Raw genomic sequence first — 144179 nt, forward strand, 5'->3', positions numbered from 1 at the left:
AATTTAAAAATATTTACTTAACACTGAACATCTTTAACATTCTAGTAGACGGTATAGCCTACCAACAAAGCACAGTTTAACTTCAAATTAATAAGTTAGTACAATAATATTATTTGCCATTTTTAAGACCCCCTTCTTCAATCAGGCATGTGTTTTTACTGTACAAATTAATGCAGCTTTGCTGAACAAAGAAGAATGTTATAATAAATGTATTAATAGAGCTGTTGTATTGATTGTTATCATTATTTTTGTCTTACTTTTTTTGGCGGAAACACTCAAGAAGATCTCAGTACTACTTTTTACTGACAGCAGCAGATTTATGAATTATTCGCATTAGGCTTTTTAAGTGCAGATTATCCTCGCTTTGGACTTTAAACCCTAGCTAACAAACTCGTGCAGAGCTGTCAGAATACATACAATCTGTGCGTGTATTACAGAAAATTGTTATTTTTCTCAACAAAGAAGCAGGCCTTAGTGTGCTTTGATAGGTGCGAGGGTTGGCAGCGGGGTTGGGGCAGTGGATGGGGTAGCAGGTGGCCTTGGCACACGGACAGGGGCTGGAGCTCTGTAGAAAAGGGTATTCAGCAGCTCATAGAAGGGGTCGGGTTTTGGAGAATGCTGACACAGATTTGAGTAAAAGAGACATAAAGTCACATACAGTCATACAAGCAGCTAAAACATTATCTTGAATTTTACATTACATTTTGGACTAACCTCACACTCCGAAATGGATAATGAGTGAGCCACACTCTGTTGAACTTCAGCCTAATAAAAAAAATAATAATAATCATTGTTATCATTCTAACAGTATTTATATGCAACTATAACTGTGTAAAAAAAAAAAATTAAAAAGATTTAGCTTTTGAAACCTACCTGGAAAGCCAGACCGAGAAGACATGCAAATAAGATAATTGTCTTCATGTTTCTGTCAAAGACTCTCCAATGATCCTCCAAAGCAGCAGAAAAAATACTCTTAGGAAGAATATTTATTGCTCTGATGCCTAGAAATATAATAATAATTTAAACAGCTTGAAAATGTAAAAATATAAATAGATATCACACCCCTCTGTTATGTTGATGCCTAATTTGTTGTCTGCTGTTGCTAAATTCACTAGGTGGGCTTAAGGCAACAAATTAGTACAATCCCTCCTATACATGACACTCCTCTGTGGCTTTTCTTTAGTCTGTCTGACTAATATTGCAATAGAGAAAGAATTAGAAGAAAGTCTATATACTTACGTCTCTTTGAAGAAAGAACTTTGTAATGTTATGAAATGCTTGTACGGGCTACGACATACCGTTATATTTTGACCACCTTAAGTGACTTCAGCTTCTCTAAAAATTGATTAGTCCATGTTCAAAACAAATGATCCACAGCAACAGTGACAATTGCTTAACACCTACCATTTATAAAGAGAGAAGCACGACCAATGTGACACAGCTGGAAACAGGGACAAACTCTGAGAGGGCAAAGTCTTTGATTTTGGGGAAACACTCAGTTATAATTTAACTTGAACTAAAGGTTGACTTGTATTTATTTATTATTCTTTAAAAGCAATGTTGTTTCTAGTGGCATTATTATGTGTTGTGGTGGCGGCTCAAGTGAGTAGTAAAATTCTGACAGATATATCAGTATATCAGTGTATATTGGTGGAGTTTTACAGTGTTTTGCATCTTTTTTATATTAGCCCAATGACAGAGACCACTGGAATCAAGTCCCAGTGAATGGAGACAAATATTTCTCAGGTTCAGATGAAGGAGTAAAAGTACCTCCAATCAGACCCAGATGGGAGCAGAATTCTGGACGTCCAGTTTTTGTAAGTCATTCAACTTTATGCATAACTCTAAAATTATTGAAGGTAGTTTTACTTCAAAATGTCAACTGACACTCACTACAGCCAGATCTAGTGGGCCCATATCCAGATGGACCTGAGCAACACGCACAAGATCCTAAGGGCTCTCCATTTGGACAAGATCCAGCATTCCCTGGAGGAGACAGGGTGAGCAACATTTTCATTAGTTTTTATGATGTTTGCAATCATTATGCAGTACAATAAACATTAGTTTTATCTTCTGCTGTTCACAGAGGAGCGAACAAGGGCATAGATGGGGAGGAGCCGGAAAACCACAGAGGATCGGCAGAGCTGGTAAACCATCTTACAAAGTAAGTTAGACATGAAAACAATGTGCCATTGCCCTCATCCTGGGACAAATATAATAACACTACCAGTCAAGATTTTTTATGTTTTTAAGTGTCTTGTGCTCACCAAGCCTGCATTTATTTGACCCAAAGTACAGCAATGAAATAAAATAACTGTCTTCTATATTAATATATTTTAAAATGTAATTTATTCCTGTGATTTCAAAGCTGAATTTTTAGCATCATTACTCCGCTCGCATGATCTTTCGGAAATCATTGTAATATTCTGATTTGCTCCTCAAAAAACATTTATTTCTATTATTATGTTGAAATCAGCTGGGTGCATTTTTTCAGGTTTCTTTGATGAATAGAAAGTTAAGCAGAACAGCATTTGTCTGAAATAGAAATCGTTTGTAATATTAGAAATGCCTTTATCATCACTTTTGATCAATTTAAAGCATCCTTACTAAATAAAATTATTAATCTCAATCATTTAATTGATAATAATAATAAATGTTTCTTGAACAGCAAATCAGCATATTAGAATGATTTCTGAAGGATCATGTGACACTGAAGGAGTAATAATGCTGAAAATGTAGATTTGATCAAAGGAATAAATTACATTTCAACATATTTAAATAGAAAGCAGTTATTTTAAATAGAAAAATATTTCACAAAATTACTGATTTTGCAGTATTTTGGATCAAATAAATGCAGGCTTGGTGAGCAGAAGGGACTTTTGAGTGGTAGTGTACTTATTATTATTAATGTGGAAAAACAGAATATTTTCTGAAATATGAAAATGAATTATTAATGTTGGTAAATCGCTTCAGCTGGATAGGATGCCGACACACCAAACCCAAGCTCCAATAGGTAGAGAGAATCAAATGAATCCAGTCTTTGGAAAACCTCTGAGTCCCAACATGATTGTAAGCTCATACTGCTTATATTAATATGCACTTCTCATGATTTCATTCATAGTATAAACTGTGTTTTAAGTTCAGTTGTTATAGGTTGTGTAAAGATTTATGAGTTTACTTTGATTCATGTTCTAGGACAACAGGCAGTTCATACCAATCTTCAAGGTAAGATGTTCAAGATTCAGCAGAAATCATTAGATGCTATAAACTGAAAGTCTCTAATGTGTGATTAATATTTTTATTCACTTGGATCAACATACTGTAGGCAGACAATGTCACTCTGCAGGTGAGAGAAGTGTTGTTTTGCACCCAGAAATATGTGACCCTGGACCACAAAACCAGTCTTAAGTCGCTGGGGTATATTTGTAGCAATAGCCAAAAATACATTGCATGGGTAAAAATTTTTGATTTTTCTTTTATGCCAAAAATCATTAAGAAATTAAGTAAAGTTCATGTTCCATGAAGATTTTTTGTAAAATTCATACTGTAAACATATCAAAATGTAATTTTTGATTTGTAATATGCATTGTTAAGAACCTAATTTGGACAACTTTAAAGGTGATTTTCTCAGTCTTTTTGATTTTTTTTGCATCCTCAGATTTCTGATTTCAAATAGATGTATCTCAGCCAAATATTGTCCTATCCTAACAAACCATACATCAATAGAAAGCTTATTTATTGAGCTTACATATGATGTATAAATCTCAGTTTTGTCAAATTTAACCTTATGACTGGTTTTGTGGTCCAGGGTCACATATATCAATATAATATAATATAATATAATATAATATAATATAATATAATATAATATAATATAATATAATATAATATAATATAATATAATAATATAATATAATATAATATAATATAATATAATATAATATAATATAATATAATATAATATATATAAAAAATATGTTCTTTCTTTAACAGAATATTAGTGCTTTCCATCTAAAGGAGGTAATGCCACTAAATTGGTGAAATTTACATTAATCAAGCCACCATACTGTATTTCAAGATACGAAAATACAATAAAATAGAAGACAAAATCTGAATTATTTTTTGCTTTTGTTTCCAGGGAGAGAATGTGTTCCTCTTACCCGAAGTAAGTGAATGAAACTGTCAAGTAAAGATAGTACTTTGCTATTAGTTTTACATTTGCAATATTTACAAAAAACATTGCATACTTTAATTTTAAGTATTGACCAGATAATGAAATGGACAATGTACTTTCTTTCCATCCAGGGTAAAGGGCAGATGCAGCCACCGAAAAAGGTAATAACGTCTTAGATCTTATTTTAATAAATCAATCTTATAGATATAATGTTTAGTGTTGAAAAATGTTAAACTTTTGTAACTTAATTACAGGGTGGAGTGAATAGACCTCAGGAAATGGGGGTAAGGTTGTTGTTTAATATTGTAAAACAAGTTCCATATAATTTCACTGTTGTGTAATTAATTTATTTGTTATCACTTTTAGCATGGTCTGGGTTTCTCCACCTATGGCCCCCAGGTAACAGGCACTAAGATGAACATATAAAAAAAGATAACATGAAAAAATAACATCAACAGTACTTTTAAATTCATGTTAATCAAATCTGTAAATATGCTTTCTATATCTAACAGCCTTATGTGAAGCTCATCTACAACCCAACTGCAACGGTAAGTCTTATCACCTTCATCTGTACTTTATGAATAACCTTGCATATCACTAAATATTGTCTGTTGTATATCTGCTCCCCACAGCAAAAAATCTCATTTGAATATGGCATTACACAACTTGTAAGTAATCTGGAACATGTCTAATATCACATCAGTTACATTATACAGTAGTCAACATTTGAAGTACATCAAAACCTTTCATCAAAGTTGTCCTAAAACCAAAACAATACCCTTTCCGACAACTTTTTTGATCCATTTCACATGTGGACAAGTTCTCTTTTTTGTTTCAATGTATTTTTTCCTGATCTTTTAAATGTCCTGGTTGTCTTTGCAGCTCCCTGCATTCATGAAGGTCAGTATTTTGGTCCTTGAGTTAAGAGTAACTGCTGAAATATTGAAATATTGAAATATTTGAGTATACATTTTAGATTCTCTTAGTATATTCATTTACTCAACATTGCTTTTGACTCGGATTCTCTAGGCGGAGTCTGAAAGTGATCGTGGGACAAACTAGGAAAGAACCTTGAACAATAATCACACTGGTAAAGCAGATTGCTGTACCTACAATAAAAAAAAAATCTGGCTTTGATTTTGGCTTCATAACCTCTTTTTCTTTTTCCACAGGTGAACATCCAGCTATTATATAATTCAGCAATAATAATTAAATGTATAATATAGATTTTGCTTATTAATGAAGATTTATGGTTGTTCACTCTTAGTTTGCTGAATTTTGTTCTTTAATCATTACTGTTGAGAATCTGTTCAATAAAATATTTCAGCATCAACATTGTTGACTTTGATCATTTTGTCATTGAAGTGTGGTGATGTATTAGTTAAGTTTCAGTAAGAGTACAAAAACATATTTTCAACATGAAGAAAATCACTTTAGACAAAATGAATAGAGCATTTATTTATTTATTTGGTAACATATGTATATCCAAATTGAACCAAAATCTCTCCTGTGATGGGTCTCCATAGTGGCATATCTGGAAAACAAACAACAAATGCACATTCTGATCAATTCATTGGTATGATATCCTATTATAAAATACAATTTAGAAAATGTTTAATACCTTTTTAATAATGAAATCTTCAGAGCCTATGGCTCAAACAATGGGAACCCAGGATGCCCCTGTCAGAGACAGGATTGGTTAATAAACTGTCTACAGATTCTACAGTAAATAGTCAGCCTAGCCATGTTTGTCATGTTTTGTTATTAACAACATGTTAACAAAAGAGAACTTCTGAAAACACCTCTCCAGTTCCAGGTCCGGGCCGATCACCACGGTAATCAGGAGCAGACGTTACCTTACCCCTGTTCTGAAAAATGTGAAAAAAATTGTCTAAGAAAACACAAGACTACATCAGAGCACAATGCAATTCATTTAATCGAATGTAACAATTTAATATTAAACATGTATTAACTATTCATTAAAATAATTATGTATTCAATATTTCAAATATATTACAGATTTTTTAGATGTTTCGAACAAAAATGCAAGTTCATTGTTTCCTTCATTGAGGTAATACGCTTTTATTAACCATTTATCTTTGTAAAAATCACATTATTGTCTAATTACTTAATTAAAAGCAGAAGAAAATGTGAGAAAAAGGCTTTACAATACCTGGATTGGTTGTACTGGTTGCATTGGTTGCATTGGTTGTACTGGTTGCATTGGTTGCATTGGTTGCACTGGCTGCATTGGTTGCATGTTATCCTGACCTTGAACACTTGGGCCAGTGTTCTGGTTGGGTGTCAGCCTTACAGGAGTGTTCCTCAGAGGATATAGATTGGTCAGGAAGAATGGAAAGCCCTAAAAACAAAATACAACTTTTTTTACTCTCCAGAAAAATCTGTGAGAATAATTCAACAAAAAATAAATCAATAAATCCATGAGTGCATGATGTTTCCTTTGAAGTCTGTCTGTACCGGGGGAAAGTTCTGTGCTGGTAAGCCGTTGTTGGGCAGGATGCCAGGAATAGGCTGCTCCTGCTGCAACGGAGGAAACTGTGCTGGGTTCAGCGGGTTTATCTGAGGAGGCAGGAAGGGTCCCTGCATCGCAGGGTTAAAGTTCAGCACCTGTGGCGGCTGCTGCTGGATAAGGAAGGGAGGGAAAAATGGATTTCCCTAAGGAGAAAGAAAGCAGATATGCACAATAGCTCATTAGATACCGGCAGAACACCATATTAGGATAACAGTTCATTTCTTGTTTCAGGGTAAATGTTCAAGCTATCATCATATTCATTTTTTAAGTAACTGGAATCAGAAATACCTGTGCTGGACCCAAACCCATACCAGCCAGAGTGAGTCCGTTGAAACGCAAAACCTACAAAGAAGGAAAAAGAGACAGTTGTGAGCATCTGTAAAAAAAATAAAATAAAATAAAATAAAAAACAACAACAACAACAACAATGCACACTAAAGTTTGGGATCAGTTTTTTATTATATGTATTTATCTACCTTATTGTACGTTTTATGGGTCTGGCTTTCGGTCTCATCCAGGTCCAGCTATTTTTAGCTGTACAAAACAGCTCGTTTTGCTGCTTGATATTGCAAATATGTGTGTGTTACCATATAATTTTATGTATTATCTTAATATCTTAAACTCTTGCATATATATATACATATAAATATATAATATATATATATATATATATATATATATAATATATCATTTAATTTTTTTTTTTTTTTTTTAAGGGGAGACACTGCAGGCAAAAACACTGTTTTTTCATGCACTTGTCAAGTTTGAGATTTTGGACATCTTTCATAAAGTGTTTTTTCAGACTATTGGAAAGAAAACACCCAAAAGACACTGCTGTTAAGTGTTTCTTTTTATAGTATTTTATCTATTTGTGCCAATAGTTTTCTTAAGATGAGTTTTTTCCCCTACAATCTCCTCTCAGTAGCACTTACACACAACAAACTTTACATTTATATTCCAGTCTATATCCTAAAAGTTTTTACAGAGGGATTTTTTCATATATAATTTGCTTGATTATATACATTTTATTTCACCCCCCAAATTAAAAATACATTGTTTTCTGTTTGTTTTCTGTATTTTCTGAACTATGGAGAGACATAATTTGATTCCCAAAATGCCCTCTGTGAAAACATTTGACTCTAATATGTCAAAAAAATTAAATAAGAATTCTGAAACTGACTTCATCCAGTGTTTAGATTTTTGAACTGGAAATGTATGCAAATTAGTGCATATTTCATTAAATAATGAATAATTTGCATAACATTTTAGAAAACTTGTATTACAAAAAAAATGTTGGCAATTATCAATGTAATCAATCAACTGGGCAAGTAAGGCGATAATTATTAGTTATTTTTTTTACCTTATTCACCTGCAGTGTCTCGCCTTAAGTAAAGGTATTGGTAAATACGCAAACGACTTGTATTTTAAATAAATGCTGTTCTTGTAAACTTTCTGAAATATTAAAATAGCATTATTAATAATTATTTGTATTATTACTGTGTTATTACTGTGTATTATTTACTTATTTATTTTTACTATGTTTTTTTATCAAATAAATGTCTTGGTGAGCAAAAGAATCTTTTTTTTTTTTTTGAACAATTTATTTATTAAGATTTCGTACAACACTTCAAGGTCAATGCAATCAATTGAGCAAAAGAATCTTTTAAAAAATCTTACTGAACCTAAACTTTTAAATGATAGCATTTAATATATATTTCATTTGTAATTCATGTCAAAATGCATAGGAAACATACCTCATTACTGTTACTTGCAATTATTCCAATCTGTGGCTGGTAGATCTGAGAAACACAAACAGTTTTGTTACTATACATTCAAACTGAAAACATTAATTTATTAGAGGACACTTACAGGAACACAAGTGCAAATGCTGAGAAGACCAGCCATGGAAAAGATGGCCTGAAACTTCATCTTGGTAATCTGTGGATAAAAAAAAAAAATCAATAAGAATGAACATAAACTAACTTAAAAAACACATAAGACAAAGTTCTTAGAAATAAAATATTCATATATATTTTTAAAAGACTCCTTACTGGTACTGTCTATACAGTATGTACTACAAATAATCAATAAATGCTCAATATAAGCAGAATATTAGAGAAAATTAAAGTACACTCAAGGCAGAGCAGAAGTGCAAACTATTAGTGTCTTTTCTCCTTTGCTTTTAAACTGGTGCTTGCCCTCTTTTAATATCAGGTTGCTGTGGTTGTGACACATATATGGTGTGTCATGTGTCTCAATTTGTTCATACCGTGTCATATATAGACGTATCATTATGGTCAAATAAGCTGCTAATTGCTTTCAGCAATTTATTGTCTGGATTTGATTATGCACATTATGTGTGTTTTGATCAAATAAGAATTATCATTATTATTAACTCATTAAAAACATTTAATGCTTAACATATAGAACAGATGCACCAGTGCTTTAGATCAGAACTGAGCTTCCTCACAGACTAACACACAGGTTGAATGAACAGCTGTTTGCTCTGTGAGGTAAGGAGACAAATTATTGTCTGGCTGAGAATGAATAAACAAGATTGGATCATTCTCCTCAAAACAATAATTATGGAAATTAGTGTGGTCATCTCCACTTAGTAATTACACGATTTAGGGGCTGAGTATTCCAGACAGAAGAACCAGACTGAAATAGCTTGTGTTTCCTCAGCTGTATAGTGACCTTTCTCGTTTCTAAAAAAGTCCAGTAGGTGGCATTATAAATCAATCAGAAAAAAATCTCACTATTTAATGCCTGTTTTGGAGTATACTTTATTATTTAGAAATAGCCTGTGTATGTTTGGGTTTAATAAATACTAATATATAAAAATAATAAAATAATAATAAAAAAATAAATAGGCAAAGGCAAAGTCTTTAATATAATCCACACAGGTAAATCCATAGAGAGGGTAGTAAACACACCTATGTATTGACGAGATCGGACAATCAAACACAAAACTGAACCAACTAATTAAGGGATGCTAATGATACAAGGACAGGTGTGGATGATTAACTAATAACCACACATGTGGAGGACAGGAACAGGAAGGACCAAATATGGGCACATGAGGGAAAAACCAACATAAACAGTCCAAAGGTGTGTGACAGTCGTTGATTTTTAATGTTTTTTAAATAATTCATCAAGGCTGGATTTACTTGCTTAAAATACAGAAAAAACGTAATATTGTGAAATATTATTAGAGTTTAAAATAATGGTTTTCTATTTTAATATATTTTCAGTATCACATGATCCTTCAGAAATCATTCTAATGCTGTAATGCTGAAATCATTCTATCATACTGATTTATTACTTTTATTATCAATGTTGGAAATCTGTGATTTTTTTTTCAGGATTCTTGTATGAATAAAAAGTCTAAAAGAACAGCATTTATTCAAAATAGAAATCTTTTCTAACAATAGTCTTTGCTAGCACTTTTTATTAATTTAACACATTCGTGATTAATAAAAGTATTGATTTATTTTTAAAAAATAGAAAGAATAACAACTTACTGACCATAAACTTTTAAATGGTAGTGTATAATGTTACACAAGCATTCTATTTTAAATAAATGCTGTTGTTTTTAACTTTTTAGCTATTAAAAATGCTGAAAAAAAGTATTACAGGTTTCAACAAAATATTAAGCAGCACTGTTTTCAACACTGATAATAAATCAGCATATTAGAATGATTTCTGAAGGATCGTGTGACACTGAAGACTGAAGTAATGATGTTGAAAATTCAGATTTGCATCACAGGAATAAATTGAGCATCTTATTATTGTCTGTGTCTGTGTAACTTTTGATGATTTGTGACTTTTTCTGTCCTGATGCCATTTTGTGGTAGGCTAGTCTTTTCTGTAACAACCAAAGTTTCAACATGCCTTTAGTGTGAATCATAATAATTGTTATGGATTTCTTTAAGTAGAAGTCCATGTGAACCAGCAGCCACGTCAGAAATTAGCATTGTCAGAAACTGACGACAAATTAGGTACAGGGAATACAAAAACTATGGATTAAATAAGTATTTTTAAAAGGATGATGAGGATGATCATCTTAATTGTAATATTGCTAATATTAATTGTAAGATTATATTGTTACATTTCATAAAATTCTTAAGTAATTACAAAGCGGAAATGCCATTTCCTTATTTTCTTTCTTTCTTTTTCTTTTTCTTTTTCTTTCTAAAAATGTTTCACACTGTTGCCAGTAGATGGCAATATAACACAATACTTAACTTTCAAAAAGTGTGAGGTAGGGCTCGCTGCAGCCTGCGGTGGACATCCAACCCCGCCCACATCCAAGTGTGACGCCAGACGCCGCGCCCATGTTCAAACACGTCACACATCCAACATATTAAATAGTATTAACACATATTAAAATAGTGATAATATGATTAGCAATGTTCACATTTGTGGACATATCTTTAGAGAATTAGATGAAAATGAAAATATGCTAAGTGTTACTTTTACAATAACAAAACTTACTTGTCCGTCTAAATCTGATCTTGTCTAAGCTATGTCAAAATCGATTATAATAAACGTGAATTTATGTCATTACACAAACAAATAGGGTAGGGTTTAAATGTTTTATTACCAATTACCATTTTCCTAACTTTAATCAACCAAAGCAAGCGTTTTACCGGCTGTTCGAATGTAATTAGTTCCATATGAAAGGTGACCTAGGTTTAATTTGTATTATACATCCCCGATACAACATACTTCCGCCATTCTTGCACATGCGTACAACATCGGGATTCTTTTTTTTTTTTTTTAAGAATAATTGGACATTACAAAAATATTGAAATAGAAATCCAGATACACAAAATACAAGCCTAATCTGTTTACAGTAATACAATATGTAATATGTAATAAGATAAAATTAAAATAATAATAATAATAAAATAAAAAATAAACTAATACCATGGAGAGAAAAAAATAAATAAATAAACGTATAAATAAAAAGTAAATAAATAAACAAAAATTAAATTAAAACCTAGAAACAACTAAACAATAGTTCAAATTTTCTTCCTTTTCCCTTACATATACAAAAATTATATTGTGGAAGCATAACCAGAAAAAAAGTTCTCCGTGAAATGTAACAACAAATGTATTCATTTGTTTTAAAGACTTTTCAAAACTTCTATTTCTGATAAAAATAAATTACATTTTGGTATGCATTTAGCAAATTTCTGTTTATGAATATAATATTTGCCTTGCAAAATGTAAAAGTTAACAACATACTCAATCATTTTACTTTTATGAGAATAAGTACAGATAACATCTTTTAAAGAAAGCATATAATTAACATTTCTTTGCAGAAATAGAAAGGTGCTAACATCAGACCAAAAACTAAGAGACAATTCACAATGATAAAACAAATGACACAAGTCTTCCTCATGTGTGTTACAAAACTGCAGGTATTATCAATGTCCATGAATTTAGAAAGAGCTACTTTACATGGATAAATTTCGTGAAGTATTTTGAAATGCACCGCTTTAAGGCTACCGATGGGGAGGGGAGTCACACGGTGACGCATTGATGTGGGCGTGGTGTCTGACGTCACACATGGATGTGGGCGGGGTTGGATGTCCACCGCAGGCTGCAGCGAGCCCTACTTGGAAAGTGTGGCCAGTGAAAATAGAAGATAAAAATACTCACAGTTGCAACAAACTAGTGACTTTTATTCGGTATTCAATATAAACGTGTGTTACAAATGTTGACAATTTTTCAGTATAAAGCAAAGCATTAGGCATTTTACTTAAGTACATTCTACTCATCAGAAATGATTCTGTAACATTTTAAACAAAAAATGACATTTATTGCAGAGAAGAGAAGATCTCTTGAAAGTATCTGTAAAAAGAAAAAGCTCAGTCAGAAAGAGTATTAGTTGTACATTAAAAACAATGTGCAACTCTCAACACATGTATAAAACACACCTAAGCTATTTATGCTTCACTCAGATTTACCCAACAGGATTTCCAGACACAGCAGGGTTGATCTGAGCTGGCATCTGTAGTATGCAGATGATAAATTATATTACAGTGCAGGGTACCTCTCATTAGATTTCAGAAGAATACAAAATTATTTTTTCTACAAACCTGGGTGATTGTGAGAGGTGGTCTTGTAGTGGTCCTTCTGAGGAAGGAGCGCTGAGAAGAATGATTTACCACAGTTAGAAACGTGAATGGTGGAAATTCTGCCTTTTAAAATATTGAATAAACTATGGTTTTGCCTACAATTGCGTCATGAAACTTACTTTAAATCTAGTCAGTGAGCCTGGTGCTACAGCTTGATTATTTCCAGCAGGGCCTTGTCCAGCCTGAAAGCATTAAAAATGAATTTTATGAACATATTTATAGTTCATATATATAATTTATAGCATTCGAATAATACTAGCAACTAGAAAAGTTGTTTTGTACCGCAACTTGCTGCTGAGGAGGGATCATGGCTGGTTGATTCTGAGGCCCACCAATGTAATATGGCAAAGCCTGTTGATCAAAACAGTCCAAAACAACCCAAAATGACATTCATTTATACAGAAATGATTGCATATTGTTACACAAACATTGTGAATGAAAATTAACAAATACCCCATTAGGCAAAGTGAAAGGGTAAGCCAACTGAGGTCCGATGTTGGGGGGGCCGTAAGGAACTGGGGCCACAGGTGGCTGCTGAAGCACATATGGAGGAAAAGCAGCTGCAGGGAGAATCTGTGTGGGACATTATCTTTCAGTGGGATATACAAAGTGCTTAAAGGAATAGTTCACCAAAAAATGAAAATTTGCTGACAATGTATTCACCCTCAGGCCATCCAAGATGTACTGTAGATGAATTTGTCACTTCATCTGAACAGATTTGGATAAATTTAGCAATACCTGACTTGCTCACCAACGGATCCTCTGCAGTGAATGGGTGCCGTCAAAATGAGAGTTCAAACTGCTGATAAAAACATCACAATATCCACAAGTAATCAACTCCTGTCTATGTCTTGTGCAGTGAAAAGTGAAAAGACTCTCATTCTGACGGCACCCATTCACTGCAGGGGATCTATTGGAGAGCAAGTGATGAAATGTTACATTTCTCCAAATCAGGTCAGATGACGAAACAAACTCTTTCGCATCTTGGATCGTCTGAGTAAATTTTCAGCAAATTTTAATTGATGGCTGAAATGTTCTTTTAATTGGTCAATCTTCAGTTCCTACCATAACAGCAGGACCACCAGAAAGCACAGGTGGGTTCGGACCACCCACCAGCAGAGGGTTAACTCCATTTACACCAGTAACCAGACCACCATTCAATCCGTTGATTAGACGCAGCTTCTAAAAATAAGAGCAGCTTGAAGTGCCAGTGTTAACAAAAGTAACTCAGAAAATGTTGATGATATGAGTGATCTTACCTTAGCTGAGGTGATCTAAAAGAGAAGGAAGTATCAAAGTGATCAAAGAAGCATTTATAAATGAACTGATAAATCAAGTAAGTAGAAATCAATGTACTTACATCAGCAATTATGGTCAGAACCATAAAGGTTATAACAAAGTTCTTCATCTTGCAATCTGAAAGATAGCATATTTCAAATTGCATAAACCAAGGTATTCTATAATAAGATTTATTCTCTTCTGTCTCAGTAGCAAAAATGTTTCTGGCACCCACCTGATTCTCTCTCCAGTGGTTTGCTCTGCAATGCACAGTACAGTATAGATCTCTGAAGCTTTTTATTGAGCTGAATGATCTTGTTCAGCCAATTGGAGTTCAACACTAATCCAGCTGTGTTTATCAGCAGGGTATTAGGAAGCATTAGTTACGTTAGGGTTTTGTTATGCAGATATTTTCAAGTTTACCACAAAGACGTCTTTTGGCAGAATTTGTGGTCATTTGAGTTTTTAAGTTCTCAGAGTGACTAAACATACATAGATGTACACAAATCATAAGTCACATGACATCATGTTTCCTGCAGCCTGCACAGACACATAAACAGAGATGTGGTCTCAGCTGTAGTTTTGCTCATGACCTCTATGAAAACATGGTGTGCATTATAATCTCCTGTTCTGAATTTCTTAGGTCTTAGATCATTTGCATGGTCATGTGTCAACAAATAGCCCTATAGGCCATGATGCCACAAAAGCAGTCAAAACTGAAAAACTGTAATGTGGCCTTGATTGTGATGTCTGGAATTTCTACTTAAAGGGGTCATCGGATGCAAAACTTACTTTTACATGTTGTTTGAACATAAATGTGTGTTGGCAGTGTGTGTACACAACCACCCTTTTAATGATAAAAATCCACCCAGTGGTATTTTTTAATCTTTATAAATATACAATTTTCCAAATCAAGTCATTCTCATGAATGAATGAATCTTTGCAAATCGTCTTTTCTAATAATGTGCTAGTTAGCAAGTTTCATGGCTAAATGCAGCTAAAGTTTACAGTCTGCTCATCATCAGATTTAAAGAGCAATGCAACAAATTAGCTCACTTTGAAAAGGGCTGATTTTGACAAGGTAAAAAAGGTGTTGTAACCAAAGTATGTTATAGACTTTTCATTGAGATCCTGAAGAATCATATTAATTGGCATCTGATGAGTTGAAAAGACATCTATATATTTGACATTTGTGTGTCACACAAATGACACACGGTTTAAGAACAAAATCTATTCTGTATAATCAATGCTGTAAATCCATGTTAATGTCTGATTTTATTACTTAAGAATCTAAAATAGTTCAGATTTACATAAATTTTTGGTCATGACTGAATTTTACTGGGTTTCACAGACTTTTGGTAACTTTACTATCATTTTAAAATGTGGGAAACAGTAGTAACAATACAATAAATAAAATGAGTATGTAAGTCTTAACTTTAAACTTCATGGTGAACCATTTATGTACATGTGTGGAATTAGAACAGATCATAACCACACAATGTCTGATTTTGTCATATTTCTTTAAAAAAACATATAGCAATATACCACACATTCATATATTATGGCTTTTGATCACAAAAGTTTATAAAATACACAAACATTCAAAGATACATTGTCAAACATTTTATTAAACTACAACAAAATTTATAAAGGTAAAGCTTATGAACAATATAAAAAAGTGCAAAATATCAGTGCATCAAGAGGAAGTGCAAAGACTAGGCTTCTCAGGTCTTAGATGACATTTCAAAGCATACTTCCAGAAGATGAAAAGGTATATTAAAAAGTGCAATGCATCAAAGCGTAGCAAGAGAAAGTGCAGAGTAATGCTTAATAAGAAGCATCACACTAAAAGAGGTGGGCTTCCAGCATAAACACATCACAATTCTGTCAGGACCATTTTGTCAAAGATGACTATCAATTAGCATACAATTTGGATTTGGCAGTGTGGTTCTGTTTTGGCCAAACACTCCCTGCCCATCCATGCAGCCTAGAACAGCAATAACCCCCCAAAACAAGTAGCAAGATCAAAAAAGTTCAACAAAGTTGTCCTCATACAAGAATTGTTTTGGTTTTAGGACAACTTTGATGAAAGGTTCGGTGTCGGTGGCTAACTGGAATCTACTGTAAAAAGCTGTTTGTTTGGTATTAAACTATATGTTTATAGTGATCCTACAGGTACACCAAGTAACCTTCCCCATTTAAAAAAAAGAAAAAAAAAAAAAAAAAAAACGTTTTACACAAAAAATGCATAGTACAAAAATGTGTTTGAAACATCAGAGCGAATCAGTCATATCAGTAGCCTGAAATGAAACTCCAGTTCTATCAGTGACCCAGAAAAACAACTTGTTGCTGAAGTGTTGTTTCACTACGTTTTCACTAAATTAAGGTGCAGTCACATTTACCGTTGCTCTGTGAAGATTTTTGTCCACGCCAATTCCGCTCACGTGAATTCATGACAGCAACCAAGAGAAACGGTTGGTTTCAGCTTGACTTCTGGGTGAGCTGTACTCCATACATCGCTACACCTTTGACAGCGGAAAATGTTGCCTGATTTTCGCCTGCAAGACTGCAGGCATAGGTCTTCCTGAGGTAAAAATTCCTTTCTCTTTGAGTTTTGCATATTGTTCTTTGGCACAGTTGTGCAGTTATTTAAAGAACAACTAATAAATATAATGCCATCACATAGCATATAATACAGCAGAAAGAGAACACCTGAGCTGTTTTTCAGTTCTCTTAAAGCATTCCTATATTACTTCTATATACTTCTCAGTGTTGTCTTGTTTCTCAATGGTCCTCTCAGTCTCAGGCATGGTCTCCTCTACAGGTGTGCGTGGACGAATGTCAGGCTCTGGGTTGGTTTCTTGTTGCGACAATCCAATGCACGCAGGCTCTCTCGATGGTTCTGGATTTATATCAACAGCAGCCTGCATCGTATTATAACTGATGCGATATTGCAGTGGTTGTGTCTGTCTATGATATTGCCAGCAAAGGAACAGGCAAATGAGAATGAAACCAACTGGCACGGACATAGCTATGTAGTGATGTCTCTGGGTCACACCTGTGGACGACAGAAAATAACTTTAATTCTGAATGCAAGTGAAAGCCAATTATCACAAAAAAAGGTAAACAACAAAAATGAAACTCGTTTGATTTAGAACTTACCCTCCACCGTGACGGTGTTGACACCAATGACTTCACCCATCTTGTCTCTGACAGTAAATGTGCCTGTATCAGAGAGTGTTAAATCACGCAGCACGAGGAAGCCATTTATGACAGATACTCTGTGATTGTAGTCAGATGAACATGTGTTGCTTCCTGACACACTGCAAACCAGGGTTTCCGCTGCATCATGGCCATTGAAAGTTACCTTCACACTGTCAGAGCCGAACAGGTCCAGGGTCAGATTTTCACCAAACTTTTTTTCAAAGACCTTTTGATAAGCTGAAGAAAGAATTGCACATTTTAGTTAAACATTTGCCTTTTTTTCACAGGACAAAAAAGTAACTGTAAAAAATGTAATATTCAACAACCTGTAACATTGAGAGTGACAGAGGCAGGATAACCATGCATATCTTCAGCTCTGTGATAGCACCGATACAATCCCTTATCTGATGGGGTGACCCCGAGGATGTTAAGGGAAAGATCTCCATCTTTATAATGAGGTAGTGAAAGCGATGCCCTGCCTGTAAAACCTGAGCCATATGTTGTAACTCCTTTTTGAACTTGTATCACCATTTTGTCATCTTTTTTCCACAGGATGTCCACATTGTCATCAGCAATCTGTTTCTCTGTGCGTGCATAGCAATGTAGTGTGATGTTGCTTCTGACTGGGGTGCTCACAGTAGTGGGTACTAAACAACGACAAAACACAAAACAAAGCATTAGATCACATTTAACATTTGGAAGCTTCACAGTAGGGTGATAAACATTACCATTCAAATAATTGTATGTCACTGTCATCATGAGTACATCATTAATCCATTTTCCAAACCTTGTTATTGGCTTATCATGAATCACTATGGTTCATGATTATATTCATGATTTATATTCTGACTATTTTAGACTGGTTCTGGTAGGAACCACTGCAGAGTAGCCCAGTACCTGCGTGACTCATCATAGACATGAAAAGAGAGCAGCAGCCCTGGCTAAATGGCTTTAAATAAAAAATAAAAGAACTTACCAAGTGCTTCCAAGTGGAATCTACAGACACGCTCTGAATCACACGCGACTGTGTACCAGCCTTGATCATTGTACAGAACAGGATACAAGTCTAGAGACAGGGCTCCAGGTTTGGGGCTCACTCTGTTCTTAAAGTTTTCTTTTTTGGTGCAAGTCTCTTTGACACATTCTAAAACTTCCAGTTTTTCATTGTCAGTGTCGAATGTCCATAAGAGGTTTCCATTACATGTCTTATTACAAGTGAAATTCGCAGTATCCCCAATATTCACAGCAATAGGGGTCAAAATTTCACCTAGACAGGGTCCTAGCAGGAAAAAGAGAATAAAAAAGTAAATTTAGAAGAACATATTTGATTGTAACATACATGAACATAACAGTATGATCTAACAGAAATGAAATACTCTGATTTAGATCCTTGCTAAAAATGACCCCGTTCAAAAGTTTACATACACTTGATTCTTAATACTGTGTTGTTACCTGCATGATCCACAGCTGTTTTTTTTTGTTTTGTTTTTTTTGTTTTTTGTTTAGTGATAGTTGTTCATGAGTCACTTGTTTGTCCCGAACAGGTAAACTGCCCGCTGTTCTTCAGATAATTCTGTTTCAGCATTTTTATGTATTTGAACCCTTTCCAACAATAGCTGTGTTTCCATCCACCTATTTTTATGCGCATTTTGGAATATCGCATGAAAAATATCTGAATAGAAACGGCAAAATGCGCATAAATTCTGAAAATGCGCATAAAAAACTTATGCGCACAACTGAGTAGGATAAACTTTTTATCCGATAAGGAAAAATGCGCATAAAATATGATGGAAACACTTTTACCGAATAAATTCCTCCATGCGTATTAAAAACATCATGTGACTGCACGATGGAACGGGGTAACTCGACTAACCAGCCGACCCATCTTGTTGCACAGCATCAGAAATGTTGTATTGGTCATTCTGAAATGTTTCCTTCACCAGTTTTGTCACTTGACAACCACATTTAGATTTTTTTTATAGTAATAAAAATCATTTAATTCAGTTAGAAAACAAACCGTGCAATTAAAAACTGAACGCAGCTGCTCAATAGTCGCATCACAGATCTGCGGCAGGAGTCCGATTTAATTCATCACACGAGGAGTGTGAGCCGAGTGTGGTAAGAAAGACAAGACCTTGGCGAAAGATTTTTGAAACAAAATATAAAACCGCCTGTTTTAAAATATTTTGGATTTTAAAAAGGCCTGTTGACTGCTGCCTTTTATCTGAAAGGTGATTTTGGAAGCTCATTGGAAGAACATTCGATTCTTATTCATTCCACCGTGTTTGCTGATTTTCAGTAGGCCTGTTTTTTTTTTTTATAATTACACTTTCTGTAAGTTACTTAACAGTTATTTTATTTTTGTTAATAAATTAATAATTCTGTTTAATATAGACTAAGTGAGTTTGTCGTACTCTTTTGTTGTCGTCCATTCAATCATTTGACGCCGAATTGCAGCTAATTTGAAAGTAAAAGTAAAATGCTCATGCACGGGCATTTACAAGCTATTTTAAAAACGAAGAAAAGCGTGGGAACGTGGGAAAACTTTAACGAACTACCCCCCTCGGTGATACTGGTATTGCCTGTGTTGCCGCGTCAATTAACCGGTGGGATAATTTCCTTACCGTCACATCCCTACTACAATCCCTTCCATTAATTATATTTATATGAAAATTATTATTTTCGGTGACTTATCCTAGTTTTCTTAGTGATATTTAGAGGAAGTTTGTCAGCAAGTGACGATTTTGTTCTCTTTGTCTTGTTGGATGGAAACGCTGCTTTATGCGCAAATGTTTTATGCGATGTTCCAGTTTTGCGCACAAGTTAAATTCGCATTTTTGGATGGAAACATAGCTAATGACTGTATGATTTGAGATCCATCTTTTCACACTGAGGACAACTGAGGGACTCTTACAACTAATACAGAAGGTTCAAATGCTCACACATGCACCAGAAGGAAAACATGGCATTAAGAGCCAGGGATGTAACCTTTTGAACAAAGTAAAATGTGTACATTCTTCTTATTTTACCTAAGAATCTTTTTTTTTTTTTTTTTTAGTATTGCCCAATTTACCCTGATCTTCGAATTCAAAAAGTTTACACCCCTGGCTCTTAATGCATTGTGTTTCCTTCTGGAGCATCAGGTAGCAAATAGCTACATGAGTCCTTCAGTTGTCCTCAATGTGAAAAGAAGGATCTCAAAATCATACAGTCATTGTTGGAAAGAGTTCAATTACACAAAAATGCTAAAAAAAAAAAAAAAAAAAAAAAAAAAAAAAAAAAAAAAAAAGCAAAATTTGTGGGACCTGAAGGATTTTTCTGAAGAACAGCGGGCAGTTTAACTGTTCTGGACAAACAAGAGACTCATGAACAACTATCACTAAACAAAAAATAAACACAGCTGTGGATTATTCAGGTAACAACACAGTATTAAGAATCAAGTTTATGTAAACTTTTGAACTGTCTTTTTTTTTTTAATTACATGCATTTTGTATGATCCCTCCAATTGTTTTTTTTAATAATTAATATTTTAATATTAAATAATTAATATTTTGCAGATTCTGCAAGGTCGGTGTATGTAAACTTAACTTTTTTGACAACAACAACAAACAAAATTAAAGCTGCAAGCAGCGATGAACGGGCCCTCGCACACGGGCTCACCGCCGACTGGTGGCTTTAGGAACACAGCAAACGGTGGGCAGTATGCTTTTAATACAGTAAATGTAGGAAAAATAGATCAAAGTCACTTAAATATGCCAAACTTTCTGCTGCCAGCTGGTGGCGCTATGCCTATAACTGATTATTGGCATGTAGATGTGTTCATGCCAGCACTTTCATCAAACATATTAAGTTTGGTGCAGATTGACCTTGGTATGTGTGAGTTAGTGCAAGATATGATATATCCTGCTGCCAATAGGTGGCACTATAATAATATCTTTATATTGGCCTTTAGATGTCTTCAGGCCAGGACTCTTACCAAACATGTGAAGTTTGAGGCAGATCGGACATTTTATGGCTGAGTTATAACAACTTTTATGTCCATGGCGAAACATCAAACTTTGTCAGGCCGCCACGGACACGCCCTTTAACGAAAACTCAAGATCTTCACAATTTAACATCTCTAAGGCCTCGAGATCAGACTGACCAAATATAATGTTGATATCATTAAATCTCTAGGAGGAGTTTGGTACAAGTCATTTCCTGTTGCCAACAGGTGGCGCTGTGATTATAATAGAATATAGGCCTTCAGATTGGTTCAGGCCAGGACTCTTATCGAACATGTGAAGCTTGAGGCAAATCGGACATTTTATGGCTGAGTTATAACAAGATTTATATCCATGGCGAGACCACGAAATTTGCCAGGCCGCCACGGACACGCCCTTCAACGAAAACTCAAGATCTTCGCAATTTAACATCGCTAAAGCCTTTTTATTAGACTGACCGATTTTGGTGTTGATCTGATTAAATCTCCAGGAGGAATTTGTTGCAGAGTACAGCATGACACTTCCTGGTGCCTGCAGGTGGCGCTATGAGTAAAACTGAATATGGGCTTGTAAATGTCTTCAGGTCAGGAGTGTTATCACACATGTGAAGTTTGGGGCAGATCGGGCATTTTATGCCTGAGTTATAGCAGCTTCCTTTTTCATTGCGAAACATCGAAATTTGCGAGGCCGCCACGGACACGCCCTCTGATGAAAACTCTAGATCTTCGCAATTTAACGTCACAAAGGGCTTTAGAATAGACTCACCAAATTTGGTGTTGATCCGAATAAATCTCTAGGAGGAGTTCGTTCAAGTATGACGCCTGAAAATGGCAAAAATGACACAAATTTTGCTAAGAAAATTAATAATAACCGACTTCCTGTTGGGTTTCGGATTTTGTCCCAGGAGGCTTTTTTGTAGGTATTGGTGAGTTACATGTGTGTACCGATTTGCGTGCATGTACGTGAATCACAGCTGAATGCGCACACCGCGGAACGTGTAAAGGTGGCGCTATTGAGCCATTTTGCCACACCCACTTCTGCAACCCATATCAGATGTCCATTTTCGCCAGGTTTGATGTGTGTGCAAAGTTTCATGAGTTTTCGGGTATGTTTAGGCCCTCAAAAATGCGATTCATTCCGGAGAAGAAGAATAATAATAATTAAAGCTGCAAGCAGCGATGAACGGGCCCTCGCACACGGGCTCACCGCCGACCGGTGGCTTTAGGAACACAGCAAACGGTGGGCAGTATGCTTTTAATACAGTAAATGTAGGAAAAATAGATCAAAGTCACTTAAATGTGCCAAACTTCCTGCTGCCAGCTGGTGGCGCTATGCCTATAACTGATTATTGGCATGTAGATGTGTTCAGGCCAGCACTTTGATCAAACATATGAAGTTTGGTGCAGATTGACCTTGGTATGTGTGAGTTAGTGCAAGATATGATATATCCTGCTGCCAATAGGTGGCGCTATAATAATATCTGTATATTGGCCTTTAGATGTCTTCAGGCCAGGACTTTTACCAAACATGTGAAGTTTGAGGCAGATCGGACATTTTATGGCTGAGTTATAACAACTTTTATGTCCATGGCGAAACATCAAACTTTGTCAGGCCGCCATGGACACGCCCTTTAACGAAAACTCAAGATCTTCACAATTTAACATCTCTAAGGCCTCGAGATCAGACTGACCAAATATAATGTTGATATCATTAAATCTCTAGGAGGAGTTTGGTACAAGTCATTTCCTATTGCCAACAGGTGGCGCTGTGATTATAATAGAATATAGGCCTTCAGATTGGTTCAGGCCAGGACTCTTATCGAACATGTGAAGTTTGAGGCAAATCGGACATTTTATGGCTGAGTTATAACAAGTTTTATATCCATGGCGAGACCACGAAATTTGCCAGGTCGCCACGGACACACCCTTCAACGAAAACTCAAGATCTTCGCTATTTAACATCATTAAGGCCTTTATATTAGACTGACCGATTTTGGTGTTGATCTGATTAAATCTTTTGGAGGAGTTTGTTGCAGAGTACAGCATGACACTTCCTGGTGCCAGCAGGTGGCGCTATGAGTAAAACAGAATATGGACATGTAGATGTCATCAGGTCAGGAGTGTTATCACACATGTGAAGTTTGGGGCAGATCGGGCATTTTATGCCTGAGTTATAGCAACTTCCTTTTTCATGGCGAAGCATCGAAATTTGCCAGGCCGCCACGGACACGCCCTCCGATGAAAACTCTAGATCTTCGCAATTTAACGTCACAAAGGGCTTTAGATTAGACTCACCAAATTTGCCGTTGATCCGAATAAATCTCTAGGAGGAGTTCGTTCAAGTACGAGGCCTGAAAATGGCAAAAATGACACAAATTTTGCTGAGAAAATTAAAAATAACCGACTTCCTGTTGGGTGTCAAATTTTGCTCCAAGAGGCTTTTTTGTAGGTATTGGTGTGTTACATCTGTGTACCTATTTTCGTGCATGTACGTGAATCACAGTTGAATGCGCACACCGCGGAACGTGTAAAGGTGGCGCTGTCGAGCCGTTTTGCCACACCCACTTCTGCAACCCATATCAGACGTAAATTTTCGCCAGGTCTGATGTGTGTGCGAAGTTTCATGAGTTTTCGGGTATGTCTAAGCCCTCAAAAATACGATTCATTTTGGAGAAGAATAATAATAATAATAATAATTAAAGCTGCGAGCAGCGATGAACGGGCCCTCGCACCTGGGCTCACCGCCGACCGGTGGCTTCAGGAAATCAGCAAACGGTGGGCAGTATGCTTTTAAAACAGTAAATATAGAAAAAATATGTCATAAGTCATTTAAATGTGCCAAACTTGCCGCTGCCAGCTGGTGGCGCTATGCCTATAACTGATTATTGGCATGTAGATGTGTTCAGGCCAGCACTATTATCAAACATATGAAGTTTGGTGCAGATTGACCTTGGTATGTTTGAGTTAGTGAAAGATATGATATATCCTGCTGCCAACAAGTGGCGCTATGATAATATCTGAATATTGGCCTTTAGGTGTCTTCAGGCCAGGACTCTTACCAAACCTGTGAATTTTGTGGCAGATCAGACATTTTATGGCTAAGTTATAACAACTCAATGAAAACTCAAGATCCTCACAATTTAACATCTCTAAGGCCTCAAGATCAGACTGACCAAATATAATGTTGATTTAATTAAATGCAATCAATGCAAGGACTTCAGATAATGCCAACTGTGAACCAATATGCAAAATTTTCCCAATACTCTGATGATGATGATAAGAACATGATTCATGATGATAACAAAATGTTATTATTGCTTGCTTTACGTCCACCACTTCTGCTTAAATGTCATCGTTACCTATCTGTACAAGTTTTGTGTGGATATTGCTTTGCTGGTGACTCCTCCTGTTACAAGACATCACTCTTAAGCGCTACATAACTAAGAATCAATAAGGAAGACGGTGCCCAGTTGGCACATGCATTCACAGTAACCCTCTGCTAGTTTAGTTTTTAAGTTTACAGAATTGAAAGCGTTAGACTTTAAAATCAACACACAGACACATACACACAAAATATAAAATGTTGCCATCCAGTTTCATTTGTTAAATTTAACTATATTAGTTAACATGACCAATAAATAAATAGCATTTATTAATGTTAATTAATATTAAGCTAAAAGAAGTATTCATATAAAGTTTATGTACTGTGTATTAACATGAACATGAACACAGTTCATGTGGGTGTACAGCAATACACAATAAAGTGCTCTATAAATGCTTCATTCTTTCAAAATATCTGTAAAAATCAAGTTGAGTATTTTAACGGGGTGATACATATATATATATATATATATATATATATATAACTGATCTTAAAATTATGGTTTTCAGATGTTTTGAAGAGATAACAGTAACGTTTGATTTGTTGTCAAAGTTTGTCTTAATTTTTTATTATTATTATTTTATATTCAATAAATAACACTATGTAAATATTGTCTATCAATGAAGATAAATTGATCATGCTAAAAAGTTGTATTTTTTTAAATCTTTTGCTATGTGACTGAATAGGACAAGTTCATGGTACAGTTAAGTAAAAAATAAATAAAAAACAACAACTGCAAAATACGAACAATGAAAGACTTAGTGACCCTTTATATTTTCTCAAAATATCAGACTCTCAAAGATCAGACATATTTATGTAATTATAATACATATGTGCATTTTTTGTTCAAAGATGGTCTGTAGAATGGCTCTCTACTCTGTCACCCTCTCTGCCTCTCACCCCTCCCCCCTGCAATAATGAGCTTCTCTGTGCCTGACTGAACGCACACACATACTGTAGAGACATTCACCAGAGTGACAGCAGGTTTCTGAGTTATTTTTTTAATTTTCTTTAATTCATTGAAGCTTGTATAAAATTAATATTTCCAGCACTTGCTCAGAATGATTAGATCTCTGTGTGAAAAAAGTTTTAAAGAGTTTGGATGCTGCACTTTAAAGATATAAAAAATTAGGGTTATGTTTTTTACTACATCTTTAAAAAATCACCACGTCAACACCGTTCAAGATATCCAAAATCCGCTCGCAATTTAACATCTTCAGAATCTTCTCTTCATGTTAAAAAAGTTTGGTGTGAACAGCTGGTTGTTCTTAGGAGTAGTGTGAATTTGTTTACAGCCTGATTTTTCAAAAAATCCACCTTCAAATCAAAATAGCCGGCTTTCTGTTGGTCTTAGCTAATGAGTTTGATTTAGAAAGTTGTCCAGATTGATGAGAGCAATATAAGTACAGAGTTTGGTGACTGTAGGAAAAACTAACCCCCCAACTTTTGTCAAAAGATGGCGCTATAGAGTGCCTGCTCCACGCCCATTTATGACCTTTTGCCAGTGTCTAACTATAATTAATATTGATGTGTGTGTTGAGTTTCATGAAATTCTAAGCATGTTATCTGCCTCGAAAAGACAGGAATGTAATTTTAAAGTTTGACACGTTGCCATGGCAACAGCATTTGATTTATCATCGACCCCTTTACATATTCTTTATCGGCCGTGTTTTGACATGATTTTGATGAAGTTTAAAGAAAATCGAGTAAAATTAAGAGGCTGATTTCAAAGCATTTTGAAAATGACACGTTTCCTGCTGCCAGTTGGTGGCGCTATAACTTTGACTCATAATAGTCACATTTATGGAATCGGCATCATACAAGGAACAAACTGGTGAAGTTCCATCAGAATCAGGCAATGTGTGCAACAGTTATTAGACACTTCCTGTTTCTCATTTCTCGCCATAACTTTGTCGCCTTGCCACGGCCAAACCGTTCGAGATATCAAAAATCTCCTCGCAATTTAGCGTCCCCAATGTCTTGAGATCATGCTGACCGAGTTTGGTGACAATCCCATGGAATTCCTGGGAGGAGTACGTTAAATTCCAGAGCATGCGCTTTTTAAACAGCCCTAAATATCTCACTTCCTGTTGCGTGGAGCCCATGACATAGAGTACAAAAGTTGTTCAGCTCGATGAGTTCTATATGTGTACCGAGTTTCATATCAATACGCGCAAGTATGTGTTCGCAGTACATCAAGTTTTCAAACTGTGTTCCAGGGGGCGCTGTAGAGGCCCTGAACCACGCCCGGGTCCCAGCCTCTGTGGCGTCCGGACGACGGCAGATTCCGACGTGTGTGCAAATTTTCAAGAGTTTTTGAGTATGTTAAGGCCCCCAAAAGTGCCCCAACGGTTGAAAAAAAATAAAAATAAAAAAAAAAAAAAAAAAACAAATAAGAATCCTTAGAAGAACAATAGGGCCTTCGCCCTTTTGGGCTCGGGCCCTAATAATAATAAACGAAGCAGATCCAATAGGGTCCTCACACCATCGGTGCTCGGGCCCTAAAAATCTACATTACCAATGGTAAGGAGGAGGTAAAGGAAGTTCTTCAATGGGTGAAATTGCTGCATAGTTGTCCGGTGGCCTCTGGAACTGGAGGACTTAATAATAAGAGCAAATGAAATGTAGACAAAAGAGTGTAATGTCTTGTAATATCAATACTATTTTGTCTCTTCCATGCTTCCAATATTTTTCTGATGTTTTTAGGAGTACAGCATTCAGGAAGATTAATTTAATAATTAGTAATGTATTGTTATAAATATTAACTCATTAATAAATTATTAATATCCTTGCAAATGTATTTGCACAATAATTGTGCACACTATTATCATCATCATTATTATAAGTAAAAGTAAAATCAGAGTGGTTGTAAAATTACATTTATCACTGTAAGATTTAACTCTGACTTTGCTTTTATTATATTGAAAACTTTAAAACTGCATACAGTTTCTGTGATGGCTGTGATAAAGTTGTTTAAAAGTGAGTCAACTAGTGGAACTTAGAAAAAAAAAACAAAGCATGAGAAGAACGTCTTTGCACCCTAAGGCAATAAATGGACGACCATGTGTATGGAAAAAAATCCCTACACTATCTTTGAGTGAGCTGTTATCAATATAAGATACTGATGATCTGAAAAACGGAGACAGAAAGATAAATATACTACGCCACTTTAAATCTCACCATTTTCACGTTCGTGAACAACAACAGATGTGAGAAGATATGGCGGCGAAAGTACAGTTACAGCTTCAGCTTATGCTCGGCTGAGTAAAAAGGCCTACATTTTACATAAAAACACACTCCCTGACTAGAAATATTAGCCTTTACTCACCTGTCCCGTAATTATCCTCCGTTGAACTTTAGGAATCCCCCAATCAAAAATCTCGCTATTCTTCAGAGTTCTTTTGACACAACGTTTGAACACACGTTAGACGAGTCAAAAAAGCATGCGAAACGATTTAACACCTCTGAACTTTAACAGTTCATTCATAATGAACTAAAGTGGAATAAAGTCGATGATAGAAGAAATGATGAAAACACGGAAGAAGGCTGCCTGACAAGTTTGCGGTTGACAACTGAACACTATCGTCACAAAAATACAAAATCCTTAATGTCACGATTAACATTTACTAAAGTCTAAGGTGGGATTTCATTTGTGTCGAGACAACAAACTAAAAAAGTTGGCAATGAAAAATATCCACTAACCCAAAACTACTCCAGTTGAGCTCTGACTGCAGTCAGTGAGCCCCGTTCACGTTTGTTTCAACGCATGCGCACGAGGTTTCGAATATGCATGTGGGCATGCGCACATAGGTATAGGTGTTTAGATTTATCCTTTATGACTCTGACAGAGTTAAATATGTATTTTCTTCTTATATCCATCATGTTTAATTTCTCCGATTAGACGTAATGCCATTCCATTTTGTTTATGTAGATGTCATATATAATTCTAATAGTCCTATAGCTAACATAAACGTTTTAAATAATTAAAAAAAATTAAAAAAAAAAATATTTAAATATTTAAACTTACGAATTCACCAATTAACGCCTTATCAAGTCTAAAACTATATCTACTCCACCAGAAAGTCCGTACACTATCAATAAAAACAAAAAACAAAATTGTAAATATAATCTGACACTGTGCCAGATTTATTGGGTTTTTTTTGTTTGTTTGTTTGTTTGTTTGATTGATTGTTTATAAGTAAATAACACAGGACTAGGCCTACAGAGAGGAAAAACATAGAACAATTAGAAAGTTTTTTTATTAAGGACAAACTAACTTGTAAATAGCAAAGTAGATTTTTATTTCTAAAACGAATCAATACAAAGAAAACATACATAAACATTTAATCATTTAACAATTAAAATGCTAAACTTACTTAAATAAAAGTACATATTTAATATACCCTATATTTCTCAAGTATAAACAAATTCTCTTATCCAAAGAAAGGCTAAAAACAGTCTGTTATAAATCTGAAGTTTCAAGGGTATTATATAGGCCTATGTATGAAATACTTATATGGTGTATCCTCTCTTATTCTTCCCTGAGGGTGGTGTTGTTTTTTGTCCTGGTCTTCATATGCACCACTAAAACAGATACTAGCATTCCCAGTAGGCCAAAACACAGTACTGCTACGAAAACTTGGTAATGAAGAGAAAGACCATTGATACCTGTTTTTTAGGAAAGAGTATTTTTGATTTTGATTTGATCATATTAAAAACATATTTCATATACATAAAATATGTCTATTGTGTTTTTTCTAGTGTTATAGCATTTTTCACTCTTACCTTGTACTTGATCAATGGGCTTGGTTTTACTTTGCTGATTTGCTGAAAGGGCTAGAAAAAAGATATGCAGAACCGTTACACTTCTAATAATAATGCTCCTATAAAAACCTTTTTCAGGATACTGTATTTTAAAGATAATTTTGTCATCTAAATATAAATTGAATTCAAAGATAATTTTGTAATCAAATCTAAATAAGCTTGAGTTTATGTCTCAGTTGTTTTACAAAATAAGAAATTTGCGGGAAATAAAAGCTGTTAAAAGTGAGAGGCTGTTTCTTTTAAAGGGGTCATCAGATGCCCATTTTCCACAAGTTCATATGATTCTTTAGGGTCTTAATAAAAAGTCTCGAATATACTTTGGTTAAAAATTCTCAATAGTAATGTAAGAAACCACCCTTTTTACCTTGTCAAAATCATCTCTGCAAAATATCAGCTTATTTTATCGTGTGGGCCCTGTAAATGCAAATGAGGGATGCATATGTAGATCGGGATCAGCGCTTTCCTTTTAAAAATGAAATTAACGTTGTCGTCTGCCTCTTAAGTGGCTCAGATGTCAGGAGTAAATGACGACTGCTATGTTCATTATTACATCCAACAACAGAACACCTCAATCGCTAAATTAGAGTCTTCCTTTGCACCTGAGTCACACAATGGCAATTGTATTCGGACTGTTTCAGCTCGGTGAGGTAAGGTAAGGTCTAAGGTAAGGCGCTCATGTCAATCAACTGTGTTTCATCCCACCGACAAGAAGCTGAGAATGACCTGATTTTAAAAAGGGGTTATTGCTTTTAAAGATTAAAACAATACTATTTTTATCATTGTAGGGTGGTTTTGTACAGAAACTGCCAACACAAATTAATGTTCAAACAACACGAAAAGTTAGTTTTGCATCCGATGACCCCTTTAATTACGTGTTTGTTTTTTCTGGGTTTATTTCTTGAGAAATAAAATACTCACACTTACTGTATAGTTGCACTCCTTTGTCAAAATCCAAGCGTTTTTGATATAACGTTGCACAATAGTATGTGGCAAGATCGCTGGTGGAGACGTGGAGAATTCTCAGTCCAGGCGTCTGCTTCTCCATAAAACCCTCAAAATGAGTTTCATTAGAATTCCAGACAACAGACAGTTCTCCAGTATGTTTCAGACTTGTGACCATCAGAGCCATCGGCCGCCCCTCACTCATCTTCAGCCAGTGGGTATCAGTGTAGAAAGACACATTGCACGTCAGTGCCACCGCCTCTCCAAGTTTAACTTCTTTCAACTCCACTGCTTCCAAATGCTTCTGAGGCCAAATGGAGAGAACTGACAGAAAACAAGCAATGCAATTTTATCGGGTTTGTTACTTATTAGCTACGTGAGGCCTTTTAATGTTTCATTAAATATAGATTAGAAATGATTGCAGTTGTTTAGAATTCCACAAAAAAAAAAAAAATTTTTGTAAAAGAGATATATTGAAGTAATTCTCTGGTTCCATGATTAAGACGAGACTCTACAGGTGAATAGGATTTAAAAAAAATTAACTAATAGTTATCACCTTAATTACCCAGTTGATTTATTACTTTGATAATTGTAAATATTTTTTGTATTACAAGTTTTCTCAAATGTTAGGTTAAAATATGCAAATGAGGCATTATTTAATGAAATATGCACTAATTTGCATATAGTTCTAGTACAAAAATCTAAACACTGGACGAAGTCTTTTTTTTTATTCTTGTTGAATTTTTTTGACATATTAGAGTCAAAAGTTTTTACAGAGGGAATTTTGGGTCTCTCATTTCGTCATGACATAATTCAGAAAAAACTTATAACAGATTAGAAACACTATGTTTTTTGTGCCATTTCTTTAAGGAATAAAATGTTGCATAAAACTAAGCAAATTATATATGAACAAATCCCTCTGTAAAAACTTTCAGAATATAGACAAGAATAAAAATGCAAAGTTTGTTGTGTATAAGTGTTACTGAAGTGGAGATTTATGGCTCAGTGTAGAAGAAAAAACTCATTTTGAGAAAACGGCCTTTAAAAATATTAATTGTAATTGAAATCTATTGACACAAATAGATGAAGTGCTATAAAAGAAACACTTTGCAGAAACACTTTTTTCCACTAGTCTAAAAAACCCACAATTTCAAACTTGATAGGTGCATGAAAAAACAGTCTCCCCTTAATACAATTAAAATTGCTTTACCTGTTAAAGCGATCAAGCATGATAACACCATTGTGGATGTGTAGTCATAGTCCAGTGTTTGCTTGATTTCTGAAGAACCGTCTGATTTCCAGTCAAAGGAAGTAAAACCACGCTTTCTACTCACTCCCAGTTTGCGTGGGTTTTTAAAGTTTCCATCAGTGCTGTTATTGGTTACCTATGAAATACAGTTAAAGTAATTCCCCACTAAAACATGCTCAGCCAATAAAGGCTATTTAGGAATGAAAAAATGAAGAAATGAGATGAAGAAATGAGAAATGAAGATTTTTGTAAAGCAGAAAGCAGTTGTACCTATTTTGTCAATGTTAGATTCTCATCTGCGATTCAGGTGAAACGATACTGCTCTTTGTTTTCCTTCTCCATATCAAAAGGTTCACTGCTGACTTCTGTACTGGGATCAGATTTTTTGGTCACTGAAGGTGACAAATCAGATACCAAAGTCTGTTCTGAGATCAGAGTCATGACAATACTTGTTTTGCAGCAGGAAGTTGTTTGGCCAAAGGAAGTAGGTTACTCATACACACATATAAGAGCTTAAAAGGTGTGAAGGCCACAAACTACACGCATCTTTGTTTTGAAAATTGGTTTAGCGCCTTGAAAAAGACTTTTGGACAACACTAGAAAAATTTTAAATAATAGCAAATAACATTTCCCCTTTACATTGGTCAAAGTAAGAGTTGAAAACTGTCTTTTGACATTTTATGGCAACTTACATTCCTCATGTAAAAAGTTATTTTCAGGAAAACAAAAGAAAGATATAGAAAATGGCATGACAACCTATTTGTAAAGTGTGGTTGTGGTTATGGTGGTCATGAATGCTGTTGAAGTTTCATTAGCTTCTAAACAGTTTGAGGTTTTGATACATTTAACAGTTTAAACAAACATGAAGATGGGTAGCAATCATACAAAATCACACACATTGTTTTTGCAGTGATGCCATATAAGAACCATTTTGGTTCCCCAAAGAACCTTTCAGTAATCAGTTTCTAAAAGAGCCATTTTGAAGAACACTAATAATCTAAAGAACCTTTTTTGACTGTGAAGAACATGTTCAGTGGCAGCTGGTGGAAAATTTTCTAGGTGGGACGCCACATCCAACAATTTTAGCATACGACCCTCTATGTTTTATCCCAGTATAACAAAATATAAACAAAAGTATTAAGACTTGAAGCATTTATAATAAAGAATTGTTTAAGGATGATTCTTACAAAACTTTTTAAAGAAAAATTAAAACATCTTGTTTTTAATTTTAATATTTGTAAAAATAATTCACAATTGATGTATACATTGCAACAGCAAAAACAGTGCGAAAAAAATAAGACAATTTTTTTATTGAATAATATCAATTTACAAACTCAAATGGGGAACACACTTTCCCATAAATACATTTCCAATCATACATAAATATCCATGTATATATAAAAAATCTACACAATAAACAACAAACAAACAAAACACTTCAGAAGGCATTTTTCTCAGTTTCAGTGTTGGTGTAGTTACAGCACTTAGCCTTTGTAGGGCAGTATATCAGTAAAAAGCTTTTTTTGTTTGTTTCATCTGACCATAGAACCCAGTCTTATTTGCAGACTTATTTTCACAGCCTTCTTTGATCATATTTACCAAGGGTATGAAAAAATTTAAGCACAACTGTACGCACCACTACTCAGAATTATTAAACAGAGCAAAGCACAAATTAAAAAAAAATAAAAACATTCTGAAATTGACGTGATGTGGTGATCTGAAGGCAGCTCAACATGCCCAGTAAACATGCTCATATGTATATAAACAACACTGACCAATGCAAACTCCTAAAAAACACACTTCTATAGCAAGTGTCCATTATAGGGATGCACGAAAATGAAAATTCTTGGCTGAAGCTGAACAAAATTGCACACTGGGCCAAACACACTGGGCCAAAACAACAATTTAAAAATATTTAACACTGAACATTTTTAACATTCTAACAGACATTATAGCCTACCAACAAAGTACAATTTAACTAAAGATTAATAAATTAGTAAAATGATATGAAGACGCCCTTCTTGAATCATGCATGTGTTTTTAATGTACAAATAAATGCAGCCTTGCTGAGCAAAAAGAGAATGTTATAATAAATATTAATAGAGCTGTTGTAATGATTGTTATTATTTTGTGTTACTTTTTTATTTTATTTTACAGAACAAAGTAAAATAAAGTAAAAAGTAAAATTACAATACTAACATTTATGAATGTTGACCTTTATTTAAGCAGAAACCCGCAAGAAGACCTCAGTACTACTTTTTGCTGACAGCAGCAGATTTATGAATTATTCTCATCCCACACATTTCCCTCACGCTTTGGACTTTGAAACCTGGCTAACAAGCTTGTGCAGTGTATTAAACAATTTGTGTGTGTATTAGACAACATAACGTTCTGTAGTTTATTTACTAATGGTTTAAGGCCATTTTGCGATTCAGTCATCATACAGTAACCAGCAACAACCACCCCTTTCTCTTCTCATGGAAGACATGTGATGTGACACTACACAGTCTCGTGTTGTCGGTGCTTGTAATGATTTTTGCGTCTTTCTCGGACAGTTTTACATGCTTCCACACTGCCGACATGTTTGCTGCATTAGTGCACGCGCCTCTATTTGATCACGTCACATCATTGTTTGGTACAATTTATTTGGCCTTTTTGCTTATTTGGCTGAACACCGAAAGAGCTTTTTTTGCTGTTTTTGGCCGAATAAGTTCAGTTGCCGAACATTCAGTGCATCCCTAGTCCATTATAAAATCTCCACTTTTTTATACTTCTGTTCCAATTATTCTGCTTATTGTCTGTTTTTGAAGTAATGAAACTCACAGCTTCATTGTTTATAGAGAGAGACACACAGCTGCAGGTAATTCACACATGGTCCTGGAGGGCCGGTGTCCTACAGAGTTTAGCTCCAACCCTAATCAAACACACCTGAACCAGCTAATCAAGGTCTTAATATGTATACTTGAAACTTCCAGGCAGGTGTGTTGAGGCAAGTTGGAGCTAAACTCTGCAGGACACCGGCCCTCCAGGACCGAGTTTGGTGATCCCTGCTATAGAGTCTGGGAGCATGATGTCAGCAACACAATGCATGTTGGAAATTTAGGTAACGGAGCTGCGGTAAGCACTGTGTTGGATTGTGATCGTGAAGTTATAGTCTACACTGTAAAAAGTTTTCACCAGTTTCAACTTTTTTTTTTTACTTTTTCAAGTTTAGTAGCTGCCTTAAGTTTTTAAGTTAAATCAGCTTAAAACTACAAGTTATTTTAACTTATTACAATAAAAATGAGTTGATATAACTTGTAAGTTTAAATGACTTAAGTTGATTTAACTGAAAATCTTAAGGCAGCTGCTAAACTTAAGTTTTTAAGTTGAAACTGGTGAAAACTTTTTACAGTGTACTTTATTCTGCAAAAATAATTATTTTTGGTGAACAATTGTTGTGTTGTTAATTGCCACAATCGCACTCACGACCGGCATTTACGCCGACTGTCAAATGTTCGATATTTCAGCTTTCCAGCTTGGACAAATCACCTCGGATCCCAAGTGTCCGAGTTAACAAAACGGCGCCGCATGGCGTGGGTAGAAGCAGTTAGACAAAAACACTACTTGACTAATATGTGCCCCAGCGTTGTTATGAAACCATAAAGTAAGAAATTAATGCTGTCAAATCAGTTGCTCTCAAGGAATGTCATCCGACATAAACTTTTCTGTGTAAATATGTTCATGTATTATGTGTATTTATATATATATATATATATATATATATTTCAGATTTTATGTGTAACAATATGTTGTGTATATAAATTGTCTCTCGTAGTGTAGAATGGCAGCAGGCGTTTATCTGCCGCTCCAGCAATGAATGCAACACAATATGGATTTACGCTGATTGTTCCAGCAATATCAGCCACAACCATATCACCCTGCAGCCCAAAACTAGTCGCCCAGTGAAGCGAAGCAGGGTTGAGTCTGGTGGAAGTATGGGAAGTACCGCAGTGGCAATAAGTAATTAGATGCGCTTCATACTCATTAACATGAAGAACCTGAATGTTGAACTCTTGGATAACCATGAAAGTCCGTGAAGAATAAGGTGGTTCCGAAGTTTTTAAGTCTGAAGCCTCTTCATCGTGTGTCTCATTTATAAACTTTGCGTATGCACAAAATAGCATATAAATATGTGCAAGGAATTTTCCAAGCACACATCCGGATTTATAAAAAATAAACTTACTGTACAGATATTCTAGACCATGCGTACAAACTCTTTTAAAGTGACGAAAGTAATTAAGTAAATGATTTTAAACTCTGTATTCATTTCAATATGCATTTACATTAAATATTTTACTCTCATTAATGAAGTTAAGCACTGAAATTACAAAGAAGTCATTACGCAGAAGTTAAACAAAAAATGTATGATGTGCTCGATCACTTTTTCTGTGGCATGCTATGTTTTTTTTTTATTTGAAGGATGCAACAACAAAACTATAAGATTTACACATTTCCTTTTTAAATACTTTCAGTAATGCGCTGAGTCAGACAAATTTGCACTGCAATAAATATAGGCCTATTTGTTTCCACTAAAACTAGATGTTCACCTAATGTTCACCTTTTCAACATAACTGCATAAATCTAATTTGATGTGAATTGTTTAAAACAATCAAAATACTAATTGGCCACTGTAAAAGAATGAGATCAAGTGTATTCCAAAATATATCGGAGGACTATTTTAAACCGTTTTGTTTTTATGGATATTCTCATAGATTTATTATAAACATAACAAGGATTTTTAGCAATAAAAAATCATTTGTATGGCACAAATGAAATGATATCTACATTTCCTTACTGTCTTTTTGCACCTTTGATGGTGTTAAACACTGGTGTCACGTGGATGGGAATATACATGGAAATGATATGCAGATGAGGTTATGCATAGTACAACTAGGTGTTGTAAGCTCCATATATGGTGATTTAGGGGAGGAGACAGGGTGGAGATGCACGTACGCCCTGACCGGGATTTGTAAAGGGATTTTTGCACAGGTTCTGGAGTGAAATCTAGCTTTTGTTCGTAAGTACACTTTTAGGATGAAATCTACGTTGAGTTTTATAAATAAGACCCAAAACTGTCACCATTCCTTTGGCTTAAATTTAAGAAGTCTTAAAGTTTACTTGTGACTTTTGAGGTGCGGCAGCTTTTTCTGTCTGATTTGTGACCCTGGACAACAAAGCCAGTCTTAAGTCGCTGGGGTATTTTTGTAGCAATAGCCAAAAATACATTGCATGGGTCAAATTTTTTTAATTTTTCTTTTATGCCAAAAATCATTAAGAAATTAAGTAAAGATCATGTTCCATGAAGATTTTTTGTAAAATTCCTACTGTAAACATATCAAAATGTAATTTTTGATTTGTAATATGCATTGTTAAGAACCTAATTTGGACAACTTTAAAGGTGATTTTCTCAGTCTTTTAGATTTTTTTGCATCCTCAGATTTCTGATTTCAAATAGATGTATCTCAGGCAAATATTGTCCTATCCTAATAAACCATACATCAATAAAAAGCTTATTTATTGAGCTTTCATATGATGTATAAATCTCAGTTTTGTCAAATTTAACCTTATGACTGGTTTTGTGGTCCAGGGTCACATTTCGGTCCCAATGAGCAGACCAATGCAAATGAGAAGGAAACCACCCATTGGTAACAGAATAATGTAATGCATTCTCTGACCCTCACACGTCTCCAGACCTGTAGAAGACACAGAAAGAAATACAGATCAACCATTGAGCTTGCCAATCAATTTTGTAATGCACGTTCTAGTGTACAGTATGTAAAACGTACACAAACATACTCTTCACAGCAATGTTATAAATGGCGATCACTTCATCCATCTTGTCTTTCACTGTAAATATTCCGGTGTCAGATGCGGTTAATTTCTGCAGCTTAAAGGAGGAACCCACGACAGACACTCTGTGAGAGTAGTCAGAACTACATGTAGCGATGCTTCTCTCTACACTGCAGAGCAGGATCTCTGTTGTATTAGCACTGGTGAAACTTATTGACACAGGGTCTGAGACGAACAGATCCAGGGTAAGAAAATCACCAGCCGTTTTTTCTTGAAAGCTCTGATGAGCTGAGGATAAACAATGGAAATGTTTGAGTTTTTACCTTTTGTGAAAGCAAGAAAAACTGTAAACATTGTTAATGCTGTAAAATGCAAATAAACATGTACATACCTTCAATGTTAAGAATAACAGCTCCTGGTTGTCCAATTTCCTCTTCTGTGCTGTGATAACACTGGTACAATCCTTTGTCTACTGTGGTGGCTCTGTGTATTGAAAAGGAAAGATTCCCATCCCTATAACTGCTTACTGAAACAGAGGCCCTCTTTGCATAACCTGAGCCATAGTTTGTAATTCCATTCTGAACTTGCACAGCTATTTGGTCGCCCTTTTTCCATAGTATGTTCACAGCATCGTCGGCAACCTCTTTGTCAGTGTGTGCATAGCAAGGTAGTGTGATGTCCTGCCCAATCGGCACATTCACTGTTACAGGGACTAAAGAGTGAAAAGCAAAAGACAAATAATTATATCCCAATTAACCATGACTAGCACCTCATAACAATAAAGCTGTTAAATGGTAAAATAGATGACTATTCATTAAACCAAGCATTAAATGCCTTGTATTCTTGAAATAATGAAATAAGAACTTACACAGAACTTCTAAATAGGAATTGCAGAGAACTGTTGAACCGCAACTGGCCTCATACCATCCCTTGTCGTTGTACAAAGCGGGATTTAAGGTAAGAGACAGGTCTCCATTCTTGGTCTTTTCAGGGGAAAGGCTCACTCTGTTCTTAAAGCTACCTCCTTCGGTACAATTTTCTTTATCACATTTCAAAACCTCCAGCTTCTTCCTACCACTATTAAATATCCAAGTTAAAGGTCCAGTGCATGTGTTTTGACAAGGGAGAATGGCACGCTGTCCCAGAATCACTGCCACAGGATGACTAGTTGACACCGTCAATATAATGGATGGCAAATTCGACATAACCATTAGCATCAAAATAGTTTTATACTCCATTGCGCAGATGGTCCAGTCGATGCTGTGCTCGGCTTAATGGCCTCCAAACCTAAATTAAAGTCTTAATAAAAATAGAAAACAAGTTCTTATGTTAAATGCACTTTAATATAACCTAAATGTAGGCATATAAGTATAGGGCACAAGAGGCTAAAGTCACATAAAGACACATAGATAGCACAAAAACTCACCACAGGACATTTGGCTAGTCTTTTGCGAAATCAGCAGCAACAAGATTGATTCTACACTAGGTTAATGTAATATTTAATTTTGTAATGTATGATTTATGTAGCAAATGAGCAAATAGTTAAAAATAACAAACATATTATGACAAGTGTCTCAGTAATTTTTTAGTTTTGTTAAAAGTAATTAAATCAGTTTTGCAATTAGTAAGAAATGTGTAAAAGTAGAGTATTTGTGGTAAAATAGCACAATAAATGTGCAATTAATAAATCAATAAAGCAGAGGTCAAATGCTGTGTAGCCACCTGACTAGTGATTGGTCTTTGTGTAAATGTCCACAAAACTAGAAGACTTTCAGAATATATTTAAGTGGTAGACTATTTTAGAAAGAAAAATGTAAAAGATGAAAAAAGAATCAAGGAGAATCAACATATTATGGATTTATTATTAATGTGTGAATAATATATAATAAATGTAATCAATAAAAAGTAACTTTAGTCTTTATGAGTACTTTAAAATTTAATTTTTTACAACTCATTTTTATAAGCTTTTTTTTTTAAATAAAAGAGATACATACAGTGGTGTGAAAAAGTGTTGGCCCCCTTCCTGATTTTTTATTTTTTTGCATGTTTGTCACACTTTAATGTTTCAGATCAAACTAATTTAAATACTAATCAAAGATAACACAAGTAAACACAGAAAAATGTGACAAGACTCATGTAAACAGGACAGGAATTTTTATATTTAAAAAAGAGCACTGCTGTAAAATAAATTATTTACCGCATCTAGGTATGAGAAAACACCTATTAATACAAGTAGCTTCTGGAATTAGATTTCCATAAAGGTTACATCTGTCTAAATCGTCATTACGATGTCAGGTGCGTTCAAGTCACTTTGGTCGGAACAAGATGGGGATTTACCTTTTCTACAAAAAACTACTATTTTTAACAATATGACGAATAAAGAATATACATCATAGTGTATTTGCTTTTTTCTGTTTCTATTAAATTTATAAAGGTGATGTAAACTGATTCATTATATATTCTATGGTAATTATACAATATAATATTTTGTATATGTAACGTATAGTTTTATTGTACATTAAAAAAAAATAATTTTAACAAATTTACCGTCAATACAGACACATCCAGGGTAGAGTGGCCAATAGTATGTCCCTGCACAACCGGAGAGGCTGCAGTTTCAGGTTTTTTTTTGTAACAGCACCGCCAACCAAATTGGATCACCAAAGATGGACTACAACCAGAGTGAGTAACGATTTTCAATTAAGTTTTATTTTATAACGTTAAAATGATGCAAAGCTTACGTAGCCAAGAATTGCTATGAAATAATTCCCACAAATTAAGATTTGTTTGCTAGTTTTATTGATTTTTACAATGTTCTTCATTTCACAGATGGAGTAGAGTTCATCTGTGGCATTCTTTTCATAGAGGCATGTAAGTGTTCCTGGTATGTGTTCCTACTCCTGCACTTACAAAATCTACTGTATAAACTGCATGCTGGTGGTACTTGTGCATGGACCCATGTATATTGGCTTGCTGTTCAGTAGTGGTATATTAGTATGCTTAAATAAACCATTTTTTTTCATAGGCCATCATATATGCCCTGGCTGTCGTACGGAATTTGTCCTGGCAGGAGGCTGAGCAGGACTTGCTTTCTTATCCGGATTATCATTACAGGTTAGAGTTGTATATGAATTATTTATGCACAATGCCCAGTGCACCCTTTTGTTACTGATATTCCTACAGTGGAAGATTTTAATAGAAGGACCGATGGTAGCACCTGCTATAAATCCTGTATTTATAATACATTAGGGCATTATAAATAATTATAAGAACAGTTTTAAAGGTGCCATAGAATGCATTGATACAATATTTTAAATTGTTCAATGTTCTCTGATATCCACATAGAAGGTTTATGGCTTAGGTAAGGGCAAAAATTCACCAGAAACAGTTTTACAAGTCCAATTACAACCCTCGGATTTTCCCCCTAGAATGAAATGGTCTGTTATTGCCTTATTTGGAAGGTTCATGAATAATAATGATGAGCTCTGGTCTTATTGGCTGTTTTACAGAACGGCTGATTTAGCTCTTACACACAGCTGTATGGAAACACATAAGCAAAATATATTTTTAATTACGGTGCTCGAGCCGCTATTTATATGCAAGACAATTTTTTACTTTCACTTTTGAGATTTGCCTCGCACATGCTCTGTGTAACCTTATACTACAGCGGCAGTACTTAGCACATTTGACAAGTTTAGATGCTGTCAGAAGTGATCAGGATCTGCAAATCATTCGCCATCGTCCGCACAGTCATCTCTCGTTACTCTGTTTATGCGGTAAGTGAAATCTTATGTACTGCAATGCAACAGGCTATCGCTAGCAAGAAGCTAACTGTGTCCCGCTCGCCTTATTACATTAGAACGCCTTTCTTTGTTTTCCGTACCTTTCTGAGTACAGACACCAAACCATCCCTGCACTTAACATCTCCTGCACAACCTGCACATAACCTTTATTTCCGTGATCTGCCATTTTTGCTATTGTCCATGCTTTTTTTTTTCCACAATAGCCTAGCTGCAGAAGTTCTGATGATTGGGCGATGCAAATGTTGGGGGCGTAACTATTAACAATCCTGAGACTATAACATCATAGTCAGTGTTATGTTGAAATTGGCCTATTTTTCAGTGGTCTTTTGCAAACACTAGATTTATATAAGAAGGAGGAAACGATGGTGTTTAAGTCCCATGGTATGTCATGTCCATGTCCAGAACTGTTATTATTCAACTATGCCAAGGTAAATACAGTTTTCCATTCTATGGCATCTTTAATATATTATAATACTTATTTGTGGTTAAGGGTATCATGATTTATTACACACAATGAACACGTTGCATCCACTTAAATTCAATGGATTATATTTCTCATATAATGTATTGTAGGTCTCATATCTTGCCAGTGTTAAATTTCTGATCGGCACAGTAACATAATACATCTTATTAGTGTTTTTACTGTAAAATAACATACAAAGTCTTCATGAAAACATTCCAAAAGGCTTTATAATGTGGTCTTATTACTAATAAGTGGTCTTTGTCTGATTTAAGTGAAGTAACGTCACTGTACTTAACGCAGACAAAGACCACTTATAAATAATAATAATAATACTATAAATAATAATAATATTTTTCCTCAAACAGCCATAAAATCTGATCTTAAACTAGCTCACAGCATAATTAACATTAACTTCACAGGAAACACTCCTAAACACTCACAAGATTTAGCAACATACTGTTCAGATCTTAAATAAACAATGTCAAGATATGAGATAATCATTATAAATTCAGTGGATTTATTATGGTATTTATTGTGTTACACATAATCATACTCATAAAAGTATAATCACTAATGTGTAAGTATTATAATTGTTGTTATGATTATTTATGAGATGATAAAACACATTATAAGGTTTTTTATAATGCTTTAAGCATTAATTATAATTCCTTAAGAATACCCTTATAATGTATTATAAGTACAGGCTTAAAGTGCCCCTATTATGCCATTTTAAAGGTAGTTAATATTGTTGTAATAGTCTCTTAAAACAGGTTTACATGTATGCAAGTTAAAAAAACACTTTAGTTTTCTCCAAAATTAGATTTATTTTTACCCTGTTTCTAAATGATTCGTAAACGACTCGTTTGAAGCAGTTAGAAGAATCAGTCTCTCTAAACCCCTCCTTTCAGTGAGCCCTCACCGCTGTGATTGGTCAGATGGTGCAGTCCTTCTGGATTGGTCTACCGCTTCAGCGCAAAACGAAACGCCCATTGGCATAACTGAACGACAGCTGCAGAGACCTGTTAATGCATAGAAAAGATAGCCTCGATTTTACCCTATCAATTCGAGCCGGAGTCTGACGATGAAACTGTTGAAGTGTCACATCGACAAGAAACTGTTTTGCAAGCACGACCGGAGCAGGACGTTTCTCAGTGGGTGTCATATGTTACAATTTGCTTTTGTAAGCGAACCGGACACATCTCTACGTTGTGAACTTCAACACTGTACAATCCATAACACTGCGTTAAGCCATCGTTTATCATTATCATTACTTAAACTAATAAGACAGACAGACAGTCAAGCTGCATCAATCACAAGACTTTTTAGACTACATTGCACTCACAGCTGAACAACAGAACTACAGAAACGCAAGTTAGCCGGTTACCAAGACATGTGCGGGGTTGTTACACACCATAACATACACAAAGACGTATTTTGAACGATCGCTAGAAAATACAATTATTAATCATACTTACAGGTAGAAGTTCAGAGGAGCAAGCCGGTCCAAATAAACTGGGCACTGATCCATTTTTTAAAACCAAGCGTTTGGTGAATCTCGCGTTGTAACGTTACTCCCCAAGATTGGAAAAGCAGTCATCAGTAAAATGACGCGAACACAACACAAGATTGGCATTGGACTGCTGAGGTGTTGAAAAAATTAATGTTAACCACTCATTCTTGGTAGTTTCATCTTTCGGAAGGGCATATAAAACAAATTCACTCTCACAGGCTGTCACAGCGCAGGGCGTCTTCTTGACATGATATAATCCACTTGAAAATGGTAGGCCTACTGTTTGTGGGCGGGCAAGTTGTTCGCGAAATTGAATGTGGGCGGACATTACGCAAATGTGTAGCTCGTGACGTGTGGCCGTTACAGAAAAAAGATTCGAATTGCTGACGACTCGTTTAGGCGAATGTGAGCCGACTCTTTTTTTTGTTAGACAAAAACTTTATTTATAGTGCACTGTCGGCGTCACAACTTTGCAGATAGTTTATGTTCACATACAGCTACATGACACACTACATGAAATATCATATTTGAAAAGGCATAATAGGGGCACTTTAATAGAAAGTGTTACCAGATTGACAAACAATTGAGGAAGAATGGAGAACAATCAGTTTGTGGGTATTGCTCTTATATTACTTAAATTTGGAGTTTAGAGTTAGATGTCAGTAATATGATTATTCTGGTTCTCTCTCCCTCTCTTCACAACCCCAACAATGCATAAGTGTTAAATCAGAAATGTATATTATATAAATATACATTCTTTAATCATTCTTGAGTCTTGTGTCTTCCTCTCTACCGACTTTTAAATATCTGGCTGTAATTTAATGGCTGCAACTGCTGATTTCATTTAATTCCATCTTTATTTATACCTGATAATGAGCTACTTAAACTTAAAGGGGTTCATTAATATACAGTATATTTCAAGAAACTAAAACTAAGATACCACACTTTTTCCGTTGTTTAAATATTGAAATACATTTTTCCTTTGTATTTTCAGTGTAAATTAATGTAAAATTGTGACTCAAAAGCAGGTATTACACACTTTGTAATATGTAACATGTATATCTCATTTTAAATGTAAAATCACAATGGAAATAAATAATGTTCCTGAGATTCAATATCTTTAAAAAAGTGGACAAACAATACAACAAACAAAACCACCAGGGACCCAGAAATGCAGTCCTGAAACTGCAGCCTCCACTATATCATCTAATCAGTAGGTGGCACTGTCATAAAAAACTAGGGTCCTAAAAATGTGGTCTTGAAACTGCAGCCTCTCCAGTTGTGAAAACGTCTACGATAACTTTTCTGAACACATTTAACTTTTTTTTTTTTTTTCACAGAAAAAAAATGTACACAGTCCTTAAGGGGGGCGTTTTCTCCCACTCTACCCTATAGAGAGACAGAGGCCACGGCCTAAATGAGTTGTTCTGTGTTTTTAGCTTGTTTACTGTACACCTTGACACATAGCTATGGCAAGCCATTTTAACCTAAAATATACAAAGCGTTACTCGTCGTAATTACATTTTTACAAGTAACAATTCCAATTAGAGAGCTCTACAAATTAATGATTACTAGTAAAAATTCAATTACAGAGCTCTACAATTCAATTTTTACTAGTAAAAAAAACACATTAAAGATGTTTAATTGCAGAGCTCTCTAATTCAGTTCTTACTTGTGACAACTGAATTAGAGAGCTCTCTAAATGAAATTATTACTAGTAAAAACTGAATTAGAGAGCACACTAATTGGAAGTATTACTAGTAAAAATTGATTTAGTGAGCTCTCTAATTGTAATTGTTACTAGTAAAAATTCTGTTGTAGAGCTCTGCAATAAAAAATGAATGGAAGTCAATGGAGACATATGACTAGTAAAAATGAATTTGTAGAGCTCTCTAATTGGAATTGTTACTAGTAAGAATTGAATTAGAGCTCTCTAATTGTAACTGTAACTAGTAAAAACCGATTTAAAGAGCTCTCTGATTGGCATTGTTACTAGTAGGAATTGAATTATAGAGCCCTCTAATTGAATTGTTACTTGTCAAAATGCATTTACGACGAGTAACGCTTGGTATATTTTAGGCTAAAACGGCTTGCCATAATAATGACGTGTAACATAGGCGGACATTATTAGGCTCCATTATTGCTGAATGTCTAAAATATATAAATAAGGAAAAGCCTAAAACAGGCCCGATTATATTTATTTTATAATTTTATTTTAGTATTAAAATTATAATGTTATAGAATATACTATAAAATTATAATTATAATTACAAATTATACTGCCATAGAGTATATTAAAACTAATTATTGTAGCTGCTTATATTATCAGATTTTTATGTTTCTCTGCTCTAAATATCTTTAAATTTTGAGGATTTGCTGCAACGCAATTTTGTCCGATATGCGAATTATTTATTAGCCTATTAGTATTTTAATCCATATTGCAAATGCTTTAAAAACACCTTTAAAAATTACTTTATTGCATTCCAAATGCTTTTAAAGAACTTTTCAATATACATGTTATCTTATAACTTTTATCTTAAATGTAAACCATGAATTTGTTGTATTCCCTGTGTAATGAATCTCTTACTTACATTGTAGGTACGTCTTGTTGTTTATGATGAGAAAAATCAAGAGTTGCCCGCACTCAACAAAACTAGCAAGACTCATTTGAACGCTTCTGATTAGACATTGCATTCCTAAATTCAACAGAATCGTGTGTGATTGGTTATAATACGCAACACTGTAAAAACGCCTAAAAAAGAATTACAGTGCAGATGAGCAGATCTTAATGTAATGCCGCAATTGGCACTTTCTATTCATTTTCATTTTATTAGCAACAGACGTAATATATTGACATTTTTTGTGCAGGGGAATATGTCCAATTTATTGGCATTTTTTGCCCCAGGTCCCCGTGGCCAGGGTAACGCCTGTTTCACACATACTCCGTCTGCAGTGCATGGGTGCGTATTTTTTTCCGCACCCATGTTACGGATCAGAGCGTTCACACTGCACGCGGTTGCTGTCTGTCAGTGTGTTCCAGATGCGGTGCGTTTGCAGCAGTGCAGCGATCGTTTCGGCACAGAGTCTATTTTTGCTGTGCTGCATTGCGTTGCATGCGCTGAATTAAAGTGACAGCGCATTGTTCGCTGTAAAAATGAACATGGATTGACACGGAAATGTACCATAAATGCATATAATTGCAGTCTACTGTGTTTCACAGTCAACACGTGGCTTTTTGGCTAGGTTTAGAATAATGCAGTTTTAAATAAACAAGGCAACATAATAGATGCACTTGTCCAGGTAGAAAAGTTCTTTAAAATATGTTTTTTAATAAAGATTTAATGCGAAAGAAAGGCACAGAGAGCCGACTGTTTCTGTCTGTGGTAAGTTTTAATTTAAAATATTTGATGGCCCAATTTCTATATGAAAAGGAAGCTATAGCCTACCTATTCTGTGTTTAAATGTGTTACAACTTGCTTGAGCAACTTAATACACAAATCTAGAAGTCAAGTGCATTAAATAATAGCCTACGTCGTTTATAATACGTTGAGTTTAAACGTGAATATGTCTAGTGTTATTGTATTAGTGTACTGTGATAAAAGAGTATCCCAATGCTGAAAAAGCACGTTTGGATTTGAAATTAAAATAACGGATATTAATGGTGTGTTTGTGGTAAACACCCGCGGATCAGGAACGGACTGCAAGCGCGTCCTGTGTGAAAGCAAAACGAGTCCGTGCTGCCTCTGCACAGCATAGGCAACGCACACGGACTGCACACACACTGCATACGGAGTATGTGTAAAACAGGTGTAAAAGGCTGTCTTGCCCACACACGCTCCGCCTATGCGAGTAACGTTTAGTATATTATAGGCTAAAACGGCTTGCCATAAGAAGCAGCTTCCGGCATACCAAGACAATGGCGAGCCGAACACGTTTTCTTACTGACAAGCCCCTAACTCGGAAACTTCCTGCTCAAAGAAAATTTAGAGTTTCCCACTCGTAATAACGACTTTGTGGTGGCGTTCGTGTGCGGTTAACTCGTAAATACGATCTGTCCGACATGACTTGAACGCAAAATTATATTATTAAGTTCATATAACGGTAGCTGCTTGCTAACGAGCTGCTTACAAACAATAACAACGAGACACTCAACTTACTTAGTTATATTTGTAAGTTACGTCTGGGACGTGAAGTTAGTGTCAAGTTCACATGATATATTTTAAAGTTTAAAAGTCCAGCTCAATTCACTAGCCGAATGCTCAGGTTCTGCACACAGGCTACATCAGCTACCTTACATGAAACCGCATGTAGGATAAGTTAAAATGTGTTAATAATAGCTCCTTTACTTACCAGTTAATTGCTCGACAGGATCTGTAAGTTGCTCCAATTCCAAAATTTAATTTGAGTGCTTATCTAGGCTGATCAATTTGCTTTTTGTTTTATTTACTGTTTATTTATTTATTCGTTTATTGGCGGTTGACCACTTATTACCGCCACCAACTGGACTGGGGCGTGAAGCAGCGACGGGGAACAAGCCTTCCTTCCAATCCTGTTATTTTGAGATAATATGGTATTTCTCTCTGCACTCTTGACTGTTCTGAACCACAAATTTGGTTATATTTAGATCTTCAATTTCTTAATCAACTCATCTCTTTCTTTGGTATATATTGTACAATGTAGAAGTACATGCTCAATAGTCTCCGCTTCACTACATGATATAGTACACAATCCAGTTTGATGTTTCCCTATTATAAACAATGAGTGATTTAAACCAGAACGTCCTATTCGCAGTCGTGTTATAATAATATCTTCTCTCCTATTGTTCAGGAAACTTGGTTTTTTAATGTTGTATAGGGGCCTGCCCTATATTTCCCTGTCCCACAGTAATTTTCGGCCTTTGTTGGGAGTGTCACTTCATATGAATTTTACAGTTTCATTTGAGCATCATATCACAGGCTACTGTATGCATAAACCTCACGGAAACTTGTCAAAATAAAAGTAACAAAACTATATTTGTCTTGTATTACTTTTTGTACAGTATAATGTAGGTGTTTATATATGTGACCCTGGACCACAAAACCAGTCTTAAGTAGCACAGGTATATTATATATATATTATATATATATATATATATATATATATATATGTATATATATATATATATATATATAATATATATATATATATGTGTGTGTGTGTGTGTGTGTGTGTGTGTGTGTGTGTGTGTGTGTGTGTACAGGTCAAAAGATGATTTTTTTTCTTTTAAACCAAAAATCATTAGGATAATAATTCAATATCACATTCAATGGAGATATTTTGTACATTTCCTACGTTTTTTATTTATTTATTTCATACATAATTTTTTATTAGTAATATGCATTGCTAAGAACTTCATTTGGACACATTTAAAGGCTATTTTTCAGTATTTTGAATTCTTTGCACCAAAGAAATATTTGCATTTCAGCCAAATATTGTCCTATCCTAACAAATATACATCAGTGAAAAAAGCTTATTTATTCAACTTGTATGATGATGTATAAGTCTCAATTTAAAAAAAAAATACCTTATGACAGATTTTGTGGTCCAGGGTCACATATTTCTATTTTTGGCAAATTTAAATAAAACAATTAAATTATAAAATAATAAATATTTCAACAAGATTTAACTGCTTAATTATAGAAAAAAAAATACAAACATTATTATTAAAACTTTAACTGAATATTAATTTTTCTTCCATGCATTAATTTGAACAGTAAATTGTTTGCCAGAAAATAAAAGGGTTTAATTTTCATTTGATTAAAAATAAATGTTTAATGCCATCATTGGATCAGAAAAAAAAAAAATAAAAAAAAGATTGTAGGGCCCTATTGTTCCAAATTTTGAAATAGAGAATTTTGGACTGAAATAAAGTTTTTCATTATTACACAGAAAGTATGCTAAAGTACCGAAAAAAAATTACCATTGCCTGCTGGCAACCCCCACACTCCCAAAGCTGTAAACCTAGGGGAAACACTGCAAACTCCATCTCTGCATGTTGTTGTGAGTTTGAGTTTATAATAATGTTAATCTGGAAAACCAATGTGTGCTATTTCATCAGATTTGTAAGATAAATCATTTATAAACTTATGCTAACACAGGAGAATACATCAGTATCTTTCTTATTATGCTATCTGTTCATCACGATTTCAAAATAAGTTTAACATTTCTGTCATAATGAAATGGCCAAATATTAAGGATCAAGTGGACATTTGAATTAAATGTTTGTTGTCAATTTTAAACAAGGAATAAAAAAGTTTGACGCGAGAAACAATAGTCATGCCGTTGGCGCCCTCTGCAGGCATTTGTTATAATACATAATGCATAATGTACATTAGCTCTACTGTCATGTTTTTGTTTTGTTTTTCTCAATAAAACCATATGACAACTTGTTTTCATCCTTTTTTTTTTTTTTTTACCTTCTAGTTACTTGTCTAGAAGTTACTGTCTACTCAACCTACTCAGCTGCCGGTAGGCTGAACAGTGCTCTTTGACACAATAATTTACACCATTTAGGGATAAGATCTCAAAGCAACTTTTATTCATAACATGTAAAAACACTGAGTTAGCCATTTAAATGTTTATACTCCTACTTTTCATTATTTTTTACATTTTTTGTCCTGGTCTTCATATGCGCCACAGATACAGCAAGCAACATTCCCAAGAGGCCAAAACTCAGCACTGCTGCAAAAACTTGGTAATGTAGAGTCGGCCCATCAAAACATGCAGACAATCCTAGTTTTTAGTAAATAAAGTGAAGATGAATAAACAAGCGGTTAACCCCAGGATTAAGAAGGGCATTTTGCATTAAAGGGGTCATCGGATGCAAAACTCACTTTTACATGTTGTTTGAACATTAATGTGTATTAGTACATAATGCAGTTTATGTACACAACCACCCTACAATTATAAAAATCCATGCAGTGTTATTTTCTTAATCTTTAAAAGGAATATCCCCTTTTTAAAATCAGGTTTAACGTTTAACAGATTAATGTTACTTTCCTTGTTGAAAGGAAAGCGCTGAGCCTGATCTACATATGCGTCTATGTTCGTGCAAATCATTAGTGATGCAGCTTTACCCACAGCAGAAGTGAATATAAGGGTTTTTTATGCATCTTTGCAAATGGCCTTTCTGAAAAATGTGCTAGTTAACAAGTTTCGCAGCTAAATGCGGCTAAAGTAAACATTACAGCTCATCATCCCATGGCAGAGAGGGGCGGGGCGAGCAGAGCTCATTAGCATTTAAAGGACCATGCAACAGAATAGCTCACTCTAAAAAGGGCTGATTTTGACAAGGTAAAAAGAGTGTTTTGTACACTACCATTGAAAAATTTCAACCAAAGTATGTTATAGACTTCTCATTAAGACCGTAAAAAACCATGTCAACTTGTGGAAAATGGGCATCCGATTACCCCTTTAATACAAAGAACATGACTATGCAAGTACATTTAGACTACAAAATTAGGTTTAACAAACACTTACAAACATTGATTTTACTCTTACCATATGCATGATGAAAAGGTTTTTATTTACCTTCTTGGTTGGCTAAAAAAAAAAACACAAACAGAAATGTAAAGTTATCACACTGATAATAATATTTAACCCTATTTATTAATAATAACAAATGTTGACACTTACTGTATAGTTGCACTCCTTTGTCAAAATCCAAGCGTTTATGATATAACGTTGCACAATAGTATGTGGCGAGATCCCTGGTGGAGACATGGAGAATTCTCAGTCCAGTTGTCTGCTTCTCCATAAAACCCTCAAAACGAGTTTCATTTGAATTAAAGACAACAGACAGTTCTCCAGTATGTTTCAGACTCGTGACCATCAGAACCATCAGCCGCCCCTCACTCATCTTCAGCCAGTGGATGTCACTGTATAAAGACATGTTGCACATCAGTGCCACCGCCTCTCCAAGTTTAACTTCTTTCAACTCTACTGCTTCCAAATGCTTCATAGGCCAAAGGAGGACAACTGACAGACAGAAAAAAAAGACAATTTCAACAATACTTACAAAATAAATGGTCAATTCCCAGTTCAGTAGAAACCTGCTAAAACAATTAAAGTATGCATTCCTGTCCCTGGTATGGAAGGAATTAAAGATTTCAAGACTCAAAATTCATCATCTGCAATTATTTTTATAATTTTTATAATTTAGAATCTGCAATTGATATATAACACAATAACAGAATATAATAGTTGGATTTATAAAAATGACCATGCCAAAAGCTTACATACGCTTTGTTCTTAATTCTGTGTTGTTACTTGAATGATCTACAGCAGTAATTTTTTAAGTGCTAGTTGTTCATGAGTCCCTTGTTTGTCCTGAACAGGTAAACTGCCCACTGTTCTTTAGAAAAAATCTTTCAGGTCCCACAAATGCTTTGGTTTTTCAGCATTTTTTTGTGTATTTGAACCCTTTCCAACAATAATTGTAAGATTTTTGACACTAATGCTTCAGAAGGAAACCTGATCATCATTGAATCCGTCCTCTGCACTTCAATTACCATCTGGTTCAGCTCAGCTACCAATTCTGATCTCAGAAGACTACGTCGGATAGTCCGGACTGCTGAGCGAATCATTGGTACAACCCTCCCTACCCTTCAAGATCTCTTCTTATCCAGAGTACGAAAAAGGGCTGCCAAAATTACTCTGGACCCCTCACATCCAGCACACTCACTTTTTGAACTGTTACCATCCGGTCGGCGCTACAGAGCACTGAGCACTAGAACGACCAGACACCGAAACAGTTTCTTTCCTCAGGCAATCCATCTCATGAACACTTGATCGTGGAACATACAACACTATACATTCTTTATTCATTTTTCCGTTATTTATTTAAAGCACATACTTACTTCCATCCAAATGTCTTTGCTATTTTTTGCACATTGTCTGTCTTGTATACTTCTATATTGTTCTTTTTATAATATGTATCGTCTTGTCACTGTCATTCTGTAGCACTGTGGAGCTCTGTCACAAAAACAAATTCCTAGTATGTGCAAACATACCTGGCAATAAAGCTCATTCTGATTCTGATTCTGATTCTGATGCATTAAGAGTGAAAACTTTTGAATTTGAAGATTAAGGTTAATTTAATTTAGTTTGTTTTCTGGGAAATGTACATATCTTCTGTAGCTTCTGAAGGGCTGTAGTAAATGATCTTCGTCTGAATCTTCATTCTGTTCAAAAGTTAGGGTACACCCCTGGCTCTTAATGCATAGTTTTTCCTTCTGGAGCATCAGTGAGAGTTTGAACCTTCTGTAATAATTGCATAAAAGTCCCTCAGTTGTCCTCAGTGTGAAAAGATGCATCACAAAAATCATACAGTCATTGTAGGAAAGGGTTCAAATACACAAAAATGCTGAAAAGCCAAAGAATTTGTGGCACCTGAAGGATTTTTTTCTGAAGAACAGCAGGCAGTTTAACTGTTCAGGACAAACATGGGACTCATGAACAACTATCGCTACACAAAAAACAGCTGTGAATCATTCAGGAAACAACACAATATTAAGAATCAGGTGTATGTAAACTTTTGAACGGGTCATTTTTATGAATTCAGCTATTATTTTCTCTTATGGACTGTATGTAAACATCTTTTGTGTGAAATTTCCTATTTAGGTCAGTACTAAATATAAAGAACATGCATTTTGTACGATCCCTTTTATTTTGGTAAAAAATTAACATTTAGCAGATTCTGTAAGGTGTATGTAAACGTATGACCTTAACTGTATACGATATACAACTAGTGCCATAATAACACTATTTATAGACTTTTTAAGACAAGATTTCACATTTAGATCTTACCTGTTAGAGCAGTGAAGAATACTCTCATTGTGGATGTTTAAGTTTAGTCCAATATCTGCTTTAATTCCTTCCTGTATGAAACTTTGTTACATTTACATCTATAACACTTTGGAATGGAAAGTAACAAATGGATTTTTTTCTGAAATGTTTAGGGCATCAGATCACTCTTTTAACATTCAGTTGAACTATTACATACCTTTCAGATGAAATTCGACTTAATTCTTTTCTGTATCTGTAGATTTACAGAGTCCACACTAAATGTTGTTCCACTTAGAGCAGTAAGTTATCAAAAGACACAAGCTGAAACTTATTCACACATAAGAGCTCTGTAGGTGTTAAAGCCACAATGTCTATTTTTGGAGGCCAGTACTTGTGACTTCAGCACCTTGACCTGTTTAAAAGCTGTTTCATCTTGAGCTGTGTGCACAGATGTGCCCACGCAAGTCCAGCAAATAATCTTGATCTTTAGAAATGCTATACACTATACACCAAGTACAACGATTATGAGGGCAATACTAGCAAGTAATTTCATGCTGTTAAAAAGACAGGTCATGCCAGTATTAAACTTGCCACTTTAAAAACTGTTTATTTAAGTTTGTGGGGTTTGCCAATACATGTACCACCTTTTTTTACCAGCTTACATCAGCTGTGATTGCATGCATAATATCAGCTGTAAACACTAACATAAACTGCCTAAAATAGGTCAATTACTGTATCCTTTGGTATAATAACACAGAAGTTAAAAACAGGAAGCGGCAATGAACATCAATGATGATTTAGTAATAAGTTTATGCCTGGAGTATATGTCATTAACCCACAAATAATTTTGCCAATTAATAGCATAAATCAAATTGCTGAGTGAAAAAAATCCAATACAAAAACCATGTAAACATGTAACTGAATCTCAAACATACATTGCAGAGAGGTAAATAGGAGGTCATTGAAATACTAAATACTCAAAATAATACACTAAATTATTTGTAGATCACAATAAGACAAGCTATAACAAGAAAACTGAGATTTCCGTCTCCTAACACTTAAAACTACGTGTTAAAATCTAATATCACCTATTTAACATCAATGCATCTATCTAGCTGTAAGGAACCGGTTACAACCAAATTTTATTACAGGAAAAATGGCCTTGAAAGAAAAACTCATTAAATTAACTGCATTGCAAATCATACATTCTTTTCGTGTAAACAGAAAACTTCATAAAAGCTGAGTCAACACATCATATCATTTTTGACTGTTCTATGTTTTTCTTCGGCTCTTCGTTCTTGTCATCCAAATAGCCTGGAAAGCTTTCTGCCGGTTCCCACGTGTTCTGAAACTTCGCACCACTGAGAAAGCAAATAAAATGTAAGCAGAAATATTTTAATTTAAATTTGAATATTTCAACAAAGCTGAATTTTTAGCACCATGACCTTCAGAAATCATTTTAATATTGTGATATGCTGCTCAAAAAAACATTATCATAATTTTGAAAACAGCTGAGTGGACCTTTTTGATTAATAGAAAGTTCAGAAGAACAGCATTGATCTGAAATAAAAATCTTTTGTAACATGATAAATGTCTTTATCATCACCTTTGATCAATTTAAAGCATCCTTGCTAAAGTAGTAAAGTAGCAATTTATATAATTTCTCCCCTTTATGTTACAAAATCTTTTATTTCAGATAAATGCAGATTTTTGGATCTTTTTATTCATCAAAGAATCCTGAACAAAAGAAACTCAACTGTTTAAAATATTGATGATAATAATAAATGTTTCTTGAGCAGCAAATCAGCATATTACAATGATTTCTGAAGAATCATGTGACACTGAAGACTAGTAATGAATGAAATTCAGCTTTGAAATCACAGGAATAAATTACATTTTAAAATAAAAAAGTAGTTATTTTAAACTGAAAAAATATTTCACAATTTCACATTTTTTTCTGTACTCTGGATCAAATAAATGCAGGCTTGGTGAGCAGAAGAGACCTCTTTAACAAAACATTAAAAAAAAATATATATATATAAAGTGCTGTCTGATTTTGATCCTGTCAGTAACATGTTGATCTCAGTGATTAAGAAATGTGGATGTAGACTGATTTTATTTTTTTTACATGTATTACACTTATTTATTATTTAAAAAGTTTGTTACTTTAAGATTTTTAAATTTTATATAGACAGATAGATTGAAAGACCAATACTTAGATAGATGAATAGACAGACTGATGAATTACATGTCTAGAGAAATGGTGCTGGCAGTTCTTTTTGATAGTGTGATATCAAAGACTCACCACAATGTGCAAGGCATCCACTTGACACGAACTTCATTTCTTCCCTTTTAAAATGAAATGGATGTCAGAGTAAAGCATTATGTCATTTTTACAAAATGATTTGAGGGCATGATGCATAAAAGCAATTTATTCCTACCTTATTGTTTCTCCATCTCAGAATATTTTCAACAGGAAATACTCCATTGTAAGCATCATGAGAGCAATCTAGAGGAAAAACACAACTCTGAATTTTCAAACATAACCACAATAACACTGATAAAATACTGAATCCAGTCATTTATTGTATACCGATCAGGCATTACATTATGACCACCTTCCTAATAGTGTGTTGGTCCAGACTATCTATCTATCTATCTATCTATCTATCTATCTATCTATATATATATATATATATATATATATATATATATTTAAATATAACCCTTTTCCAAAAACCTCTTTATTTTCATCAAAAAAAGGAGACAAAATGTTATTGCGGACTGCTCTACAATCCTCTACTACATGAGCTTTCATGTGTTGTTGCCAGATATCAAGAGTTCAAACCCCGAGAAACATAGGCTTTTGAAATTTGGAATTACAATTAGGAATTTCACTGTTATAATATTTTACGTTTGTCCTCAAATTACATTCTAGTCCCGTCTCGTCTTGTTAATAAAAATGCAGCATACATTTCATCATACTTTATCAACAGATATTAGACATCTCATCTTAGTCACAGAAAAAAAAAAGTTAACTAATTTTTTGTTGTCATCTTCGTTAACGAATTTAACACTGGACTAAATGCTTTAGATTTTCTTTGACTAAAATGCTGAGGCTTTTAGTCGACTAAAACTAAATAGGATAAGGTTGAATAAGTATGATAAAAAACTAACAATGACATTTAAAATGACACCAAGACTAAAATTAAAAATAGCTGACAAAGTTAATACTACAACCCACAACAAACTGCGATGCACTGTGTATTCTGACAAATTTCAGTCAGAACCAGCATTAACTTCTTGAGCAATTTGAGCTACAGTAGTTCATCTGTTGGATCAGACCACACAGGCCAGACTTCGCTCAAACCTTACATATTCCTAACATATTCCACCCGCAACAGATGCCATGATGAAAAGACCATCAGTGTTATTCACTTCACCTGTGGTCATAATGTTACGCCTGATGGGTGCATGTTGTACAATAAACATTTCTCAATTTTTGTAAAATTACCTGTAACCTTCCGCTTTCTTGGAGGAGAACGAATTCCTGATTCATCACTTGCACTGGCGTGTTTTTCTTCATCTGTTACTTTTTCGGTTTCATGCACAGTTGGGGACTCTGATCCATTTGCATCCTCACTAATCTGAATTTGGGATGAGGAAGCTGACATGACGGCATATACTTTCCTGACACTTGACTGCCCAGCATTGGACTCCGACAGGGTTCCTGGCCTTGAGTCCATGCTTTCTTCTTCGCTTTGGGGTGACAATTGGGTCTCAGGTACACTCACCGCTGTGGATTCTTCACTGCGTTTACATGCAGATTCAGAACTTGTATCTGCTGCAGTCGTATTCTGCGATTCACTTAGAGGATCCTGTTTTGAAGACTTAAGTTGCAAGAGAAAGCTTTTTGATGACAAAGCAGCCTCCAGCTGGGAGTCTGAGATTCTTTCGAGACGAATTTCAAACCTCTTAGCTTTAATATCCTTGGGGACAATTAGGCTGGTGTGGATCTGTTTGTGCATGGTTAAAGCACACTGAGTAGCAAATGTTTGTTCACACTGACTGCAGCTGACCTGTGGTTGAACTTCCTGGCTGTGTGCGGTGAGTCCCTGAAGGGTAGTGAACATTTGCTCACACCTGTTGCAATTCTGAGGCATTGGGCAATTGTGACTCTTGAAGAGGAGGTCTGTTTTAAACCTTCTCTCACATTTACGACAGATATACACACTGGGGACCTGGTGCTGTGCTCTGGAGGGGCTAGACTGCAGGTCACACTTGTCTGATGAACAACACAGACAGTGCCTCTGCATGCTGAGTTGCTGTCTGTCTCGAAGACCGCGAGCAACACTAACATCATTAGCGTGCTTTGGCGTTTCGATTAATTTCCTTTTGTTCACCACCTCTGATTTTGGGCTCTTTGTTAATATGTCCACACTTGTAGATGGTCCATTTGCAATGCTTTTATATGTGGGCTGTGATATGGTCTTGCTTGACGATGATTTCCGCACTTTCACTCTTGACACATTGGCATGACGAGCCATTTTCGGTTTTATTGGATGCTGTGTGCATTTTGGCTCTTTGCACTTGGTCTTCGGGCTGTTTTTAGCAGTTGCACAGACTTTCTGAACCTTTTGGCCTAATGAATCAACAAAAAATGCAAATTAGTATTGTTACAATTAAATGAAAGCACACCAGAATAAATGCATTTTACTTCAGCACAATAACAGTGATGACAAAAGATTAGTATTATTTATATACCATTACAGTATTTTTTTTTTCCGTTTTAAAATTTTTATTATGTGCTTTAGCCATTTTTATAAGTTTTCGGGTTTTTTTTGACATTTCCATTTAGCTTTAATTTTTATTTCAGTTTTAGTCATTTTAGCTACACTGTGGTTCAAACGTTTGGGATCAGTAAGATTTGTAATGTTTTTTTAAAGAAGAGTTTTCTGCTCATCAAGACTGCGTATATTTGATTTAAATTACAGAATAAAAAGTGTAATACTGTGACACATTATTGCAATTTAAAACAGTGGTTTTCTATTTTAATATACTTGAAAATAAATTTCCTGTGATGCAAAGTTAAATGTTCAGCAGCATTACTCCACTGTCACTGGGGTTCCTCAGGGATCAGTTCTTGGACCCCTCCTCTTCTCCATATACACCACATCTCTAGGCCCCATCATACAGGCACATGGCTTCTCCTACCATTGCTATGCTGATGACACACAGCTCTATCTTTCATTCAAACCAGATGATCCATCGGTAGCTGCACGGATCTCAGGCTGTCTGGCGGATATCTCTGCATGGATGAAGGAACACCATCTCCAGCTCAATCTAGCAAAGACCGAGCTCCTTGTCTTTCCTGCCACTCCAACTTTACAATATGACTTCTCCATCCAGTTAGGTTCATCAACAATTACCCCATCGACTTCAGCCAGAAATCTTGGAGTAATCTTTGATGACCAATTGACTTTTAAAGACCACACAGCTAAAACTGCTAGATCTTGCAGGTTTGCACTGCACAACATCAGAAAGATCAGGCGCTTCCTAACAGAGCATGCTGCACAACTCCTCGTCCAGGCCCTGATCATTTCCAGGCTGGACTACTGCAATGCTCTTTTAGCTGGTCTTCCAGCATGTACAATCAGGCCTCTACAAATGATTCAGAATGCAGCAGCACAACTGGTCTTCAATGAGCCCAAGGCAGCCCATGTCACACCTCTCTTCATATCACTGCACTGGCTACAGCTCGCATCAAATTCAAGACACTGATGCTGGCCTATAGGACAGCCACCGGCTCTTCTCCTGCCTACCTCCATACTACACATCTACACTCCCTCCAGAAGTCTGAGATCCTCTAGTGAAAGACGCCTCATTGTACCACCACAGAGAGGCATGAAATCACTTTCCAGAACATTCTCGTTTCACATCAACGTTCCTGTCTGATGGAATGATCTTCCCACCCCTATCCGGATGCACACTCCTTAACAGCTTCCAAGCGTCTGCTGACAACCCATCTTTTTCGACACTATTTTACTCAATAAAAAAAAAACATTTTTTGATCTTCCCTTTCTATCCAGCACTCATCTAACAATGCCTGAGATATATGGTATTTTTGAGCACTTCCTATGTTGATCTGCCTCCTTAGGATGAATCACTTGTTGTATTCCTAATTGTAAGTCGCTTTGGATAAAAGCATCTGCTAAATGAATCAATATAAATGTAAATGTACTCCAGTCTTCAGTGTCACATGATCCTTCAGAAATGATTATAATATGCTTATTTATTATCAATGTTGCAGTTGTGCTGCTTAATTTTATCTTTTTTGGAACATGCAACACTTGAGATTCTTTGATAAATAAAATCTTAAAAAGAACAGCATCTGCTTAAAATAGAAATCTTCTGTAACAATATACACAACTGTTCAAAGTTTAGGGTCAGTTCATTTTTTCTCTTTCTTTGAAAGAAATTTTTATTTTTATTCAGCAAGGATGTGCTAAATTGATAAAAAGTGATAGTAAAGAGTCATACTGTTAGAAAAGATTTCTATTTAGAATAGATGCTGTTCTTTTTAACTTTTTATTCATCAAAGAATCCTGAAAAAAAGTATCACAGGTTCCAAAAAAATATTAAGCAGCACAACTGTTTCTTATATTGATAATAAATCAGCATGTTCGAATGATTTCTGAAGGATCATGTGACACTGAAGACTGTAATAGCTGATGAAAATTCAGCTTTAAAAAAAACATAAAAAAAATCTTACTGACCCCAAACGTTTGAGCGGCAATGTAGTTAGTCAATTAGTTGTTTATTTTTTTGCATTTTGTCAGTGAGAACAAACTCTAGTAACTTAAGACCACTTTACAGTTCTTCATATTTCCACTTTTATTTATATAATCTAATCGTTTTATTTTGTAATGCTACTTCCCTGTGATTTATGTCTACTGCTGTTTATTATCATGAAAAATTATCTAAAAACTTTAGTACCTGGTTTGCATGACTGTGTTGTCTCTGCTTCTGAGACATTCACTGCTCTTTCTTCAGGACCCTGTAATGCACAAACCATTATTAACGAAGGCACAAATGATTCTACAGAAAACAATACATTTTCAACATAATGTCAGTAAAATGAAATAACATCATTGATTCCATGCAGATTTGCACATCACTAAAAAAAAATGGAAACAATGACCACAGAACACATGCCCACTCACCACCACCTCTGCTGTGACCGTGTCTGAGCTCTGTACGTCCGGCTGAGAATTCACATGTGAGACTTCCATCTCGTCATCTTCTCTTTTGAAGTCATTCCTCTGAGCCCTAATGATGGCCTCTGTCTTTTGCTGCTCACATTCCTCCAACTGCTGCTTCAACAAGTCGATCTCCCTCCAGCTCCGGGTGATCTCCATTCTGGTCTCCAGCAGCACTTTGCTGAATATTTTGACTATCTCTGAGGTCGTCGTCACCATGAGCCTTTGAATCAGGACCCTGAACTTAGCAGATAAAGCATCCTCCACTTCCATTGTGCGTGTTTGGTGGTGGATTTCGTATACAGAAAGGGCAGACTTACTGCCCTCTTATTGTGCAACTATACAAAGTCAAGTTGAAAAACAGCCGTCCAATTTCAGGTTACCTTTCAACAGAGGAGACATATTAAGATGTAGATTTTTCAGAACACTTAACATTATGTTTAATGAATTACATATTGAATGTGTTTATATGCAAGTTTATGGATGTCTTTTAAAATGTATTAACATTTATTTTAACAAAATATTACATTTAATATTAAAAGCATTTATGGCAGTGAATAAATGACTTCAGACTGGTTATTGGTCATTTATTTTTCACCACTTGAATACAGAAAATCGTGATTTTGCAGAAAACCTCTTTGTTTAACTGATTTGAACTGGGTATTAACAAGAACTACATTGAAATGATCTAAAATAACAATTAATTCAAATTAAAAGCGTAACACGCATAACATAAATAGTGGCTAAAGGAATATTTGTATGGCAAGTTGCTTATGGAGGTTTAAACAGGACATGACTCGTATCGTAATGCCTGTGGAAAAAAACGTGGATGGGGGCATTTCTCTCGTTTAAAGGGACATGTCTGCTGAGGCAAACAAGCAAGCCAAGGACGAGAACTGATTTCTTCCCCAAAAAACCCAGACAAACATATTTGTTAGAGTCTAATATGTCTGTAAACCAACAAAGACAAACCGGTCACGTTCTTTCCATTAATAACTTTTCCAAAAAAGCTACAACTTCTCCTCACCTCATCAATAGTCTGAAGCGGGAATCATTTAATGATGGCGCCTGTGCAAATTCTGAAAACAAGAACCACTAAGTAAACATGTGTACACTCAAAGCTAAACAAATGTTTAATATGAGGGAAGCTTACCTTCGATAAAATATAATTTTTTTTCCCGGTTGAGACAGGGGCTCTGATTCCCTCGATTGCTGTGTGGAATGTGAAGCGTAACCGCATAACGGGCCGACAGGAAACAAACCTCGAAGGAACCGAATTTTACAACATTGCAGACAAACTGCATTTTTAACTGTAGTGCTGTTAGAATGTGCCGTAATATTTTTAATCATGTAGACAAGCATAGAAACAATAAACCAACTCATTTGAGTAGAAAAAATAATGGAAAGTGTATAAAATGATTTACATGCATTTATAGTCAAGTATTTGTGCATTTCGTGCTCTTCATACTTAATGAACTTCGTTATTTACATGAAATGATCTTCAAATCAGACCTTAACTATTAACCTAAAATTTAGTTTAGTTTTAGTTAGTTATTTTATTTTAATCTTTTCCCTCAGTTTTTGTTCTTCAAACACATTTTGTCTTTCCATCACAAGGACACAAGAAGTTCCCTTGACTGTTACAAAATCTGTCTGATTATATCCCTTAAAGAAAGAAAGCATATCAAACTCCACACAAAAACAACAGAGAACAGTGTCACACAACTATATTTTATTCACAACTTTACATTTTGAACATCACCTCTTTGAAGTTGTACAAGATATCGCTGGCCCATAGGTAAAAGATTTGTCTCCACAGCAGTTTCCTGAAGGAGAAAAAAATTAAAAACACAATAAACTGAGATGTGGCTTTAACACAAAAAGCTGTGAGTGATTTAAATAAAAAATACACTTAAGTAAAGGAGCATCAGTCCCTTTTTGTGCTTTCTCTGAAGTCTATAGATTTTCCAGTCATGAGTTGGCTGAAGTAAAATGAAATTTGAAGTAAAACAAAAATTGTATTTATCAGAATCAAATCTGGTCAAAGTTGTAGCTTATTCTGCCCACTACAGAGTCTGTCCGGCCAATAGGTAAAAACAGTTTCACACTAGCAGACTTTAAGTCATCTGCCTAATTTACATATGCAGTAAAGAATCACAATGAGTCAAGCCTGGTTTTTGGCAGTTTCACAGTAGGTGGGTGTTAAATGGTCCAGCGACTCCTTACTGAGTTAATGGCCCTACTGACTTTCAAACAGTTTTGGCTTGGTGATAATATAATCAAGCACCATTTGCCTGTTTACATGAGTAATGAAATAAGAAAGCTGAGGCATAGCAGTTTGTTTTTACTGAATGTATTTATAAATGTAATTTATTCCTGTGATGCAAAGATGAATTTTCAGCAGCAATTACTCCAGTCTTCAGAGTCACATGATCCTTCAGAAAACATTCTTATTATCAGTGATGATAACATTTGCTCTGCTTAATATTTTTGTGGAAATGGATACATTTATGTCTTACTCTTTACTGTCACTTTTGATACAACTAATGTCTCTTTACTGCAGAAAGTATTCATTTCTTTCAAAAATAAATAAATACATTTACTGTCCCCAAACTTTTCAGCAGTTAACCTTTGTTGGTCAACCCTCAACAGACTAACTTTTTTTTTTTTGCTGCAGACTGTAGTTTGATGAAGCAGGTATGCTTTTAATATGCATACACAAACACAGTTTTATTTTTTATATTTTTTTGGTAGACAATACTATTTTCAGGCACTATTTGAAGTTATATTTGTGACCCTGGACCACAAAACCAGTCATAAGTAGCACGGGTATATTTTTAGCAACAGCTAAAAATACATTATGAGTCAAAATCTTTTATGCCAAAAATCATTAGCATATTAAGTAAAGATCATGTTCCATGAAAATATTTTGTACATTTCCAACCATAAATATATAAAAATTTAATTTTTTATATGCATTGCTAAGAACTTTATTTGGACAATAGCGATTTTCTCAGTATTTTGATTTTTTTTTTTTTTTTGCACACTCAGATTCCAGATTTTCAAATAGTTGAATCTCGACCAAATACTGTCCTATCCTAACAAACAATACATCAATGTTCAGCTTTCAGGTAATGTATAAATCTCAGTTTTAAAAAAATTACCCTTGTGACTGGTTTTGTGGTCCAGGGTCACATTTGTCGAGCTGATTTTAAATTCAACCAGATAGTGAATGTTTTTGTGTACTTACTGTTTTTTTTTTTTTTTTTTTTTTTTTAGAAATTTCATTAGCTCATTGCTTATTTAATTATTTTTATATGTATTGTTTTACATTTTAACTCCAAGAGACTGTGCTCACATTACATGTGTGTTTTACTTGTATTACTATTACTATATGTAGAAGAAAAACTGCAGGTCTGGGAATTTAAAAAGGTCATGGTTAAGACTACATGTCATGTGGTGTTCAATAGTGGTGAAATTAAAAATTATTTTAGAGAACGCACACAGATATTTCAGTTCTCTCACAGTTCTGAAAAAAGAAGCAGATACATTCTTAGTAAATGTTTATTTCCACAAAATAGTTTTTAATAATCAACCAAATACTACAAGTGTTACCTGTGGCTAACAGTGAACTAAATATATGAATCAACAGTATCACAAAAAAAAAAACTACTCATGTTCAGGACTTTCCTCAAATGAGCATGTTTCTTTAAATTCTTCCTCAGCATTGAACTTCTGCTTGCATTTTATGAGATGAGATTTCAACTGGCCTCTTCGCAGAACAGTGGCAGAACAGTAGCAGCAATGAAAATGTGCATATTCTCTGCATTTTAGGTTACACTTGATAATAGTGAAATCTGAAAGAAAAATAAATAAAAGTGAATGCATATGCCTTGACAAAACAACTTCTTAATGGATGTGGAAGCACTATACACACCATCTTGCTGGACAGCCAACTTCAGATGATTCTGGACGTGGTTAACAACACTTCCTAACCCTCTTGGCTGGTAGACCCAGGTCTCACAAAATGGGCAGTGATACTTGTCACAACACTGAGTGCACTTAAAGATGTAGGGGCTTTCTCCATTTTTAAGGACTGTAATATGCGTCTAGAAAAGGATATTTACAATTAAACACTGATTAACCTCATTTAACATCAGCATTTTGAATATTAACATTCACTAACACACAGCTTGATGAGCTTGATATTTTTGTCGAGTATATATCAGTAATAATTATTCTTACATGTGCAATTTAGGGGTCACATGGACCCAGCATGATGTTATGAAAACAGTAAGTCAATTCCAAATGGGCTAATGTCAAATACAAGTGTCATCAAAATACGTGAACAATATAACAACATAAATCGTTCTCATTCACTTACTGTCTCACTTGTTGGTGTTGAGTCCATCCTTGTCATGGAGTATGATGACAATAATCCTCATTATATCGCATACGCATTAAAGACATCCAGAGCGTGACCAAAATCCTCTATGGTGCATTCGCATTAAAAACATCCCCTATGCCAGATAGATGAACTATTTCATCGTGCTACAGTCTGCAGCAAAACCCTCTTCTAACAGATAGGCAATGATATAATGCTGACCATATTAAACTGAAACTTGATTTGAATTGTGCTTTTGCTTCAAACTAAGTTTGTTTTATAATGTGATGTTTGTATTATAAAACATTTTTGTGCATAATGTATTTAATAGCCTTTTTATACAGAACATATTTCTTTGTATATCGGTTCAATCAAATAATCTGTTGATTATTTCTCTGCTTAACTTATTACCAAAATAATCATTAGTCAAAGTCTTATTTTAGTAACTGCATTTTGTGAGGTCAATGCAGACAAGCATAAACTTAATCAGCTTAAATACTGTGCTGGTAGATCAGCCTGTGCTAGTAGGACAGATTTGCAGAAAGATTTGTGTAAAATAATCTGTTTGTCTTTCCATCTATTATTCTAATTGTGTTATGTTAAAGGGATAGTTCACCTAAAAATGAAAATTACCCCATGATTAACTCACCCTCAAGTCAACCTAGGTGCAAAGACTTTCTTCTTTCAGACAGTACAATTGAAGTTATATATATATAAAAAAAAAATGTTCTGGCTCTTCCCAGCTTTATAATGGTAGTGAATGGGTGTCACTTGATTTTTGAAGTCCAAAAAAGTGCATCCACTCATCAATAAAAGTACTCCACACAGCTCTGGAAGGTTAATAAAGACCTTCTAAAGTGAAAAAATGCATTTGTGTATGAAAAATAAGGATATAAATACTGTTCAGTTTCTTGCACATACCGATCGTTATGTGTCTCAAGACCTAAATGTATCGTCACAAGCCGCAGGGTTTTTTACTCTTAAAGATTTGGTATCCATTGACTGCCATTATAAGACTGACAGACTGCAACGGTTTGAGTTAAAAATCTTTGTTTGTGTTCTACTGAAGAAACAAAGTCACCTACATCTTGGATGCCCTGGGGGTAAGCAGATAAACATCAAATTTAGATTTTTGGGTGAACTATTCCTTTAAAATGACAAATGTTAAAAGATTTGTCCACAATATCTAAGCAATATAATATGTATGTTTCAAATCATGTAGCCCTAGGGAATTACCTTCATTAACACAAGTATGTGTCATAAGATGAATTCATATGTATGATTCATCATCATACAACCAATGAAGAGATTAAATCTTTAAGTCTACAAACGCTAACCTTTGCTCTCCTTCGAAGGTAATCCCTGCGGTTGTGTAGCATCTTAGTACATCGAACTATCACCTCCGCCTCCCGTCCATACAACTGCGGCAATGCAGAAATGATCTGTGTAAGAGTAAACCACAATAAACTCTCATTATTAATTGAGGTAATTCACATGAATTATCTCATCAGACGGAACAAATGAAGAGGACTGAACCTTCGCTGTAATCGGACCCCACTCAATGTTCCTGCTATAGCAGGCCCTCTGCCAAACCTGAAACTGAGTCAGGATTTCCCTGGCCACAACCTGGTGAAGACAAAATAAACAAATAAAACTGTTACTTGATGATCAATCAAAAGCCTAAAAATGAAACTCATTTTGTATAAGAGCTTACACTGAATGTCCTCTGCTTGTTTATGGGGTGTAAATTTCCTTGTTCTGTGGAAACGTGTTCTGCAAACCTTCGGCCAGTCTATAACACACAACAACAACAAATTAGTACATCACAATTTTCATTGTTAATTTCATATCATATTGATGCATTTAGAAACATTTCTATGCTTCTGTAATGTTCTGCTTGTTTGTTATCACAGACAATACTCATTTAACATCATATTTCATAGGGAGTGCTGAGTGTTTGTCGGAAATATCTGCAGTCTTGCATTAGAAGGGACAATAAAAATAATCAAATAAACATCAAATTAAATACTCCCAATTTAAAGTGATAGCATTTACTGCTTTTGTTGGAAATAAGTATACAAATCCATCAGATAATGACCTGTAGGGGATAATAGTTGTCCGACTACAATCACTCCAGGAGAGGCAGGCATCAAGACACAATGCTGCTGGAGATGGCTGAGCAGGAGGTCTTGTATTGTCCAACAGCAGTGTTCATCAATCCAAAAGTAAAAAACAAGCACTGAAAAGAAGACTTGAAGTCTGAATGGAAAACTGAAATGGATCTGGAGCATTTTGGACTAACTTTACTGACTCGCTGTTGCTACATCTGATGGTTCATGTACTTTTTCCAACAAAATGCCATGAAAGTTGAACCTACAGGGACACATTACAATTTAGGTGAAGGCTGGGTTACCTTTTTAGTGAAAATATAAATTCTAAAGTAAGAGACAAACATTCTCAGAAAAGAGGATGTGCTACATACTGCGTCTTTACTGTTGTTGGAACGAATACATAAAAACATTAAATACATAATATGTACCAGCTATTACACATTGATAACACAACAGTAAAATAATTCCGATTTCTAAATGCAGATGTATTAAACCTATAAGAAAATCGAAGTTTTCTTGTCTTTCTGCAATGCAAAAGATTCCATGCATAACAATTTGTCCAGATCTTGTTTAGTTGTTCAGTGGGTCCTCTTGAGTTTTAACAGTGCAGACCATTTTTTTGTAAACATGAATTGATCCAATTCAGAATCAGTTTCCAAACATAAATCAGATACATTTATTTCCCTCCTCTTCCATGGGCTTTCAATAAATGAGCCTTCATTTGTCTGGGATTCAGAAAGCTCCTTCCACAGTGAGGGCAATTGTAGGTCTTCCCCGCGTGGCTGTGTCGTCTGAGATGAACTCGCAGGTTGGTGGCTCGATTGAATCGCATCCCGCACTGAGTACAGCTGAAGAGTTTTTCCCGGGTGTGGATGTTCTGATGCTGCCTGAAGTTGCTCATTCGAGCGAAGGCCTTGCCGCAGTGCGGACAGACGTGAGGTCGCTCCCCCGAGTGGTTTCGCTGGTGAGCCTTGAGCTCGAAGTTGTACGCGAACGTCTGATCGCACTGCGGACAGCTCAGAGGTTTCTTGCCCTTGTGGATCAGCGAATGAGCCTTAAGGTCACAAGCTCTCAGGAACATTTTCCCACACTGGATGCAACGGTGGGATCTTTCTGAATGGATTTGTTCAGGCGTCCCACGTTTGTCCTGGGAGAAACGCTTTGGGTACTGCACTTGGCTGACTGCTTTCTCGCCTGGACAAACATCGTTGTGAGAATAGAGGACAGAACTCTTTGAACCAGGATAACCTTGTCCATTTTCTGGTTGGACTAATGAATGTGACCTCTCTGGTATGCTAGAAAGCATCAGCTCTGTTGTGCATAAATGACTGTGTTGTGCCCTAATACCTTGATGTACGAGTGTGCTGACTGAATAAGGTGTGAAATATGAGGTGGCGTCTGGCATGTCGAGAGAGTTTAGACCTGGAAAGCTTTCTACCTGTATCTCCTCCTGATCACAAGGTCCTCTGAGCTCTCCCTGACTCGGATCAGCCATTTCTGCATGGCAACCGTCTTCTCTGTCGACGCACTCCCATACTGGAACCATCTCTTCCTCCTCCTTGACAGATAGAAGATCCAGCTCTGTTTCTGTTTTTACTCTACCGTTCGGCGAAGACGGCGGCAAATCCTCGTGCGCATCCTGAGCCACAGGACTTTGTAACAGTCTTGAGTGGTTTGAGTCCATTTCCTTTTCAAGAGTAAAGTTTTTCTCAGATTTGTCTAAATCACTCACTCTGGGTTTGAAGTCACTAGTGGACTCACTGTGAACGGCTGAGTTGCCCAGAAGCCTCTGCAGAAAATCCTGAGGAATTTGTGCATTGGAGTTAGGTGTGATGATCTCTTTTGCATTCTGTCTGTGTGCATCATTCTTTTCCTTTGTGTGTGAGAGTGCTGTTGTTTGTTTGGTGGACTCCAGGCGCTGTCTAGCACTCCACACATCTTCAGTCAGTGTGGGATGATTGGTAGATTGATCTCTCAAGCTTGGGCCTAAACAAAGACTGTCTGCTCCTGCACCAGAAGAAAGGACACAAATTAAGGAAAAGTGCAAAAAGTATTTAAACATGTATATTAAAATGCATATTCTTTAGAAATGGTCCAAAGTTAAAGTTGGAAACGCCTTTTCCCAAATAAATTGTATGTATGGAAACTGTAAAATATTTTAAGGTACACATTTCTAGTAATTGTGCAGCTAATTCTCATATTGTATTTTAAGAAAGTTTTGGAATATTTGTCCTGTCCCCAAATTTGACACTGCTGAAACACAGTAATAATAATTTAATTAGAAGGGTTATATTGACCTATTAAGATTTCTCTTACATCTTCATTGTAAATATAATCTTTTGTTATTTTGTCACATTTTTTTTCAGAGGTTAATCAATAACAAATTAAATTTTTAGTGTAATTTATGAGATTTGTTGTATTTTGAATCCAAAAAAGTTGATCATACTGATTCCAAGCTAAGGATTTATTAGTTTGAATATAGACTGAAGCAAAAAATATTATAACATCTTAGTTAATAATTTAGTAGGCCTATACTTTATTTTTGACATAACACCCCATGCACATTTTCGGTAGAGACAGTAATGCTTTGGTAGCAACCACATCACATTACAGAATTTTAACTGGCAAACTAAAACATACTAAAATATCACTTTTGTCACTACAGAAACTGTGACGTTTCGGTCATGACTGTTTCAGTAGTGAAAAATTCATGGGATAACACCCAAAAAAACAAAGGTGTCAAAGATGATGGTAGTGACCATTTTAGATATTTTTAAACTTTTTAGCTAGCACAGTTGCACTCATATAAAAACTAAATGTTATGGAATACCTCGCAAAAAAGTGTGTTTAATTGCAGAAAAAGGGTGTTTGGTAGTGACATTCCTTAAAGTCACACACAGATTTTTTTAGACTTTTGAACACATTATCTCAAAATGATGAGGCCTATATGTACTCACACCCAATGATGACGATTTTATATGCTTTTGGTTTTGGTTTTATTTAAATCTAATTCTCTTTTTAATTTTAATTAAATAAAACATTTTAATAGCCTGCCTTCTGGTCTGAAATGCTAGGACAGGGTCCAGCCCTCCCTACAGAGGATAAGTTATAACAGGATAGGATGGAAAGATTTTAATAGTTTTAGATAACAATAATAACCACAGCTAACAGTTGTAACTCACCCCGGACTGTCTCTACAGGCTGGCTCTCATCTCTGCTGCTGGAATCTCCTGTTCGCCCACAGTCCGGACACTGTGTCTTCCTCCCTCGTTCCCATTCCCTCTCCTTCTCCCTGAGTTTACTCTCAGACACCTGCAACCTTAGTTTCAAGACCTCCACCTCCTGTTTACGGTGACCCACTTCCTCAAGGAAGCTGTTTTCCACCAGCCTGGTTATCTCAAACATGGCTGATTTGAGGACGGTCTCCATGACAACGGAGAGCTGAGACTGGAATGTGAGGAAAAGGGCTTCTGACATCGTCCTTTTTGCCTCGAGGACACCGTGATGAAATGAATGACTCCGGTGAAAATAATCACCCTAAAAAGACACGAAGAGAAAGTCAGAAAACGATGGTATTATGGGCGACCAACTAAAACCCTCGTCAAAGTGTTCCAAATCTGAATTTTTCATCAAGACTGTCAGCAGGTGGGCGTTTTGTTATTGTTGTTTGTGCAGCCACGTGTATGATACAACATACAATCTGATCATTACTGCAAAGCTGCCGAAACTATGTTATGTGTATATATGCATATTAATATTTTCACTTGGTTTTCTATAGAAAATAAGCTCGATAATGACCCTCTCTTCGGGCCTTTTATGTAAAAAGTAAATTACATTAACTGGATATTGACAAATAGCAAAAGCCACACAAATGAGACAGTAAGTACCTTATTAAAACGATCCTCACGCAGCGAATTTCTCAGTAAAAACCCGCGGAATAACGTGAAAAGAGACGGTAATAGTGTAGTAATATGATCGTTGATGTTGACAGTGTCATCTTAAGCGGATGCAAAAAATGTTGACGTTTCCTATGTTACTGCCCTCCAGTGGACTGGAGAATGCCACACAATGTGCAAGTAGTGTGTTGAAGTTAAAACCATTAGTTATTCTGATCTGTGCTGTATAAAAACAACAGATGTAAATGGTTATTCTGTTAATATGTGACAGTAACGTGTTCCAAACAGTTTAAAGGGATAGTTACCCCAAAAATAAAAGTTGTGTCATTAATTACTCACCCTCATGTAGTTCAATTTATCTTCAGAACACAAATTAAGATATTTTTGATGAAATCCAAGAGCTTTCTGACCCTGCATAGACAGCAACGCAACTGACACATTCAAGACCCAAAAAGGTAGTAAGGACATTATAATAGTCCATGTGACATCAGTGGTTCAACCATAATTTTATGAAGATATGAGCAACTTTTTGTGAGCAAAGAAAAACATAACTTTTTTCAACAATTTCTTCTCTTTCATGTTTCTGGGAGTACCACGACCACACAGAAAGATAAGAAATTGTTGAATTAAGTTTTTTTTTATTCTTAGTTAAAAAATATTTTAACTACACACTTACTTAAAGGAACACTCCACTGTTTTTGGAAATAGGCTCATTCCCCAACTCCCCCCGAGTTAATAAGTTGAGTTTTACCGTTTTGAAATCCATTCAGCCGTTCTCCTGTTCTGGCGATACCACTTTTAGCATAGCTTAGCATAGATCATTGAGTCCTATCAGACCAATAGCATCGCGTTCAAAAATGACCAACGAGTTTCGATATTTCTCCTATTTAAAACTTCACTCTTCTGTAGTTATATTGTGTACTAATACCAGCGGAAAATGTAAAGCTGCGATTTTCTAGGCTGATAAGATTAGGAACTACACTCCCATTCCAGCATAATAGTCAAGGAAGTTTGAAATTAGTTTCCCAGCTAGGTTAGCATTTGCACATGTGCTGCATGATATTACTGCGCCTGCTTCGGTCATGTTACGGCAGCAAACATCCTTGAATATTACGCCGGAATGGTAGTGTAGTTCCTAATCTTATCGGCCTAGAAAAATGCAGCTTTACATTTTCCGCCGGTATTAGTACACAATATAACTACAGAAGGGTCAAGTTTTAAATAGGACACATATTGAAACTCGTTGGTCATTTTTGAACGCGATGCTATTGGTCTGATAGGACTCAATTATCTATGCTAAGCTATGCTAAAAGTGATATCGGCAGAATGGCTGAATGGATTTCAAAATTGTAAAACTCTACTAATTAACTTGGGGGGAGTTGGAGAATGAGCCTATTTTCCAAAAAAAAAAAAAGTGGAGTGTTCCTTTAAGTTCAGTAACATACTGTATTTGAAGATCAAAGTCATTTACAAAACAAAGAAAACATTAATGTACAAAATGTATGCCATAAAATTACAATACAGTTTACAAGACACATTAAATAACATATAATAAACTCACATAACTAAAGCTGATACTTGTTTGATGTCTTAATTTATCCCTTCTTTGTTTAGGGGTCCAACTTGTGATCCTCTGCAATAAGCGTAACATTTTTTAATGAAATTCATAGATTTAGTTTTAATAATATTTATTCTTTAATCTTTTCTTTTGTGAAGGGATTGCATAGTACTAGACAAGACCTCTAAGACCTGGTGCCACCTAGTGGGAGACATAAAGAAAATCACATGTAATACTACAGAGTAGCCACTGGATGCCTTGTAGCCCTATAGGCTGTTTATTTCCTAGTTCAGGGATCTCCAAACTCAGTCCTGGGGGCCTGGTGTCCTGCAGAGTACTTACTAGGTACGGTAGAAACTTCCAGGCAAGTTGGCGCTAAACTCTGCAGGACACCAGCTCTCCAGGACTGAGTTTGGAAACCTCTGCCCTAGTTGCTTATAAGAATATTTTAACACATACTTTTTATTAGGGTTTGCATTTGAATATGTATTTATACAGATGCTCATTTTCAGATTTCATCACAAAAACATTTAGCATTTTTGGCATTTCCCATTAATTTCCTATGGATGTCATTTTTGACTGTCAAGACTATTTAGCCTTTTCTTATCATGTATGACTGTGATCATATAGCAAGTGTTACAAAAAACTGGATAACACAGTAAAAAATGTCCTAAATCTTGACCTACACAGGCCTAAAGTTTCTGTTTCATCATGTGCTGGAACCACCAAGTATAACCTTAAATTGCAACAGGAAAGAACAATGTGTCAAGTTATCTAAAACGACAACATGAGAACAACACATGACCCATGTACATACCAAACAGATGGAGAAGTATTTAATTTTGCTGACATGAACTTTACAAAACAACATATATATGACAGAAATGGAAACACGAACTTCCTGCCATTTGGTCCTTGTTAAATGGAGTTTATATTTTTCATTTTCACAGAAAAAAGACGAACATTTTAATTACAGTCATAGAGCCTGTAATGTACATGGCTTACTGTGGTGTACCTGAATCAACAATAGTCTGTTTGCATGCATTACTGGAAGAGTTTGCTCCGTGTGTGGCATTTAACCAACAAAAGAAATTAAACTAAAAAAGGATGAGAAAGTCGCCTGAACGTACCAGCTGTGCTGTAACTCATTCTTTGTACTCTGAAAAACACTGTAACCATGTCTTTTAATGTCATCATTACATTTGAAGATAGTAATCTGAAAATTAGCAGGTGGTTTCATGGGCCCTCCTGCACAGGTTTGAAGATTTAACCACTGACATCTAAATATGAACATGTAACTATTTTAGTCCACATCAGCGTATGCACATAAATTTATTCTTCAAACAGTTTACCGGGTATTTTAAAGAAAAAGAAAAAACATTAACGCACTATTATATATGCACCATTTCAAGGAGTAATGCTACGCATCTGAATATACTGAAAAAACAAATCAAAAGAGATCTAATTTAACAGTATATACTGTACTTGAGTAGTTATGTTGGCTTGTAAAACTCCAATTTGAAGTGAGATAAACACTTTAAATAGAGGAACCATCAAACCTATAAATAAGTAGAGAAGATTTTTGAACAATGACTTGTATGTCTGCATTTGTGTGTATGCTGATTTTCAAAATAATTAGATTTTAAGGTGAAATGTGGACATTTATTTTGTTAGACTATGTAAATAGCCTGCTACATCCAGAGAGAATGGAAAAGTGCTCTGCTTTAATATTTTTCTAATTATCATGGTTTTTGCCCCTGAGTGATCCGGTCATATCACTGCAGAACAAATTTTTCAGAGCATGAGGTTTGAAAAATTGGTTTTAGTACTTTAATACAATGCATGTTATTAATGGGGTTAAACGGATAGTTCACCCAAAAATTAAAATTTGATGTTTATCTGCTTACCCCCAGGGCATCCAAGATGTAGGTGACTTTGTTTCTTCAGTAGAACACAAACAAAGATTTTTAACTCAGACCGTTGCAGTCTGTCAGTCATATAATGGCAGTCAATGGTTACCAAATTTTCAAGAGTAAAAAAAAAACATACACAGACCAAACCAAATTAAACCCTGCGGCTCATGACAATACACTGAGGTCTTAAGACACAAAACAGTCGGTCTATGCAAGAAGCTGAACAGTATTTATATCATTATTTACCTCTGATCCATCGCAACGTTCTACTGTCTTGAGCGCGTTCCCAACACAACGCATGATGCTTCAACGTGATCTGCCATAGTAGATGCACGCGTGGAAGTGATCTGTCGCGTGTATACATCATTCATTGTTTACATAGTGCATATTGGCCTCTCAAAATGATAATTACTTGTGCTTATCCTGATTCTGCCAACCAATTAAAAACTAAAAGATTCCGTTTCCTTGAGCGAACCCATCTGGGAGTGTTGACTTTTCACCAACTACATTGCCTGAGCATGTTGACGCATCACATGTACGCGGTCCATACAAAACACAAAACACAAATAAAGATTTTTTGGATGAAATCCAAGCCCGGACAGGTAAAATGTTACATCATGTTACATCAGTGGTTCAACCATAATTTTATAAAGCTATGAGAAAACTTTCTGTGTACAAAGAAAATGAAAATAACAACTTTATGCAACAATTTCTTCTCTTACGTTTCAATCTTAAACGCACGTTCGCGAAAAGTACCACGAAGCACATTTTCTTTTCACGTTGCTTTTCTTTGCGCACAAAAAGTATTGCAGCTTCTTAGAATTAAGGTTGAACCACTGATGCCACATGGACTATTTTATCGACATCTTTACTACCTTTCTGGGCCTTGAACATGGTAGTTGTGTTGCTGTATACGCAGGGTCAGAAAGCTCACGGATTTCATCGAAAATATCTTAATTTATGTTCTGAAGATGAACGAAGGTCGTACAAGTTTGAAACAACACGAGGACGATTAATTAGCAAACTTTACGTGTAATGTTTAACATAACCAATTCTACCGCTGTCACACCTCCACGTCTCATCATACATTAGATTGAGTGAATTCCGAGTGAATTCTCTGGTGTCTCTTCAAGTTGCATTTCTGGGTAAATCTTTTCCCACAGTCTGTGCAGATGTAAGGTCTCTCACCAGTGTGAACCCTGCGGTGTGCTTTCAGGTTACTCAGTTTGGTAAAACTCCGTCCACAGATAGTACAGCAGAACTGCCTCTCACCTGTGTGAATCTGTTGGTGAGCTCTGAGGTGACATAGATGAGAGAAGCCTTTTCCACACTGGCTGCAATTGTGCGTCGTCTTTGCCGAAAGGTGCCTCGTGTCCCCTTGAACCCTCATACTGACCATCTGCGGCAGACTTCTTCCTGGGTGTACGGTATTGAAACTTCTTTCACTTGTAGCGGCTCCTTCAGTATACTGACGGACGTGAGAGGGTTTTGGAGCAGGAAGTGCTTTGCAAATTGATTGTACACGGTCTACATCAACGGCGCCGTGATCCGTCACAACCGAATTGGGATGCAGAACAATTTTTGTGTTCTTCCTAACAGGTGTTCTGAGATGCTGCATGGTTTGTGGAGCAAGGCTCTGAACTTTGACGGGAGGCGAAGAATAGGAAACTCTCTCTTGCACTTGAGGTCTAGCAGTGACAGAATCTCCAGGCTGTAGATCCACCACTGTTTTCTTAGCACTGTTATGAGCAGAAACCACCTGAGGCCTGATTCTTTCCATATCTTCCCAGTCTGGTGGAAGCATCACTACAACTTCCTGTTTAACAGGCCCTGAGTCTATGCTGCCCACTTGTGGTCTCAAACTCGGAGACTCAGAAGATGCTGAGGTCCTGACTGGTTCTGGTTGGGAAACAGATGGCCGTGATGTTTTAGGGTCAAACCATTTTGGGAGGTTTCTGTGTCGGACCTCATCTTCATCCCCAGGTCTTTCAGTGCAAGATGTGCCAACCGTTTTGTGGTCAGAATCTGTATGGCGGAGTCCATTGGTCTCCCCAACACTGCTTGGAGGATCTTTTTGTTTGTGTGTTTGAGGATGCATCACTAGACGTGTTTGTGAGTCTCTAGCCTCTGTTGCTTCCTCTTTCACTTCTCCTCCAGGTTTAGGTTCACACACTTGAATAGCCTGTCATGCACAAAACACGTGTGATTTAGAAACCACTCATAAATGATACTTTTTTAACACAACATCTCAGCAAACTACAATGGCTCAGTATTTGGCTTAAGTATTTAGACACCCAAGCCAAGCTTAAAATGCAATTTTATAGCATAAGATATCAAATCAGCGTTGCTTTTTTTGTATGATACAGCCAAGGCCAAAAGTTTACATACACCTTGCAGAATCTGCATAATGTTAATTATTTGACCTGATCTTCCCATTCAAAAAGTTTACACCTCAGGCTTTTAATGCATTGTTTTTTCTTCTGAAGCATCAGTGAGCATTTGAACCTTCTGTAATAGTTGCATATGAGTGCCTCAGTTGCCCTCAGTGTGAAAAGATGGATCTCAAAATCATACAGACATTGTTAGAAAGAGTTCAAATGCACAAAAATGCTGAAAACCCTGAAAAAAGGATTTTAGGTCCCCTAAAGGAAAAACACAGCTGTGGATCATTCAGGTAACAACACAGTATTAAGATTCAAGGTTATGTAAACTTTTGAACAGGGTCATCTTTATAAATTCAACTATTATTTTCTCTTGTGAACTATTTGTAAACATGCCGTTTGTATGATCCCTTTTATTTTGCTACAGTAATTAACATTTTGCTGATTCTGCAATGTGTATGTAAACTTTTTCCCTTAAATTCACCTATGCTCTTTGGCACCCAGAAATGTCCAAATGCTTTTTGTCTTCTTGGCCACTAGATATTACCAGTAAAACAACACCATACACACATTTTGTTTAGTTTCTGGAGTTGCTGTAGGCTTCTCCTGATTTGCGCTTCCCTTGGGACTGCACCTCCAGCTATTGTCAGAGGCATTTTCCTGCTTTACAACAAGTGGGTGGTCCAAACCTATAAACAATGAAATAAAATCAAATAAAAATAATAAAAACAGAGCAGCATTAATTATTGGACTTAACCTAGCTTATTTATTTACCTGAATATGTGTAATGTGGTACATGGTGTAAATTCACTTAATTATTCAAAAATATAATAAAAAGACAATTCACACAAAAATAAATAAATGTTCTATTATTTTAAATCTGATGTTTTTTGTGATGCTGAAGGTAAAAATGCCTTGATGAAGTCTCAAAAAAATGCTGAAATATAGTAATTCAACAATCGTTTATTATCATCTTGTGAATTTGGTTTTAAATAGTAATATTTGCAAAACATTTGTCCACCAAAGTGGTTCTCATCAGTGGTTCTCAATCAGTGGGCCAGGGCCACCCAGGGGGCCTTAGAAAACATCCAAGGGGGCTACAAGATTACTTATGAGTATTTAAATCCATAAATTATTATTAATAGCTTAAAATAATATATACTATCTACACTGCCAGTCAAAGGTTTTTGGAAGATTTTTAATGTTTTTTTAAAGAAGTCTCTTCTGCTCACCACGCCTACATTTATTTGATCCAAAGTACAGCATAAGCGGTAATATTGTGAATTTTTTTTTTACTATTAAAAATTATTGTTTTGTATTTACACATATTTTAAAAATGTAATTTATTCCTGTGATCAAAGCTAAATTTTCAGCATCATTACAACAGCCTTCAGTGTCACATGATCCTTCAGAAATCATTCTAATATGCTGGTTTCCTGTTCAAGAAACATTATTATTAATTATTAACATTTAATGTTGTTATCATTATTATCAATATTTAAAACAGTTTTCAGGATTCCTTGATGAATAGAAAGATCCAAAGATCAGCATTTATCTGAAATAAACTTTTTAATGTTATACTACACCATTTAAAAGCTTGGAGGGGGGATTAATACTTTTATTTAGCAAGGATACTTTAAATTGCTCAAAAGTGATGATACTAAAGATTTTTATTTCAGATAAATGATGTTATTCTAAATTTTCTATTCATCAAAGAAACCTGAAAAAAATTCTACTCAGCGGTTTACATAATAATAATAATAATAATAATAATAATAATATATGATTCTTGAAGAGCAAATCAGAATATTAGAATGATTTCTGAAGGATCTATAACTGGAGTAATGATGCTAAAAATTCAGCTTTGAAATCACAGAAATAAATTACAATTTAAAATATATTTAAATACAAACTGTTGTTTTAAATAGTAAAAATATTTTTAAAAAAAATTACGGTTTTTGCTGTACTTTGGATCAAATAAATACAGGCTTGGTGAGCAGAAGAGACTTCTTTAAAAACATGAAAAAAATCTTACTGTTAAAAACTGTTGACTGGTCAAGGTCATTAAGTTCTTATAGTAACAACTATAATATACTGAATGTCTCCAAACTTGTGTGAAAAAAATAATGACCAGGAAATTACTCCTGTACTTTTTCAATTATTTGTTGGTTCATTACATTTGTATAAATGTATGAAACTACTGCACATTCTTATTATTTGTCCCTGACCAAAGCGAGCACTATATAACCACTCACTGCTCTGTGTTTCGGGGCCTCTGTGTAGTATCCTCCTCCTGGACACAGCTGTCCGACCACAGTCCACACACCTCACCCTCTTAAATCTCTCCCGTTCTCTCAGTTTGGCCTCCGACACTATCAGCCTCCGTTTTAACACCTCCGCCTCTCGTTTGCCTCGATCCATCTGCTCCAAAAAGCTCTCCTCTACTAACCTGGTGATCTCGTACATAGTGGTCTTGAGGACAGTTTCCATGACCGCAGACAGACGAGTCTGGAAGGTGATGACCAGCGTGTCCGTCATCCTGTATCCGATCTAACGCTACTCGAGTTCGTTCTTATAAAAACAAACTGATTTCTGAATGCATAGAGACAACGGTGATCATGACATTAATGACCAGCCATGTATCTCAAATATTTTATTTTTCCTATTGAGTACTCGTTCCACACGTGAGCATTTTGGGAACTCAGTTTCACAGTAAATTTTGCACTTCACACTTTCACGGCCAGTCAGTCAAACCCCGATTATAAAATCCTCACAGTGTTGTTAGCATCGAGCTCATTACATTTGCTTGACAGTATGAACCGCGGGCAGAAATAAATATCCTTTAGGTGCGAGGAGCTGTCGCATAATGTCCAGATAACTCTAGTACATACTACCGTTTATTTAGTGAATGTGTGAACTACTAGATGTTTGACTAACGCATCATTCATGTGAGGACGAACGAAGCGCAGCTGAGCAGACGGACAATGATGTTGTTGTGGGTGACGTCACGGGTTGTACGGTGGCCTTGTTGGATCAGACAGGACACTCACCCGTTATAGAGTATAACAAGACAATTTCATTTGGTTTAACCTCAAGTAGTAAAATACCTGAAACTGAAATAAAAATGAACAAAATTACTAAAACCTAAAATGAAACCGAAAGTATATAAAAACAAACAAAATATGATTAAAAACTATAATAGAATCTCTTTGATACTCAAATGATAGTGTTCTAAGTTCTAACTAAAATTGTAGCTAAGTCTCATAGGACAAATAGGAGAGCTCATTTGTAAAATAAAGCATAACTTCACACAAAGCTAAATATTAAAATAATATGGGGCAAATTCCAAATGGAAGTGCGCATCCCTACGCCCTACTCCCTCCGAAGGGCAGATCCCTTTGAAGTGAGTTCTTTTAAGGGAGTAGGGCATTTCTGTCTCTTTTAACCGTTTGGAACTCCCTTGGCGAAGGGAATGACTGACGAAATGTTACCTTGACAACGCTGCGCAAACGTGATCACTAACGGAAATCACTTCCGTGAAGTGACCATGGAATGTTCCCTTCGCTAACGGCCTTCTGGAAGGGCCCTTCGTGAAGGGATTAAGTTGCTCACTTTCGTTTGGAACGTCCCTACAAATGGCGTTCCCTTCTAGAAGTGCCCTTGAAGGGCGCAAAATAGCCGTTTGGAATTCGCCCATGGTAAGACATCAATTTGAAATATCAAGCAGCAAAAGGAGCTGTTTTGTACAGCTAAAAATAGCTGGACACAAAGAGACCGGAAGCCAAGCCCATAAAATTTACAAACGGCCATGCCCACTCTTATGTGAAGAAAAAAGTGGATAACACAGGCTGTTAAATGCTTGACTCTGAATGGCTGACAGACGTTCTAAGGCGTGCAGTTATTTTTTAGTAAACACATATCTGTGAAGATGCTAATTCCAGGTTTGTCAATCTTCATATTGTGGCCACATAATCATCTTGTAGGTGCATTACTGTTTTATAATTTTTCTATAATTCAGTTGCCAGTTGTCTATTATTCCTTACACAAGTTCTGGTCATGAAAATTAACAATAAGCATTTTTGAATAAAAATCTGGAGGATTTAATCAACCAACAACCAGATAAATCCTAAAAATACATACAAAAAACAAACAAACATTTGACTATGTAATGCTAAAGCAAAGAGCTGAAAATGAACTGATATTGCATGTGTCACAATGCATATTTGAACAAATAAACAGTATATTTGGTAGGTTTATTAAAACAAACTGAAATAAATACATTTTTCAAAATGAGTGTTGTAGACTCTGCATCACAAGTAAACAATAATCCAACTTTTCAGAGATGTATAGCATAATTTATAGTTACATATAGTTCATAGGCATAGTTCATCCAAAAATGAATGTTCTGTCATCATTTATTTACCCGTAAACCTGCTTTTCTTTATTTCTTCTTTTGTGTTTAGCAGAACGTTGGAAACCAAAACAGATTATATGGACAAAAAAAGGGTATAAAAATTGAAAATTTAAAAAAAAAAAAAAAACTTTTATGTACCACAGATTTATGTACCACAATATCATACAGGTTTTATATGACCTAAGGGTAAGTAAATAATAAATATTCATTCTTGGATGAACTATCCCTTTTAGAAAAGCAAAATTAAATTATACAGAAGACATAACTATAATGGGTGCTTCTACAGCGACAATGTTATTATTTATGGGAAACACCTGACCCATAATATTATTGTCCAGTTTGAATTTATGACCTTCCAACAACTTGAAAGTAATAAAAAAAAAACTCTTAAAAGTGTGTGCACAGCAAGTGTGAAGCGAATATTTGCATCGTGTTACTCACTCTAGTTTACTTGCGAGATGTTTTTTGCTTCATTCATTGCAAGAATAAAAACAATTTTAAAAAAAGTATTTTCTAAAACATCTGGGGGGTGTTCCATAAAACAAGTTTACCAAATAAGTCAGGCTTATTTCAGTAACTCTGACTTATTTTAAGACAAATCAAGTGACAATAAGTCAGACTAACTAAAATAAGCCTGGCTTATTTGGCAAATTTGTTTTATGGAACACCCCTCTGGACATGTCAATAAGCTCTACGCTCATTGTTTTGCACAACAACGCATCATGCAACTTAAGTTTCCGCTTAAGTTGAAATTTTTGAACTTGCATGGAAGACGCGATTGAGGTGCAATCGCATCGCCGGAAGCAAATTCATGTCTACTTAAGTCTTTGACTTTGTGTGTAATCTATGTTGAGTCTTCCACACAAGTTGAAAAATTTCAACTCGAGCGGCAAATTTGCATGACGAGTTATCGCGTTAGTTCACTTAGAACCTATTGACATGTCTGGTTGTATCACAAAATGTAGGAAAGCATTACGCAATGATTTTATTTGTACGAATGACACGGAAAACATCCTGGGAGTAAATTAGAACCATAATGCGATGAGAACACACAGCATAAATAAAAACAATAGTTAAAAAAAAAAAAAAACATTTTCTGATACAACCAGAGTGTCAATAAGCTCTTCGCTGATTGGCTTGTGCGACAACGAATAATGCAAATTTTTCGCTCAAGTTGAAATTTTTGAACTCGCGTGGAAGACGCAATTGAGGTCTATAATCACACGTTCCTGGCAATCGCATCGCCTGTAACAAATTCGTGTCTATTCACATTTTTGCATTGACTTTATGTGTAATCTACCTGTAAATGAACAATATCGCATGTTCTGTGCAAGTTGAAAAATTTTAACTAGAGCGGAAAATTTGCTGCACAAAACCGCAAAGAAGTTATTGCCATGTCCAATTTGACATGTCCGTTTGTATCAGAAAATTGAGCAAAGCATTACACGATTTTGTCATCAGCTCTTGGCTGGCTCAAGTTGAACTGTTTCAATTTGCTCAGAAGATGCGATTGAGACGTCAATTCGTGCCAATTTGCATCGCCCGGCGCAAATTCAGATCTATTCTCGTCTTTGCATTGTCTGTGTGTAATCCACTCGCAAACGGGCAATATTGTATCTACCATCCAACTTAAAAATTCGCAAAAAAAAAAACTCACTGTCGCACCAATCAGCGAAGAACTTATTGACACAACTAGTTTGACATGTCCGGTTGTAACAGAAAATGGAGGAAAGCATTATGCAATGATTTTATTCATGTGAATGACATGAAAAACATCCTGTGAGTAATCTAGAACCATAATGCGATGAGAATATTCGCTTTGTGTTTAGTGTGCACACAGAATAAGACTGTATATGGTGCTTTTTTTTTTCATGGATTGTTCTGGTCAGCACTATGTTTGCGCTGATGTGACCTGAGATGATCCAGTCGTTTGAAGCTCAATCCACAGATACCACAGCGGTACGGTCTTTCTCCTGTATGGGTACGTTGATGGACTTTCAAGATGTCAGCCCGGGTAAAGCTCTTAGTGCACATGGTGCACTTGTGTGGTTTCTCCTGTGTGTGAATACGCTGATGCAGCTTGAGATTCCACAGTCGGCTGAATTTGTTCCCACATAGTGTGCAGGTATAGGGTTTGTCTCCGGTCTGACTGCATCTGTGTTTTCGCAAGTCACTGAAGGATGAGTAACCTTTCCCACAGTGGCTGCACAAGTGGAGACCTTCCCGCTGATGGACACGCTGGTGGACTTTTAGATTGCAAGCCTGAGTGAACTTCTTACCACACTGATTACAAGTGTATCCGCCACTTGAACCGACTCGTTGGGAGACCGGGAAGGCTTTCGCAGAAGCCCTGCTGTCTCCTAATGCTTGTCCAACATTAGAGTGATTCAATGCATGTCCCTTATAAACTGCACCACTAGTTGTGTCCCCAACATACAGTGAATGTCCTCTATGTCCAGCACCTCCTGCAACTTGAACTTCACTGAAGGAGTTTATGTCTTGCAAGTGGCCATCTGCATTAATAAGTAAACAGTGCATGTCTCTATCAACGTCTTCGGTCTCTGGGCTGACTTGCACAGGTAAAGATCCTCGGTTTCCTCTCTTATTTTTAAAGGAAGAGCTGTGACGTCTCCCACCTTCCTGGTCCAGGTCATTTTGATCAGGGCCAACTGCGACCGATACTGAATTACCCAACATGCCTTCAGTTCTTTCTCCAAGACCGTCCAGGTCTCCCACGTCCAGTTCATGCACACTGTAGCTCGCTAGCTCTTCTGCGTCATAGCGTGTTCGGTACGCCAATCCCTGGACATCTGCGATATCTGCGTATGTCTCATTGTCAGCAGTCTGATCAAGTCCAGAGCTCCACTCATCCTGAATCTGCTGCAGCTCCTGCTCACTATAACTGTGAGCTGAGAAATCAGATGTCTCAGCTCCTGGAAAACCAAACATGGAAAAAAAATGTCTCATCTTCAAACAAAATCTGATTCAAGTGTATTAAAGCAGTAATCAGATATTTAAATCACACCTTCAGTATCCAACGTCCACCCATCCTGAAGCTCCTTATTACTGGTAGTGACATAAAGGGTCTCCTCTTTCAATACGCAGTCCAGTTTTCTGTTCTCTGTACTTGTGGACTACAGAGAGCACATAGACAGAATGTGCACAGAATGTTAAAGTCACGATAAAACAGAAGTAGCAACAGATCTTGTCTTGTGTTGTGATGAAACGTAATGTAAGATGGAGACTTTGTATTATTTATCAGTTGTTGATTGTATGGAGCATCCAGTTGATTGAAAGAAAATAGTCTTTTTTCTTAAGATTGAGTTATAAATTTGTATCCAGTAGGCTACTCACCTCTGTTGTGTTACTAGGGCTGGTTTGGTCTTCTGATCTCTTTCTTCCCAAAAGTGTGTCAGACTCCAACTCACAGCTTCCCCAGTTCCCATCCGGAACTTTCTCCTGTTTGAGGCTGTGTTCATTTTCTACATGTAGTCAAGGGTGAATGCAACTGTGAGGGCATTGATTACACAGTTCTTTAATGGTCTTCAAAGGGATGGAAGAAAAAGTCATATGTCTGGAATGACGTAAGGGTCTTTAAACAATTACTTTTTTTACGTTATGTTGTGGGTTTAGATTTTTAAATTGCCAGAAATACTGGTTAACCTATTATGGGTTTTTTTAATTGACATTTTGTGACCTTTTCTCATTTAGGGTATATGAATATGCCTGCAAAGTGTTGTCACTCTGTGTTGTAGAATGTGCTTGCAAAATGTCAACTACAATTATATGTTTGTGGGTCAAATTAAAAGCAGCTGCATAGACATGAAATTGCAAATTATTTAATGTACAAAACCATTCAGTAAGATTTTTAATGTTTTGTAAAGAATTATCTTCTGCTCACCAATCCTGCATTTCATTCAATACAGCAAACACAGTAAAATTATTAAATATTTTTACTATTTAAAATAACTGCTTTCTATTTGAATAAATTTTAAAATATAACATATTCCTGTGATCAAAGCTACATTTTCAGCATCGTTACTCCATTCCTCAGTGTCACATGATTCTTCAGAGATCATTCTAATATGCGGATTTTCTGTTCAAGAAACACCTTTATTAATATTATCAATATTTAAAACAGTTGAGAAAACTTTGATGAACATAAAGATCCAAAGATCAGCATTTATCTGAATAAAAAGCTCTTGTAACATTATACACTATACCATTCAAGGGCTTGAAGTCAGTATAATTGTTTATTTATTTATTTGAGGGGAAAGAAATTATAGAACTTAATACTTTTATTTAGCAAGGATGCTGTAAATTGATAAAAAGTGATTTATAATGTTACAAAAGATTTCTATTTCAGATAAATCCTTTCAGAACTTTCTATTCATCAAAGAAATATGAAAAAATCTACTCAGCTGTTTTCAACCATGTTTTTTAAGCAGCAAATCAGAATATTAGAATGATTTCTGAAGGATCATGTGACTGGAGTAATGATGCTAAAAATTTAGCTCAAAAACCACTGGAATAAATTACATTTAAATTTGAAATAGTACAACATTTTCACAATTTTACCAGTTTTTCTGTACTTAAAACAAATAAATAAATGCAGGCTTGCCGAGCAGAAGAGACTTAAAATATAAAAAACCATAACGTTCAAAAACGTTTGACTGGTAGTGTTTTTTTTTTTTTTTTTTTGTGACAGATTTTCAACTAGCCTGAGGGTATTGACATTAGTATTTATGTTTTTTTTATTACGCATTTACCTGAAGAAACTTGACTGCATTGAAGACAGACATTTTCATGTTCCCAATATGTTTTAAACATGTATGTTATATATTGTGCGAGAAGTATTAATGTTAAAGACTTGCTATTTTTATACCCGTTTCATTTTTTCATAGTGTGATTTTTTTTTTGTTTAATTGTACAGAATCCAAAACTACCACAATCCCAGAACTATTTTTTAACCTTATACATGGGTTAAGAGTCCAAAATGCCAGTATGCTTGGTTCACAATAAATCCCTGTTCTGGTCTAATAACTAGGACAGAAATCACTAAGTTTATTAATTATCAAATATGAGGTTCCTATATGAGCCTTAGCTAAATTGTGATTGTAAACAAACCTGATTGTGTTGAGATATCTTCTTTTTCTTCGTTACACACACGGGCTTTGTCACACTCTGCACATCTCTGACTCTTCACAGTGGTCTCTTGATTTTTCCGTCTGGTCTCGCTCCACTGGAGCCTCTTCTTCAGAGTCTCTACCTGCTCTCGACTACGGGACACTTCCTTCACGAAACTCTCCTCCACGAGCCGGGTGATCTCAAATATGGCAGCTTTAAAAACGGTCTCCATGACCCCGGACAGCTGTGACTGAAACGAGTGTATGACTTCGGACATAATGACGATTAAACGGATAATAAAAAAAGCCTTAAATCAACCTAGAATAATCGAGCTGCCTTCTTGTTTATACAAACAAGCTACAATGCCAACAATTTATCGTTTAAAGCTCCTCGTTAGACGTTTCAAACCAAATTGTCACATCATATTGTTGGTTTTGTTGTCGAACCATCTTTTAGTTTTATCAAATCTGCACTAATCAATACACTTGCTAGCAAAGGCTAGCGAGGAATGTTATTGTGTTGCTGTAAGTTAACGCTAACTACCGGTTAATGTTTTCTTATTAGTGTCGCATTTAAACATTGTAACATAAACGATACGGAGAATTAGTGCTGATCGAAAAACATGCTCTCGTCCTACAACGGGACTCACTGGACGTGCTCCCCGAAGCAAGCAAACATACGGATGGAGGTTAGGGACAATTTAAAGGGACAGTTCACTCAACAATGTAAATGGCGTTTATGCATTTACCTTTACTCAGGCCCCGTTTACACGAAGGGAAAACGCAGATATTTCCCTGCGGTTTGGCCTCTCATTTACACGAAAACCCCGTTTTTATCACAGAAAACGATTATTTCTAAAAACTCCGGCCAAAGTGGATACATTTGAAAACACCGTTTTCACGTTGTAGTGTGGACTGTGAACACGGAGGCTTTTGAAAACGATGACGCATATTTAGTCATGTGACGCATATTGTACCAATAGATATCTATGTTTACACCAGTAATTGTGCCTGTGCTTTTCACTGTCACACTGCTGCTAAAGAGATTTACCTTTTACACTCTTCAAATTGCAGTCCTAAAATGATGACAGAAAATTTACTTTTGCTGTCCTGAAAAAACATGACAACAACTGCTTTTCAGATAAAATATGAATGAGCGCGAAATAGACGCGTCAGTGGATGATGAGATATTTCCGTAAATTATCCCGCCAGAAGAATTGCGTGAAAACTTATTACGTCTGTATACTTTTGGAGGCTTTACGCATGCGCAGTAAGGCGAATTTGATGTTTTCCTACGTTTCAGTGTGGATGAGAAACTTTTGGAAAACGCTTGGAAACGCTAGTGTAGACAGAGAGCGTTTTAAAATGAAAACTCCGTTTTCAAATGTATCCGGATTAATGTAAACGTAGCCTCAGAATCATTTACTTACCTTCATGTTGTTGCAAACCTGTATGGTTTTTTAGTAAGCAGGAAAGGGCGCAATATTTTGACAAACTAAAGTTAATAGGTGGTATAAAGATACATACAAGAAGTATTAATTAAAATATTAGCCTTATATTAGCCTAATCTGACCAGAAATGATAAGAACAAACAAATGTTGTCAAGATTCGATCCATGGAAATCCTGGTTCAGATTAGCTAACCACAAATGCCTTTTGTTCCTCAGTTTTTTGCACTCTTCTCCTTGATTTGTTACAACTTTTGGCAGTCTATAGTACTCAAAATGTTTTTCCCGGTCCGACTATTAGTACAGCCCAAAACATGACAAAAACCGACTATTTTCATCAGCAATAATCAGCAAAATGCGATTTTTTTTTTCAGTTAAGTGCATTGTTTGCAATGCTGCCAATATGGAAGATTGAAGACGTGTGGTAGGCTAAAAACACTCTATACAATAGAAGTGAATAGCGACTGAGACAAGGTGTGATTTCACAAGAAAAAAAAAAAAATTAAAACACAATACTAATGAAGATGTGCAACATTAAACTGACATCATATTTCTGTTATTTTATTACAACAGTAGTACCAAACATATTAAGGGGAACCCTCAAAAAACTTGAACTCAAAAACCTTAAGATGCTATTGGAAAGGATGCAGTTTGCATTTATTCCTCTTTTCTAATATACTATTAATAACTAATACAGTAACTTATTCAGTTTTGTGATTTATGAAACCATATAATACTATAATGGAGTTTAATGGAGTTAAATCTGCTCAAATTCATTTATGAAACTTACATATCAAGTATACACTGCCAGTCAAAAGTTTTTGAACAGTAAGATATTGATGTTGATATATTTATGTTTTTCAAAACTTCTTCTGCTCACCAAGCCTGCATTATTTTATCTTCAAAGTACAGCAAAAACAGTACAAATCTAAAATACATTTACTATTTAAAAATAACTGTTTTCTCTTTAAATATTTTAAAATGTAATTTTTTCCCTGTGATTTCAAAGCTGAATTTTTTGCATCATTACTCCAGTCACTTGAAATCTTTCTAATATTCTGATTTGCTGCTCGAATAAAAAACATTTATTACTATGTTGAAAACAGCGTAGAAAACAGAGTAGAATTTCTTTTAGGTTTCTTTGATGGATAGAAAAACAGCATTTACCTGAAATAGAAATCTTTTGTAACATTATAAATGTCTTTATTATCACTTTTGATCAATTTGAAGCATCCTTGCAAAATAAAAGTATTAATTTCTATAATGTCTTCACCCAAAAAATATACTGACTCCAGGCTTCTGAATGGTATAGTGTATAATGTTACATGTCTTTCCTAATCATCAAAAAATCTTGATAAAAAATTATTAACTGTTTTAAATATTGATAATAATAATAATAATGTTTCCTGAACAGCAAATCAGCATATTAGAAAGATTTCTGAAGGATCATGTGACACTGAAGGCTGGAATAATGATGCTGAAAATGTAATTTTGAAATTACATTTAAAAATACATTCAAATAGAATTCAGTTATTATTAAATATTATAAATATTTCACAATATTACTGATCTTGTTGTATTTTGGATCAAATAAATGCCGGCTTGGTGAGCAGAGGAGTCATTTAAAAACATCAAAATCTTACTGTTTAAAAACGTTTGAGATGCAGGACTGTATGTTGCATTAGTCTAATATAATTTTTGTTTGTTTGTTTCTACATTTGTGATCCATTAAAACCCTTAAGATATAGACGCTGATGGACTATAAAAAATACAAATAATCAATAATTTATTAATACGTTTTAATAAGTTCCCTTAAGAAGACATCTACACATAGACTACATTGTTTAGAACTTCAGGGCGTTTCAGTGTCATATTAAAAGCAAACCGCAAACTATCATTACAGCAGTCTATAAATAAAACTTTTTTAACACTCAGTGCGGAAGTATACCGCCCTCCCCTGGACGCGTCATTGTGTTTCTCGTTGACTATGTCAAAAGGAATATAACGTCTGCTCCTTAAAATTAACTTCACACGAGTTGAACCATGCCGGATGCAAGCGCGGACGATTGTGACGGGTTTCAGACCCAGTTCACCCTCATAATGGAAACAATTTTACAAACTGCTGTGAGGGAAGCGACCAAACTTTACGATGGCACTTTGCAGCGCTTGAAAGCGGAATTGGTGCATCTGAGACAAGAGACTGTCAACACGAAGACAGGTGATTCATCCAGTCAGAACACAAAGAGATTCGCTGAAGCTGGGAGTCAAAGGACTGGAAATGTCTGTAAATATCGTGATATTGGCGTGCAGTGTGGTAGGTGTTTTTCTTTTAACAGTGTCCCTTGGGTTATGGCGTGCATTAAACACTTCCTGGAAAATTATAACGACTTTTAACGGCACATATAAAGTCAGGTGGTGCATACATGAAAGCCACTTAAATGGCTCTTTCTGATTGTTTTGCTGTCTATTTATATACATATTTTAATATGTATATTTATAATAATTTTCCTGAGTCATAATGTGCCACTTAATGAGTGCCCTCATAAAATCATCATTTGTTAGAAAAGCCCATTTTGGTTGACCGGGGATGCAGCCCCCATCAGTTTATAGGACAACGTCTTAATGTGGGAGACATTACGAGTGATAAACTCACAGATCTGTGTGCCACTGAGGATGGGAACAGACAACTTGCATTGCTCCTCATCAAACAAGAGGTAAGAAATGACTGGTCATAAGTGTTTACACTTCCCCTTCCTTCCTCCCCTTTTCTGTTTTGCATATCAATTATGTGGTGAGATTCAGCAGTTTAAGTTCACAGACTGAGGTCATATTTCCTCTCTGTATAAGTTTTAAATAGAGGCTTGACTGAATATCAAAATGCTATGTGAATTTTAATGCTAGCCCCTTTATACATTATGATTTTATGTTCTCTGTATTTAGCCTCATGAGACTGAATGCAACAGCTATGCACCAGGATACTTTCTACTAAAGCAAGAGGGTGCTGAGCCGATCCTGGTGCGCAAAGAGCCAAATAAGGACACTGTGGAAAGGGGTACATTCAACAGTCATTCATAAATTCAACTGAACAGTGAGAAAAAAATCTTATATGTGACCCTGGACCACAAAACCAGTATTAAGTAGTATGGGGGTATTTGTAGCAATAACCAAAAATACATTGTATAGGTCAAAATTATTATTATTTTTTTTTATCAAAGCCAAAAATAATTAGGATATTAAGTAAAGATCATGTTCCATAAAGATATTTTGTAAATTTTCTACCATAAATATATCACAACTTCATTTTTGATTAGTAATATGCATTGCTTAGAACTTCATTTGGTCAACTTTAATTGGGGATTGTCTCAATATTTTGATTTGATTTGCACCCTCAGATTCCAGATATTCAAATGGTTGTATCACTGGCAAATATTGTCCTATCCTAACTAACCATTTATCAATGGAAAGTGTTCAGTATTCAGCTTTCAGATGATGTATACATTTAAATGTAAAAAAATTTACCCGGTTTTGTGGTCCAAGGTCACATATATGTCATATTTTATACATAGCTCTTTTACAAGTACGCAATGGAGAGTCAACTGATTGGTGTAATATACATTTACTTATTTAGCAGCAATTGAAATTATACATCATCACATAACCATTTTTAAAAGTTGAACTTTTAACACTTTAATGTTTTTTTTAAAGCTTCAATTTACATACAACTATCATATAAGAGCCAATCTTTTTCAAATAATAACAAAAATATGTATGTTTACACAATTTTTGAAATTGACAAGAAATGTCTAAGAGCTGTATTTCAGGGTTAAAGGGACAGTCATCCAAAAATTTAAATGATCAAATTATTTACGCCCCCTCAAGCCATCCTAGGTGTATATGACTTTCTTCTTTCAGATGAATACAATTCAATACATTCATCAAGTTATATTAAAAAATATCCTGGCTCTTCCAAGCTTTACCAGCTTCCACATGTTTTTATCGTGATTTAGACAGCTTATGGCAAGGCAAGTTTATTTATATAGCACATTTCATACACAATTTTAATTCCTTTTATGTACAGCACTTTGAATTACCATTACCATAAAAATAATCACAACAATAATTAACAGAATTTAAGAACATTTCAAATGATTTTAAAATGTATTTAAAATGAAGTAAAACAGTTAAGTATAAAAATTATTATACATAAAATGCAGTGCAATCAGTTCAGACATAGCACAGTGCTCATTCAGTAAATAAAGCTTGGAAGAGCCAGGACATTTTTTATATATAACTGATTGTATTTGTCTAAAAGAAAAAAGTCATATACTCCTAGGATGCTTTGAGGGTGAATAAATAATTGGGTAATTTTCATTTTTGGGTGAGCAATCCCTTATAGACCAACATAGAACAACAACGAAAAGTTAGTGCAGATAAAAATTACCCCATCCCACCCAAGCATTCAGATGGAGGACTCAATACCAAAAATACACATTGCAACTTTGTATATTCATGTTTTGTCCTCATGTTCCTTTCTTGCATCTTCACAGTTGTGATCCCACCAGCATTACAAACAATATCCAGAAACCAAAGCAGCCATAGAGGAAAGTCACCACCACCAGTGACGACTCCTTCCTCTTGTGGTCGCAGGGTGGATTCCTGTAGTCAAAAACCCAATCAGACTATACAGCCCATCCAAGGTACATCTAAAAGAACATTGGAAAACTCTGAAGGCTTGTCTTCCCAAAACAAAAGACACAATCCCAGTGCAACAACACAGGCATCTACTTTTTCAGTACCTCCTATTTCAACCCAGACTCCTGCTTCCACTGTTAACACGTCTGTCCCAATGATTGAGCTGTCCGGCGCTCCATCGATACCTCAAACCAAGCCAACAGCACCATTAGTTCACTGTCGACCAAATCCTCAAACATCAAACCAGACAGTAGTCCCTCAGAAAGAGACCTCAAATATGCGTAAGAACACCTACCCAACTCATGTTCCTCCAAGCCAAGTCTTAATAACACAGCCGCATTCCTCTAAACAACCGGCTCAAGGATTGGTTACACAAGCTGAGAAAACCAATTCAAACATTGCCTCGCTAAACCAAGCCACTGAGCCATTAACCCAGCGTTCATCTCAACTTACACAACCACCATTCTTTCCACCACAAACCACCGTTAAAACACCAACCCAAGAGGTGGTTCCACAAATACACACTGTTGTGCCATCAGCTCTGAATACACTTCCACCAATCCAGGATCGGATTCTCCCTACCTCTCTTGTTCCCCCTCAATCCCAAGTTTTTCCTTTACCACAGGTAATGCCAGCACATTCTACGACTTCAAGTCCATCATTCCCGTTCCCTATGGTTCTTCCACACAATCCTGCTCAGGCTACGCCACCTTCTTATCTTCCAACGCATGTTCCTTATACATCTCCCCACCTTCCAGTTAATGCAATTCAGGGATCGGTTGCCCTAAACCCACCTCAACCTCCACTTATGCAATCTCAGTACCCACCACAATCCAATCAGTACTCCTCTTCTCCAGACCATTTTTTTCCTTCACCGGATAATACGCCAAGTTTGCTTGAATCTCTTGACACTTTACATTTGCACTCGCCCCTCATGATAACGCCTCAAGATGCCCCGGAGCAGGCACCTATGCACCATTTTCAGCCATCTGGGCAGTTTGCACCCCTGCTGACGCTGAAGGAGCAACAAGCTGCCACTTCAGCCAACGTTGTTTTAGGGCGAGTACACGTTCCATCTTTAGAAACACCTGCATCTCCCATTCACAACTTTGAAGCAGATGTACCTTTTTCACAACATCACATAGAAAGAAATGATAAAGACCTCTCAGAAGATGACGACACTCCCACGCTTCAGTCTAGACTGAGAAAACAGCGAAAGATTTGCGCCAAATCCAGACAAATAGATCCTGCACATCACGACGGCACACTTATGGTCAAGGATATAAGAGTGGATCAGGTGCAGAACGACTTGATTAGCGAAACACCACATTCTAGCCCAAATAATGGAAATCAACCATTACCAAAACCTTCGAGCAAAACGTTTCAGAGAAATACGGAGTGTCCCCAGTGTGGAAGGGTCCTCAGCAATGCATCAGCCTTGGAAAACCACATGAGACTTCATACAGGCGAAAGACCTTACACCTGTTCCCAGTGTGGAAAAGCATTCCCTAGTGTCCGAGGTCTTAACCGTCACGTGAAGGTCCATGCAGAGGAGAAACGGCATCAGTGTGAAGAGTGTGGGAAGAGTTTTGTATACCACTTCACCCTTACTAAACATCAGCTTATTCATTCTGGAGAAAGGCCGTTTCCTTGTAAAGTTTGTGGGAAGAGGTTTTTGGCCAAGGCTGACCGGGCTACCCATATGCGAATGCACACTGGAGAGAAGCCATTCTCGTGCACTCTATGTGGGAAAAAGTTCAAACATAGAGTCGCTCTGAATATGCATATGCAGGGGCACAGAGGAGAGAAACGCTACATCTGCCCCCACTGTGAAAAGGGATTTGTGGATCTAGGCAATTTTAAAAGACACAAGCTCATCCACACAGGGGAAAGACCATTTGAGTGCAAGCAATGTGGGAAACGCTTTACTCAGTCGGCCCATCTCAAGAAACATGTCAACACGCAACATGTTACATGAAAAAAAAGGGGGGGGGGGGTTCATTTGGATTGTTTCCCATTAAGCATTCAGTTGATCTATTTGATCTACTGATAAATTTTCTGTTACAGAAAATATAACAGTATTAGGCCTGATTGTAAATTAATTTATGAAGATGTAAAAAAACATGAAAACAGGAAATTGCTTCGCTGCATTAATTTTGTCATGCTCTTTTTTTTCCACACATAGCAAAGCAATAGAAGCCCGTTTCCGCCACTGGTTAAAAATGAGAAGGGTAATTGCAAATTATCTTACAATTTAACAAAGTCAGAATTGTGAGTTTGTATCACGCAATTCTGAGAAAAAAGTGACTGAAATTCTGACTTTTATTTCTCATAATTGCGAGTTTATATCACACAATACTTCATAACTTGCAACTGCGAGTTTATATCACAATTATGAGAAAAAAGTCAGAATTGCGAGTTTATACCTTGCAGTACTCAAAACTGCGAGTTTATCTCACAATACTGACTTTATAACTCACAAATGCTAAATAAGAATTCTAATTCATAGCACAAATGCTAAGTCAGAATTACAAGTTTGTATCACGCAATTCTGAAAAAAGTCATAAATGTTTATATCTCGCAAAACTGACTTTATAACTTCCATCACGCCATTCTGAGGAAAAAAAAACAGAATTGCGAGTTTGTAGCACTTAATTCTGAGGGAGGAAAAAAGTCAAAATTGTGAATTGTAAACCTGAAACCCAGAGTTGTGAGGTAAAAAGTTGCAATTACCTTTTTTTATTCTGTGATAGAAACAGAGAAAGCAAATAAAATAGTTTAGTTAAGTTGTTTTTTCTTTTTTACAGTGCCTTAAGTACTTGTGAAGTACTTGTAAATGTGAAGTAGCCTAATAAAAGGTGATTTTTTTTTTCCTTTTATTTGTCACTGTGAAATTTGTATAGTGCTGGTTTATTTTTGTCTATATTTTGAATAGTATATTTCTGTTGTCCATCCTGTTATAAATATCAATAAAACACCTTAGATATCATGTTGTAAAACGATCTAATAAAACTGATCACAATTTGTTTGCTTCGAAATTTATTTTGAAATGGTATTAGGTCTAATTTATCTATTCATATGAATGATGCAGTCAAGAAAGAAAAATAGTACAAACCCATTTAACCACTAGGTGGCGCTGTATGAAACCACACACTGTCTAAACCTCAAGATTGAAAAAACTGACATGAATTACAGTCAAATTGAAATTGAAAACAAAACAGGAGCTGAAATACACTCTGACCTGTGAAAAATATATTTATGTTTTAGGCAACTATACAAGCCCAACAGAGTTGCTTGCTTTAATAAAAGACTTAAAGCCATATTTAAGAACAGATTCCAGTTTATGTGGAAAATATTTAACATTTGGATTATAATCTAAAAATAATTTAGATTACATTCATTTTGCAACATGTACCACATCATTCAATGTAAACACAGTTAACTCATGACCTTACATATGCATAGCAATAATGCTTTATGTAGTATAACTGTTATTGTCCTTAAGTGTACATTAGGGTTAGTGACTTGTAAAATACAACAACTTTGAATGCATATTCAAATAATTGCAGACATTTGTAAAATTATTTAAAAATGAGTTATTGATATTTAAAATATATTAGACCTTTTATTGTTACATAAAATATACTGCAATAAAAAAAAAACAATTTTTGGGCAGAAAAAGTAATATTGATTTTAAAACATTTTTTATACATTTCTGCAACAATAATTACATTGATCATACAAATAATTTACTAAACTATTAGACCAAAATGACTGATCATAACTGTCTAAATTAATTACAATTGTGTTAATAAAAAAGACACTTGTGATTCCTGACTTATATTTCTCCCTCTCACATGAGTTCACACAGAACTCTAATCTATCTTTCAGGTTTGTAGGGTCTGTATAAGCAGCATAGTTCTTCATTGGTAGTCCTGCATATCTGGAAATACCAATTATGGAATGTTTGGGATGAAATTCTTTGCTTTACAGCTTCACTGCTCTAAAAATGTTTTATATTTATTTTTTTATAAATAATGGGATGAGAAAGAGAAGGATAGGATGACTGTGTATTTGCTTGGATAAACTCTATTTCATTACAGAGAGAAGGCATCACGTAGGAAAATATATAAAAGCAGAGATGCCCACAGAGGAAGGGACATGCTGATGAGGCGAGCTCCTGCGCTGGACTTCATGTTAAAACTGCACCTGCCCACGTTGCCTACTTTGTCAACTGCAGACAAAGTCACAGAAGTTGAACAACATGATGCCTCATACAGACCCATCACAACGATCTCACCACCTTCCGCTTTCTTTTGGGTGAAGTTTCCACTGCCTTTCTGGATGGAAATGCTCTCGATGCCTGTGCCATTAACGTCTGTGATGTTGACAGACATTTCCCAGTTTGATGAGCCACAAGCGGAGGCGTAGCAAGTACCCCGTACACGGACAATTTCACATTTTGGAGGTGTAAAGTCGGTAACCTGGATGAAACAGTAAAGGGTGAGTCAAAATAACAGCTTATTGATGAATCATGTGGCATATGAGGTCAAATATTTATTTACACCTTGTAAAATTTGCAAAATGTTGCAAAAAAAAGAACATAAAAACTGCATAAATAAGATTTCACATGAAAGACATTACAAGAGTCCACAAGAGAAAATAATTGAATTTACAAAAAATTACCCCATTCAATGATCCACAGCTATGTTTTGTTTAGTGATAGTTGTTCATGAGTACCTTGTTTGTCCTGAACAGTTAAACTGTCCACTGTTCTTCAGAAAAAAATCCTTCAGGTCCCACAAATTCTGTGGCTTTTCAGGATTTTTGTGTATTTGAACTCTTTCCAACAATGACTCAATGATTTTAAGATCCATCTTTTCACACTGAGGACAACTGAGGGAGTCATATGCAACTATTACAGAAGGTTCAAACGCTCACTGATGCTTCAGAAGGTACGATGCATTAAAAGCCGGGGGTGAAAACTTTTGAACAGAAAGAAGATGTGTACATTTTTCTTATTTTGTCTAAATATCATCTTTTTTTTATTTATTTAGTACTACTGCCCTTCAGATGCTACTGAAGATACTTTCATGTTTCCCAGAAGATAAAACTAGTTAAATTTACCCTGATCTTCAAATTCAAAAAAGTTTTCACCCCATGTCCCTCAGTTGTCCTTAGTGTGAAAGGATGGATTTCAAAATCCTACAGTCATTGTTGGCAAGGGTTGCACAATGCACAAAAATGCTGAAAAACAAAGAATTTGTGGGACCTAAAGGATTTTTCTGGCAGTTTAACTACTCAGGACAAACAAGGCCCTCATGAACGACTAACATCACTAAACAAAAAAAAATAAAAAAACACAGCTGTGGATCATTCAGGTATCATTCAGAATCAAGTGTATGTAAACTTTTGAACAGGGTTATTTTTATAAATTCAACTATTATTTTCTCTTGTGGACTATTATGTAAACACATCTTTTATGTGAAATGTCTTATTAAGGTCAGTACTAAATAAAAAATTGTATATATTTAAATTAAATGGCAATAACATTGAGAAATGTTGTTACAATTTAAAATATCTGTTTTCTATTTAAATGTATTTTAAATTGTAATTTACTCCTGTAATGACAAAGCTGAATTTTTGGCAGCCATTATTCCAGTCTTCAGTGTCACACAATCCTTCAGAAATTATTCTAATATGCCGATTTGCTGCTCAAGAAACATTTATAATTATTTTTAGCAATGTTGAAATCAGTCGAGCTGCTATTTTTGTTTCATAGAAATAGAAAGAAAAAAAATACTGACCCCAAACTTTTGAATGGTGGTGTAGTTTAAACATAAGTCAACCACAGTTTCTGTTGTGTTGAGAAATAATTGGCTGCCAAAAACTAAATCTAAACTGTCCAATTTCTTATGCTGGGATATAAATATCCCTCATTCCATTTCTTTATCTAAGCCCACATTCTTTTCCACTGAAATTTCACAATGGCAGAATGGTTTATCAGTCCGTCTGAAACTATCTGATGTTACCTTGGAGAGAACAGAAAGGCGAAGGACAGCATAGTTGGAATCACTTCCTCCAGGGGCTTCTGCCTCGATGGTTAGCGTAACATCAGTGCCTGAGACTGTATTAGCAGGTGGAGTGAGTGACACTGTCCCCTGAGCACTGCCGCCACTCACCAGACTAAGACTGTTATGGCAGAGAAACAGATCTTTAGCACTTTTCAGTTTTGTTTTTGATCAGCAAAACTGATTAAATGGAGAAAAGACCTTGGTGTATGTGTCATAGGGATGTCTTTGTCATTCCTTGCACTAATTGTGTAGGTACCACCGGTTCCGTCGGTTATAACTGTAAAATTGAGGTTGAAAACTTCTCCTGGTAGCATGGAGCTGTCTGCTATTGCCTGCAGATGAAGAGAAAAGGGCATTCAAATTCAAATTAGATTTGTTCAAATGACTATCAAGCTGCTTACTGCCTTTTATAGGAAGTGTAATGTCGTGGAACTTAAAACTGACTGATTTTCACACAAGAGAGCTAACCCACAAATGATTTTTAATAGATTTTTATGTTAACATGTTGCTAAGCTAACAGTGCAAAGCTCAATAATGCAGACCACAAATATTGAGCATTAAAATCTGTTCACTGAACTTGTTCTGTATATATGTTTTAAAGACAATGGGTCTCATTCACTATTCATTAATTTGTATGTGTACACACTACACACAAATTTGTGTGTGAAATGAATGTTTTCATAAATGATGATTCATCAACTTTCATACAAAAATTCATTATAATTTTATGAAAAAAAAGCAACTGAAACCACATACTAAAAATCATAGATATTTCATATATTGATATGTCCTGTTCAATTTTAATATCAAGATTGTCTTTAGAGATCACAGTATGACTAGTTTTATTTCACTGTATCACAATATAGTTATTTTTGCTTTAAATAAGGTCTTTATGATATAAAATTTCATAATTCTTGTCACCAGTGTCAATAACACAAAAACAAATACGGTCCCAAAACACACTACAGAAAATGGTTAAAAGTTGATGGTCTGTAATGTTTGTAATGAAATTTTTAGTGGAACCCATTAGAATTTCTCTAATAGATTCTATTGTTTGCAGCAGCAGCAGCAGGGATGAAGATGGTGTTTTTATGCGAATGAATAACCTTGGTTATGTAGTCGCTCATTTATAATATTTCAAATTCATTAACACTAGAATGTGGTTAAGAACAAATTAACATGCATACCCAGTCAGAAGTTTCATATAAATGTGAAAAACCCGTACAGTTATTAGTGAATGAGATCCAATGTTCTTGTCTTGTCCACCATGAATCCATTTTTTAACTGAACTTGGTGCAATTGATTTTTTGGATATGTGAAGGATACACAATAATGCCTAAGAATTTTCCAGCATAAGGCCCTTTCACACCGGAGGTACCTTTTCATAGTTCCTAGAACTATTGGCAGAAATACCTGCTATTTGGCGTGTTCGCACCACAGGAACTAGGAACGCATTTAGTTCTAGGAAATCAGTTTGGAGGAACTAAATTAACTCCTACTTTAGAGTAGGGTCTAAAGGGTCTGGTTAGTTCCTAAAACTATGTGACGTGAAAAACCTCTATATTTGAATATAATGTACCTACCTTTTGGTCTCACTAAGTTTAGAAGAATGCACTGAAAATGCAGTTTGTACCTTGATGGTGACTTTGGACAGAGACATCTGTGTAGTAGTCTGCCTCTGGAACAGGCTGGCGAAGGTCTTGTCTTTTCCCTTCAGCATTACCACAAACTCTCCTTCTGGCACTTCTTTCACAGTAACCAGGTAATCTCCATCACCCATCTTCTCAAAGGTTCCATTAGACACTTTGACCCCAGACACCTGCATGAGAGCAACCTCCTGTATCTCTAGAGCCTCTGGACCTTTCTCTCCACTCAGCGTTAATAGCAGCTTAGCCGGTGAGCCTAAATAAAGAGCAAAAAATCTGTATACTTCCATTCAGATCATTTAATAAGAATTGTTAAGTAGTGAAGCAGGACAGTGCTTTAAACCTGCTGATGGCCGGCCATCAATGGGAGCAATTCCAGGATGGGGTCCTTTGAATTCCTCCACAAATTCATAGATGAATGTAATCGCGCTCTGACCTGTAAAGCACAGTTTAAACTAAACCATTTTGCATTCTGTCTACATTAGAAAGTCAAATTTTAGGAGTAAAGAGTAAAATATAGATTATGCTGTTTTCTCCTCATGAAAGGTTGGTTAAAACTTTAGTGTTTGGCTTTGCATTGTTCTATTAAATAACATGATGGCTCACCCATCACTTTTATGGTGTAGGCCTTAGTTGTCGTCATCTCAATCTGCCACAGGCCCATCTCAGTTCCGTTTAATTGGATTCGTTGCAGGTTTCCTACTTTCTGAATTGTTCCCAGAGGTCCGTTTTCAACAGTGCTAGATTGAGTCTCTCCTGGAAGCAAGTGCATTCAATTAGGCAATAATGGAGGAACCAGACACTTGGATTATTGAAAACCTTCTTTTGTGAACTAGTCCTTGGTTTTTCGCCCGATCGGAACTAAAGCAGTGCAGGAAGATTCTCTGGAGAGCAAATATCAGCAATTATCAAGAAAAGTTAAACTTTTGACTAACCGTCGCAAAGTCGCAAAATGTTTGAAAGTGGCAGGGCCACTTTTAGTAATATACCTATAGCTCCTGAACAGAATGAGATATCCTCGACAAACTCAGAACACTTGGTGGTGCTATAAGAGGGGGAAACTCCGCAAACATTTCTCCTATCAACATGAAAATTGGTGTGCACGGTCTTGGTCCAAAGTGCCACAAGTGTCTATAAGGACATTTGCGTATCTCAAAAAAACATGGCTGTCATGGGCTAGACAAGGTAAACGATTGTACACTGCGTGTTTGTTGCACATACATGCAACATTCATAATACATTCATATGACAGAACTTCATTCCGGACAGCTTTGCCTCTAGAACCACTGCTGTCAATCAAATCATTTGTTAAACGACTGAGAAGATGTAAAAAAGCTACTTTTGCGAACTAGTCCTAGTTTCTTTGCCCAATCTGGGGGAAAAAACACTGCAGTACAATTCTCTAGACTCTTCAGGTCAATAATTATAAAAAAAATGAGTTATCAAACTCTCAACGGGGTCATTGAGAAAAGGGGCCTGTCCGAATTTACCCAAAATCCTATAAAACCTACACGAAAACTCAAAACTTCACAAAGAGCACATGCAACAGGTGATTCTAAACAAGCATACAGCTGGCGATATAACAGTCATAAACATTAAAAAACATAATATTTATGGTAAATTACCTGAATTTGGCAAAAATGCTTTTTTAAATCATTGATTTAGGTGGTTACAGGCTTGCTAAATAATGTCTTTTTTCATATGTGCTTAAATGCCTTAAAGCACTTGAACCCCAATAATCTCTGCTTGCAGCTTTATTTTATTTAGTTTTTATTCCTTTTTTTCTTCTACTTTTTTGCAATACCCTCATTCATTGTCAACAATAATTCATTTTCTTTTAATTTTAAGTCATGAAAATATATTGTGGTTACAAAAATATTTTTTGTTATTTTAGTTTTGGTATTTTAGTTCATGTACCTGTGGGGCTGCGCAGGTTGAATGTGAGGCTACTTCCTGTGATGTAGATGGTAGTGTTGGACACAGACTCATCTAGTAGGAAAGGGAAATTCTCTACACGTCCTGGATCCCTGGAGCACTGAAGAATTGTCACCTGACAGATAAAGAAAGCGTGCAAATATAAGCAAAAATTAATAACACAGCAGAGAGTTCTTTAAAGATGCTGTTTGTGGGATAGACACATTTATAAAATGACTATAAGATGCTGGTCATACCAGGGCTGATGTAGAGGTGTCAACAATGATGTCAGTGGCTTGAGAGAGACTGGCCTTGGAGACCTCAATGGCTTGACCACCAGAGGCCAAGGCCATATCATAATACGCCTGAAACTCTGACTTTGTGGCCTTTAGTGCCCTTCTCCTCCTCCTGAATGATGTAATGAAGAAAGATACCTGAAAACAAAAGAACAAGAGATGGAAAAGTGAGAAACTGATGGAAGGCTGGTGAAAATTGTGATGCCAAGGAACACAAGGATGGACCATTTTACCGTAGACTTGGTGCTGCGAATAAGGGCAGTGATGGTTTTCTCTAGGTATGTATCCTTAGGTGGCGCGTCCGTGAACACATATATAAATGAGGAGGAAGGAGCTCCTGTCAGGGCCAGCTGTGGGAGAAACAGAAGGTTAGATAGGAGTGGAACTTTGTAGAGTGCATGGTCAATAAAAACAGAGTCCTTGTATTCTTTATAATATTCAGTAATCTAATATTTATTCATTCTAATGGCAGTGTTTTCCATACATTGATTTATGAATATCAACATTGGAACTTGGACCACAAAACCAGTCACAATTGTCTATTTTTAATAAGATTCATCTGAATAAATCAGCTTTTCATTGATGTTTGGTTTGTTAGGATAGGACAATGTTTGTCTGAGATACAACTATTTGAAAATTTGAAATCGGAGGGTGCAAAAAAATCTAAATACTGATAAAAATCCCCTTTAAAGTTGTCCAATTGAAGTTCTTAGCAATGCATATTACTAATCACAAATAAAGTTTTGATATCTTTACTTAATATCCTAATGATTTTAGGCATAAAAGAAAAATTGTATTTTTGTATGTATTTTTGGCTATTGCTACAAATTCCTGTGCTACTTAAGAACAGGGTCACATATGCGTTCTCGCTCTCTTCTCTCTGACAGTGAGTTCACCCTGAAATAGCTTCCTTTAGTGATCTGATGTGGCTTCTTATCATAAGAATAATTTTATTGTATTCTACACTGTAATAAAGGCTACTAATTACCAATACATTATGACATAAACTTTATTCTTATATTGTCGCAGTCGTGTGTTTATTGTCTTCATGTTCGGTCAGTTACAGAGTTTCTATCTTTATTTTATTGAGCTACTGTACAGCGATAGCTGCATGTTTTTGTTCATGTTAGGGATTTCCTGGACCACTGTATTATATGTGTGAGACCCTCCAGCTTCCAATATGAATGTATCCAGTATGAATGAAACATCACATGACTGTACTCATTAATGCTTACACCACCCTATTTTTGGTAAAAAATAGGAAAAATAATAATTCTCGCTAAAGAAATTTGTAATAAATATGTGCAAATCCGTACATTTTACTACCTCAAGCTGACTTCATTAATGTAAAAATATACCTCACTGTTGTGTTCTAACCTAGTTCTAGCCTATTTATATTTCAATTAAAATCAAAAATGTTATGCCCTTAAGGGATTACTTCACTGTCTGAATAAAAATTTCCTGATAGTTTACTCACCACCATGTCATCTATGTCATCTTTGTTTCTTTAGTCGGAAAGAAATTAAGGTTTCTGAGGAAAACATTCCAGGATTTTTCTCTATATAGTGGACATCAATGGGTATCAACGAGTTGAGGGTCCAAGTTGCAGCTTCAAAAGAATCTACATGATCCCAGTTGAGAAAGAAGGGTCTTATCTTGTGAAACAATTAGTCATTTTCTGAAAAAAAAAAAATACAAATGTATATAGCAGTCAACATTTGAAGTGGATCAAAGTTCATCAAAGTTGTCTTAAGACAACTCTTCACAGGTATTGTTTTGGTTTTAGGACAACTTTGATGAAAGGTTTTGATCCTCTTTAGATGTTGACTACTGTATTTTTTTAACCACAAATGCTCGTCTTGAACTAGCTTTACTTAGCACAATATAGTTACATTGAAAAGGTCAAGCATGATGTGTAGGCAAAAGTACCGACCCAGTTTTTACAAGGCGAACGTGCAAGTTTAACGCCCTTTAAAAAAAACAGTTTTTCGACCTAGTCTACCTTTTTTTAACCTTAGTACATAGATAAAGAACTAACTGTGTTTGACTTTTCCAATATCATTATGTAATTTGCCAAGTCATAGTCACACTTTGCAGAGCTAGTGCAAGACAAGCATTTGTGGTTAAAAAGTATATACATTTTTAGAAAATGACCAATCGTTTTGATAGATAAGACCCTTATTCCTTGGCTGGAATTGTGTTGAGCCCTTTTAAACTGCAATTTGGACCTTCAATTCATTGCTCCCATTGTAATCCACTATATGGAGAAAAATTCTAAAATGTTTTCCTCACAAACCTTAACTTCTTTTCGACTAATCAACAGAAGACATGAACATCTTGGATGACATGTGAGTGAGTAAATTATCAGTTTTTTTAATCCTGGAAGTGAAATAATCCTTTAAAGTTGCGTCAGTTTTTCCGTGTGGTATCAAAAACAGCATAGAATATCGATATAAGTCTGTGGGAAACACTGGAAACTACTTTGATAACTATTTACATATGATGATTGAGATGAAAGGCTGAAAGGGCACACAGCACAGTACCTGAAGTGCCGAAAAGCACATTTCTGGGGTATCTCCTCCTCCACTAGCTCCGAGCTTGGAGATCTCTGTCTTCATCACCTCTGGGTCTGTGGTTCTTATTAGAGGTCCGAATGCTACAAATTCAGACAAAATGTATTTAAATTGTATCTGTTGAGATTCATATTAATTTGGACTCTATTTGATCACTTCTGCCATAATACAAATGACAAAGTACATCATTGCTCTGTTTCAAATCCTAATGAGCTAGCTACAAAGCCACCATAGGGATGTTCGCAAACCCAAAACATAGGCTTCATGATTTTTCATTCAATCCATTGTTTTTTCAAAGCAGAAGTAAACTTATGGTTGAGACTTCCGGTTCATTAGCCGCTATAGGGAAATAAGAATAACAACGTGCAGTAAACAGTAAAACTGTTCGCACTACAAACCAGTGTTCAAAATTAAGATAATACATTAAAATAATATGGTAATACACACCAATTTGCAATATCAAGCAGCTGTTTTGTACAGCTAAAAATAGCTGGATGTAGATGAGACTTTGGTCAAATTCTAAAGCATCATTGCATGTTTTCTTCACAGACAAAAACAAACTCGGTCAAGATGATGAATAAATGTTATAACTATATCAATAAATGAATTATAAATTGGATTAAATAATAAAAAGTATGAATTAAAAACAGTTCAGTGTTTTTTTTTTTTTTGGTGTGTATTTCAGTTCTTATTAGAAATTTTGTTTGCACTGACCTGGATCATTAAATGGCACCAGAATATATTCAGATGGTTCATCTTGAGTTCCTGTCTTACTCTCAATGATGCTGAAAGCGACTCTTTTGGCCTCTGCAATGTCATCTGCCATACTGCCTGTGGTGTCAATCACAAAAGCCAGCACTGCAGACCGTGCAATACCCATCAGCCTGATGGAGAAGGAAAAACAGAATGAATTATTTTGCTTACATTTTAAAAATCTTTGAATGCCTCTTCTGCTCAGCAGAGCTGCATTTATTTGATCAAAAATAGGCCTACAGTTATTTTACCATTTTACATCATTTGAAAATTACGATATGTAATTTCATGATGGCAAAGCTGAATTTCAACAGCCATTACTCCAGTCTTCAGTGTTACATGATCCTTCAGAAATCACTCTAATATGCTAAATTGATGCTCAAGAAACATTTCTTACTTTAACAGTTAAAAATAGTTTAGCATAAAACCATGATGCATTTGTTTCACGATTTTCTGATGTGAAAAAACAGCATTTATTTGAAATAGAAATATATTTGTACCCTAATAAATACTTAATTACTGCCACATTTGATTAATTTAATGCATCCTTTCTGACTAAAAGTACTAACAGCGTTAAAAAAAAAAAACGCTTGAAGAGTAGTGAAGAGAACAGGTTGTTAAGAGAACAACTTCTCAGATTTGCAATTAATAAAATATCTTAAAGATTTAAGGAATCTTAAGATACATAAGTGATCTGTCCCCATACCGAAGGTAATCATTGTTTCCTATAGCTCCACGGATGTCCTCCAGCAGGTCCAGTGTGGCTTCAGCGGCCAGGTTCACTGCATTATTGTGCATATCAGCATTATGAGATTGGCGCTCATCTTTATTGATCCCACCTCGAGGATTCTGGGTACTGCTGAGATCAGTCGCCCCACCATGGCTACATTTACCTTTTACACACATATAAAAGACAAATAGGAGCTGATGACATTTTAGAACTTCATAATGTACACTACCAGTCAAAAGATTTTGAACAGTAAGATTTGTTAATGTTTTTTAAAGAAGTCTCTTTTGCTCACCAAGCCTGCATTTATTTGATCCAAAGTACAGCAAAAACAATACAATTCTGAAATATTTTTACTATTTAAAATAACTTTTTAATTCTTAAATTCTGATTTGCTACTAAAAAAAAACATTTTTTGTTGTTATGTTAAAAACAGCCAAGTAGATTTGTTTCAAGTTCAGAAGAACAGCATTTATCTGAAATAGAAATCTTTTGTAACATTATAAATGTCTTTATCACCACTTTTAATCAATTTAAAGCAAAAAAAAAATGTAATTACAAAAAAAAATGATACTGACTACAAGCTTTTGAATGGTATAGTGTATAATGTTACAAAAGCTTTTTATTTCAAATAAATGCAAATCTTACTATTCATCAAAGAATTCTGGAAAAATTCAACTATTTTAATATTTGAATGATTCCTGAAGGAGTAATGCTGAAAATCTAGCTTTAATCACATGAATAAATTACATTTTAAAATATATTCAAATAGAAAGAAGTTAGTAAAAATATTTCAAATTTTTTGCTGTACTTTGGATCAAATAAATGCAGGCTTGGTGAGCAGGAGAGACTTCTTAAAAAAAATCTTACTGTTCAAAAACTTTTGACTGGTAGTGTAGTTTTTTTTAAATTGCTTAGGCATTTTGAACCACCTTTTTTTTCCCTCTTACACTGCAAATATATAAACTACTAGATGTTTTAGCTCTGCTTTTACTGTTTTATTGCTGTCACAAAGTAGTTCTCTTTGGTAAACTTGGACCTTGCTTAATTGAAACCACTTCTCATTCCATAACCACAATATAACAATAGACTGTGTTATTGTGTAATATTGGAATGAAAATGTGCAAGATGTGTCAGGAAATTATTTGAGCCACAACCTTACAACATCCATCAACAATTTGAAACTCCACATTCTAGGACTAAACACCAAAACCTGTTAATTTGAGCTTGATTTGTTATTTCAATAAATCTTTTTGCATAGTTGTGCCAATGCGTGTCTCTTATAATCCTATGTATGTCTGTTTACCTAGAGGTTTGTCACTTGAGAACAAGCCCATATATCCAGAAGTGAGGTACTTCCCACTGAGAATGGCAGGAAGCAGCTGGTTCGGACAGGTACCACTGGCACAGTCACTGCATGTTGACATTGTAATGTCTGCACATTAACACATACACATGCAATCCATTTAAAGCAGTATACACTAGTAAAACGCACATGCAAATCAAAAACAAGCACTCAATCTACTTATTTGCTGTTCAAGAACAGTCAACACAGATTAATCTCACACAATGTGATATGTACTCCCGGATGTAGCCTGTTATCAGTTATGAACCAAGTCACCTGTTCACTCATCTACAGTTTTCATTAAAAGTATTGATTATTAGAAGCTATTACATATGAACATTGGACATGTCAACACAAAAAAAAAATGGTGCAATCTCTTTTTTTCCACATATGAGTCTCTCTCATAAATCCCACCCAATGGCTTTATGTACCTGCAATCTTCTCAATGTTAAGATCCGGTCTGATGAGGTTGGCATATGGACTTTTGTTACCTAATTCAACCCAGTTACTGTGGCTGTAAAAGTCCTGGAAAAAACAGAAGTATGTATGTTCATAATTGAAATTGTTTTCCAATAGGCCGATAGTTCATGAGTCTTAAACATTTATAAAGAAATTTGCTTGTGTTCTCTCTGACCTGCAGTGTGTGACACACTCGCCCCAGTGTCTCTCTGGCAGACTGAAGGTTGTCACTGCGGACGTTTGCTTTAATAGCCGCAGTCCCCTGAATGATAAGATTGCGTCCCTCATTGAAGGCCTCATTATTGAAATGGTGTGGTGCACTGCTCATGAAGTCCCGGTCCACAAAGCCATTCTGCATGTAGATCTGATTCAGTGCCGTACGGAACTTGGCGCCTGAAACCTCACCTGTGGCCATCCCCAGACATGCCCGCAGCAGCTCCTCTGCTGATGAGCCCTGCGTTAGAGTGCATAATTAAATTATTTGAAAAATTACATGATCTACGTGGTTTTACTTTGTCTTCCGAAGATGTGCACAACTCACCGTTGGTTTGAAATCTCTTCCTTCTGATTCAGCCACTGCTTCACACACTTCATAGATCTTTTCCATTACAGCATGGCCAGTAATGGTCACATGGGTGTTTCCGCCACCCCCAACTGAAATAAATGCCTGCACTCTGGACACCACGAGTGCGATCAGGGCCACAACGTGCACTGATGACTTCAGCATCATCTGAATCAAGATGACAAATATTTTCTTTTTAGTGAAGCTGGCCTGTGCAAAAAAACACCCCTGATATTTAGTTAAAGAAATCTGGAAACAGCTATGTAAAAGAAAAGAAAAGCTCCTAAAACTTTCCTAAAAGGCCCCTGAAAGTTCAGTCATTTATTATTGACTATATATAATAAATATTCAAAAATACACATCAAAATTCAAGTAAATCGCATGTATCCATCAGTCGAAAAGTTTAATTAAGATTTTTTTAAATCATTACTATGTTATTTATATAAAAATAAAATGTATAATATAATAAAATATACTATTCATCCATAAAATATATTTTAAAATCCCATCTATCCATCATATATATACACATATCAAAAATTAGGACTTTTTAAAAGATGCATTATAAAATGCTGATCATATACAAAATAAAATGTCTAATAATATGATATAATATAATATAATATAATATAATATAATATAATATAATATAATATAATATAATATAATATAATATAATATAATATAATATAATATATTCATGCATAAAAACAAACTCAAATAGACAAATTAAGTGAGAATCTTTGGAGAGAACTGAGGGGAATTTAGTTAAAATATTGTAAAAGAATGTAAATAAACCTAATAAATATAACAAAAATCAAGTAAATCTCAGGTATCCATCTGCTGAAAAGTTAAATTAAGATTTTTTTTTTTACATTTTATTATGCTGCTTATAGATAAAATAAAATGTATAATATAATATAATATAATATAATATAATATAATATAATATAATATAATATAATATTCATGCATAAAACAAACTAAAATAAAAGTAATATAAGATAGAAAATAAAATATTTGGAGAGAATTCAGGGCAATTAGGTTAAAATATTATAAAAGTATGTGTAAATAAATGCAAAAAAGTACACATAAAAATTCAGGTAAATCCCATGTATACACACACACACACACACACACACACACACACACACATACATATAATCTTATATACTCATATACATAGACTATCAGTCGAAAATTAAGATTAAAAAAATCATTATAATATGCTGATTATATAAAAATACATTAATAATATAATATACATGCATATATATATATATATATATATATATATATATATATATATATATATATATATATATATATATATATATCACTCGAAAATTCTGATTTAAAAAAAATAAAAATAAAATGTATTATATATTAATATAATGAAATATGTGTAAATACATCCAATAAATATAAAAAATACACATAAATCTAAATCCCATGTATCTATCTATATATGCATATATATGTATGTATATGTATGTATATATATATATATATATATATATATATATATATATATATATAAATTACAAAAAAGAAAGTAGTTTTAAAATCATAATAATAGGCTGATTATGTATAATATAATATAATATAATATAATATAATATAATATAATATAATATAATATAATATAATATAATATAATATAATATAATATAATGTAATATAATATAATAAAGATCTTACTACCTTCTATCTGTTTTCAATCTGCTTCTGTTCCTCCTGGATCTCCCTTTAATTGTGGACCGTTGTTAGTCTCTGGATACAGGTATATATACATAATGTCTTATCTCCCAGAGTTCAGAAGTTGTCATGTAATCAGACCTCAAGCAAATGATTAACCCTAATTGAGGAATTACATTATTAAGACATGGCTGTCTTTAAAATATTGTGTCACGTCTCACACACTCAAAATTATGAAACATTATAACCTACGGTAAATGTGAAATTACATCAAAACTTTTGATACAACTACAGCAGTAATAAGACTGAGATAGGTTTCCGATCCATAGCGTGTCAGATGAGTTTTCATTGAGTCAAAAACCACCTTTGACCAGCCATATAAAAATTTGACATTGCTTCATTTTAATTTGCTTTATGACTGTATGGGCCCCGAACCAGTTCTTTGGAAGCAAAAGTCACATTCCCGCAATAAGACCACACCTGTTCTCATACACTGAGGCCCCTGACAGTTCAGTCATTTATAATTGACCATATTGCGTTACAGGTTAAATGAGACACATACATTATCTCGCCAGGATGCAAAGAGAAAACTGGTGAATGTGACTTAGATTATATCACAAGTTATAGCGATTAACTAACATTAGATAATCATTTCATCAGTATTTTTTCTTGTATAATTCTTTTTCATTACTAAGTAAAAAAAAAAAAAAAAAAAAAGCTTTACACATAAATAAACAAATAGTCTAATTATCAATGGCCAGTACCACCCATACAGCAATGTAATGAGAATTTCACACATTAAAAAGTTGGAAATCTACTTTGGTCATTATTTTGTCTGTATTTTGTCAAACTGTCCAATGTGTCTGCTCATTTATTTATTTATTTAATTTATTTATTTGGTTGCCCTATGGTCTCAATTATCTAACAAAACAATTCATATGTATTGTTCAGCACTATTCACACATTTAAAAAGCACACAATCATTCTGAACAGCTGTTATCTGTATGCGAGACAAAAACAATAATTATGAATAGCTTTAGAGTCCACTTACACCTACTGCTTGCTTTCTTCTGTTATTCACCTGTGGCACACTCTGTCTCTCCAAAACTACAGCAGAAAATGATGTATGGGACCTGTAAAAGCACCTGGAAGAGAGAGAGATGAAATTAGAGGCAAAGAAGAGTTCACAGAAGAAAAAATAAGCTAAAAATCGACTGGAGAAGATGCTGTGTGGGAGCACAGTAAACTTCACAAAAGGTATGTTTCATTTTATTCTATCCAGATGCTGCTTACAGAGGGACTACAGACAACAGTGGCGGAATTAAAGCAAGAAAAGTCCACCTAAAAACGTAACATACTGTCACTGTCTTGCCTTTTATGGACAAAACGAAATAAACAGTATAGAGTTTTAGATTGTTACAATAAATATTTCAAACAGATACTGTTATTTTAAACTTTCTATCTATCAAAGAATCTTTTTAAAATGTCAAAATTGATAATAATAATAACAACAACATTAAATGTTTCTTGAGCAGGAAATTGCCATGATTTCTGAAGGACGTGACACTGAAGTTTTAGTGTATTTTTGATCAAATAAATGTAGCATAAAATGGTAAACATTAGAAACCTCTTTCAAAAATCAAATTTAGGTTAAAAAATTTTTATACAGGTATGTAAAGGAGTAAAAATAATAAAATAATATGGCTGCAAGCAGAAATTACTGGGGTTCAAATGCTTTAGGGCATTAAAGCACATAAAAAAGACATTACATATTGTTTAGCAAGCCTTTAACCACCTAAATCAATTATTTAAAAAAGCATATTTTGGCCATAGAAATATGATGTTTTTTTAATGTTTATGACTGTTATAGCACCAGCTGCGGTCCGTTCTCCCTTAGCATGCTTGTTTAGAATCACCTGTTGCATAAGCTCACCAGATTTTGTGAAGTTTTGAGTTTTCATTTAGAGTTTATAGGCTTTTATTTATACAACCCTGTTATAGCTTCCCAAAATGTACATTTCTATTTTTTTAATTACTGACCTATAGAGAGTCTAGAGAATTGCACTGTAGTGTTTTCTTTCAGATTGAGCAAAAAACCTAGGACTAGTTTGCAAAAGAAGTAGTATCTTCTCAATAATTTAACTAACGGTTTGATTGGCAGCAGTAGTTCTGAAGTTGTTCAGAATAATGAATATTGCGTGTATGTGTGATGTAAATGATATACAATAATTTACATCTTTAAAAAATGAGATATCGCCTCCCAGTGGCTGATTTCTTTGAAGTTTCTCACAGACCTTTAGGACCGTAAATCAAACAGGCCCATTTTGGACCCAGACTGTGTACCGATTTTCATGTTGATAGGACAAACTTTTTTCACGTGATCTCAGATTCAGCTCTAACATAAGTGTCCTGAGTTTGGTGGAGATATCTCATTCTGTTCAAACGATATAGCCGTTTTAGTAAACCCTCTTTCAAACGTTTTGGCATTCCTTTGTGACAGAGGGTCGAAAGTTCAACTTTTTTTGATCATTATTGATATTCACTCTTCAGAGAATCTTCCTGGTTTGGTTCCAATCAGGCAAAAAAAAACTAGGACTAGTTAGCAAAAGTAGGTTTTTCAAAAAATGCAAAATACCCGAAAATTTCATCTTGGTGAAGTTGTAGATGGAGTGAGTACTACCATCCCTCTAAGTTTCAAGTCTTAGTCTTGCACGATCAGTTTTACATGGAGATTGCTGATCCTTGGCCATTCTAACAATTACAATAGGGTTTCAGCGATACACACTTGAACCACTTATTAAAAACATACAGTGGCATCCAAAAGGCTAAGACCAAGTTGAAAATCTAGGATTAAAAATATTTTTTAAATGATAAAACTATCAGAAAAATGTTAGGACCAAAAAATTATTTAAAAAAAATATGGAATTACATATTTCATTCAAAAATGAAACTTCTGTCATTATTTACTCACCCTTCATGTCATTCAAACCCTACTTTGATTCTTTAATGGAACTCTAAAAGAAAATTGAGAATCTCCTCATCAATCTCTTCAACATAATGAAAGAGAGGAAGAAGTGGGGCAGAAAAGCGTAAAAAAAGGCCCAAAGGCACCATGAAATGATCACAAAAGGCGTTGCTTATTACTCAGTCACGAGTTGATCGTTAAGGTTATTAGTGAAAGATGACTAATTTTGGCCTGTTCCTCAGACAAAGCTATATTGTTTGGCTTCAGACATATGAATCACTAAAACAGCACTCTTTTACTCAGCTTGGAGCTCGACAGCCCCAAACCTTCACTCTCAGTAAGCTGAAACAAGTAGCCATCTTTTCTTCAAAGAATTCATCTTGTGTGCTCCAATGAATAAATAAAGTTCAGGTTTGCAATAACATGAGGATTACAGATTCTGCTCTAAATAAACTGTTTTCATTAAAGCACAAGATGGTATTTGTAACATTCCTAAATCATGCTGGAGAACATGGGGATCAGGTTTTACATAAAATTGTGGCATGCATGCGGTTGAGTGCTACTGTCAAATACAATTTGTAACAGATAAAATATTAAATCAGAAAGCAAAACAGAAGCACAATGGAAGCAAACTACAGAGGTTTAAATCTTCTGGACCCTAAAAGCTATTTTAGCCATTTGTGTGCTAAAATATTATTACACAAAATAATTCATCCATACAATCACTGTTCCATACAATTGTTCTGTATTTCTTTAAGTCTTAGGTGGACCATTCTTTAAGTCTTCGGTGAGTAAACACCTGCATTGTTACATTATATTATTCTTATATTCTCATGAACCTGATTGCTCACTTTTCTGTTTTCCCAAGGCTCTCTTTCATCTACACACAACCATTTCCATGTTTCTAAGTAATTGTTGTTGTTGGAGAGACATTTTAGGGCAGGTACTGACATGCTCAAGTGCCTCATCGTAAGCTACTTTTCAACGAATAATGAGATCCATTACCACTCCTGAATGAAACTGTAGTAGGTTTACATCAACACCAAGAATTTCCTGAGGAATAATAACTGACAATTCTGGCATGAATGGATGAATGGCAGACATCGTACAGTCATCTTTTCCACTGAAACACCAAGTAAGTGTGAAATACGTTCCTATTCAACACACTGATACCAATTAATCTACATCAGTTTTTTTAGACACTGTTAACTACTGTAAAAATGATGAGTTTTTGATGAATAAATGTTTGAACTTGATGGTTAACTGTGGTTAGGATTAAGTAAATTTCACAACATTTTGGCAAGACTTGGTCTGCTTGCTCTTGGCAATGATAAATGCTGTTATACTCAAAAGTCAAAATGCATATTTCATCCATGCACATGCCTAAACAGACACAAACTTTTAACATACCTCAGGATGATGTTGTTGTGAAGGTCTTGAATGAAAGTGTTGTAATGCTTCTCACCAGACAAAACTAAGCCAAAACAGCAGAAGCAGAACAGAAACCTCACAGACAGACTAACAGAGTTAAGAGACTAAGACACTTCATTACAGTATTACTGTAAATGCAGTTAAGTCGATAGAGTTTGTTTAACTTAAGAAACCATCTGAGTGTCATTACTAATTACCACATTTTCTTCTTCCTCTTCCTTCCTCTTCTTTGAAATTTTCTGTTAAAAAGACAGTTTGTCAACATATTAAAATGATTTCTTAAGAATCATGTGACACTGAAGACTGGAGTTATGGCTGCTAAAAATTCAGATTTGCCAACACAGGAATAAATTACATTTTAAGATAAATTAAATGAGAAAACAGCTATTTTAAACTGCTCAGTCTACACACCCCTCTTAAAATTACTGTTTTGTGCCAAAATCTTCTGGTATTTGGCATGTCCCATTGCTTCTATTTTGACTATTGCCCCAGCCCCAGCTAAAGAGAAGAAGCCCTATTGCATGATATGCTTGCATCACCATGCTTAATCATAGGTTCTAAAGTTCAAATTAGTTTAATCAGACCATAAAACATTTTGCTACATTTTTTTTTTTTTTTTTTTTTGGTGAGCAATAGCTTCCTGGTTGGTGTGTTGAGACAAGTTGGATCTAAACTCTGCAGGACACCAGGACAGAGTTTGGGCACCCCTGACTATATACCACAGCAAGAGAGGGACTACTGACTTAATAGCAGGAGCGCAGGTGAACAGAATGAACTAGGACAACACAGGAAACTAGCTCAATGAAACTAACTAAGGCAGGAGAACAGAAACAGAAAGAAACACAAACGAAAGTTCATAATCATGACAGTATCAGGGTCAGAAATATTTGCTCCCTGGAATTGATTTCCAGGATCTTTTTTTTTTTTTTCATTTGTGAGGGCAAAGTTTATAATCACTGTATTATTATAATCAACATACTATGGTTTCTTTCATGAAAAATACTTTTAGATTCACCCAGTTACTTTAATCAATATCTTAAACTGATGTCAATAACAATAGACTGTTTAAAATTGTTGCACATGTAAAAAACAGGAGCTCATAGGGCTGCAATATTATGACAGAAATCATTATTGTACATTTTTGCTCTTTATATTCTAATAATGATTATTATTATCAATATAGAAAACAATATAGATACGTTTTTGTTTAGTTTTGGGCATGCATTCGTTCTGGGTGTGCACTTATCAACAGCTCCTGCCTTTTCAGCGCTGACTAATCTAAGCACCTCTGATTGGCCAATGCATTCCTAAGTTCAACAGAAACACATTTGATTGGTTATAAGCTCGACGCTGCACAAAACAGCACGTAAAATCAATCTGATGACACTGTTCATTCATTTTGACATTTTATTTTAATCGTGACAGACATTGTTACACTGTTTGATTGAGCAGGGACATTTTTGGCCATTTGTTCATTTTGGTGGCATTTTTGTCACAAGCCTTTGTTAATTTTCAACCCTGGGGTGTATGCAATACAACACCATGGTTGAAGATCCTATAGATGATAAAATGCACACACATACATACAACTAGTATACATTATAAGGACTTTCCATAGGTGTAATGGTTTTTGTATTGTACAAACTGTATTTTCTATTCCCTTGCCCTAACCCTACCCCTTATAGAATGCTCTGCATTTTCAAAAACCTTGATTCTGTGTAATTTATAAGGGGGACTAAAACAATTTGACCACAAGGTCAAAATTTACTGGTATTATTATTCTTGTGGGGACATTTGGTCCCCATAATGTAGGGAATACCAGGTACACACATTTCAAAAACCTATGCTACACTCTTAGATATAAAGGTGCTTTAAAAGGTTCTTCACAGCGATGCCATAGAAGAACCATTATTGGTTCCACAAAGAACCATACAGTCAAAGGTTCTTTAAAGAACCATCTCTTTCTTACCTTTTTATTATCTGAAGAACCTTCTTTTGCCATAAAGAACCTTTTGTAAAACTGAAAGCTTCTTCAGATGTTAAAGGTTCTTCATGGAACCATTTAGGCAAAAATGGTTCTTCTATGGCATCTGTAAGCACCTTTATTTTTAAGAGTGTATATACCAGGGATGGCTTCAACCCTAATCAAACACACCTGAACAAGCTAAACAAAGTTTAAAGGGTTACTAGAAAGCTATAGCCAGGTGAATTTTAATTAGGGTTGGAGCTAAACTCTGCAGGGCTATGGCTCTCCAGATCCGGAGTTTGCCACCCCTGCTATATACCTATGACCTATTGAACTAATATTTTTTTTCTCTTTTATTTGACAGCAATGACTTCCTCATTCCCTCCTAATTCCACCCTCAACCTATCATCCCCCTCAGAGCTCCACTGCCCCCTTTTGCAGACAATGATCTCTAACACCTTAAACAAAGACAAAGGTGTGAACTTGGCAGTGGTGAGCATCCACGGTGTGGTATCCGCTCTTGGCATCCTGGAAAACGGACTGGTGCTGTGGGTGCTTGGTTTCCGTCTACGTCGCAAGACGGTTGCTGCAGTATGGGTTCTCAATCTGGCACTGTCGGACTTCCTAACCACGCTCACCTTGCCGCTTTTCACTCACTATCTATTGAAGAACCACAGCTGGGAGTTGGGCAGCCCTTTGTGTGCAGCCCAGGCCTCCATTTTTTTCCTCAACATGTTTGTTTCTGCCTTTCTACTGGCTGTGATATCACTGGACCGTTGTTTGTTGGTGACTAAGCCGGTTTGGACTCAGAACCACCGCACTGTCTCAGCAGCATGGAAGATTTGTGGTCTAGGTTGGGCTTGGGCAACGATTAATGCATTTCCGTATTTCATGTTCCGCTCCGTTGTGGAAAAGCAGGATCGCCGCAAACTCTGCTATCACAATTTTGCACTCTATTCCTCCTCAGACACGCTGCACACAGACTGTAAGGTGCGTCAGGCAGCAACTGCTGTGTCTAAAGTCTTGCTGACGTTTGTCGTACCACTGGCCATCATCGCCGTCAGTTACACTACCATTCTTCTACACCTGCGAGCTCGCAGAAAGAGGCTTGAGAGTCGACGGCTGGGTGTAAGCAATGGCAAACAGAAATCCTTGAAGTTCTTCCGCAGCCTGTCTTCATCAGGTGAACAAAATGGTGCTCGACTCTCGCAAAGTTTCATGAAGATGGTTGTCTCTGTAATTGCAACTTTTATTCTCTGCTGGGTGCCCTACCATGTCTTCTGCTTGCTAGAGGTGACGGCTCAGTACAAGACAGAGATCGTGGATCTTGTAGAGGTGTCCTTACCTGTCGCGACAACGTTGGTCTTCCTGAACTCTGTGTTGAACCCGATTATCTACACTTTTAGCTGTCCAAACTTCTCCACGCGAATCCGCCAAAGTTTAGAAGCACTTTTTGAGGGGCTTGTAGAGGAAGCTGGACCCTTAGTACGGGTTACAGAAAGGATGAGGAAAAATTCATTCTTCCCCTCTTCACCCAGCTCACCCAGCTCTCCCAGCGTCAGCCGCATCCAGCGCGGCTCACAGGGTTTCATCAATCTCTTTGACTTTAAAAGCAGTCCCAACGATGAGGGAGAGAGAGATGACAAAATGTGACTTTATGTTGTGGAATATCATATTTTGGTACTCACAACTGATGTTTCTGAGTGAACTACGGACTACCAACAAGAGGTCGCAATCATGGGATGGCCTTATAAGCCGTTATCTTTTCTGCTTCCCTTTGCTACACTGGGTTTGATTTAAGCCATAGTCATGCTGGATTACCTCTGAAGTTGTTGTGATTTTGAGAATATTAAAGAGAGTATGTCCTTGCCACTGGTAAACACAAATGAACTAAAAACAAAAGCCCCTTAAACACACACAGATCAACATGACCCATACTCAGCCAAAAAAAAAAAAATTCAGGATGCTGTATTTTTTTAAATATAATTTTGTAAAATCCAAATAAACTTTAGTCTTTAATGGAAAGTGTTTAAATAATGTTTTTCATGGTTACTTATTGAACCATAAACAATTATTGCATATGCAATTGTGGAATAGCACTTAAGACACACAGTTTACAGTCAGTAGGCAATTAAGGTCATAGATACAATAACTTACAGTAAAGACAGTAAAGAGGACCTTTCAACTAAATATGCTTTATACTGAAACTGAAATAAGATTAAATAAAATGCTTCATAAAATTACAGTTGAACCACAAATGCCATATGGACTATTTTAATAATGTCCTTACTACCTTTCTGGGCGTTGAACGTGGTAGTTGCGTTGCTATCTATGCAGGTTCAGAAAGCTCTCGAATTACATCAAAAATATCTTAATTTGTGTTACGAAGATGAATGAAGGTCTCATGGGTTTGGAACAACATAAGGGTGAGTAACTAATGACAGAATTTTCTTTTTTAGGTACTGTCCCTTTAAAGCAGCTGGCGACAACACCAGAAACAAAATATTTAACAAGAAAACAGATTGGAAACACATTTTTACCAGAAAGCACTAGAATACAAAATAAAAATCTATATGAAAGTTTTACCTGATTCTGTTGCCCAATATTTTCAAATTGTATACAAATTATTACCAATTTTATTATCAACATAACAATTTAAGCACAAAATTGAGAATTCTTGGCATGTCATGTTTTGTGGAACACAAAATGAGATGTTTAGAAGAATGCTATTGCTGCTCTTTATTGCTCTCATATATATATATATATATATATATATATATGTGTGTGTGTGTGTGTGTGTGTGTGTGTGTGTGTGTGTGTGTGTGTGTGTGTGTGTGTGTGTGTGTGTGTGTGTGTGTGTGTGTGTGTGTCTAACTTTGTGTCTAACTTTGATAGAAAGGTATGCAATAGATTACAATCAGCTGTTAGTATTTACACTGGTAACTGTTTAATATTTACACAACTATCAATCCTTTGTTGAGCAATTACCAAGCAATTTTGTTCAGTCTGGTGTAAAAAGATTGCATTAGCAATTAAAGAAAATACATTTAAGCAAAACATGGTTAGATCGCAGTGTCTGCATAATATTTGGTCCCAAATTTTTCTAAATTTTACTGTCCACTGTATGAAGAATTTTTGAGTATAATATGTCACAGTTTACTTTATTTTGCTGTCCTCACTTAAATGAACATAGTGCCCTGCACCCACTGTTAAAAATATTAAAAATATCAAAAATCAATTATGGTGTCTGAATAACTTCTGTCTTGACTGTACTGTATCAAATCCAGGATGATTTGAGATGATCCAAAGAGCACCTTGTGTTTCAGTGGAAGCAAGAACATCTGTCTGTAAAGAAAGCTCTCATGATCAACGTTATAAATTTGCTTACTTGATTAGTGACCTTAATGCAGAATCTCATGTATAATATTATTATTATTATTATCTGCATACTGAATGATGACCCAGTTTTTAATCAGCAGCTGTAGTTAGCAGGGGATCATGTGAGAGAAAAAAAAAACTGAAATTGGTGAACGGATGGAGCACAGAGTGGACAGACGGAACAGTTCACGTTTTAAGCTGTAAAAGAGTGAGCTCTGTGCTGTAACAGTATGAAACAGATGCTCTTAGTGGTATTAAAACTCCATGTATGCGTCACTAGCAGCTTGCAGCTACTCTGAGCACTCTAGAACAAAGGGAAAGAGAAACCAAGCTATAGATAGCCGGTTTTACACTGGAGTGTACGTGTTCACTGACACATGCTTACATATTCTTTCCACAGCTACTAAATATGCTTCTTTTTAAATTAAGCTGCCTTTGAATGACAATTGTTGATTGTTGCACCAGGATAGTTCACCCAAAAATGAAAATTCTGTCAATAATTACTCACCCTAATGTCATTCCAAACCCGTAAGACCTTACTTCATCTTCAGAACACAAATTAAGATATTTTTGATGAAATCGAAGAGCTTTCTGACCCTGAATAGACAGCATTGCAACTGACATGTTCAAGGCCCAGAAAGGTAGTAAGGACATCCTTAAAACAGTCAGTAGTTCAACCGTAATTGTAAGAAGCTACTGAATTTTATGAAGCAGATCATAGGGATCAGTTGCCTCTGTGGATTTTTTCTTCACTCCCCTTTTTAATCTTACATACCATCACTGTTGTGTAGGATATGCGTGCTTAGTACATGACAAAATCCTCACCTGTAAACAAAAGCACTGCTGTGGAATGTGAGTCTTACACCTACTTATTTAAACAGCTGCTTGTCAGGACATCTGGTTTATGATCAAGGCTTGACTTCAGAAGATGCATCCAGAAGGTTGTATGGGTTGTTGAAAATACTGAACTGCAATTTAAACAATAAAAAGTTGATTTTGTATTAGATTTTTAGCATTTGACTAAACAGCACACATAAAATAGTGTTTTTTCAGCAGTTTCAAACTAAATATGGAAGTTGTAATAAACTAAGATGCACAGAAACATCAAAATAAGCAATACAGTTAAAGGAGTAGTTCATTTTCAGAACAAAAATTTACAGATAATGTACTCACCCCCCTTGTCATCCAAGATGCTCACGTCTTTCTTTCTTCAGTCGTAAAGAAATTGTGTTTTTTGAGGAAAACATTTCAGGATTTCTCTCCATATATTGGACATCTATTGTGCCTCCGAGTTCAAAATGCCAAAATGCAGCCGAGGAAAGAAGGGTCTTATCTAGCAAAATGATTGGTTACTTTCTAAAAAAAAAAAAAAATTTATATACTTTTTAACCTCAAATGCTCATCTTGTCTAGCTCTGTGTGTACTCTGTGTAGAGATTAAAAAGTATATAAATTGTATTGTATATAATTTATATAATATAATTGTATTGTTTTTAGAAAATAAGCGATCCTTTCGCTAGATAAGACCCTTCTTCCTCAATTGGGATCATTTAAAGCCCTTTGAAGCTGCATTTAAACTGCATTTTGGAAGTTCAAACTCGGGGGCACCACAGAAGCCCATTATATTGAGAGAAATCCTGAAATGTTTTCCTCAAAAAACATAATTTCTTTACGACTGAAGAAAGAAAGACATCTTGGATGACAACGGGGTGAGTACATTATCTGTAAATTTTTGTTTTGAAAGTGAACTACTCCTTTAAAAATAATGGCATTGTTCCCACAAATGACTACTTATGAACTTCTGTATCTTGTAAAAGTCTTACTAACTGCATTCTAAAAAACAGAAAAGCTGGGTTACTTATTTAACCCAAAGGCTAAATTCAGCCTGTTGGCTCATTTGATTGAAATTTATTTATTTAGATTTTTTTTTACCCAGGCTCTGGGTAGTTTTTCTGTAACTCAGCTGCTGGTTGTCGCAGCTAACGTCTGCTTGGAACGCTAGCGATCCACAAAGCGAACGACGACGCGTCGACGCCACCATGGAAGTTTCACCTCCCGCCAAACAAATGCGCGACCAAGGCTGAAACACGACGAGACCTCGGTGTTACAGGTATATATGACGGGTTGAAACAGACAAGATGGCACGAGTTTAAGCTGTTTTTGATGTAATATTTCAAACATTAATATAAGATAAGTAATGAATAAAAGTTATTTAATAAATGGGAATAGCCTACTGACAGCAGATGTCTTCCCGTAGATTCCCATTGGCTGCTAGTGCTGCTCCTGTCACGTCCTAAAACGTTTTATGAATTGTTTAAAAAAATGTAATGATTGTAAAAGTCTTGACAATGAATATATACAGATTTTAGAGTATTTTTATTATTTCAAATGTAAAAACCTTCAATATGTTCACTGACCCATCAAAAAAAAAATAAAAAAAAAAAAAAAATAATAATAATAATAATAGCTGGGTCAAAATAACCCAACATGTGTTCTGTCCAATATTTACCCAGCGCTGGGTGGACAAATAACCCAGAAATGGTAGCATTTTTTTTACAGTGTATTACTATTAATAAAAACCACAACTGTCCTCAACAATAGGTAAGCAGAAGGTAAATTACTTAATGCTGAATGACCCACATAGATGTGACAATATAAATAAATGGTGTTGGGTGGAAATACAGGATGAAAAATTATAGACAAGAACATGAACGTGTAAGAGGATTTTGCGAGAGAGCAGGAGACAGGATAAAGGATTAAATCAGATGTAAATCAGGAAAAAGAATGAGAAATGAAACGTTTCTCCTTATCTACAGTCTAATCACACACTGCTGTACATCAATCTACTTTCTGATGAGACAAAATAAATACAGTCGTTGTGGGAATGAAAAGAAATGCATTTTAATTCACTTTCAACAATGTGTCACCACTAAAAACGTGAGACTGAGATATAAAATGACATTGAATATGAGTTATATGCTTGGGAGAATCTTTTTTTTATGTTAGAATCAAAAATTTATTTTGTTCATTGTTTTTCATTGTATCATTGTTTATGAATTCACGTGGATGTGTCATATGTCTGGCAATGGGAACATATTCTCTACTTTTTTTTGAAACAGAGCATACAGCAAAGGAGGAGGAGACAGAGAACCTACATATGAATGAGCGAGAGAGAACAAGAGATGGAGGGATAGTATTAGAGAGGAACAGATTGAATGACGAGAACGTGAGTAAGAGACGGGGGAAAAGAGAGAGAGAGAGAGAGAGAGAGAGAGAGAGGAGGGATGAGTGTCCCAGAGATGGAAACACTCAATGTTTATTTCTGCAACAGAATCTAAACAGACAGAGTGAGAGGAAGAAACACAGAACCATAGAACAGCATTAATGCTCATCAGTCATCACAGAGAAAGATGTCAATGGAAGCAGGCAGCATGGAAACCATTGAGGTTCCTCAAGACAAGATTGTCAAAAAGGTACGTGACCTTTGAGCCTTAGCCTATGAGATGAAACTGATTAATAAATGAGTAAATTTTGCAGGTTGTGTAATGAACAATGTATGATAATGAAAGTGTAAGTTTTTTTTTGTACAGGCTCATAGCTTTTAGTTTTGACAACAAAAAGCTTTTAAACACCATTTACAACTATTACACGTTGTTTCAGGAAAAATATAAACTGTAACACAAGATAATTCATACAAAGGCAAAAACTTGACAAACGGAAATTCTAATTAATATATAACACACTACTGTTCAAGTTTGAGGTACAATTTTTTATGTTTTCAAATACGTCTCTTAAACTTATCAAGGCTGCATTTATTTGATCAAACAGTAAAAACTATGGTATTTTGAAATATTATTAGAATTTAAAATAACTGTTTTTTATTTTAATGTATATAATAAAATATATAATTGATTGCACAGCTTAATTTTCAGCATAACTACCCCAGTCTTCAGTTTCACACAATCCTTAATAAATTAATTCTAATATGCTGATTTAATGTTTAAGAAACATTTTTTATTATTATCAGTTAAAATGTTGTGCTGCTATTTTTTTTTCATGATTGATTAATAACAACAACAACACAAACTTACTGACCCCAAACTTTAGCATTGTATAATATAATAATTTATATTTATTTAAATGGTAGTCTATAATATATGGAAGCCCGTTCAGAATTAAAAAAAATAAAATAATAATAAAAAAAGTACAACTACTGTTGTACAAGTATTTGTGTAACTGTATTTGCCTCAAAATCTCATTGTTATTGATATACACTGCAGTTCAAAAGTTTGGGATCAGTAAGATTTTTTTATGTTTTTAAAGACGTTTCTTATGCTCTTATGATGTTTATTTGATCAAAAATACAGAAAAAAATAATATTGTGAAATATTATTACAGTGTACAATAACACTTTTTTATTGTAATATACATTAAAATCAAATTTATTCCTGTGATCAAAGATGAATTTTTATCATTACTCCCGTTTTTATTGTCACATGATCTTTCAGAAATCATTCTAATATGCTGATTTCAGGATTCTTTGATGAATAGCATTTATTTAAAAAAGAAATATTTTCGTATAATATACACTAATGTTTAAAAGTTTGGATCAGTACATTTTTATTCTTTTTTTTTTTTTTAAGAAATTAATACTTTTATTCAGCAAGTATGTGTTAAATTAATGAAAAGTAATAGCAAAGACTTACAATTTTAGAAAATATTTATATTTTGAATAAATGCTGTTCTTTTTAACTGTTTATTCATCAAAGAATCCTGAAAAAGTATTACAGATTCCAAAAAAATATTTGGCAGCACAACTGTTGCCAACACTGATAATAAATCATGCTGATGTTGTGTACTTGAAACAGTTGTGTACTTGAAAGATTTCTGAAGGATCGTGTGACACTTAAGACTGGAATAATGGTTGATGAAAATTCAGCTTTGCATCACAGAAATAAAATATATTTTAAAAATATATTACAATGGAAACCATTATTTTATATTGTATTAACATTTTGCAATATTATTTTTTTTTCTATATTTTCGATCAAATAAATGCAGCCTTGATGAGCATAAGAGACATGTTTGAAAAACATTACAAGTCAATCGGATCCCAAACTTTTTAACGGCGTTGTATAGCCCATAATTGGAGTTTAATTTGATCATAAAATGCTTTTTTGCTCCATACTGTAAATGTAGGGGTCCTTCAGGAAGAAGATCGAGAAGCTGAGGAGATGGAGCACCTCTTCAGGCGGCGGCAGCTTCAAAAGACCACCCAAAACCAAAGCCCTCAGTCTGAACTCACCCACTGAACCTGACACAGAGCCCCTCAGAGTAGAGACGGAGCGTAGGAAACTCAGACCCATTGTGGCATCCGTCTTTGGTCAGGTATGGACTGCTGTGTCACACAAGAAGTTATTTATGTTTTTGTGTTGCGCTGAGGTGAATTGTGAGCTGTTGTATTGTCAGTCATGGTGTTGATTTAATCAAATGTTTTGGTTTGCTGAACTCTGGAATGGTTAATTAAGCAAGACAAAGAGTTAGTGAACATCAAACAGGGGTTTCACAAGTTCACCTGCCCATCCATTCCTAATGGTTAATGGTAAACGAACTTGGCTTGCTGTCCTCAATAGAGGCTCGAACCCAAGGCTCAGCTTGAGCTCCAAGTTCAACCCCTCATTGCAGTGCTTTGTGGTACAACAGTGCTTACAGTATTATGCTGATGGATGCAGTGAAGACTGTCCAAAAGCTGTTCATGTGTGATTCCGAATTAGGGTCTCTGTTTGTGGGTCACATGGGCATGTGGTAACCTGCATGATTTTTTTGCACTACAAACTCAAAGACTGCTATTCTAGGTTTCTGTAGTATCTGGATTATTTGTAGTTTTTGAGTTGTGCTCTTTAATGTTTGATGTCTGAATACATGATGTTAAATGGAAACTCTTAGAATGTTACTTATTTGTTGGCATGACATTGTAGTTCTCCTAGTTTAGATATCAAAATTTTCCAAAAAAAAAAAAAAAGCTGATGTTCAATGCTGATTCAAATGTTGGTAAAAAGTTATCTGATGTCTGCATTGTGCTTAGACATTTAATTATAATACTCATTGGGAGCTAACATATTTTAATTGGTTAATTCATTAAAAAGGGTGTAGAAACCATTTTCACTTTTAAACATGAAAAAGACAGACAGAATTAGTATGTTGTAAGACCTACAATTATGACATAACTTTAAAAATAGTTTTTTTTTTTTTTTACAAGGGTAACACATGACTTTGTTCATTGCTGAAAATCTGTAATCAGAACACAGAATTGTTCCGTTCATCTACACTCCCCTCACATTCTCATTCCAGTCAGTAGTTTATTCATTCTTAAACCCTTTCACACAACAGTAATCATAATAATCATTTTCTGAAAACTCTCTGCTTTCAGAGGATTATGGCTCTGTACTGGAGGAAAAGGTGAAAGAGTATTATCTGTTATTCACCACACCTCATTCTTTAAAGCTTGTGTTCCCAAACATAATGAATGCATAGCAACCAGCACAACTTTCCATAAAATCACTTTATTCACTAGCTAGAGTGTTGTTAACCAAACTTTATATGAAAATCTCTCTCAACCTTCAATTCTCTAATCAGGGCTGACATTACAGTTTTTTACAGACGCTAGGACACATTTCTCAATACTTAGGTCACTTTTGCAAAACTCTTCACACAATTCTCCTAACCGACTTTCAGCTTGGCAAAGCAGTTCATTTCACATTCAAAATGCACTACAACTACCAAAACACTTTATTCAGGTCTCAAATAAATTCATTCTTCCAGAACACTAGCAAAGGTTGTCAGCCGACAAACACACTTTGTCACCCACAAAACAATGACCTAAAAAACACTAACAACATGTAGCATTACACAGTGTTTTCTTGTGTAAAACAAGGACACATCTCTATTTATAATTGCAATATATATATTGTTTATAACTGCAATATATGTTACTGGAATGAATCAGACATGATGCAGAATTCAATTCAATATTTTATGTTGTTTATTTATTTTTTTATTTTTTGTTTTTATTTTTTTTATTTTTTTATTTATTTATTTTGGAAGTAATTCCAAAATACAAGAATTTGTATACACACCATCCACTGATACAGATACAATAGTAATGCTAATCTACTGCATTTTTAGATTTGAAATATGTTTCAATAAAATATTGCTGTTGAATTTTGCTGTCTTATTCAGTTTTGCATTATGTTATTGTTTTGAACATAAGTTTAACAGTTTTGAAAACAATATGTAAGCATGTGCAAAATGTCCTGTACGTACAAAGATTTTTGGCAGTTGTTGTGTCTGTGTGAGAAAAGAATTCATGAAATTTGAGAGATGTAGTCATTGAATGCATTTTGTGCCAAAACAATGATAATTGATCCTCAGTTTAGCCCACATAGACTTCTGTTGTGCTCACTGTGTCAAGAGTTTTGCAAAAGTGACCTAAGTATTGAGAAATGTGTCCTAGCATCTGTAAAAAACTGTAATAATAATAATTTCAAAAGGTTAATGATTGATAATTAAAAAGAAATTAACATCAATACGTCAAATGTATCCTATGGCATGTGTCAGAATATTATGGAAGCCCTTTTCTGCCACTGAATAAAAAAGAAAAATCTTTTTATCTCACAATTCAGATTTTTATCTCACAATTCCGACTGTTTTTCTCACAATTGTCAGAAATAAACTCGCAATATTGCGAATTATAAAGTCAGAATTGCTATAGATATAAACTCACAATTCTGACTTTTTTCTTAGAATTGTGTGATATGAACTCACAATTGCGAGAAGTAAAGTTAGAATTGTGAGATATGTTCTCAGAATTGCTAATTTGCCTTGCAATTCAAATTTTACATCTCACAATTGTGAGTTTATATCATGCAATTCTGAGAAAAAAGTAATATTTGAGAGTTTATATCACGCAATTCTGAGAAAAAAGTCATTTGTCAGTTTATATCATGCAATTCTGAGAAAAAAAGTCATATTTGTGAGTATATATCACGCAATTCTGAGAAAAAAGTCAGAAATGCAAGTTTATTTTGAGGGGGAAAAAGGCTGATATCTTTTCAGAATTGCGAGTTTGTCTTGCAATTCTAATTTTACAACTCACAACTGCTAGTTTATATCATGCAATTCTGAGAAAAAAAAGTCATATTTGAGAGTTTATATCACGCAATTATGAGAAAACAGTCAGATTTGCGAGTTTATATCATGCAATTCTGAGAAAAAGTGTCATATTTGTGAGTATATATCACGCAATTCTGAGAAAAAAAGTCAGAAATGCAAGTTTATTTTGAGGAGGAAAAAGGCTGATATCTTTTCAGAATTGCGAGTTTGTCTTGCAATTCAAATTTTACATCTCACAATTGTGAGTTTATATCATGCAATTCTGAGAAAAAAAAGTCATTTGTGGGTTTATATCATGCAATTCTGAGAAAAAAGTCATATTTGTGAGTATATATCACACAATTCTGAGAAAACAAGTCAGAAATGCAAGTTTATTTTGAGGGGGAAAAAGGCTGATATCTTTTCATAATTGCGAGTTTGTCTTGCAATTCTAATTTTACAACTCACAACTGCTAGTTTATATCATGCAATTCTGAGAAAAAAGTCATATTGCGAGTTTATATCATGCAATTCTGAGAAAAAAAAGTCATATTTGAGAGTTTATATCATGCAATTCTTAGAAAAAAGTCATTTGTGAGTTTATATCATGCAATTCTGAGAAAAAAAGTCATATTTGTGAATATATATCACGCAATTCTGAGAAAACAAGTCAGAAATGCAAGTTTATTTTGAGGGGGAAAAAGGCTGATATCTTTTCAGAATTGCGAGTTTGTCTTGCAATTCTAATTTTACAACTCACAACTGCTAGTTTATATCATGCAATTCTGAGAAAAAAGTCATATTGCGAGTTTATATCATGCAATTCTGAGAAAAAAAAGTCATATTTGAGAGTTTATATCACGCAATTATGAAAAAACAGTCAGATTTGCGAGTTTATATCATGCAATTCTGAGAAAAAGTGTCATATTTGTGAGTATATATCACGCAATTCTGAGAAAACAAGTCAGAAATGCAAGTTTATTTTGAGGAGGAAAAAGGCTGATATCTTTTCAGAATTGCGAGTTTGTCTTGCAATTCAAATTTTACATCTCACAATTGTGAGTTTATATCATGCAATTCTGAGAAAAAAAAGTCATTTGTGGGTTTATATCATGCAATTCTGAGAAAAAAGTCATATTTGTGAGTATATATCACACAATTCTGAGAAAACAAGTCAGAAATGCAAGTTTATTTTGAGGGGGAAAAAGGCTGATATCTTTTCAGAATTGCGAGTTTGTCTTGCAATTCAAATTTTACATCTCACAATTGTGAGTTTATATCGTGTAATTCTGAGAAAAAAAAGTCATTTGTGGGTTTATATCATGCAATTCTGAGAAAAAAGTCATATTTGTGAGTATATATCACACAATTCTGAGAAAACAAGTCAGAAATGCAAGTTTATTTTGAGGGGGAAAAAGGCTGATATCTTTTCATAATTGCGAGTTTGTCTTGCAATTCTAATTTTACAACTCACAACTGCTAGTTTATATCATGCAATTCTGAGAAAAAACTCATATTGCGAGTTTATATCATGCAATTCTGAGAAAAAAAAGTCATATTTGAGAGTTTATATCATGCAATTCTTAGAAAAAAAGTCATTTGTGAGTTTATATCATGCAATTCTGAGAAAAAAAGTCATATTTGTGAATATATATCACGCAATTCTGAGAAAACAAGTCAGAAATGCAAGTTTATTTTGAGGAGGAAAAAGGCTGATATCTTTTCAGAATTGCGAGTTTGTCTTGCAATTCAAATTTTACATCTCACAATTGTGAGTTTATATCATGCAATTCTGAGAAAAAAAAGTCATTTGTGGGTTTATATCATGCAATTCTGAGAAAAAAGTCATATTTGTGAGTATATATCACACAATTCTGAGAAAACAAGTCAGAAATGCAAGTTTATTTTGAGGGGGAAAAAGGCTGATATCTTTTCAGAATTGCGAGTTTGTCTTGCAATTCTAATTTTACATCTCACAATTGTGAGTTTATATCGTGCAATTCTGAGAAAAAAAAGTCATTTGTGGGTTTATATCATGCAATTCTGAGAAAAAAGTCATATTTGTGAGTATATATCACACAATTCTGAGAAAACAAGTCAGAAATGCAAGTTTATTTTGAGGGGGAAAAAGGCTGATATCTTTTCATAATTGCGAGTTTGTCTTGCAATTCTAATTTTACAACTCACAACTGCTAGTTTATATCATGCAATTCTGAGAAAAAAGTCATATTGCGAGTTTATATCATGCAATTCTGAGAAAAAAAAGTCATATTTGAGAGTTTATATCATGCAATTCTTAGAAAAAAAGTCATTTGTGAGTTTATATCATGCAATTCTTAGAAAAAAAGTCATTTGTGAGTTTATATCATGCAATTCTGAGAAAAAAAGTCATATTTGTGAATATATATCACGCAATTCTGAGAAAACAAGTCAAAAATGCAAGTTTATTTTGAGGGGGAAAAAGGCTGATATCTTTTCATAATTGCGAGTTTGTCTTGCAATTCTAATTTTACAACTCACAACTGCTAGTTTATATCATGCAATTCTGAGAAAAAAGTCATATTGCGAGTTTATATCATGCAATTCTGAGAAAAAAAAGTCATATATGAGAGTTTATATCGCGCAATTATGAGAAAACAGTCAGATTTGCGAGTTTATATCACGCAAGTCTTTAAAAAAGTCATATTTGCACGTTTACATCATGCAATTCTGAGATTAAAAAAATGTCATATTTGCGTGTATATTACGCAATTCTGAGAGAAAAAAGTCCGAATTACAAGTTTATTTTGAGGGGGAAAAGGCTGATATGTTCTCAGAATTGCGAGTTTGTCTTGCAATTCTAATTTTACAACTCACAATTGCTAGTTTCCATCACGCAATTCTGAGAAAAAAGTCATATTTATGAGTTAATATCATGCAATTCTGAGAAAAAAAACATATTTGCGAGTTTATATCACACAATTCTGAGAAAAAGAGTCATATTTGTAAGTTTGTATCACGCAAATTCTGAGAAAAAAAAGTGATTTTTGCGAGTTTATATCTAGCAATACTGACTTTTTTCTTATAATTGTGAGATATAAATTCGCAATTGCGAGTTATAAACTCTATATTTGAGGGGGAAAATATAATATACAACGCAATTCTGAGAAAAAAAGTCAGAATTGTGAATTTTTATCTTGCAATTCTGACTTAATTTCTCGCAATTGTGAGTTTATATATAGAAATTCTGGGAAAAAATTAGAATTGCGAGTTTTTATCTCACAATTCTGAGAAAATCTCAGAACTGCGAGATAAACTGACTTACATAGAATCTAACAACAATGTAGTCTTATGCTGAACATGCCAAAGAAAACAAGTAAGTCTGGGCTAGAGTTACTCATCTACAGTGCAGAGATTGAATCTCGGATATCATATCATTTAATCAAAGAAAAACAACAACAGTGAGAGTGAGGAAAGGAGGAGGAGTGAAAGGCTGGGAGAAGAGAGTGAGGGATGGCAGAAGAAGAATAAGAGAGATTGATTGAGAAGGGGAGGATTATATGGGTGAGATTAACGACTCAAGAGATCAGATCTAAAAACTGATTCACTCACAAGAACACTCTAGTGAACACTCAGCTTTGGCCATCGTAATAATAACATATCACACAATAGACGTAGGGACAGCATTATGATCAAAGGGACATCCAACATACCACAAACTAAGCCTAATGCATGTTGACGCATGTTGAAATCACAGTGTCACTGCCTTTTTGCTCCGTAGTATTTAAATTCAGGAAATTGCATGTCTTTTTTGTTGGTTTATATTAAAACTAACAGTTTAAATTTTTTTCTTTGAAAAAATGAAGGTCACATTATTTATTTTTGTGATTTTTCAAGTGCTTTATATGTTGAAAAAATCATTTATATATCCTATGTATAATCATAGATCCGCTTAAAAATGCTCGTATACTTGCTTTAATTCAGAAATTGAAAATATCCTAATCCATTTTTATTTTCCACCAATTACCTAAATTTTGCTTTCCTGATCACATTGAAACACTGCCAAACAAGTAAAACATCATTTATTGTGTCAATTCTAATCAATCTGCAGTTTTGTCAAATTAGTGTGAAAATGAAAATATTTGTGTGACTGTATGGATACATCACATGCTGACAGCCACACAAAATTTTCTGCCTTCGGTTGACATATTTTTTTCTCTCTGCTTTCGTGTCTCTCTGTTGCTTGTCTCTTCTCTTGTGTTTTGGCCTTAATCCATCGAACGCCCACCAATATACAGCAGACAACCCAAATCTCCTTTATAGCCCACACACACATACACATAAACAAGTACAGAAGCTGTTTGAATCAACAGAAACGAGACGCTCCACATTTCACCATCTGTAGGTCAGTTGTCTGGCTGTTTTACAATAGAATAATTTAATCCACCAATTGGAGACCAGGTCTCCAAGGGTAACCCAATTAGGAGCCACTCTGTACAGTGTCGCTGGCTGGTTCTTTATTACTTGATAAACAGTTTTAAGTTAGAATTCTGTAGAACACTAAAGTAGATACTCAGAAGAATGTGGACCACATTTACTTTCCTTGTAGGGAAAAAAATGTGAATATCTTTGAATATCTTCTCTTCTGTTCCACAAAAGAAATAACATAAGGGGAAGTAGTTAAAGACTTTTGGGTGAACTATCACTTTAAAATGTGACGTTTTAATGTAAGCCATGGTCGTGTGCCAATAGGAAGACACTAATCTGCCTTTGCATGCATGTGTGAGTAAACAGGATATACAGAATGTGGGTGTTAGCTTGTTAATGTGTTAAATGTACAATCATGAGAAATGTGTGCTGAGCAGATTAACCCCTCCGGATCCATTAATGTGAAAGTAGAGATGGATTAGTCTACTGATAATCGAAGCCTAAGATTTAGAGTAAGACAGAGTCTTTGATGCACCAGTGCTTTAACCGAGAGCGACTGACTCTTTGACCTCAGTGTGGATTACATGCATGCATGCAGATATGCACATAAATGCATATTTACGGTTGTTGTTTCCAGAGAAATGTGGGAATGAGAATGGCAGACTTACTTGTACCTAGAAATGAATGAAAGTCAATAGGCATGCTATAGAAATGCTGCCATTGTTATTGGATGCAAATATTAGTCAGATCATTATTCACAAGCGTTTGGTCTTCCCTGCACTAGTAAGGAGAGAACATTAATCAAAGTTTTTCTTCAGAGACAGGGGTCTATTCAGGGCTCTACGCTTACTTTTCTTTTTAGGAGCACTTTCTTTTTACTAGGTGATATTTGACGCCTGAAAGTGATTTACAGGGTAATTTTGTTTTTACATTTGTGGCATTTTTGGCAACATTGTTAAAAGTATGTTTTAATCAATAATCAAAAAATCTGATCAAAAATGTACCTTGCCATTACGAGGTGATATTTGACTCCTTAAAGTGATTCACAGGGAAATTGTTTAATGAGGCTCAGAGGTGGAATGAGTGCAATCAAATTCATAAATTCATGTTGAGATTAAAGTTTTAAATATACATTTTTTTACAGTTTTTTTCAGTCGCTAACAAGCGTTTGTCCAAACAGTTGTCACATTTTCAAAACTCTAAACACAATTAGCACAGCATCGGTCTTTTGTGGCCATACCATTCACACATTTCATGTCGTTTTCACCCAATATGCAGTCAGTGAACACATTTCCACAATGCTTACATTTTCTTAACAGACAAGCTATACCTCCCAACAAAATTATGGATTGTTTTTGTAGTATTTACGAATGTTAACACACAACATCCCACAATAGCAAAAACAATATTCCAAACCTTAGATACAGTATAAAAACCTCTGCTTCTGCAATGATATCAGTTCAAAAACAATATCAATATCAAAAATATATCTCAGCTGATAATAAACAAACAATTGAATAGCTGATTTATGTTGGGTAAATTGGGCCAACCACAGCTGATTCCAGTCTGGCTTAGACTCAGAGGCAGTGGTTATTTTTTTCTATTACATTTACACTTATACAGTAAAATGAGGACTTTGAGGAGTGATGTTTTGGAAACAGGGTTGGGGTCGATTCAGGAATGAACTCAACAATTCCAATTCAAAGAAGGAAATGGAATTGGAATTCAACAACAATTACAGGAAACAGAATTGGAATTGAATTGGAATTACAGGAAGTGGAATTCAATTCAGGGAAATTCCGCTTAATTCCATTTATTGCTGTTTCTGAGCATCTATTTGTGATTGCATTTAGAGACATACATTTGAACTTTATTTATGATGCTTTACAAATACCAAGTAATATATGAAATAGAGTTGATCAAATGCAAGTAAATAAAATGAGAACTGTACATTATGAATTAATAATTGAATGACAGTGGTGATAAGTTTCTGGATGTACTATACATTCAATATATGATTACCACATAATATATGTCTCAACTCACAAAAAATGAGTCATGTTCATTCATGTGTTTCATTCACTTTTTATTGCATCGAATTATTATCATTTCCTGAAATTTGGCATGTGAAATGATCATGCTTAACCAACTAAACATGCAGTACTTTGTATTTCTTTTATGTGTTTGTTGTTTATGTGATTTACAATATTTGATGTACTATAAACTAGCAACTCAAGTGGAATTTTTTGGAATTTATTTGATTTCAATTCTGTTTCCTGACATTCCAATTCCAAATCCAATTCCATTCCAGGAAATTAATTGGAATTTACCATTCATTCTCAATTCAACATCGCAGAGATTAGATACAGTAATTTTGTGCTTTTTTTTAGACCCCCCCCCCCCCCCTTTTTTTATCTGGGCTTTCTGCTGTTGTTATTTTTATTAATTAATTTATTTTTTGTTCAGAATGCTCTTGTGTGTTTCATGGATATTTTGTTCACTGTAAGCAATACTGTAAAACTTTTTCTGTTCTATCATACCATGTTTCTACTGTACCTCCTGTAATAAACAGAAAAAGAAACGTATTTGCTTTTTACTGGAATGCTTTTGAATGTGAACATTACTGTACATGTGGACAGACAGTTCCCAACCAAGAAATTTAGTGTCAAAACGGTGGATTGCATGTTTTGCATGCAAATACCTGTAAAAACTAAAACATAAAAAGTCTATGCAGTTTTTGTAATATCAACAATAGCTAGTATTTTGAAACCTGGTGTACTTTGATTGACTGCATGTACCTTGTGAAGTGAAATCAAGTGTTATTCTTTGACAGAATTATTTCATTTTGAGTCAAATTTCCAGTGTTTTGGTAAAGTTAGTGTGTGCAGAGAAAGATGTGTTCTGTTTTGAAATGAAGAGTTAGTATATATTTAACAAAATGTATTTTTGAGAAGAAAATTATCCATTTGGCCAATTGTATTTTGTAGGTGCGAGTCTGTGTTAAGAGTTTAGAAAAAGTATCTGAAGTATGGGTAAGCGCTTGTTAGCGATTGAAAAAAACTGTAATACAGAAAAAACTGAAAAGTTACTTTAAAAAATGAAACTAAATCTGCCAGTAGGTGGCGCCAAGTGACTGATTTAATTACTGAATCATATCATTCATTTAATTCTTTTGAACTGCTGATTCATTTTGGAATAAAGCAAGTGACTGTCTTTATGAATTAGTTTAAAACGCACGTTCATTCATAAACAATGTGTTTGAATGGAGATGCGCAGTGACTCAGTTGTGACATGTTTCAGACCATTTTTGACAAAGAAATAAAGCAAAATCAGGTAATAGTGTTATAGTCAGACAATGTAAGTCACCTGGAAGAATTAACTTGCCATGCAGTTCCCTTGAGATTTTCCTGTGGTAGAGTTTGCTTTATGCAGGTTTCTATGTAAACATGTAAACATGTTCTGTGGAAAATATAAATTGACGATACATGGATGTTTTGCTGTACAAACACCCATACTGACACACAATTTTCTAATAAGTAATAGGTGAGAGTGCAGTATATAATAAAACATCTGTGGTGTATTTACCACAAACCTAATACTCAAAAACCCTATTTAAAAAAAACAAAACATTGGAAAATCTTGAAGGGGATCCCATGGTGAATTAGTCTTTTGGGTTTTAACATCATGGCTGCAACCCTTTCTTGAGTCCAGCACAGGGAACTCACCCATAAAATGTTTTCCTGGCATTGTGAATTTTAGTTAAGGCTGCTGTTTGTACTTACATTTATAAACAGGTTTTGCCTTGTAACTGACCACATTATAATGTAGTACTAATATACTAAAATAATATACTAATAAAATGCTAAAAAAGACTGATTGTTTGCGAAAAGTAAAAACATTTTAGAGCACATTTGAAGGGATAGTTCACCCAAAAATGAAGTCATTTTAGTCAATTACAATTAGTTATATTAAGAAAATAACAGCCTGGCTGTTCCAAGCCTTATAATGGCAGTGAATGGGTGTTGAAATTTTGAAGATTTTGCACTTTTAAAATCTCAATTTTTTTTTTTTCAGCTGATGTAGGCGCTGAGGAGAGAGCAAAACACCAGTCATGAATTAGAAGTACAAAACAAGGATTTGTAAAGAAAATTTTTGATTTTCAATATAAGCCAAGAGGAGACTCATTTGCTTTAATCAAAACTTGGTTCTCGAGAGACTAGCATATTCTCACCAGAGATTACACATCACCGACTAAAAACGCCACTTTCTCGTGAACATACATACAACAATTAGCGAAAGCTAGAGATTACACTTTATGAAGTTTTAAATATGGATATTTTTCTTAGACAAATGGATTGATTAGCTCAGAAGGCCTTTATTAACCCTTAGAGTCATGTGGAGTACTTACAGTTTTTTACAGACGCTAGGACACATTTCTCAATACTTAGGTCACTTTTGCAAAACTCTTCAGACAGTGTGCACAACAGAAGTCTATGTGGGCTAAACTGAGGATCAATTATTATTGTTTTGGCACAAAATGCATTCAATGACTACATCTCTCAAATTTCATGAATTCTTTTCTCACACAGACACAACAACTGCCAACAATCTTTGTACGTACAGGACATTTTGCACAAGCTTACATACTGTTTTCAAAACTGTTAAACTTATGTTCAAAACAATAACATAATGCAAAACTGAATAAGACAGCAAAATTCAACAGCAATATTTTATTGAAACATATTTCAAATCTAAAAATGCAGTAGATTAGCATTACTATTGTATCTGTATCAGTGGATGGTGTGTATACAAATTCTTGTATTTTGGAATTACTTAGTGCAAAAAAAAATAAAAATAAATAAACAACATAAAATATTGACGAATTCCGCATCGTGTCTGATTCATTCCAGTAACATATATTGCAGTTATAAACAATATATATTGCAATTATAAACAGAGATGTGTCCTTGTTTTACACAAGAAAACACTGTGTAATGCTACATGTTGTTAGTGTTTTTTAGCTCATTGTTTTGTGGGTGACAAAGTGTGTTTGTCGGCTGTCAACCTTTGTGTTCTGGAAGAATGAGTTTATTTGAGACCTGAATAAAGTGTTTTGGTAGTTGTGGTGCATTTTGAATGTGAAATGAACTGCTTTGCCAAGCTGAAAGTCGGTTAGGAGAATTGTGTGAAGAGTTTTGCAAAAGTGACCAAAGTATTGCGAAATGTGTCCTAGCGTCTGTAAAAAACTGTATTATGATGGATGGATGCACTTTATTGGACTTGAAAATTTTGACCACCATTCACTGCCATTATAAAGCTTTTTTTATATAACTCCAATTGTAATTGACTGAAAGAAGAAATCCATATACACCTAGGATGGCTTGAGGGTGAGTAAATGGGGTAATTTTTTTTTTGGGTGAACTATCCCTTTAAGAAAACTCAAACTTCCATGCATCATATATAATCATGCTTTTTGCTCATTAACCAGTGATGCAGGAAGGAAGAGTTTTTCTGAAATGTTCTTATGTTTTATAGTTGATGTTTTAAAGTGTGTGTGTGTGTGTGTGTGTGTGTGTGTGTGTGTGTGTGTGTGTGTGTGTGTGTGTGTGTGTGTGTGTGTGTGTGTGTGTGTGTGTGTGTACCTGGTATTCATCACGTTGTGGGGACCCACAAGGATAGGAATACCAGTAGATTTTGACCTTGTGGGGACATTTCTCAGGTCCCCATGAGGAAACAGGCTTATAAATCATGCACAATGAGTTTTTTTGATGAAGTAAAAGTGTGCACAATCTCCTGTGAGGGCTAGGTTTAGGTGTAGGGTAGGTGTAGGGCGATAGAAAGTACGGTTTGTACAGTATAAAAACCATTACGCCTATGGAATGTCCCCATAAAACATGTAAACCCGACATGTGTGTGTGTGTGTGTGTGTGTGTGTGTGTGTGTGTGTGTGTGTGTGTGTGTGTGTGTGTGTGTGTGTGTGTGTGTGTGTGTGTGTGTGTGTGTGTGTGTGTGTGTGTGCGTGTGCGTGTGCGTGTGTGTGTGTGTGATTTTGGTTATAATCCTCACCCACAGAATTCAGCAGAAGACTTTATAGAATTTATAGACTACATCCTTTTCCTTTAAAGTTTGTTTTGTAATGGTACTAATCAAAAGTTTAGACTCACCCATCCTTAATTGTGTATTTTATATTACTCAATGTAGCCTCCTTCCTAAAATTAAAGGTGTTACTTGACACCTTATAAGCAGTGCTTGACGTTTCGGCACTACATAAGGGAATTTCCAAGAAGGCTGATATGTAAATCATTATGATCAAAGATTGCAGAAGATTTTATTACCATAGATTCTGCTGACAATTACACTTCCATACACAGATAAACTCCTGACATCTTAATTTCGTCAACTCTGGCTCAGACAAAAGCAGAGTGATAATATAGTATGCCAACCAAATGCTAAATCTTAGAAATTTATTGGCACTTTTGGCCCTGTGGACTAAAGGAAAATAAACTCTTTTCACACGTTTGTTTAATTTGCATTGAAGGAAATTGTTTGTCAGGTAATAGTTGTTCATGAGTCCCTTGTTTGTCCTGAACAGTTAAACTGCCTGCTGTTCTTCAGAAAATTCTTCAGGTACCACACTTTTTTTTTTTCGTTCAGCATTTTTTTGTATTTGATCCCTTTCCAGCAATGACCGTATGATTTTAAGATCCATCTTTTCACACTGAGGACAACTGAGGGACTCATATGCAACTATTACAGAAGGTGCAAATGCTCACTGATGCTCGGAAGGAAAAACAATGCATTAAAAGTCAGGGGTGTAAATTTTTGAACATAATGCAATTTTTCTTTTTTTTTCTTTTAGTATTGCCCTTCAAAATCATATAGTCATTGTTGGAAAGGGTTCAAATACATAAAAAAGCTGAAAAACCAAGGTATTTGAGGGACCTGAAGGATTTTTCTAATGAACAGTGGGCAGTTTAACTGTCCAGAATGGTTAAAATAAACACACACAGCTGTGGATCAATCAGATATCAACACAGTATTAAGGACCAAGTGTACATACATTTATCATAACTATTATTAACTATTATATTCTCTTGTAAACACATGTAAACTTCTTTTATGTGAAATATCTAATCCTATATATCAATACTAAAAAAAACCATACATTTTGTATGATCCCTTTTATTTTGATAAAATAATTAACATTTTGCAGATTCTGCAAGGTGTGTGTAAACTTTTGACCTCAACTGTATATATAAGATAACTATATATAAGATAAGATAAATGGTTCTGCGGGCCGGGTATTTTATTTTTTTTAAATATTAAAACATTTGAGCCATTTACTGATAAATTGAGTGCCCCATTTCATCTAACATCTACTAACCCAGATGAACTTTATCTTCCACTCCTTCATTATGGAAAATTTATAGCTATGTTTTGACTCCTACAGTAATTTGTTTTTCACTTAAAAATCTTACTTCAACTGGCGTTCAACACAATAGATGATTTATAGCACAGTTAAGTATAAGGCTGATTGCCTAGATATATTATCTTCGATAACGACTGTCTTTTTTTAATCTTTTCTGCAGTTCTGGGCGGAAGAAAATGGCGTTGCGTCATTTGAATAATTGCAGACTTTGACTGGTTTATAGAGCATAAACTATCATCATCCTTCTTCACATTTCATGTTAATACTGTGGACTTGTTGACTGCTTGTCCTCAACTCTCCAGTCCAACTCATCCAAAATTAACAAGCCTTTTGAACAAAAGTTTTTAAGATAATGACAAAATACAATTAAAATTTGTATTACTCTTTTAAATTTACTGAATCCACACAATTCAGTAAATTTCTTCCAGCAATCACCTTGTGAAAAATATGAAATCAAGCTTTTTCAGCACTGATCTATCACTTTTGCAACCTTTACTGAACATCAAAAATGTTTGTTTGGTGCCCCCTAGTGGGTATATTCTGGTTATATTCTCATAAAGCAACTGCTGAGCGTAGATACAAAGGAATCTAAAGAATCAAAATATATTGCTTTAGCTTATTCTACCGGGTGCATAAGAGATCCTGCTTTTATAAAATAGATATAAAGGAAATAATCATTATTCATATTTAAATCATTCATATACACATATACAAAGGCACACACCACAATTCACTGAATTAAGGCTTCCCCTTTTGTGCTAGGGAGCTTTTATTATAAAGACTATGTCAACAAATCCAATTTCACTGAAATGCCATATTGTTGTATTATAAAAACAAACCTAGATCTCTATCTTTGTATGCCTGATTTGTCTTCGCCTGGAGAGCTTTTAAACACAATTATCTTTAACTTGATCTTAAAATATTTTGTTATGTTTAAAAAGAATGTGAGAGAAAGCCTAACATGGAATCTAAAGAGATTGCATGGTAATGTTGTATTTAATACACTAATACCTCGATGTAGGCCAAAAACTCATCTGACTTCTGGGTAGGAGAGGTGAAAAAGAGTTCTCTGAAAATAACATGTTTAGCACTCACCTGCTTGTTTAAACCCATCTAATCTCATAGACAAACATAATTTAATCTAACCAGTGTTCACTAGTGTTGATCTTACAGTTTTTTACAGACGCTAGGACACATTTCTCAATACTTAGGTCACTTTTGCAAAACTCTTCACACAGTTCTCCTAACCGACTTTCAGCTTGGCAAAGCAGTTCATTTCACATTCAAAATGCACCACAACTACCACTTTATTCAGGTCTCAAATAAACTCATCCTTCCAGAACACTAGCAAAGGTTGACAGCCGACAAACACACTTTGTCACCCACAAAACAATGAGCTAAAAAACACTAACAACAAGTAGCATTACACAGTGTTTTCTTGTGTAAAACAAGGACACATCTCTGTTTATAATTGCAATATATATTGTTTATAACTGCAATATATGTTACTGGAATGAATCAGACATGATGCAGAATTCGTCAATATTTTATGTCATTTATTTATTTTTATTTTTTTGCACTAAGTAATTCCAAAATACAAGAATTTGTATACACACCATCCACTGATACAGATACAATAGTAATGCTAATCTACTCGCATTTTTAGATTTGAAATATGTTTCAATAAAATATTGCTGTTGAATTTTGCTGTCTTATTCAGTTTTGCATTATGTTATTGTTTTGAACATAAGTTTAAATGTTTTGAAAACAGTATGTAAGCACGTGCAAAATGTCCTGTACGTACACAGATTTTTGGCAGCTGTTGTGTCTGAGTGAGAAAATAATGCATGAAATTTGAGAGATGTAGTTATTGAATGCATTTTGTGCCAAAACAATGATAATTGATCCTCAGTTTAGCCCACATAGACTTCTGTTGTGCACACTGTGTCAAGAGTTTTGCAAAAGTGACCTATAAGTATTGAGAAATGTGTCCTAGCGTCTGTAAAAAACTGTAATCATAAGACTTGTTCATAAGATGTTTTTTCCCCCTTTAATACCAAGAATTAGATCTTTGCCCAGAATATCATATTTGGTGGGTTATAAGTAGATTATAGCTAAATAAACAACCATGTTGATATTAGTTTGTTTAGTTTGTTTAGACAGTATTTCACCGTCAGGAAAATGGATCAAAAATAGATCATGTAGTAATATAGTACATATGTGACCCTGGACCACAAAACCAGTCATAAGGGACATTTTTTGAAATACATCATATGAAAGCTGAATAAATAAGCTTTTCATTGATGTATGGCAGAATTTGAAAATCTGGAATCTAAAGGTGGCAAAAAATCTAAATATAGACAAAATCGGCCTTAAAGTTGTCCAAATGAAGTTTTTAGAAGTGCATATTACTAATTAAAAATTAAGTTTTGATATATTTATGGTATGAAATGCACAAAATATCTTCATGGAACATGATCTTTACGTGTTTCATGGAACATGATTATATCCTCACTATTTTCCTGTTTTTCACACTGACATGTATAATAAGTACTGATTTGGCTTCATCTACTGATCCATCTATCCTCTCTGCTGACCCTTTTGACCTTTGACCCCTGACACTGCAGCTCATCACCCATCTAAAAACCATCTGATGGCTGCCTACCTGATTTCTACAATCTTTCTACAATCCTACATTCCCTTATCAGCACTGCCAGCTGTGTTGCACTCACCATGTAATCTGGAATGTTGCGGATTATGAAGACCTTTCCCACCCCTTTGCTCTATCTCTCTCATCTCTCCCATTTCTGTCCTCATCCCTTCATCCTGTCCTATTTTGTACCGTGCCAGTCACTTGCAGTAGAACAAGTGCGATTAAGGCAACATGAGGATGTGAAATAACAGAGAAAGAAAGAAGGGGAAGAAAAAAACATGCAGAGAGAGAAAAAACTGACAACAGATGCAAGGTCCAAGAGGATTAGAGTGCTTAGAAAACCTTGGAAATACCTTTTCTGGTTGAAGGAATAGGTCTCATTGTGCCCAAAACATGCTGTGAGTGTTTTTAGTGGTATTAGCATCACTACCCATCACCTGTTGTTTAAGCAACTCCACCCCCTCTTGGGATTTTCTGACGACAGGGATCGTGTGTTGCGAAGTTTATGTAATAATCTGAGGACAGGAACCAAGAGTGAGTGATAAAGAGGGAGGGGGCGGGACAGAGGGAGGGACAGAGATAACAAGAAAGAGTTGGAGCAGTGAGAATTAGAGAAATACAAATGATGGGAGCGAAGCCATCTAAAAGAAGCAGTATGAAGAAGGTAAGATATATGTTTTTCAATTCGTTTTTTAAAAGACTAATATTATAAATTGTAGATTAGTAAAACTGATTTAGAAAAATTACTTGAAACTATTCATACTTACTTGGCCTTTGGCAGACAGTATTATGGTGCGATAAGTTAGGCTTTTGAAATAAAGTATGTGAATTAAATTGCAATATTTGCAATGTACATACTTAAAGGAACATTTCACCACATTTCAGAAGTTTGGGGTTGGTAATATTAGTTATTTACTTTTTTTAAAAAGAAGTCACTTATGCTCATGAGGACTGCATTTATTTGATCAATAATACAGTAAAAAAGAAAAACTTAAAATATCTGTGTTTTACTTTGGCTTATTTTAAATACATTTTCATTTCATGTAATGCTAAAGCTAACTTTTGACCAGTCATTACTCCAGTCTTCAGTGTCACATGATTCTTAAGAAATCATTTTAATATGATGAATTTTGTATGATATAAACAGTTTTTGTGTGAACTTGGAAACTTTTTTAGGATTCTTTATAAGTTTAAAAGAACAGCATTTATTTGAAATATAGCTACATATAGGTACAATATACATGTACATATATTTTTTATAAACATTTTGTACTTTTTGGTCAATTTAATGCATCCTTGCTGAAGAAAATTATTAATTACTTAAAAAATGTATTTATCAATTACCCTTACTGACCCTAAACCTTTGAACAGTACTATATATAAAGAGAAATTACAAATATCTTAAAATTCATGTTATTTCAA

The 144179-nt window shown here is 35.0% G+C and overlaps 13 protein-coding genes across 16 annotated transcripts in view; 4 read left to right on the plus strand and 9 right to left on the minus strand.

Annotated features, from left to right (window-relative positions):
* Positions 1-1557: 1557 nt before the first annotated feature.
* On the plus strand, positions 1558-5236 carry LOC141336850 (uncharacterized). The gene is made up of 15 exons (XM_073842578.1): positions 1558-1602; positions 1689-1817; positions 1899-2000; positions 2087-2164; positions 2974-3069; positions 3196-3225; positions 3326-3346; positions 3994-4020; positions 4139-4165; positions 4306-4335; positions 4429-4458; positions 4541-4573; positions 4687-4722; positions 5057-5074; positions 5204-5236. Exons 1-15 carry the CDS (start codon positions 1558-1560, stop codon positions 5234-5236), a joined length of 735 nt encoding a protein of 244 aa, XP_073698679.1.
* Positions 5237-5617: 381 nt separating this feature from the next.
* Positions 5618-8636, minus strand: odam (odontogenic, ameloblast associated). Its single transcript, XM_073841561.1, has 8 exons — positions 8577-8636; positions 8462-8506; positions 6996-7049; positions 6653-6850; positions 6363-6536; positions 5977-6042; positions 5796-5854; positions 5618-5708 (listed from the first exon to the last, which is right to left on the minus strand). The coding sequence occupies exons 1-7, from the start codon at positions 8634-8636 to the stop codon at positions 5822-5824; spliced, it is 630 nt and encodes a 209-aa protein (XP_073697662.1). The 3' UTR covers positions 5618-5708; positions 5796-5821.
* A 4045-nt stretch (positions 8637-12681) lies between these two features.
* Positions 12682-14264, minus strand: scpp9 (secretory calcium-binding phosphoprotein 9). The gene is given in 8 exon segments (XM_073842218.1): positions 12682-12729; positions 12818-12868; positions 12976-13038; positions 13139-13207; positions 13310-13434; positions 13903-14038; positions 14116-14130; positions 14217-14264. Coding segments are annotated over 8 exon segments (555 nt in total).
* Positions 14265-16395: 2131 nt separating this feature from the next.
* On the minus strand, positions 16396-28439 carry LOC141337117 (uncharacterized). Its single transcript, XM_073842877.1, has 6 exons — positions 28031-28439; positions 27221-27302; positions 18315-18617; positions 17665-17985; positions 17297-17575; positions 16396-17192 (listed from the first exon to the last, which is right to left on the minus strand). Exons 2-6 carry the CDS (start codon positions 27270-27272, stop codon positions 16879-16881), a joined length of 1269 nt encoding a protein of 422 aa, XP_073698978.1. The 5' UTR covers positions 27273-27302; positions 28031-28439; the 3' UTR covers positions 16396-16878.
* Positions 28440-37456: 9017 nt separating this feature from the next.
* LOC141337491 (uncharacterized) lies at positions 37457-38822 on the minus strand. Its single transcript, XM_073843329.1, has 3 exons — positions 38418-38822; positions 37941-38261; positions 37457-37837 (listed from the first exon to the last, which is right to left on the minus strand). Exons 1-3 carry the CDS (start codon positions 38785-38787, stop codon positions 37521-37523), a joined length of 1008 nt encoding a protein of 335 aa, XP_073699430.1. The 5' UTR covers positions 38788-38822; the 3' UTR covers positions 37457-37520.
* A 14911-nt stretch (positions 38823-53733) lies between these two features.
* On the minus strand, positions 53734-61640 carry LOC141337187 (uncharacterized). Of its 2 annotated transcripts, none has more exons than XM_073842961.1 (7): positions 61563-61640; positions 60374-60792; positions 60147-60207; positions 56665-57792; positions 55592-55659; positions 55456-55499; positions 53734-54511 (listed from the first exon to the last, which is right to left on the minus strand). In XM_073842961.1, exons 2-7 carry the CDS (start codon positions 60680-60682, stop codon positions 54403-54405), a joined length of 1719 nt encoding a protein of 572 aa, XP_073699062.1. In that variant the 5' UTR covers positions 60683-60792; positions 61563-61640; the 3' UTR covers positions 53734-54402. The 2 variants fall into 2 exon arrangements, with proteins under 2 accessions (XP_073699062.1, XP_073699063.1); XM_073842962.1 differs by lacking the exon at positions 61563-61640 and adding an exon at positions 61437-61490.
* Positions 61641-67263: 5623 nt separating this feature from the next.
* LOC141337385 (uncharacterized) lies at positions 67264-70899 on the minus strand. Its single transcript, XM_073843196.1, has 3 exons — positions 70792-70899; positions 70087-70441; positions 67264-68911 (listed from the first exon to the last, which is right to left on the minus strand). The coding sequence occupies exons 2-3, from the start codon at positions 70379-70381 to the stop codon at positions 67581-67583; spliced, it is 1626 nt and encodes a 541-aa protein (XP_073699297.1). The 5' UTR covers positions 70382-70441; positions 70792-70899; the 3' UTR covers positions 67264-67580.
* A 2280-nt stretch (positions 70900-73179) lies between these two features.
* LOC141336684 (uncharacterized) lies at positions 73180-79629 on the minus strand. Its single transcript, XM_073842400.1, has 3 exons — positions 78908-79629; positions 77223-77341; positions 73180-76453 (listed from the first exon to the last, which is right to left on the minus strand). The coding sequence occupies exons 1-3, from the start codon at positions 79188-79190 to the stop codon at positions 75353-75355; spliced, it is 1503 nt and encodes a 500-aa protein (XP_073698501.1). The 5' UTR covers positions 79191-79629; the 3' UTR covers positions 73180-75352.
* A 1257-nt stretch (positions 79630-80886) lies between these two features.
* On the minus strand, positions 80887-86846 carry LOC141337108 (uncharacterized). Its single transcript, XM_073842866.1, has 4 exons — positions 86194-86846; positions 84421-84548; positions 84092-84200; positions 80887-83999 (listed from the first exon to the last, which is right to left on the minus strand). Exons 1-4 carry the CDS (start codon positions 86468-86470, stop codon positions 82936-82938), a joined length of 1578 nt encoding a protein of 525 aa, XP_073698967.1. The 5' UTR covers positions 86471-86846; the 3' UTR covers positions 80887-82935.
* A 2829-nt stretch (positions 86847-89675) lies between these two features.
* Positions 89676-95421, plus strand: LOC141336285 (uncharacterized). The gene is made up of 4 exons (XM_073841841.1): positions 89676-89953; positions 90202-90353; positions 90580-90691; positions 92187-95421. The coding sequence occupies exons 1-4, from the start codon at positions 89683-89685 to the stop codon at positions 94307-94309; spliced, it is 2658 nt and encodes an 885-aa protein (XP_073697942.1). The 5' UTR covers positions 89676-89682; the 3' UTR covers positions 94310-95421.
* A 232-nt stretch (positions 95422-95653) lies between these two features.
* vwa11 (von Willebrand factor A domain containing 11) lies at positions 95654-110471 on the minus strand. 2 transcript variants are annotated; one of them, XM_073841839.1, is made up of 17 exons: positions 110385-110471; positions 108660-108848; positions 108294-108572; positions 108091-108184; positions 107621-107749; positions 106294-106480; positions 105549-105718; positions 104805-104917; positions 102495-102611; positions 102223-102399; positions 101969-102101; positions 100658-100807; positions 100395-100487; positions 100039-100307; positions 98604-98737; positions 98364-98523; positions 95654-96815 (listed from the first exon to the last, which is right to left on the minus strand). In XM_073841839.1, exons 2-17 carry the CDS (start codon positions 108846-108848, stop codon positions 96429-96431), a joined length of 2781 nt encoding a protein of 926 aa, XP_073697940.1. In that variant the 5' UTR covers positions 110385-110471; the 3' UTR covers positions 95654-96428. The 2 variants fall into 2 exon arrangements, with proteins under 2 accessions (XP_073697940.1, XP_073697941.1); XM_073841840.1 differs by having other exon boundaries at positions 108660-108890; positions 110385-110426.
* Positions 110472-117106: 6635 nt separating this feature from the next.
* LOC141337531 (prostaglandin D2 receptor 2) lies at positions 117107-118773 on the plus strand. The gene has a single exon (XM_073843367.1). The coding sequence runs from the start codon at positions 117107-117109 to the stop codon at positions 118391-118393; it is 1287 nt and encodes a 428-aa protein (XP_073699468.1). The 3' UTR covers positions 118394-118773.
* Positions 118774-123397: 4624 nt separating this feature from the next.
* cabp2a (calcium binding protein 2a) overlaps positions 123398-144179 on the plus strand; it is a 29468-nt gene continuing 8686 nt past the window's right edge. Inside the window, exons 1-2 of one of the 2 annotated variants that reach the window (XM_073842033.1) lie at positions 123398-123590; positions 125317-125505. In XM_073842033.1, coding sequence (XP_073698134.1) covers positions 123528-123590; positions 125317-125505 — 252 coding nt within the window. In that variant the 5' untranslated portion in view covers positions 123398-123527. Of the gene's footprint in view, positions 123591-125316; positions 125506-143355; positions 143422-144179 lie in introns of those variants that run through there. The other variant, XM_073842032.1, reaches the window with a different exon arrangement.

Source organism: Garra rufa, chromosome 6, assembly GCF_049309525.1.
Source record: "Garra rufa chromosome 6, GarRuf1.0, whole genome shotgun sequence".
NCBI lineage: Eukaryota > Metazoa > Chordata > Actinopteri > Cypriniformes > Cyprinidae > Garra > Garra rufa.

Coding starts and splice junctions, on each gene's coding strand:
- LOC141337385 (XM_073843196.1), bottom strand. CDS start 70,381: ATGTCAGAAGCCCTTTTCCTCACATTCCAGTCTCAGCTCTCCGTTGTC. Junction 68,912..70,086: donor GCCTGTAGAGACAGTCCGGG/GTGAGTTACAAC, acceptor CTTCTGGTGCAG/GAGCAGACAGTCTTTGTTTA.
- LOC141336684 (XM_073842400.1), bottom strand. CDS start 79,190: ATGACGGACACGCTGGTCATCACCTTCCAGACTCGTCTGTCTGCGGTC. Junction 77,342..78,907: donor AGGCCCCGAAACACAGAGCA/GTGAGTGGTTAT, acceptor CATTGTTTATAG/GTTTGGACCACCCACTTGTT. Junction 76,454..77,222: donor CTCCAGAAACTAAACAAAAT/GTGTGTATGGTG, acceptor TGTGCATGACAG/GCTATTCAAGTGTGTGAACC.
- LOC141337117 (XM_073842877.1), bottom strand. CDS start 27,272: ATGCAGCAATTTCACCCATTGAAGAACTTCCTTTACCTCCTCCTTACC. Junction 17,576..17,664: donor TGTCACTCTCAATGTTACAG/GTTGTTGAATAT, acceptor TTCTTTCTTCAG/CTTATCAAAAGGTCTTTGAA. Junction 17,193..17,296: donor CAACACCGTCACGGTGGAGG/GTAAGTTCTAAA, acceptor TGTCGTCCACAG/GTGTGACCCAGAGACATCAC.
- LOC141337108 (XM_073842866.1), bottom strand. CDS start 86,470: ATGTCCGAAGTCATACACTCGTTTCAGTCACAGCTGTCCGGGGTCATG. Junction 84,201..84,420: donor GCCCTAGTAACACAACAGAG/GTGAGTAGCCTA, acceptor TGCTCTCTGTAG/TCCACAAGTACAGAGAACAG. Junction 84,000..84,091: donor GTGGACGTTGGATACTGAAG/GTGTGATTTAAA, acceptor TTGGTTTTCCAG/GAGCTGAGACATCTGATTTC.
- LOC141337491 (XM_073843329.1), bottom strand. CDS start 38,787: ATGGAGTATAAAACTATTTTGATGCTAATGGTTATGTCGAATTTGCCA. Junction 38,262..38,417: donor TTCCTATTTAGAAGTTCTGT/GTAAGTTCTTAT, acceptor TTCACTCTTTAG/TCCCTGTAACAGTGAATGTG. Junction 37,838..37,940: donor TGTTATTCTTAACATTGAAG/GTATGTACATGT, acceptor GTTTATCCTCAG/CTCATCAGAGCTTTCAAGAA.
- LOC141336850 (XM_073842578.1), top strand. CDS start 1,558: ATGTTGTTTCTAGTGGCATTATTATGTGTTGTGGTGGCGGCTCAA. Junction 3,070..3,195: donor CTCTGAGTCCCAACATGATT/GTAAGCTCATAC, acceptor TTCATGTTCTAG/GACAACAGGCAGTTCATACC. Junction 4,021..4,138: donor GTGCTTTCCATCTAAAGGAG/GTAATGCCACTA, acceptor TTTTGTTTCCAG/GGAGAGAATGTGTTCCTCTT.
- odam (XM_073841561.1), bottom strand. CDS start 8,636: ATGAAGTTTCAGGCCATCTTTTCCATGGCTGGTCTTCTCAGCATTTGC. Junction 6,851..6,995: donor TGGGTTTGGGTCCAGCACAG/GTATTTCTGATT, acceptor CTTTCTCCTTAG/GGAAATCCATTTTTCCCTCC. Junction 5,855..5,976: donor CCGGACCTGGAACTGGAGAG/GTGTTTTCAGAA, acceptor TGTCTCTGACAG/GGGCATCCTGGGTTCCCATT.
- LOC141337187 (XM_073842961.1), bottom strand. CDS start 60,682: ATGGAAGTGGAGGATGCTTTATCTGCTAAGTTCAGGGTCCTGATTCAA. Junction 60,208..60,373: donor CGGTCACAGCAGAGGTGGTG/GTGAGTGGGCAT, acceptor TGTGCATTACAG/GGTCCTGAAGAAAGAGCAGT. Junction 55,660..56,664: donor AAGAAAGCGGAAGGTTACAG/GTAATTTTACAA, acceptor TTTTTCCTCTAG/ATTGCTCTCATGATGCTTAC.
- LOC141337531 (XM_073843367.1), top strand. CDS start 117,107: ATGACTTCCTCATTCCCTCCTAATTCCACCCTCAACCTATCATCCCCC.
- vwa11 (XM_073841839.1), bottom strand. CDS start 108,848: ATGATGCTGAAGTCATCAGTGCACGTTGTGGCCCTGATCGCACTCGTG. Junction 107,750..108,090: donor TAACATTGAGAAGATTGCAG/GTACATAAAGCC, acceptor GTTAATGTGCAG/ACATTACAATGTCAACATGC. Junction 96,816..98,363: donor GCCTTTCTGTTCTCTCCAAG/GTAACATCAGAT, acceptor TGTTTCATCCAG/GTTACCGACTTTACACCTCC.
- LOC141336285 (XM_073841841.1), top strand. CDS start 89,683: ATGCCGGATGCAAGCGCGGACGATTGTGACGGGTTTCAGACCCAGTTC. Junction 89,954..90,201: donor TGATATTGGCGTGCAGTGTG/GTAGGTGTTTTT, acceptor ATCATTTGTTAG/AAAAGCCCATTTTGGTTGAC. Junction 90,692..92,186: donor TAAGGACACTGTGGAAAGGG/GTACATTCAACA, acceptor GCATCTTCACAG/TTGTGATCCCACCAGCATTA.